Source organism: Dromiciops gliroides, chromosome 4 (genome assembly GCF_019393635.1).
Source record: "Dromiciops gliroides isolate mDroGli1 chromosome 4, mDroGli1.pri, whole genome shotgun sequence".
In the NCBI taxonomy this organism is placed as follows: domain Eukaryota; kingdom Metazoa; phylum Chordata; class Mammalia; order Microbiotheria; family Microbiotheriidae; genus Dromiciops; species Dromiciops gliroides.
The window spans coordinates 121,019,537-121,163,715 of NC_057864.1; the positions used below are offsets into that span (position 1 = coordinate 121,019,537).

The 144,179-nt window shown below is 36.0% G+C and overlaps 1 protein-coding gene, 1 long non-coding RNA gene and 1 pseudogene across 2 annotated transcripts; 1 reads left to right on the forward strand and 2 right to left on the reverse strand.

Moving 5' to 3' along the window:
- Positions 1 to 30,664: 30,664 nt before the first annotated feature.
- On the reverse strand, positions 30,665 to 31,367 carry LOC122754688 (annotated as a pseudogene).
- Positions 31,368 to 37,772: 6,405 nt separating this feature from the next.
- On the reverse strand, positions 37,773 to 41,987 carry LOC122752856. The gene is made up of 3 exons (XR_006356214.1): positions 41,854 to 41,987; positions 39,084 to 39,738; positions 37,773 to 37,955 (listed from the first exon to the last, which is right to left on the reverse strand). It is a non-coding gene; the product is annotated as an uncharacterized LOC122752856 (long non-coding RNA).
- Positions 41,988 to 43,192: 1,205 nt separating this feature from the next.
- LYPLAL1 (lysophospholipase like 1) lies at positions 43,193 to 87,774 on the forward strand. Its single transcript, XM_044004701.1, has 5 exons — positions 43,193 to 43,318; positions 50,409 to 50,508; positions 75,258 to 75,427; positions 86,406 to 86,521; positions 87,412 to 87,774. The coding sequence occupies exons 1-5, from the start codon at positions 43,222 to 43,224 to the stop codon at positions 87,649 to 87,651; spliced, it is 723 nt and encodes a 240-aa protein (XP_043860636.1). The 5' UTR covers positions 43,193 to 43,221; the 3' UTR covers positions 87,652 to 87,774.
- The last annotated feature ends 56,405 nt before the right edge of the window (positions 87,775 to 144,179 follow it).

Sequence of the window (144,179 nt, forward strand, 5' to 3'; positions counted from 1 at the left end):
GTCATCTTTTATAAGGTCATGTACATTACCTTTACACCCACTTGGGAAAGCATACTGTTTGCTCCTGTAACTGAAGATTTCATGAAATATGTAATTCTAATATTTTGGACATGCTCTAGTTTTTCTCTGCCATTAGTCCATCCTCCCAATGGGGCTTTATTTTTTCTTATTAAAATGGCAGACTTTTTTTTCTTCTAGAAATTAGCAACCACGCCTTCTGTTCCTTCTTTTCCTTCATGGGCTCTTCTCCAAGAGTTGTCAAATTCTAGCTTCCTTGTGGTTTGTAGTTATAAAGCCTTTTTTTCTTAACAATTTGTAATACATTAGATAGAGATGATCTGATTATGTGCTATCTACATTACCCATCCCCACAGTCATCCTCCCTCTTTTATTTCTGAAGACTTTTCTGAAAATAAAATCATTTTTATGGCTGATATTGCCCTCATGATTCCTATTGCTCATTTGAAATCAAAATCATCTGATCATGAATCATTATATGGAATTGTTGTAGAGATAGTTTTAAAATAAAGGGTATGGTAGAGCAAGATAATCAAAAGGAAATCTCTAAAATGAAAACATTACTTTCACCAATTTCTAGAGAATTATAAAAGACCTGAAACAGATGCGCGGTATCCAAGGAGAAAAGTTTGTTTTCTCCCAATTGTAGTATTCCCTCTGATTTATTCCCCCAACTTTCACTCATACTCATAGGTTGGTTCCCCAGAAAGCAAATTCTCCTCTAAGAATTTAGGATATATTGTGAATGATTATTCCTACTCCTTTAGCTTAGAAGCCCCCATCAATGTAATTCCCTTGAACAGTCAATTAAAAGACACAATTAGCTTCAAGAAAAAAAAAACACTTAAAAAGATGAGAAATAAAAACAGTAGCTACAAAACATTCCACTCATAAAACTGAGATGAACTCTCCCCCATAAATATGTAAAGGATCTGTTAGAAAAGTGGGCATAAATACAGTACAATGCTAGTGAGGCACTTGTGTAAAAAAGAAAACAAAACATGTGGCCAAGGTTAGTCCCTCCTCTGGTACCACAATAAACATTTATTAATCACCTACTATATGTCATATATTATGCTAAGCACTAAATATACACCAAGAAGTAAAAGAATTCCTATTCTCAAGGAGCTAATGAAGACAAATATGGGTTCCCTTTTTCAATGCTAAGATTTCCATGGGAATTCCAGAGGGAATATGGAGACTAGCACATGTTCATGTGTTTTTATGTTGATCCTTTCCCTTGCTTCACGGAAATCATAGAATCATGGTATTTTAAAATCTTAAGAGACTTTAAAGATTGTCTACAGTAATCTTTATCACCCATGGCCCATGAAGCTCTGCCTGGGATCAAGCATACCTGGATTCAGTTCTGAGGGTACCTAACTCCAAAGATATGGATAAGGCTTTTCTCAAACACTGTGGCTTAATAACCCATAACAAAGGAATTTCAGAGAAAATTTCTAAAAAAAAATGGAATGCCTTATATCTAGTTTCTCTCCTAAAAGTGATTAAGATTGATTGTTGTAAAGGGATTTCATGCTAAAATAAGTTATCAAGCACAGGCCAGCTATTTATTTCTTCTGTTACTAAATCTTTGCTTAAAACACAAAAGACACATAAGTGTGTAATGATAAATATTTTTAAAAGTAACAATAACCTAATACTAGTATTATACTCTCCCAGAAAGTAAAGATAACTTTGTAGAAAAATTAATTAGATATTCCACATTCACCTCAGATGTGTGTATATGAGCAACTTGGAAGTATAGGTCTAGCCAAGCATGTCTTAGTCCTTTTAGCTCCTGGTAGTGGTACTCTCCTTCTCCAAGAAGTTATGTGAATGACCTTTTGACATAAAACAGAAGAGGAAGTCAAGGACTTGAGGTCCAGACTCAGGCTATTCCAAGAAAACATGTGTTCTTGCTGCCATGTATTTACATTTCTTATTTCTCCAGGGAGGAGGAGGGTAAGGGGTCAGAGGAAGGAGAGAAATCTCTCTCTTTCTAGAAGTCCAAAAGTAAGCTAGTGTTGGTCGTGTCAGAAGAAAGAGTCTGGAATCCATCTCTACTCACTCCTTATAGCCCATACGGTGAATGACTCTTCCTGACTCAGTAACTGATAATGACCAACAAAGAGGCGCTAGTCACATATGTCCTTTAGCAAGGGCCCAGTACATATATCTCAGCATAAATAGACTGAGTACATGAAAATGCACTTGTTTCACAAATGAGGAAAACTAAGCCAATATAGTTTATTAAATACATTAAGATTTATAGCACTAAAAGTGTTTTAGAAGTATAAAATATGGGCTGCTTTTCCCCATTGTCATCCACAAGGTAGTGATAAGTACAGGATAAAATTACAGACAATATGCTCTCCTGGGAAAAGAAGGAAGGAAAGACACCACCTGAATTTTGGGTGCAGAGTTGTAGCAAGATATTGCTTGAAGTTACTTTCTTGTTGGAATAAGAAAGATATTGGAAGTCAAACTTTATGCCCATAGGTACATAGGACAAGTCAGCATGTACTTCAAAGAACTGGGGCCCTTGGAATGCCCCAACTTTCCATGTGCAAACAATATCATGGATCAATTGAAAGGCAGTGTAGTATAGGATAGGAGAAAAGACTAGCCTTCAAGCCAGGATGACCTGGATTTAAATCCTGCCTCAGATACTTAACACCTATAGAGCCCATACCAAGTCCTTTAACCTCTCTAAGCCAGTGTCTTCATTAATAGGTAATAATAACAGCAACAATAAGAATAATAAGGGGGCAGCTAGGTGGCGCAGTGGATAGAGAACTGGCCCTGGAGTCAGGAGTACCTGAGTTCAAATCCGGCCTCAGACACTTAACACTTACTAGCTGTGTGACCCTGGGCAAGTCACTTAACCCCAATTGCCTCACCAAAAAAAAAAAAAAAAAAGAATAATAAGAACAACGTCACAGAATTGTTGTGAGGCTTAAATGAGGTAATGTATGTTAAGTGCTTTTAAAACTTGAGTTCAGGGCAGCTAGGTGGTGCAGTGGATACAGCACCAGCCCTGGAGTCAGGAGGACCTGAGTTCAAATCCAGCCTCAGACACTTAACAATTACTGACTGTGTGATCCTGGGCAAGTCACTTAACCCCAATTGCCTCACCAAAACAAACAAACAAATAAGCAAAAAACAAACAAAACCTTGAAATCATTCTATAAATAACTAATTCTTATTAATTTGGAGCGGTATAAAGTCAAGCATGAAAAAATTAATGAATAAATGAATGAACAAACGAATGAATGAAGCACTTATTAAGTGATTACTACATGTAAAACACTGTGCTAAGCACTGGTGATACAAAAACATACAGAAGTAAAATAGCCCCTGATCTTCAAGGAACCTACATTCTAAGATGTGATCTTTGCCCTCAAGGAGCTTAGGAAGTAGCCCTGGAAAGGAGATTGTGTATAAAATAAAATACAAAGTAGAATTTGATATCTTCGTAAGAAAGTTACAAATTACTTTCTTGGGTAGGAAGGAGAGGTCACTTCCTGACGACAAAATTATGGAAGCCTTTATGAAACAATCAATAATCAACTATCAAGCATTTAAATGTGCCTATGCTAAATATTGTGGATATAAAGAAAAAAAAAAAAAACAGAAACAGCCACTGCTATCAAGGAGTTTACAAGTACCATGTGAGAAAGGATTAGAAGAAAGGATATTAAGGCAAGGCCATGGCACACACCTGTAACCTTTGCTACTAGGAAAGCTGAGGTTGCTTGATCTCTTGAGCTCAGGAGTTCTGTGCTACAATAGGCTAAGCTAATTGGATCTTCCCCTTAAGTTTAAAACCAATATGGTGAGCACCTTCCCCTCCAAGGCAGAAACGTAGGAAGATAAGCGACAAGGCTGCCTAAAGAAGAGCAAATTGATGGGTGAAAAATGCAAAAATGGAGCATCTCAAAGTTTCCAAACCTATCCGTAATGGAATTGGCCTTTGAGTGGCCACCACTCTTCCAGCTTGAGCAAGATGGAGAGACCTAGTTTCCCCCGCCCCCCCCCAAAAAAAAAAGATTTGTAAGGATAAGAGAATTCCAAGCATAGGAAACAACATAAGCTAAAGTACTGGGAAGAAAGGGCCCATTATTTGTATTCTCAAATACTGATTCCTTCCCTAAATTTAAAAATGATATTCCAGCAAGGTAAAAGAGTCATTCCTCAACTTTTTTGAAATGTATATCTGTTTTTCTTTTGTACCATACTGTGTATGCAAAGTCTAAGACAATAACTCTATTTTCAACTCTTTCCTCACTTGACATATGGATAAAAAAATCAGTTCATTGATACCCAGTCATAGTTTAACATGGAGAAAAATAGTATCCTTCTTCCTTTTATACACATAGATAGAGTCAAAAATAGAATTAACTGGAGAAAATTGTATGCAAAAAAATTATCATTGTGAAGCAAGTAGTCTTTTAGTAAGTCCTATGTGAATATTTTAGTATAGGCTCAGCAAGCCTTTCAAAGTGAAATATGAATTATGCACTATCAAGAAAGTTCAAAGCCCTTCAACTGAGTTTGTTTGACCTGATTGGCAGGAAAATAAATATGATGGGTGGTCTGTTTCAGGCTCCCATCCAAGTCCAATCACATTACATTTTCATAGTATCAACATTTGAAAACACCATAGCTGTTGCATCAACAAAAGTACATGGGAACATCTCCAAAGCAGATGGCAGCTAGCATGCTGCGAAAACATGCAGCTTGGAAAGTCATTGCCTATAACTAAAGGGCAATCATCCTCCCAGAAAAATGAAAGGAACATTTGCATATCAAAACTCAGAGTCTGACTACTTAAAATACAATTCTCCAGCAGTGGGAAAGTGAGCAATTCCTTCATTAATATTAAATTGATCATCATGTGATAGAAGGACTAGAAAGAAATTAGGAGCCCTAGGTTTTACCACTGGATCCACCACTACCACTAGAGATGTGACTTTGGACAAGTCACCTTAGCTTTCTAGGTCTTAATCTACAAAATGGAGTTAATCATGGCTGTGTTTGTATAACATCGTTATTATGATTTTCAAGTGAGATAATGAATGTGAACATATTTTGAAAACTAGAAAGCACTATATAAATGTAAGGTTTATTATTTTTATTCTCAATAAATATTTGTTAAATGAGTAAATAAGTGAATGAATACCATTTAGTAGATCATCAGGATTGATTCACATCCATGGTTCATCATCATGCTGCCCTGTTTATTTTGCTTGGCATAATGTCCGTTTAGAGAGTTAGTATGGCATAAACCCACACTGAGGGCCCGCCTTAGACTTGGGAAGACCCAAGTTGAATTCTTGGCTCTGCAATGGCCTGTCTAATATAGATGGATAAATTATTTAAACTCTCAGTGTCCCAAGTAATTCATTATTACTATAAGTAAGAGATAAAGTGCCAATTGGCAATGAGCATTAGTGGAAGGAGTTTCCTCACTGGGAATTCCCAGAACCAATGAACTGATGGTTCTGGAACAAAACTGAAAAAATAACTTGGTTAGACATTAGGAAGAATTTCCTATTTATAATGATTCTGAGCCCTTTAGAGATATAACCAAGGTACAAGAGTATACTGAGGGTAGAGGCTTGCCTTGAGAATTGTAAGCCTGGGATTAGAAATAGGAAATAGTGGGTATCTGCCATCAATCTTCTCTGTGACAGCACGTTTGTTGTTTCCTCTTGCTTCAACTATCAAAAGGTATTTCATGAAACTAAAATTGCTACTAAGAAAACTGAAAAACACGGAACTATAAGGACTGTTTTATTCCTTCTTCCAACTGGAAATTGAGAACTTAGGAGAAAAAGAAAGCTGTGGAAAGAGATCAGTGGTACATCGCATAAGGGCTGCTGAAGAATAGTATGTGTTTTTCTCAACTATAGCTTAAGATATGGAAAGGAAGGGAAGGAAGATATCTGAAAAGGACTGGGAAGGCTGCATTTGGCCAGATCAAAACAACTTTAAATTGAAAAATGAATTATGAGAAAAAATGCAAAGTTATGGAAGGTGTGACATTGAAAGGAACATAATTATGGAGAAAATGCCCAAAAAATTCTTAATAAGAAATATTAGGAAGAGAAACAAAAATCAGGTTCAGAGTTATTTTATATCTTGTATGCCTACATACACATACCCATACATACAGTTATGTAGTGCTATGGATATTGTGTGTTGCCCTTGGAGTTAAGAAGTCAAATCAAGGGGCAGCTAGGTAGTGCAGTGGATAAAGCACTGGGCCTGGATTTAGGAAGACCTAAATTCAAATGCAGCCTCAGACACTTGACACTTACTAGCTGCGTGACCCTGGGCAAGTCACTTAATCCTCATTACCCCGCAAAAACAAACAAACAAGAAGTCAACAATAATTTATTAAATGCCTACTCTGTGAATATCATTGTACTAAGCATTGAAGATTCAAAGAAAAGCAAAACAGAAACAGAAACCTGGTACCTGTTCTCAAAGAATTCCTTGTCAAATGGAAGATCTGAATCAAAATCCTGACTCAGATACTTAGTAGCTCTGGGACCCATAGCAAGTAACATAACCTCTCTCAGCCTCAGTTTCCTCATCTATAAAATGAGGATCAAAATAGCACTTGCCTCACATGATTTTTGTTAGGATCAAAGGAGATGACATATGTAAGGTGCTTTACAACTATTAAAGGACTACATAAATACTAGCAAATACTATTGTTGTTGTTGTGCTTCTATGTGTAAATGTCCAAAATATGGAAAATAAGCAAAAGTAAAGTAGATATTTTCATTTTAATATGAAGTAAACCTTATCATCAAGATGGGGAGGATGAAAAGTTAAATTGTTTTCTCAAGGTTACCATACTCAGTATGGGTCAGAGACAGGACTTGAACCCAGGACTTTCTAACCTGAGACCAGTTCTCTATTCACTACCTCATGCTCAACTTCGCCTTTGTTGTTATAGAGCACAAAATGTATGTACACACCAGAAATTATAGTGGTCAGGATACTTCTTTAATTTTAGGAGAAAGAGATTAATCTAGAAGACACAACTTTATAAATTTCAAAAGGTCAAGATACTAAGCCACCTGATTTTAGTAGTCTGGGAGTTTATGCCAAGTTTTGTAGCTATCCCAGTATAGATGTACTACAGATAGAGGAGTAACTTTTTGGAAACTTTCCCAGTGCTGGGACTTATCCAGAAGGTATGCCGCATTTGGAAATAAACTTGGTCAGACCAATGGAATATAGAAATTATATAAATAAAATCTTAGTCTACTCTCTCCAAAGACAAGGTGATATAGTGAAGAGTGTTCCCCAAAGGTACTGATTGAAAAGGTTTATACTCCTTGTCTTATATCTTTCACATAAACACCCCTTTGTAAAAGCTAATTGAAATCGATTGGCTTAATGAAACTTGGGTACTACTCACTGGCAGCTAACAATGGTGGAAACTCACTCATTATCTATACTTAAGATGATGGCATTAGAGAAAAGACACTGAAATCACAAGGAGTACCCCTAGCATGCTGAAGGGGATATGTAACCAGCTTTTTTCTGAGTGAGTTAGGCCAAAGAGTACTCACTGCAACTATAACACATGCAACTTGACTTATCACAAAATAAAATCTTATGTGCCACAGAACACAGGCATTTTTTTTCTTTGAAATATATACATTTGTTAAAAAGTAGTATTAACTAATGTGCACCACGTCCTCGCTGCATGTTTCACCTGGGAAACTATCTACCTTGCATACCCACAGATCTGGCTATGTTGCAGGAAAAGTAGGTAACTATTTGTCTGGACAATTATATAAGAAATCTGTGAATTAAGTAGGAGATTGTACTAAAAGATTCTATGTTCCCTTCTAATGCTAGTATTGTAGGGCAAAATGGATTCTGTTACTTTCCATGAAAAATAACTAGGAAATATTTTTAACAAAAACTCAAGTTTATAAATATATAATTAAAAATACCACCATCAGATAACTATTTCTAGCAAATTTCTCATTACTCTTAGTTCCTACTGATCTGGTCTGGTTTTAAATCAATTACACAGCTAAACTCATTTAAAATTTTCATTAATTCACATTTTTTCCACTGTCTAAAATAACTAGTTGTGATTTTTATTATTACTGGTTAAAGTTTATACAATATAAAATACTTTCTCCTGGATAGTTGTCTGGAGTGAATTTGGAAGATACCCCATATTTTAATTTACTAGAAAATAAAATTATATTTTATACTTGCTTTTCAAAGATATTATTGAGCCACCATGGTGAAGGGTATATATGAAGAAAAAGGCAAGTTTAAGGGTTCTTTTTAAACTGTTCATATATGGAGACCTTAAAAATATATACATACATATACATATACATATGTGTATGTGTATGTATAGATATATGTGTATATATACATGTGTTTGTTTGTTGCCATCAGTAAGAGAATGAGCTGTCTGTTCTAAATGAGCCACCCAATTTTTTTTACCTCTGTGTAGCAGAATGATCTGTCTGCTCTATTGTTTTCCATTAGTAAATAGTTAGGTCACATGGCAGTTTTAATAAAGGAAAACTGCATGATATTAATCCAGTTTGTGAGTTTGGGGGCAGTCCATTGTTTCATAACACATTTGTTTTCCACATTATAAGTGCAAATGCTTAGGCCACACTCAAGTGCAGAGCCTGTTGGGTGGTGTTAAACAATTAGAAATTCTTTGTGGTCTAAGACTGGTTCATGTTGGTCCCATTTTCTTCCACCTAGGATCCCCAGATCTGCTCGTAGATTTCCCTTTGACCTAAGGGAAGTGAAACTAGGTCTAGATTTTAGTTAGCTTCCAGTATTTATTGATTAACTAATTTCTTTCCATTCTCCTTTAAGCTACCCCACCTAAATCCTCTCTGACTTGGCTACTAGATTAAGTTTCCAGATTTCTGGAAGGGGTAGATTTGGGTTAGCAAAGCCACAATGACTCTCAAGAACTCTTTCAACTCATTTCTAATTCTAATCTTCAAATACAGGGTGCTTGGGCTGAGAAAATCATTTTCTACAAGGGCCTTAAAGATTCTTTCTATGAATTTCAATAAGCTCACCTGCACTGAACTTGAAATGACTTCGTTCACCTTCACTGATATTTCCCTTGTTTATGTCAAATTAATTTTTTGGTGGTGTTGTTTTTAACTCAACCCTGACCAACTCTGTCCCAGTTAGTTCTGTTATATATTGAGGGAAACATAAGACCTGAGATGTGGTGCCTTAGAAACAGTACTGAATTTAGCTTCAAATTTGACTCAGCAACTTACTATCAATATCACTTTGCAAATCTCTTAACATCTCTGGGGTCTCAGTTTCCTCATCTGTAAAATGGGGTGGAGGTTGTTGAGTTCCATGACTTCTAAGATCTTCCAATTCTATATCCTATAACTGTAGGTGAAGAAGTCATGTAAAAAAAAAAAAAAAGCTGAATCATTGGGACCCAGAAGAAATCAGTAAATTGCTACCAGGCTAAAACAACTTCTTCCTTAATAAATGTTTGAATTTCTCTAACTATAAAAAAAGGTTTTAGGATTCAGTGCATGAGATACTAGGAAATTGGTAGCCCCAGGAAAATCTCATTTCTTGGGCAAAAGTTTGGAGTGCAATTGTCAGTACATATGTAGGAAGTCAGGAGGCCAGCCTACTGGAAAGAAAAGGGATATAATAATACCAAATACCAGGTAGCAAGGTTTATGAGGGATGATGATGGTGGTGGTGGCGGTGATGTGTTGGTGACAATGACACAACTTGTATATATACTTGCATATATACATATATAAACATAGACATGTAAAATATGCACACATGTATATATGTCTATGTGTATGTACATACATATGTGCACATGAGTAAGGAAAAGATCTGTGATTTCACTGCTATAGGTAACTCTCATTTTAGAAAGATATTCAACTATCTTTGATTTAGTAGATAAGCCCTAGGGAGTTGTCTAAGGCATACTGAATTGGTAAGTATCAAAGGCAAGATTTGAACTCAGTAATTATCTACTACCTACTATATATAACAGATAAAATCCTAGAGCAAAAATGGAGCAGTCTATCAGAATATTGACAGGGAGAAGTAATAAACTTTAATAACAGATACAGACATGTTTTAAAGTATCCTACATTCTCTGTAGGAACCCATACAAACCAGGTTCCCATGGAGGAGTAGGACTGGTTAGTGGAAATCAATGTAATAGCCAGCTGTTAAAGGTAATTCAAATGTTTTCATGAAGTTTAGCTTTCTTACTTTCTGCTCTTTTAGTACCTGGGTTTAGTTTCTCCCATGGATCTCATTGACCAAGTAACATGGCTGGCAGTCATCCTCATCATCCTGCCCATGGACTTATGGGCACACCAACTTATCTTCTTGTTTCAAAAGTCAGGCCCTCTGTTACCCCATGAACCCTGAGACATGGCTTTTTAATTCTCAAGTCATTTGTAGAGCTGAAGAATGATGCTTTCCTGTCTTCAAGTGACCAGCCCTGTCAATTTCCCTAAAATATCTTTGATGATTTCCCATTGCAGTCTCCTCTTACCTCTAAGGAATATATTTTCCAGAATCCCAGATCTTTTTAAAAAGGGGAAATATTTAGATATACAAGTATGAATATATATGTGTGTATATATACATATGTGTGTATGTATGTATATATGATATCACTTGCTGCTATCCAAGGGAAATTTTGATTCTTGCCCACAGAGAAGGGAACAATAATCTGGCAACTCTGCTTTCCAAGGAGGGGTTGGACTAGAATAATATCTATTTTCTCCCCCTAAGTATTATTAGTCTAGGGGAGACTTTTTTTCCAGCCTCAAGCTACTTGCTTGGTTACTATCCCTTAAAGAGGAATAAGGGCAGCTTATATCTGGAGGCTTGTCCCTTCTCAGCAAATACTAGTTTCACTAAAGACCATCACAAATAATGAATAATGAATAAACCTATTTATCCAAGCATACAACAAACAGAAACTAGAATGGTTAGTTATAGTGATTAGAATACAGTGAATGAGCTCTCCCACGGGAGTTTTTTTTTTTTTTTTTTTCAGGGCAATGAAGGTGTGAGATTTAAAATTGGATATTAGATCATAAATCTCCCCTACTTAACCTTTCCCTTAATTTATCTCCCAGACTAGTAAATGGAAGAAGCTTTTGGTTTTCTAGATAGACCTTTTATTGTTATGGTAGTCACAAGGTGATGTTGATTAGAAGGATAGGAAAGTAGAAACACAATACAAATCGTCTTAAGTCTAAGCTTAGTCTATATTCCTTATAAAAACTCACCTAAACCAAAGGCCACCTTTGGAGAGAGAGAGACTATCTGTGCAGCGCAGTCAGGAGACCAGCAGAGCAGGAAAAAGCCCCACTTCCGTTCTCTCCTTGCCTTTTCAGCTCGCACCCTGAAAGTCGAGTGCATAGCAGGCAGTCTGACATGCGCAGCAGGCGCACTGGCGTTCATAGCTCATGCCATTGGTTTCCTCCCCAAAAGGGTGGTCCTTCAAAAAACTGGCGTCTTTCAGTTATCCTAACTGACTGTTAAAAAACTTTCATATTTTTTACCACAAAGGTTAAGTGGCTTACCCAGGATCACACAGCTAGTAAGTGTCAAGTGTCTGAGGTCAGATTTGAACTCAGGTCCTCCTGAATCCAGGGCTGGTGCTTTATCCACTACGCCACCTAGCTGCCCCTGGAGCAAGATTTTTTCAGTATAACCAAGAGTCCCTGATCTCATCCAAACAGAAACTCCCTCAAGTCCCTAGGGAGGCAAGCTAAAAATCAGGGAGGCGTTGTGGGGCTGACTTTCCCTTACAAGTCTGCCTTCTAAAGGCTATTCTAATTCTCTCTCAGTTTCTTCCTTAAAAATGTTTCTCTTAAAGTAGGAAAGAAGAAAATCTCTCTTCTTCCAGTACTACCTCCACCTCTGCACCTCACAAAGGCAAGTAATATTGAGTCATTATCCTGTTCACCAACCCAGAATCACATCCCGCAAGTAGCAAGCAGCCCAGTGCTAAGACTCCTGTGCTTAGTTGGTTGGGAGTCAGGTTACACAGGTAAAAAAGCCACTCTCATCATTTTACTCCCTTAAACTATATCCACTTCCCAACTTCCCCATTTCTGTCAGTAATACAAACAGTCCTCTATTCCTCCAGGCCAGAACCTTTGGAATACTCATTGACTCTTCCTTCTACTTTCAGTTAATCAATAAACATTTATGAAGGGCCTATTATGAGTTCCAAGCATTTTGCTAAGTGTTTGGGATACAGAAGGAAAAAAAGGAAGCTGGTAAAGCCAAGAAACAGAAATAAGGAGGGAGATCATTCCAGCAATGGGACAAAGACATGCAGACAGTCATAAATGAAGAGATGGCATGTCTTGTTCAAGCAACAACAAGACCACTGTTACTGGATCAAAGATTACATGGCAGGGAATAAGGCATAAGAAGACTAGAAAGGGAGGAGGGGGCTAAGTAATGAAGGACTTTAAAGGTCAAGCAGAGGGTTTTGTATTTGATCCTGGAGCTGATAGGGAACTGAGGGAGTTCATTGAGTAGGGAGATGACATGGTCAGATCTGTGCTTTAGGAAAATTGCCTTAATGAATGATGGAAAATAGATTGGAGTAGGGAAAGACCTGAGGCAGGCAGACCTAACTGCAGGCTAATGAAGTTGTTTAGCTATGAAATGATGACAGCCTGAACCACATAGTTGGTGGTGTCAGGAAAAAAGGGGGCATTTTTAAGGGATGTTGCAAAGGTGAAATCAACAGGACTTGGCGCCTTATATCTAATGGGTCAAAAAGCCCTTGAACATGCTTCCTTGAACTTCCTTGAACATGCTTTTTAAATTTAGAAGGCTTTCTCACTGTTTCTTTATGATAACCATTCTCTCAGACCATCTCCACCCTACTTGAAACTTAGATCCCCCTTCTGTGTCCCTTGGATTTTACCTTTTCTTTCTGAGGTCCAAGTGTCCATGACACTTCTCTGTGGTCTCCTCACCATCCCCTTCTACCATGGATATCTTCTTTCCACCCTCCTCTTAGTCCTTTTCCAAAAACCCTTTATATGTTGCCTTCCTCCATTAGAATATAAATGCCATGAGAACAAGGACTGTCTTACTTACTTGTTTACATTTATATCACCAGCACTTAGCATATGGCAGCTTGGCAAATAATAAGATCTTAATAGGTACTTTTTATCCACCCATCCATCCACCCATCGATCTATCGATCATCTTAGGTTTATCCTTTTGTGTCCGTTATCTATTAATACTACTCCTATAATCCAGGCTGTCATCACTTCATGCCTGGATCATGATAAAAGACTATACCTGTTGGTTTCACAGATTCTATGTTTTCCCCTTTCCAATCTAATCTACAAATTCCCTTACTTAGTAATCTACAATGACTTCTTATTTTCTACCTCATCATGTCTATATATTTCTTGGCCTAGAATCAAGGATCTCAATAATCTGCTTCCACCATATATATCCAATTTTATTGCTTGAGACTCTCCAACAGGGACTCATTGCTCTATCAGGCCAGTCTCCTCAATTTTGCCTATATACCTCATTTTAATTCATACTTCTATTGCTCAAATTAAATTTTCTGTGTGTCTTTTTCTCTGCTTATTGAGCCACTTGCCCCTTTAAATTCTAGTTAATTAAATTGCACAAACATTTATTCAGTGCCCACTATGTGCAAAACATTAAGCTAGGCCCTGGGGACACAAAGACCAAACAAACAAATAACAACAACAACAAAACAGTCTGTGACCTCAAGGTGCTGAAATTCTGCTTGTCTAGCTAAAGACCTATTTCCTTCCTGGAAAATTCTCTGGCTGCAACAACCCACTTTGATCTCTCCCTTCTTTGAACTTCAATTACATTTAGAGTCAGCACCAAGGAATTAAATACTGATTTGTATTTTGGATTGTATTATGTTGTAATTGTTTAATATGTCTTAACTCTTGTCCCCCAACAAATTGTATGCTCATTGAAGCCAGGGACGCTATTATTAGTAAGCAACACACACAAGTATGTTTTTTATATTTGTTTATATGTACACACACATATGTGTGTATATATCTGAATGCGTTTCTGTTTATATATGTATATATGTATGTATTTGTTTCAACACTCTGCGGTGACTGTTCAGGGCACTAAATGGTATCCTAGCAGCATCTTTTCTGTCAAAAGACACCATTTTGTGTAAAGTAATTTACATATAAATTTTGGCTATTGAGACAAGTCTGTGTTTTTCTCTATATTTTGTGTATTATGTACATGTATGTGCATGCATATATACACATATATATACATATTTCAGGGATTTGCTAGAGCTGATTGTTCAGTTTTCAGTGACATCATTTACAACCCTGAAAACTGGCAAACACTATTAAAAAAAGCTAGATTAATTGTTTTGGTGATTTTCTAGGCTTGAGAGTAATAGAGAAAGCATTAATAATGAAGATTAGACTTAAAAGTATATTATAGGTAATTTTTCTTCAGACAGCCAGTTGTTAAACATTTATCACCATACTCATGTGTTCGTGTGTGTGTGTTTGTGTGTGTGTTTGCCTGCATATGAGTGCCACAGCAAGCATTTAGAATTGGTAATAAGCATGAAGTCTAAAGAACCAAGTTCCAGTGCCAACTCCTTCACTTACTAGCTTGCATGGCCTTGAACAAATATCCAAGCTTTGGTTTTCACTCTCATAAAATCGGGATGATAATATTTTCACTAAAAATCTGAAAGGGTAATTATGAAGATTGAAGGAGATAATGTACATAAATGCTTTTTAACCACAGAATGTTTTTTGATTGGATTATCAACATTATTATTTGAAAGCCACATCTTTATTTTTTATCTGATTATGATGCATTATTGTTCTTTGACAACTGCTACTTCGTGTTCATTTTCATTTTGTTTTTTGCCATCCTAGTGGATCTTTACTGTACCCATCACTGTTTGGGGATGGGATCCTCCATGACAGCATATAAGCATGGATTGTCTCCTGGCATGTCAAGGCTTTGCTTTGGTTCCTGGAGCTTTGCTCAGTTTAGCCTGTAGGAGTTGAGTTTTCTCAAGAAATCTTATTTATGCTGAGTCTCCCCCTGGCAGACTCTAGGTCTTTCTTACAAAAGTAAAACTTTATATTGCTTATTTTAAAATTGCTGCTCAGGGGCCCAGTATCCTGTCTTTGTGGGGAAAAATTCAGCTTGGAATAAGCCAACATAGGGATTTAAAAGAAAGCCACCTAAGAGGGGCTAGCTTGGGATCTCTGAGATTATTGCAGAACATATAATTATGTATTTAAAGTCGTCTTAAGTTTACTTTGACAGCCCTGGATGGCACTTAATCACTATGAGTGCCAGCCTTGGCTACATTCAAGTTTTGACTTGTGATTTTTTTTAATGACTGGGGAAGTCTGGGCATATTTTGCAAGCCCTGATTAGGATTCCCATTTGCAAAGGATGCTCCTTTGCTCTACCTTGCACTATGAACCCAGATATTGCTCAGCATGACAAATAAACTGTTTTGGGTTAGTATCTAAGCTTTTCACACAACATAAATAAAAGGAGGTTTATCTGAGTTCATTTGTGCTGACACATTGTTCTGTCTCTTCAGGATGAGTCTTTAAAAATGCTTTGCAAGTTTCCCCCACTAGCTTGTTGCATGTTAGGGTGTGTACAAAAGTAGGGGGAAAAAAGAGAGAGAGAGAGAGAGAGAGAGAAGCCAAGGATTAAGTTTGTTTATCTTAAAACTTGTAGTTTTTAATCAATCATATCATTTTAGCATGCCCCATCATGCAACTGTAATTGTTTTAACCCTTATTCTACCAGTTATTTAGCAAATAGAAGTCAATTCATTTTCAGCCAAAAGAAATACCATCTCTTTACATCTGTCTCTCCACAAAAGGAAGTTGAGATGATGTAGTATTTGGGGAACCTATGTTAAAACTCATACTATGGGGAGGCTAGATGGTGCAGAGGATGGAGCACCAGCCCTGGAATCAGGAGTACATGAGTTCAGGTCTGGCCTCAGACACTTAACACTTACTAGCTGTGTGACCCTGGGCAAGTCACTTAACCCCAATTGCCTCACTAAAAAAACAAACAAACAAACAAAAAAAACCTCATACTACTCAGGATGAAGTGTGGCTTTAATTTTCCAGATTGGCTGTCTACATGAATGGAGCTGCAAAACATTTCATTACTACTACTCCCACACAGTCATCAAATTTTCTTAATTCTACCTCTTCAGCATCTCTCTCATTGATCCTCTTCTCTCTATACATGCCACAATGGCTCTACTTCAAATCCTCATCACCTCTTTTGGACCTCCTCTTTGGTCTCTCTCCATCCAGTCTCTACCATCTCCAGTATCTCCTCCACACTGTTACCAGATTGATGACTATTCCTAAAGTACAGGTCTAACCATATCACTGCCATTAGCAAGAAGCTTCAGTTACTCCCCACTGCCTCTAGGATAAAATAGAAATTGCCTTGTTTGTCAATTAAAGTCTTTCTTGATAACCTATACTTTCAGGTATCTACCTCATTTTTGCTCATCAGGAACTCTATCCTCTAGCCAGACTAGCTAACTTGTTCTCTACACACCTATTCCATCTTGTACCTCTATACCTCTGCATGCCCATGCCCATGCCATGAATGTTCTCCCTCTTTGTCTATGCTGGGCATCCGATAATCTCTCTAGGTTGTGTCTAAGGTCCTTTCCACATCTAAATCTATGACCCTCTATTGTATCCCAGTGGTTGAATGTAGAGCACAAAACCATCTCACTTTTCTGTTTGTATTCCATAGCCTGGTACAATGTTTGGCACATACAACCCATTTAATATGATCATGGAGGTAGAACTAGAAGTGACCTCTGAGGCCATCCAATCCAACCCTGTCCCTTAACAGGTGAGAAGATTAAGGAACAAAGATATTCAGTGATTGTGATTCAAATGTAAAATGGTAAAATCAGGATTTGAATTCAGATTCTCAGACTTCACCTCCAGTATTCCTTCCATTGACATAGTTTGTTGATTCACTCACTGATTGGCTGATTGACTGCCTCCTTACTTTAGTCTTCTAAAGTCTGGAATTCTCTAATTCTCTAATTCTCTCTCTCTCTCTCTCTCTCTCTCTCTCTCTCTCTCTCTCTCTCTCTCTCTCTCTCTCTCTCTCTCCCTCTCCCTCTCCCTCTCCCTCTCCCTCTCCCTCCCTCCCTCCTTCTCCCTTACCCCTCCTTCCCACCTGCCCCCTCATCTCAGCCTCTTGTAATCACTGCCTCCCTTTGAGCCTCAGGACTTTCACCTCTCACCTGAGAGCTTTCTAGAACTCCCCCAACCAAACTGTTACTGTATTTGCTTTGTATATACTTCATGTGCATTTATCTGGTTTCATGTTGTTACACCTTATTCTATCCCTGCCCCCTTTGCCACCCAGTAGAAGGTAACAAACATATCTAGAACTATGCACAAACAAGATATATATGTACATATGTGTATATACCACATATGTGTTTATGTAAAATTGGAAATAATCAACAGAGAAGAAACATCAACATATAGTATTTTATTTATAAGTGTTTGTTGAACTGATTGGATTATCTGGATAAATGCTCAACTTTCTAGCTTACCATGCTTTTATAGAGCTAACAATCAAAGTTCCTTTAGGAAAGACAAATATCAATTATTGATTATCATGACATAAACTCATTTTCCTCCAGATGTCAAGGTTCTGTGGGTTGAACTCAAAACTCCTAAGATTGTATTAAGTCTATAAATTTTTTTTCTTCCCCACAAACGAAAAGCTATAAATTTAGGCCAATATAAACTTGTCAGAGTTATCCCTCTCAATTTCACACCAGGGTGTGGTGCTACACAGCTGGGGAGCTGAGCTAATAAGTGTTGAAAAATGAAAAATGCTGCTTTATGGCATCACATAAACTGGCAAAAAAAAAAAAAAGCTTCCACCTCCACCCTATTTTTTGACAAACAAATGGCAAAATATAGATGCCAGAAGAGTAAAGCTTCTTGTGATTAGACACATGGGGGCAAACAAAATGGTCTGTATAGGAGTATGTTTTCCTAAAATACTATATGTATTATGAAGTGGCATACATTTGTAAAAAACTAACCACATTTGGTGCCTGTTTGATCCCCAAAGGGGCCATTTCCAAAAATGCTAGAAATACTGCATAATGATCTATTTATCCAGTAATGAAGCTGGCTTATCCCCTTTATAAAGGAACTGAATTTTCCTTAACAAAGTAAATCATGTAGTATGAGTGTAGAAATTGAGGTTTTTGAAGAATAGTAACAAATATTAAGTGATCATGAAAGAGGACATAATACCAGATGAAGTAGTCAACTCATTTACAAGAAGCAATATGCTCTAGACCAGGAATTCTTAGAGTCTGTGAATTTGGATAGATGATGGATCAATAGATAGGTAGATAAATGTTAGATAGATAGATGATAGATAGATAGATAGATAGATAGATAGATAGATAGATAGATAGATAGATAGATAGATAGATAGATAGATGGATGGATAGATAGACAGATAGATAGATAGATGATTGGATGGATGGATGGATGGATGGATGGATGGATGGATGGATGGATGGATGGATGGATGGATGGATGGATGATAGATACTTCCACATAAGTGGTTTACTTTGTAATCCTATGTATTTTATGCATTCTGAACTATTCAGAGAAAGAGTCCATAAGCTTCACCAGAATGTTAAATGAGTCCATTGCACAAAAAAGGTTAAGTACTCTGGCACTACTGCTCTAGACTCAGCTGTGATACTGAGGTTAGTGTCCTGATTGCCATCGTCAGAGAGGAAAAAAATTTGTAGAGTGGTTCCCTAAGTATTATTGAGAGGGATTTCATTTTAATTTTCCTCTGGCCTCTAAATTAATGGAGTGAGGTGTGGGTGCCAGTAAGCCCCTGACTAGAATATGGGAAGAGATACTTTATTCTCCTTACTGGGAGTGATGAGGGTATGATAGAGAGTGGAGAGCAATAGGGATAGAGCCATGATGGCAGCAATTAACTTGAAAATCTACCACATACAGATTCAAGATATTGTTGAAAATTGTTTATAGTTTTTAGATCTCTGGTCTTAATATTGAGTGAATATTACATATCGTATAATGCTTTGTGAGGGCAATTGATTTAACTACATAAGCAAATACTCATGATTTTAAAATAATAATAGTAGTAGTAAGTGAAGGAATTTATTGTCATCACAGAACCATAGTCTTTTAGAGTTCAAAGAGGGTGTAAAGAATACCTAGTTCAACTTCTCACCCAGCACCAAAATTCCCTTTCAGGTAGTCATCTAGCTTATGCTTGAATACTTTTAGTGACATGGAGGAGCCCATCATCTTATAAGAAAGATAATTTCATTTTTGGACAGTTCTTAGAGAAAGTTCTTCCTCATATTTACTTTGATGGATCCATGAGTTCATCATCATGTGTTTTCTCCATGAATGAAGATTAAAATGACTCCCACAATCTCTTATTCTGATTCTGGTCTACATCTTTCTATAAATTCTCTATAGAGACTTCATCCAGAGTCCTGGTTGTTTTAATGTCTAGAGTACCAAGGCAGCACTCAGGATATCTTCCAGTTCTCTTTCTTTCTCACTACATGACAGTCTCACCTCTTGTGTCTTCTGTCACACTCCTGTCACCTGTCAGTTTTCACATAGAAATCATCATTTGTAATTTGTTGTAACTTAACTTGCCCCAACTATGTTTCTCTCCATTGCCCTTGAGTTACTTGCAATTTTGATTCTTATGTGGCCTATTTTTCATTTTTATGAACCAAATTCTACCTGGTTGTATCTTCTATCTATGGGTCTCAATTCTGCATAGTGTTTCTCAAACTTTTTAACTTTACTATGTAGTATTCTTTGTTAGGAGGAACTTTAGCACAATCCCCAAATGAGATTATCCTAACTCTTCTCTTCTTTCAAGCTTCCTTACTCTTTGCTTTCTTTAATTTCTCTAAATTTGCATCAATGGAGACCCACTTTGCACTTCCAGGGATAGAACTGATGTTCTAGCATCTCTGAAGTCAGGCTAGGAAAAGCAGGCAACCAATCCTATCAGCCTCACACTTCACCAGTACTCTCTGCTAACTCTGATGAGAGGGTAGAACCATAAACTTCTCCAATTAAGAAGAAGGGACAGAACAAACATCTCCTCATTTCCTATGTGCCTGCACTCATTTTGATCTTCTTTGACATCTCTACCATGACCCCTAACAGGGTATCTCCCTCTCCCACTTTTCGGTTTTCTTATGTGTTGTCTTCCCCTTTAAATTTTAAGCTTCTTGAGGGTAGGGACTGTCTTTTTTCATATTTGTATCCCCAGGCCATAGCACAGTGCTTGGCACATAGCAGGCATTTAATAAATGTTTATTGGCAATTGACTATCTTTTTTTTTTTCGGTGAGGCAATTGTGGTTAAGTGACTTGCCCAGGGTCACACAGCTAGTAAGTGTTAAGTGTCTGAGGTTGGATTTGAACTCAGGTCCTCCTGACTCCAGGGCCAGTGCTCTATCCACTGCACCACCTAGCTGCCCCTTGACTATCTTTTAAAATGTGCTTCGCAGTTCCAACTGCAATACTTGAAAGGTTCATTAGATTATAATAGAATACAAAGAAACTATTTCCTCTCTTGGTTTGGCCATTGTACTTCTACACACGTAACCTAAAATCACAGAAGTTTTTTTAAGCAATAGTATTTTTAGTTAATATTAAGTTTATGGTCACTTAATATCCTCCATGTATTTTTTACTTCTTATCCCTCATTTGAAGAGAAGAAATAATGATTTTTACATTCCTGGCAACACCATGAAGAATAGTCAGGCCCTGAGCTTTTAAGAGTTACAGTAGCCTACTTGAGTTTCATCTTCCCATTGTTGTCACATCAGATCTGGACTTAATCCATTGCTAACAAATCCAGCAGGGCACAGTTAAATAAAAATCATATCCAAGTCTCCAGTGAGTAATTTGGAGTTGAGATCAATGCAAGAACTGCCCAAAACTTTCAGCAAGTCCCCAGATTTGGCAGGCTATACCTGATTGGTACTTTATGTTCAGTGGTTCAGATTCAAGCACCAAAGGATTTCTAGCCATACAGCTCTTTAATGGTATCTTTAACACAAATTTTCACACTTAATTCATAATTGCTAATATGCTGTAGCCTGTTTATATACATGTATCTCTCCATCATCTTTTATATAACCTGCCATATAGCATTATCAGATAAATATGTTAAAAGATTGGCATTTAAGACCCCTACAACATGACTCCCATCTACCTTCCTAGCCTTATCTCTTACTCTTTTTCTTCATGAACCCCATGTTTTCACAAATTGGAAGACAGCATACAGTATTGTATTTTAAAATGCACAAATAGTATCATCATTTTCAGATATAAAGGGCAGCTTTCCCTCTGCTTTGTCATTAATTCTATTAAAATAGACTTTTAAAATATTAAAATAAAACTATGTCACCATTTATGCTATTGTTGTATTCTTATGTGTATATATACCACGTAGGCTAGGATTCTCAAATGTTTTGTGGTGGGAAGAACCTTCATTTTAAGCAAAACTTCAGTGGAACCCTAGACCCTAGGAGTAATTAGCTTCTACTTTATTAGCGTCTATGGACCCTAAACATTAGAGCTAAAAGATGATGGATGTAGAGCCATCTAACTTAGCTGTCATTTAGTAATATCTCCCTCACTTTATAGATGAGAAAACTGAGAACCATAGAGGTTAAATGACTTGGCCAATGTCACACTGGTAATAAGCATCAGAGATAAAATTTGAACTCACATCCTCTGACACCAAATCCAACCAATAGCATGGTTCCTCTTGCCAGAAGCACATCTTCTACAGTTGAAGCACAAGAATAGATTAGATATGTGGTAGAAGCACCATTAACTTTTTTGGGGGGGGAAGCACTTAAGGGTTAAGTGACTTGCCCAGGACCACAGCTAGTGTCAACTGTCTGAGGTCAAATTTGAACTCAGGTCCTCCTGACTCCAGGGCCAGTGCTCTATCTGTGCCGCCTAGCTGCCCCTACCATTAACTTTTAAGATTACAAAGAGTCTTGTCAATCAGTTGGTCAACAAGCATTCATTAAGCACTTACCAAGTGCTAGGCACTTTGTTGAGCACTGAAGATACAAAGAAACTTCAACAACAAAATCCTTCCCTCAATGAGTATACATGCTAAGGGGAAAGGCAACATGGAAATAATTTGGTACACAGAATAGTTGAAGATAATCTACAGGGGAAAAGCATTACCACCTGTAGGAATGGAAAAGGCATCCTAACAAAGTGGGATTTGAGCTGTCTTGAAGACAGAAATAACTGCATAGAGCATTAAAAGCAGGTGAAGCAGCCATTGCAAAGTTCAGAGACTAGGGATGGAGGGTCCTGTTTGAGGAACTAAAAGGAGGCTAATACAGCAGGTATAAGTGGGGGTGAAATAAAGTGTAAGATGGTTGGAGAAAGGGGCAGCTAGGTGGTGCAGTGGATACAGCACCGGCCCTGGAGTCAGGAGTACCTGAGTTCAAATCTGGCCTCAGACACTTAACACTTACTAGCTGTGTGACCCTGGGCAAGTCACTTAGCCCCCAGTTGCCTCACTAAAAAAAAAAAAAGAAAAAAAAAAGATAGTTGGAGAAGTGGGAGGAATAAGGTTATGAGGAGCATAAATGAGAAACTGAAAACTTTATATTTTTTATCTTGGAAGTCATGGGATCAACTGGAGCTCATTGACAAGAAAGAGGGAAAGGAACATAGACCTACCTATTAGAAAAGTCACCTTCAGAGAATGGATTGGACTGGGAAGAGGATTGAGAAAGGCAGAACAATTAGAAGGCTATTTTAGTGATAGAGATGAAAAGAGGTAGGGCTGTGGATGAGTAAGTGGAGAGAAGGGGACATGCATAAGAGTCCTTATGAAGGAAGAAATTACAAAATTTAGCAATGGATTGCATTTGTGAAGTGTCTCAAGCCAGGGTAACTAGACAAACAGTGTGTTTAAGTGCCCTTGACAAGAGACAGAAGTATTTATAGGGCATCTTAAAGCTAGAGAAGGCACGCTGTGGCCCTGTGACTTCCTTTTCTCCCTTTCCTTAAATTTATGTGATAGAAAAAATCATCAGGGGCACTAAGTGCCCCCCACCAGTCCCCTACCCAGTTCGGTCTGAAGGGAAGAAGCAAACAGGAGGATCTAATTCTGTTGACAATAGAAAGCTGCCTCTTTTAGAAGGTAAGCCACTTGGGTCCTGGGACTGTTTTATTTTTGTCCTGTGTCACTAGGGTATAGTACGGTGCTTGGCACATAGTAGGCTTTTAATAAATGTTCACTGATTGATCGACAGACCTCCTCAATTCAAATAGTCCTTGCTTCTAAAACCTAATGCTCTTAAACCTATTCCTCTCTATGGACCCAGGGGTGCTGGTGGAGAGTTGCCACGTAGGAGGGAAGTGGGGTTGGAGAGGGATCAAATTTTTATGTTTTCACCTAACCTGACAGAATAAATTATTCCATTCTTCTCTAACTTTGGAGATATGGAAGAGTCTCATTGGGAAAGAAAATAACTGTAATTAGTAGTCCCCTTTTCAATTTCTACTAAATGGATTTTGAATGAAAAGGATGGTTTGGAAGCAATAAAAGTGAAATGTACTTTTGTCTTTTTTGTAAGCAGGTCACATATTCAATGTACTCCATAGAAAGTATGGTAACAGGAATCCAACTGGGGCATTAGAAAAGAAGTTAGATGCTTCCTGAATGTCCTGACTATGGGCCTAATTTTTTTTTCTTTTGTTTTCTTTTTTTTTTTTGTGAGGCAATTGGGGTTAAGTGACTTGCCCAGGGTCATACAGCTAGTAAGTGTAAAGTGTCTGAGGTCAGATTTGAACCCAGGTCCTCCTGAATCCCGGGCCAGTGCTCTATCCACTGCACCACCTAGCTGCCCCTAGGGCCTAATTTTTCATTCCCAATTTTAACCCTGGAAGAAAGAAGTTGCCTATAACCCTAGGTGGAGTTTGGTAATTATAACTTTTCTTCTGATTTCCCCTTTTCACTTTAACTTTTGGAGTTTCAATAAGAAAAATATGAGGCTAGAGTGAGGATTGAAAAAAAGTTTGAGGCTAGAACAAGAAAGGAATGTATTATTGGGGAGTTTTTTTGGAAACGTATTAAATATAATAATAACAATAATAACACATTTCCATAGCACTGTAAGTCTAAAAAAATAATCTTGTGAGGACCATAGTTGCAAGTTGTATTATCCCCAATTTAAAGAAGGATGAGAGAGATTAAATGAATTGCCCTGGGTCCTGCAGGAAGTAAGTGTTAGAGTTAGGATTTGAATCCATATCCCTCTAGACCATACATCAATCATTAGGATCATAATTTCTTTCAAATCAAGACTGAAGATGGTACATGAATTGCTTTGTGAGCACTAGAGATGCCCTTAGTTGCCATTAAACAGGGCTTCTTAAACTTTTCCCACTTGCAACCCCTTTTTGCCCAAGAAATTTTTATGTGACCCCAGGTATATAGGTATATAAAATAGGTATACATAACTTTTTACTGTTGAATTTTTCACAACCCCCACATTCAGTTACTTGATCCCATATGGGGTCGGGATCCACAGTTTAAGAGGCTTTGCCATAGAATACCCTTAGAAAAATATTGTCATAGAGGAGCAAATGGGTTGGTACAATTCCTCCTTTTGTGGGGATGCATAAAGTTTGGGTTGGTAATGATCCATACTTGTGATTCCTTTACAGTAAGGAATGCTCAGCAAGGAAACAACCTCTACCACTGTAGATCTGAAAACTGCTCTGAAATCACTGCCGTAGAGTTGCCTGAGATATTGACAAGCTAACAAACTGACCTAAACCTGCCTATATCAGACAGGATTTGAACCTAGTTTTTCCTGATTCTGAGGTAAACTCTCAAACAGTTCCATGACATTGCCTTTATTTTCTTATCACACTAAGATTTACCCTCCCTCTTTCCTTCCTTCCTTCCTTCCTTCCTTCCTTCCTTCCTTCCTGCCTGCCTGCCTGCCTGCCTGCCTTCCTTCCTTCCTTCCTTCCTTCCTTCCTTCCTTCCTTCCTTCCTTCCTTCCTTCCTTCCTTCCTTCCTTCCTTCCTTCCCTCTCCTTCCTTCTTCCCTTTTCTCTTTCTTTCTTTGTTTCTTTTTTTCTTCCTATCTCAGAAGAAAATTAGTCTTCTTAATGAAGTTAAATGAGGAGAGCGGTATTTTGTACAAAGCAAGGATTGTAGGGTCAATTTATGTCTTTTGTGTTTATGGTCAGGGACATGGGATAAAATGAAAACTGAGTCCCATGTGAACTGAAATAATTAAAAGTCTTCATTCTGAGCACACTTTTTGCGTGTATTTTCTGAGAGTTTGTTTTGAGACAATAAAAATATTTATTGATAACTAAATAGTAAAACTGGTTCAATGACTGTTTTAAAAGGCATGATGAGATTTGAGTCTGTGTATGTCAAAAGAAAGACAGTATTTCCCTTCTATACTTTCCATTCTGGTATGTCTCTTTCTGAATAAAGCAACAAATTGGTAGAAGATATTATCCAACTGGCCTGAGTGAATTCCAGATGTTAACCATATGACTGACCATCCATTGACTAAGAAAAAAGGAGTTAAGGGAGGGGAATTCTCAACATACACGATGTTTTTAATAACCATGCAAAAATGACTCCTTATATCAACTCCACCTGCATGATGGAATGAACCTGCATAAATAAAAGTCTCTTCTTGGGGGGCAGGAGGGAGAGTACAAACTATGTAGCATCTGTGATCCAATTCTTTCATTAAAAAAATAAAACTGCTGAATCAATGCAAGCTGACTACAAACTCTTTTTTTTTTTCAATAAGTGGGGCCTTTATATTTAAAATTAGATTTCTAAAATGCAAAGAAAGGGAAATCCTTAGATCCCATACTCAATTATAACAAGCTCCATAGATGTTATACAAACCATACATAAAAACACTCTTTTATATTGTTTTCATCTGAAGCTGAACATTAAAGGCCTTTTTTTTTTTTTCAGAAAATGGAAAAGAAACAACTCACATACTTAAAGGTGGATATAGCTTTCTTGGCTTTCTTGAAATGGGATTATCGCCTACAGTAAACACCATCAAACTTCATGGGTGGCATTTCTCACTCAGGAGCAAGCCATGCATAAATATTTTCATTAGAATTTAAATCTCTAATCTTCATAAATGGAACATTAGTAAAATTTATCCTCTAAGCAATGGCTGGATGATCACTTGTTGGGTATGTTACAGAGGGATTCTTGCTCAGGAATGGTTTGAACTAGATGGCCTCTGAATTTCCTTCCAGCTCTGAGATTTTTATGAGCCTGAAACAGAATTCTGCATTAGAGAAAACTCCCTTCTGGTGATAATATTGTCTTTTTCAAATTCTATATCTAAATAGATGTAGCAAAGTATAAAAAATAAGGTTTATAATTCAAGTTCACAAAACATTCTTTGAATCTAAATTATCTGAATTAAGGGTCCATAATTGATCAAGCCACCCAGATTATATTTTATTACTTTTGTTAAAAAAAAAAGATAAGGCATGAAATTAAAATAATTCCAACATAATTTATGTAAATAAGCTATTGAGGCAAAAAAAAAGATAAATCAATAGATATTAACATCAATTATCATTCCTTCCTAATGAAGTTTAACCAAAATTATGTAGCAGATGTTTACTTAGGAGACCTTGGTTCAAATTCTGGCTTTTCCTTTATAATGTAGATAACCTTGCATAAATTGCTTAGTTGCTCTGGATCTCAATTCCCTTATCTATAAAATGAAAGGATTAGATCATATGATAACTAAGATATCTTTTAATTCTAAGCCTGAATTCTTTGTGTAATGAAGACAAAAGAGCATTGAGATTTTGTCAGCCAGTGATCTATGGTATTTAATAGGTTTTATCAATACCTTGACTAAAAATGTAGATGGCATATTTATCAAACTTGCAGGTGATACAAAGCTGGGAAGAAAAACCAAAAGATGGCATGGCAGAATCAAAATCAAAATGAATTTTAACAGACTGGAGAGGTGGACTTAATCTAATAAAATGAAATTCAATAGGAATAAATGTAAAGTCTTTGGGTACAAAAATCAACTTAGTAAGTATAAGAAAGGAGTTTCAATTGTTCTGAATAAGATTTTAGGTATTTAGGGGACAACAAGCTCAATGTGTGTCTGTAGTATGATATAACAGCCAAAAAAACTTAATGCAGTTTAGAGCTAAGCGAGGAATTCATTAGTCTGTCAATAAACATTTGTTAAGTGCCTAAAACTTGACAGCCACTGTACTAACTTTTGGGAATGCAAAGAAAGCAAGAGACAATCCTGATTCTCAAGGAGTGTCAAGTCTAATGGGGAAGACAACATGAAAACAGCTATGTACCTACAGGATATATCCCAGATAAATTGCAATTAATAGAGAGAAGATACTGCCATTGAAAGGGATTTAAAAAAAACAAAACTCCTTATAAGAGATGGGGTTTTAGCTCTGACTTGAAAAAACAAAATAAGGGAAGCAGATAGCATAGCGGCAGCTAGGTGGCACAATGTTTAGAGTGCTATTCTTGGAGTCAGGAAGAATCATCTTCCTAAATTCAAACTGGCCTCCGACACTTAGTAGTTGTGTGACACCCTGTCTCACTTAAATCCAGTTCACTTGCAAGTCAAAATATCCTTCTAATGTCAGTGGTCCTCTGTGAGAATGAAGAACAAACAACAACAACAACAACAACAACAACAACAACAAGCTGTGTGACCATGGTTAAGTTGCTTAACCCTGTTTGCCGTACTGTCCTCATCTGTAAAAGTAGCTGGAGAAGGAAATGGCAAACCACGCCAGCATCTGTGCCAAGAAAACCCCAAAAGAGGGTCACAAAGAGTTGGACATGACTAAATGCCACCACAATTTTCAGTTCTTTGCCACCACAAAGAGAGCTGTTATAAATATTTTAGAACATAGATTCTTTTCCTTTTTCCCTAATAAAATTGGGAAACACACCAAATTTTTGTAAATAGTTTTTTTCAGATAAAAGTCTCATATCTCAAATATATAAAGAATTTTGTTAAATCTATAAGAATAAGAGTCATTCCCCAATTGATAAATGGTCAAAGGATATGAATAGGCAGTTTTCTGATAAAGAAATAAAACAATTTATAATCATATGAAAAAAAGTTCTAAATAATTACTGGTTAGAGAAATACAAATTAAAACAATCTTGAGGGCAGCTAGGTGGCGCAGTGGATAGATCACCGGCTCTGGAGTCAGAAGTACCTGAGTTCAAATCTGGCCTCAGACACTTAACACTTACTAGCTGTGTAACCCTGGGCAAGTCACTTAACCCCAATTGCCTCACTAAAATAAAACAAAACAAAAAAACAACCTTGAGATATCACTTAACATTAATCAGATTGGCTAAAATTATTGAAGGGGAAAGTGACAAATGTTGGAGGGGTTAAGGAAAAATTGGGACACTAATTCACTGTTGGTGGAGCTGTGAACTAATTCAACCATTTTGGAGAGCAATCTGGAAATATGCTCAAAGAGTTATTAAACTGCCTATACTCTTTGACCCAGCAATACCATTACTAGGTCTGTCTCCCAAGATAATTAGGGAAAAGAGATGTTACAAAAGTAAAATTGATAAGATTTGACAACAGATTGGATATGGGGGAGTGAGAAAGAATAAGAAGTCAAAGATGACAACTAGGTTGTAAGTCTGGTTGACTAGGAGGATGTTGGTCTCCTGGATATTATAGGTTAATTCAGAAGAGGGGAGAAATTGAGGGGAAAGAAAACGAGTTCAATTTTGGATATGTTGATTTTATGATGACTACAGGATATCCAGTTAAAGATTTCTGATGGACAACTGCAGAGAGAAGTCTTCAGGTTAGGAAAAAGTAAGTATACCTAAGAATCACCATATTATTATTGTTGTTCATGATTACATTTGGAGTTTTCTTGGCAAAGATACCAGAGAGGTTTGCCATTTCCTTATCCATCTCATTTTACAGATGAGGAAACCAAGGCAAACAAGGTTAAGTGACTTGTTTAAGATCATACAGCTAGGAAATGTCTGAGGATGGGTTTGACTTCAGATATTCCTGACTCCAGGCCTGGTACTCTAGCCACTGAGCCTCCCACCTGAACCATAGGAGTTGCTGAGTTCAACAAGAGAAATGGTATAGAGGGAGGAGAGTCTGAACAGATCATTGCAGAGCACTTACCTCTAATGGGCATATCTTGGATAAAGATCTAGCAAAGGAGACCTAGGAGAGACCGAGAGAGACTAGAGGGAGAAGCAGGATAGAGTAATGCCAAAGAAATCTAGAGAGAAGTGGGTAATCAATACTGTCAAAGGCTGAAGAGAGGGGAAGAAGGATGAGGATTGAGAAAAGGTCATTAGATCTGGAAATTAAGAGATCTTTTTCTTTTTTATTTCTTTGTTTTATAACAAATTTATTTACAGAGCAATCACACAATTTCATTAAGATCAAGCCATTTGCTTATCACATTGATGAGAAAACTTTCCAGACACCAAATATTATTGCCATTTTGATTTATGGAAGAAAAAAACAAACCATTACAGTGATAAATTTTAAAAAAAAATTTTCAACCTTTCAAAGTTCTTATTTTAGACAGATTCTTAATTTTATTTATTTTGATTTTTTCTAATTACATGTTAAAATATTTTTTGAGTTCCAAATTTTTCTCCCACCCTCTCTTTTCTCCCCGCTCCTGAAACCAGAAAGCAATCTGATATAGGTTATACATTACAATCATGTTAAACGTATTTCCACGTTAGAAGTATCAGAACAAAAGAGAAAAAATTCAAAAAGAGAATAAACAATGACAAAAAAAAAGAAACAACAAAAGTGAAAATAGTATGGTTCAATCTTCATTCAGACTCCATTGTCCTTTTTTTCTGAATGTTGAGAGCCTTTTCCATTATGATTCTTTTGGCATTGTGTTGGATCATTGTATTTCTGAGAAGAGTTAAGTCTATCACAGTTGATCATCCTACAATGTTGTTGACACTGTGTACAATGTTCTCTTGGTTCTGCTCATTTCATTCAGCATCAATTCATGTAAATCTTTTCAGATTTTTCTGAAATCCATCTGTTTATCATTTCTTCCTTTCTTCCTTTCTTCCTTTCTTTCTTCCTTTCTTTCTTTTTTTCTTTCTTTCTTTTTTTTGGTGAGGCAATTGGGGTTAAGTGACTTGCCCAGGGCCACACAGCTAGTAAGTATTAAGTTTCTAAGGCCGTATTTGAACTCAGGTCCTCCTGACTCCAGGGCTGGTACTCTATCCACTATGCCACATAGCTGCCCCTGCTTATTATTTCTTACAGCACAATGTTATTTCATTACATTCATATACCACAACTTGTTTAGCCATTCCCCACTTGATGGGCATCCCCTCAATTTCAAATTCTTTGCCATCACAAAAAGAGCAGCTATAAATATTTTTGTACTAGAAAGATATTTGAACTGGTGGTTCATATCCAACAGCCCTTTCTACTTTTGTATCTATTTTATCTCCTGCAGGTTTTTCACAGCCTTCACCTTTACCATGCAGTTCCATTAGCTTTCCCAATTCAAATTTGTGCTTCTTGAGCATCTTGATTTTCAAAACAAATACATCTTGGAAAAGGTAAATATACTGGCACCCTTTTCTATGTCTTCTTCAATGCTGTCTGGAATCAGTTGCTGTGAATAAGAACTCTTATGTATCTGGCTTTTGTACTTTTTGGTAAAACCACCACAAAAGCAGAGCAAATAGCCATCGGTAGTTTTGATATCAACATGGGCTTCAATCATGGTCTGCTGCTTTTTAACCATGAAATACATCTTGTCCTGGCAAGTTACATTTCCTAGAAGTTAGTCAGATAATTTTAACTCTGGACATCATCAGGAATTAATTTGAATTTATTAAAAGCACCCTCATAATTCTGTGGATTAGCAAGGCTCACTTCAAAAATGTGATATTTGAGATCATGGAAGGCAATTGTCATTCCTTGAGTCTTTGTAACCAGTATTTTGCCAACACTGTGTACACTGAACATAGCTGGTGCTTTGACATCATACCAATCTTTCTCAAATAATGGATCAACCACTTTCTTTTTGGTTCCTTTTTGGCCTCCTTTGGTGGCATGCTTATTCTTGCCCGGTTCCATGATCCCACTTTGAAAGACAAAAGCAATTAGATCATTAGTAACTCTGAAGTGAGCAGTTTCAGCTAAACTATGAAGTGGGAAGCCAGACTGTAGGTTGATTAACAGAATGAGAGAAAAGGAAGGGGAGATATTAATTAAACATGGACTTCCCGAGAAGCTGAGTCACAGAAAGGAAAATACCCAGAGGGATGGACATATCAAGTGAAGGGTTAGGATTTTTTTTTTCATGGGGGGCAGGGTTGAGGATGGAGGAATCATGGTCATGTTTGTAGGCTGTAAGAGTCTGAAGCTAAGTGAGAGGGTGGGGATGATGGAGAAGACAATAGCTTTCACTAATAGAAAAGTGATAGTTCCACTGTGATCTACCCGAATTGGACCTCATGTTGAGTACTATATTCTGTTTTAGGCACCACAAGTCAAGAACATTGATAAGCAGGCATATCAACCAGCATAGCAAAAAAGACCTTAAATCCATGACATATAAGGAATAGTCTAAGGAAATTGACCTATTTAGCCTGGAGAAAAGACAAATTAGAGGTGGGGCATCATCATAGCTGTCTTCAAGTATTTGAAGGGTTGTCATAAAAAGGAGTGATTACACTTGTTCTCCTGGGTCCCAGATGACAGAACTAGAGGTTCTGTGGAAATCACAAAGAGGACAGTGTCAGGGGAAAAAATTCCTAACATTTGGAGTGGTACAAAAGCAGAAGGCTGCCTAGTGAGGTTTTCCCTCTTTGGAGACATCAAGACTTGGACAGTCATTTGATGGGTACATTATAGGAGGAATTCCTTTGACATATGGGTTGGACTAGATGGGTGCTGTGGTCCCTTTCCACTCTCAAAATTTGCATGATTGAAAAGATATGGGAAAAGAGACAGATGATTTGGTAGTTATTAATATTTTCATAGGTAGTAAAGCTATTAGAAGAACTTAATAGAGTAAGTAGAGCAGATACTTAGCAACCTAGTGGACAGGCTTATAAAATCAAAGATAAATGTTTAATCATTGAATATACATAATATTGTTTCCCTACTTACTCAATGGAAAACTGGAAATTCTACATTTAATTTTCCTAGGAATAACAGGTGAGGATACTCAAGAATAAGAGAAGCCACACTTATAAAATAAATGCACACATATGAGAATCATATTGCCCACACTCCCAGTGCTGTTTCATTCATTTAATAAAAAATAATTTTCAAAGTACTAACATACTACTTTAAGGGGCTAAGATTTCATGAGATTTTTTTTTTTTGTAAAGCCTACCAGGTGTGCCCTAAAGCATTGCCAAGTACTTTATGGCACTACAAAATCCTAAACATGCCCTTCATTCTCTAGATCCCATCTTAGCTTGGGAATAAAGTGGTACATTTCTGTTTTTGCTTGCTTTTCTTGACTTGTACATAGACAACACCAAATAAACACAAGAGGAGGCAGAGAATTAAACTCTTCACATGGTCCCAGTGAAAGCAAACACATAACAGTAACAAAGAAGTTGAGATGAATCAGAATGTTTAAATAAAACCTGGCCAAGAAGATTTTCCACAAGATCAACGGGTCAAGGCTGCAAAACCCTCAAACAGCCATGGCAAGACAATTAAATTTGAAAGCTACTCAGCTCACTAAGTAAAAGGAGTAACTTTTTTTTTTTTTGGTCATTTTCTCTCTTCCCAGATGGCACTTCTAAATACAGCAGAGTAATTGCAAAACCTTCACTTTATGCTATGAATAGATTAAGAAGAGGAGAAGACAGGCAACAAATAATCAAACATCTAAGTCATCTGCAGCAGATTCCCTTTGAAAAGACCACTTCCATGAATAAAAGCAGGATTGGGAGAATCCAGTTCGGTTTTGAACACTTCATTCGTTCTATAAATGGTCCCAAATCTGGAAAAGCTCAAGTTCCAGCTGAAACTGAGAATTTACCACAATCTAGGGAGCTCTTGACACAGGTCCTCCTACTTCTTAGTTTGCTTGGACAGGTGCTCATTTGGTTACGATAGCAAATTGAGGAAGTGTTGAAGATGGAGTTGTCAGCTGGTAATTTGGAAGTGAGGAACACAGAAAATTCTGGGCAAAACTTCAAGAATTAGAAGTTGTGAGCCTTAGGAAAGGTAGTAGAGGGGAAAAGGGAACTATATCAAGAGCCACTGAGCTCAAACAAAACCTGTAATGATTCTTGTGATTTTTTTTTTTTAATAAAAGCTTTGGCATGTAAAGCATTTATGTTTACCCTTAGTGACACTTGTGTTATTTTTAGGAGCTTTCTGTACTTGAAACATAATTATTCTATAAATCAGTGACAATTTACTGATTTAATATGCACAAACTCACAACAATCCTGTGAAATAAGTAGTGCAATTTTTTTGTTTGTTTGTTTGGTTTTGGTTTTTTTTGGTGAGGCAATTGGGGTTAAGTGACTTGCCTAGGGTCACACAGCTATTAAGTGTTATGTGTCTGAGGCCGGATTTGAACTCAGGTCTTCCTGACTCCAAGGCCGGTGCTCTTTCCACTGAGCCACCTAGCTGCTCCAGTGCAATTCTTAATATACTTGAATATATCAATACAGACATTAGTTTTAAAGAGTTAACTCACTGATAATTCCAAGTCCAAATTCTTGAGTTCAAGAATTCCATGAACTGGATACACTATAAAGGGAAGATATTCTGATATGTCCTGTTTCCTGCAAAAGAAAGAAGTTAGCCTGTATTGTCTTTGTACGATATCCTATTTGAAACAAACAAAAAAACCAGATAAACATTACTATTCTTTCTAAAAGAAATACTCTAGTCAAGGATTTAGCTAAGGAAAAAATTTGAAGCAGTAAAGACCAGTGTCCAGTGGAGCAATATCTAGCAGCATTGTGTAGAAAGTATAAAAACAAGGTCAGCAAGAGCAGCCTGAAGACATGAATTCTAGAAATCTTGCAACATCAGGCTGATGATTCTCAAATCTACCTATCCTGCCCTAACCTAATAACTCTAATAGTTCACTGTCACCTCCAGCATCAAATATAAAACCCTCTGTTTAGCATTCAAATCCCTTCATAATTTAGCTCCCTTCTCCTTTTCTTATTCTTTACTTCTTGTCTTATATTTTACTTCCTGCCACATACTCTTTGATTCAGTAATACCAGCCTCCTGGCTATTCCAACGTGTCACTCTATTTCTCAGCTCTGGGCATTTTCTCTGGTTGTCTCCCATGCTTGAAAAGCTCCCTCTTCATCTCTGCCTACTGGCTGCCTCGACTTCCTGACAGTACCAACTTCAATCCCATCTTCAGAAAGTTCTTCCCAACCTTTCTTTTATTGCTTTTCCTCTGTTAGATATTTCCTATTTATTGTGTATATATCATGTTTGTACATATTTTCTTCATTGTTGTATCCCTCATTACATTGTGAGCTCCTTGAAGACAGGAACTATCTTTTGGCTCTTTTTTTGTATCTCAAGCATTTAACACAATGCTTGGTACACAGTAGGTGATTATTAAATGTTTATTGACTGGTTGTTGTGCTTTGGTCATGTGTACTTCTCTGCTTGTGACCTTGATGTGTGCTTAGTCTCCTCATGGATGCTAGATGTTTATGTGGCTGAGTATCAAAAGTTCATGGGAGGGGCAGCTAGGTGGTGCAGCACTGGATTCAGGAGGACCTGAGTTCAAGCTGTGTGACCCTGGGCAAGTCACAACCCCAATTGCCCCGCAAAAAAAGAAAAAAAAAGAAAAAAATAGTTCATGGGAAAGGTGTTTAGTTGCTTCTTTTCTTTCTAAGCCATTTCAGTAAATACCTTTTTGTAATTGGTGGGCTTGATATATGTCAGTCCTCTGTTAGTTTAGGTTCAGAACAAAATGAGACACTTATGAATTATTTACGAGTTAACAAAGGGAGGTTTACTTAGCCATACCACAGAAAAGATATATAAGAATAGCTTAGTATTTAGCTGAGATGAATGAAGCTCCTTTCCCCTACCTGGCAAGGATGGCAAGGATACCTGGCAAGCTGGACAGAGCAAGCTACCTCAAATAGAACAGTTTGGGAATGTCTTCCAAGTCTGAAAAGCCCTGAGTATACATGCACAGGTCTTTTTATGTCCTTTGGTTACCGGGAAGCCATGTAAGTATAGCCATAGGTTACCAGGAAGCTGTGTCAAAGGAGGAAAATCTTGAGTCTTAGACCCTGGAATAATCAAGTCCAAGGAACAGTATTGGGCTCGGAACTAGAAAGACTCATCTTCATGACTTCAAATCTGGCCTAAGACACTTTGTGACCCTGGGCAAGTTACTTCCCCATTTGGCTGAGTTTATCTGTAAAATAAGCCAAAGTTGCCAATAAAACAAACAAAAAACAAAAAAACCCCACAAAACAAAACAAAACAAAACCTCCTAAATGGAGCAACAGAGAGTCAGACATGACTAAAAAACAATTTAATAGCAACAACTTTATTTCCTAAGGTTTCTTGGCCCCATCACTCCCCTGCCTTATATTGACTTTGTTATATGTTTATTGAATCTTCTGTGCTATCCTCTATCATCAAACCTCCTCCTTCCCCCTTAATTTTTAAGGACAGAAAGTATTTTTTTTTCTATTTTCAGAACCGGACCCAATGTCAGGCATTGTGGTGCCAGGCACCTAGTCAACAGTTAATAAATATTTATTTATTTATTTATTTATTTTTGCAGGGCAATGAGGGTTAAGTGACTTGCCCAGGGTCACACAGCTAGTAAGTGTCAAGTGTCTGAGGCCGGATTTGAACTCAGGTACTCCTGAATCCAGGGCCGGTGCTTTACCACTGCGCCATCTAGCTGCCCCAAATAAATATTTATTAATAAATGAATTGCACTGACGATAATAAATTGAATGGAAAAAAGAACCTGCTCTGTGGAAATGGTACTACATTATAATATCTTGTGGGTAGTAATTCCCTCTATTTCCAAATCTGTAGTATGTCATTCTCCAAAGAAATTTTCAGAAAATAAACCATCTTTGTACATACTTAGTAAAGCATAAAATATTTATATTCATATATACCCTCACTTAAGGGGAGGATAGATGTTTTAAATGTCAACCATTCAAATGGAAAACCCATAGTAAGAGCTCAAAAAGATAACCCTCAGTCCTGGTCCTTTTCTACCTTTTCTATAATTCTGGCTTAAGAGATTCCAAAGCTGTTGTTACTTCTGTGCCCACTACCTAATTCCACACTGGAGTTTCCTACACTTTGACCAGCCTCCCCCATGTCACAGATATCTTTTATCAAGCTCCTTAGTTGGCTCAGGAAGGAAGAATGTCTCACTCTGACTTTCTGTTGGTTCTGCCACAATTCAATTTGCAGCATTATTTTAAAGTTGTTGGGAGGGAAATGTTGGAAGAGCTCAGCTGAATGCTTTCTATACTCTGCCATCTTGAAGCTTCCTTTGGAAGTCCAGAGCTTAGATAATGGTTGATAGATCAGTAGGAGAACTATTATCCCACAGAAAAGAAGCAAACACTTCACCATAGAGGAGTGAGAACACTAAGAACTTCAGACAGACACAGGTAGAGACAGGTTGGTATAGTGGAAAAAGCTGTGTATTTGGAGTCATATGTCTTTACAATTCAAAGATCATTGCTTTATAGATGGAAAGGACCTTAAATACTACCTAGTCCTAGGCCCTTCCTTTTATAGACAAAGAATCTCTGAGCAAAAATTAAGTGATTTGCCAGAGGTTAATCACTCATATTATGAGAAATAATTATTAATGATCAATATCTTGGGGGACCCAGAGATCTCCCCTTCTTTCTTATACCTTTCCCCCTCCCCCACTCAAGGTCTAAATTTTCCTTGAAAATAAGACTTCATTTGGGTCAAACCAGACCCAAGCTCACAAAGGAGCCTTTTTTTTTTTTTTAAAGTATTTTATTATTTTCCAGTTACATGTAAGGATAGTTTTCAACATTTGTTTTCATAGGATTTTTAGTTCCAGATTTTTCTCCTACCCTCCTTTCCCTCCCCACCCCCAAGACAGAAAGCAATCTGATATCAGTTATATGTGTACAATCACATTAAACACATTTCTGCCATTAGTCATATTGTGAAAGAAGAATCAGAGCACAAGGGAAAAATCTCAAAAAAAAATGAAAAAAAAAAAAACAGCCAAAAAGTAGAAACAGTATGGTTCAATCTGCATTCAGAATCCAGAGTTCTTTTTTCTGGATGTGGAGAACATTTTCTATCATGAGTTCTTTGAAATTGTTTTGGATCATTGCACTGCTGAGAAGAGCAAACTCTATCACAGTTGATCATTACACAACGTTGCTGTTACTGTGTACAATTTTCTCCTGGTTTTGCTCCTCTCACTCAGCAACCGTTTATGTAAGTCCTTCCAGGTTTCTCTGAAATTCTCCTGCTCATTATTTCTTACAGCACAATAGTATTCCATTACATTCATATACCACAACTTGTTTAGCCATTCCCCAATTGATGGATATTCCCTCGATTTCCAACTCTTTGCCCCCACAAAGAGCTATGTAGGTGCCTTTTCCAGAAGACTCCATCTCCAGGTTCCAACTGTAGGGTAGCCTGATTTAAGGTTGAGCCTCTAGAAAATGACTGAAAGACAAGATGGTTAAGGTGATGAAGAGTTTGGGTAAGTCCTTTGTAATAGGGCAGAAGGGAGGCCTTGGTGGTGAGGGAAATCAGTGGAGGGAAAAATGATGCCCAGTGACAAAAGGGGTTGCCTTGAGGTTCAGAAGAACTAGGGAAAGGGCTTTTGGCCATGGCAAACCCAAATCATCCAAACTTGCCAAGCTGAACCTTAATGATCCCACTGATAAGTTCTACCAGACTGGAGGACTGGGGATGGCAAGAACTGTGTAAGTGTTGAAGTACTGGCCAGCAAGCTAACAATTGGGAAACAATTGAACCAGCAAAAAGGAGTGCCTTTATCACTGTGAACTTCTGTAAGAATTCCTCAGGTGGGAAAAATCCTTTCTAATAGCACTTGACTACAGCTGTTGAAGTAGCTTTCCCAGGGAAAGCTTCTATCCAATGGGAGAACATGCAAACTATAACTAATACAAACTTATAACTGGAAACTGAATAAAGTCAATCTGCCAGAATTGAAAAAGAGTGAAGGAATTTCGTAGGGGAAGGTTTTAGGGGCTTGCTTACAGTATATTTAGGACAGATCTCACATTGTAGATAAACATCATGTGCAGCTCATCTCAATTTTTCCCACCAATATTTGCAGTGTAAACTAAGCAGTTTGTCAGGAGTCCAGTGACTTAAAGAGTGAATGTATTCCATCATAGGTCAATGGAAAGAGTTGGGGAGGATTGGGCATCCATTTGGCCAATACCAGAGGACAGAGTTTCTTTGATTTAAAAAAAAAAAGAGTTTATTTCCTTTCTGTACCCTTCATCTTAGCCTGTCTCAGATGGGATAGGAAATGGTCTCTTGGACTACAGCAAACTCTGCTGGGGTCAATGTTAATTTCGGGCGAGGCCCAGCAGATGTAAAGGAAGACTGACTAATAGGGATCAAAGTTTTTTGAGCAGCCTGCTTGGCATGCAGGGTGTTACCCTAGGTATGGGGAGAATCTTCATGGAAGTGTCCTAGCATTTTAACAGCAGTCACTACTGCTAGTAACAAAAGGAAACAAGCAATCTCTAAACTTGTGGGAATACTTGAGGACTGTCAGGACCCTTGATGACCATAACATACAAAATAAACACATACCTGCTATCTGAGTAAATATTCACTTGTTTTCCTTTTGCTAATTCACAAGCTTGGACTTCAAATTAAGCCTTTTGTGCTGAGGAAGCCAAAAGAAGGGGTCAATGACCTCCTCAGTGGTGGTGATAGCATAACCAGCATCATTTTGGAGACAGGGACCATAAGTGTACCAGGAATAATCCAGGTTTTCTATCTCAGTTTCTTGCAGATCTTCTTGGGAGGTTAAAATAAAGTCAGTCATTTTAATACAATCACAATCCTGAGGGTAGTCAGAGTTCTCATCCTTTGACAGGGAGAAAAGTGGCTGGCTTGAGGGCTCTCAATACTTTAGAAATACTGTAAGACCACAGGAAGAGGTTTAGAGGCTCCAATGGAATTTGGATTGGAGAGTCACTAAGAATGTTTCCAATATCAGAAGAATTAAGGGGATGGGACTTCTTCAGGGGTGGAGAAGAGCAGATAAATACAGAGACTGTCAGGGTATGGGGGAAAGCAGAGAGTTTTTCAGAAATTGGGAGAGCTGGATATCATTATGGGGAGAGAACTAAATCATAGTTCTGGATATCTGGTGAAAGTCATGATCTAGAAGGTGGGGAGGTGCATCTTTTTGCATTTTCATTAGAAATTAATTGTAACAATCATACTTCCAAGCGTTGGCCTAAAAAGCATAAAAATAACATACAACAACATTTTTAAAATATATGAATGCTATGCAAGTTTGTAATCCTGGCAATGAAATAGAATATTAAGGGAAAGAAAAAGGTTAAAACAGCATAAATGTTTTAACAAAAACACCAGATATTAAAACAAATTCCAGTTGACTGTCCTATTTTGAAATAAAACTTAAGCATCTATCAATTAAAAGTTATTAAACATGCAAAGCCATCATAATATTTTAATTGCTAGGTAAGGGCATGAAAACTTGAAATACCTGTGAAGCTTGAAGAAAAAAAAAGTGAAAGTTTAACAAAGTTTGTGTAATTATTTCAATAGTAATTGCTTAACAGTTATTGAGAAAAACTATGAAACAGTACCAGTGCTAAATGGAACAAGTTTCTCCACATATTAAGGAAACTACCACTTTTCAGAATTTTAAAATTTGTTCTTGCTATTAACACCTAGAAGGCAAGTGATTTTTCCCAGCGTCATACATTCATTATACCTAGATAGGGAATATCCCACAGAGGAAACTTGAACCCAGGTGTGCCTGACTTTGAGATCACTTCTTTGGGAATTTACAGTAATACTGCCATTTCTAAACAGTTCCAAGTACTTGACATTCTTTTAAATAGCTGAATCTATAACATTTTATAACCCCAAAGAATACTCTTTTAATTATCAAATAGTCACATTACAGATTGGTAAACTGGAGTAACTTGTTTTAATATCATGCAATTAACAAATTTCCAGATCCAAATTTTTAAACACTTGCCTTAATGCAAATCTCAAAATGAACTCTGACTTTAAAAATCCACACATCTTATTAGAAGACATATTTCACTTAAAATATGATGAATAAATTAAATTGCAACTGGAACTATTCTGAAATGAAAAATTCCTACTAGTATTTCAATATGAGACCATTATTATCAATAAACTAATTTTTACACGGTGATAAGCACTGGTGAGTGAGAAGCCAGATAGTTCCCCAGATTTAACTAGAACCAGATTAACCTTAATTTTGGGGTTCATAAAACCTGGATTTAAAATATCTAATATTGGAGCTCAATTCCTAATTGAAGCTTTAATAAACTTTTTTTATTTTTTATTTTGTTCTGTTTTGTTTTGTTTTGGTGAGGCAATTGGGGTTGTGACTTGTTCAGGGTCACACAGTAAGTGTCAAGTGTCTGAGGTCGGACTTGAATTCAGATCCTCCTGACTCCAGAGCCAGTGCTCTATCCAATGTGCCACCTAGCTGCCCCAGCTTTAACAAATTTCTTTAAAAAACAAGTAAAAAAATAAAATCAAGCTAGTCACTCTTTAACTGCCTCTCTATGTAAATTTCCTTTCTGATGATTTCCACTGTGAGTGGCAGAGGATTATTAACTCAGTGCACAATAAAGGACTTAGCTTGAATAGCAAGGGACATACATACATATATAAAACATTTTAACACAAATAGCATTCTACAAGGACAGATACAAAAACAATAAACAATAATGGTAAAGATTCTTATGATAATTTAGCTTGCACAAATTAAATCTTCTGTATCCTCAAAGATCCATTAATTTGAGCCAGATCAATTGGTCTTTTTTAAATTTAAATTTAAATTTTTTAAATTTAGAGACCTTTTTAATGAGAAACAAAAATCCTATAAAAATCCTATTTTCCTCTTTTTTTTTCTGACTATTTTCTGGAAGGGAGGAGGGTTGATTCAAAAATGGCATCGAAAGAAAAAAAGGACAAAAAAGTCCTGCTCGGGGCCTTTAATTTTTTGGGGCTGGCAGAATCAAGAGTAAACTCAAAAAAGGAGAGAGACCCCCACTGTGGCCTTTAGTGTTGTGGGGTAGACTTGAGTTATGCTAATTTTACAAGTACTTTCAATCATGTAGTAAGTGATTTGAAAACAGAACACATCAGTCATTCTCTTGGGACCTGTTGGAGTGGCCACATATGGCCCATAAAAGCAAACTGCAGCCATCCTCTTTTGAGGGACCTGTCAGAATGGACCCAAGTTACCAAGTCATTCATGGACATAACCAGACCCCTGATCAAAGAGCTTTTAGGAACTCAAGAGAAAAGGAAGAGAGTTCTGAATTTGAAAGACACTTACCCAGGCTTCAGAATTTGAGTCCAGACTGGAACACAAAAGATTCCTGCTGGCTCCAAGCACCTGGAGGTCAAAAATGGTGTCTGGCTGGACACAGAGTCTTCAAATCCCAGAAAGAGTCCCCATATGTCTACCTGAAAATTAATCAATCAATATTTGAGAAATAATATGGTCTTTAAAACAGGGCAAAGGAGTTTATAACTCTGAGTATTGCAAAGCAGATTGCTAGGAATACCCAAAGATGGGGACTGAGGACTGGGTTTATATGGGTTAACAGAACAAAGGGAACTATGAGATCGTCCTTGAGTTAAGTATGAAACTACTCAACTATTTAATGTAAAAGAACCTTGAACAAAGGGAGCTAGGAGGCTGCCCTAGAGTTAACTATAGCAACTACTTAATGTAAATGGATCCTTTTACATAATAACCTAAGGTCCAAGGCATAAACTGGGGGAAACTTTGGGAGGGGATAGTTTGTTTTCAGGAGTTTCTTAAGACAATCAGGCATCTGGAATTGACAAAGATTGGTTAGCCCCAGGCAATTCATTGGCCTGGGAATGGGGAATAGGTGAGGCTCAGTCAGTTCTCAGTGGACTGTGGTTATCAATAGTTATGTATTACATTTATAATCATTAACTTGTTAATTTGTGTCTCCTTTGAAGCGTTTTTGCATCTAGTCTTCACTTTCCCTACCTCCACCCCTTTAGATTAGAGCTCCTTGAGGGCAGGGATAGTTTTCTTTGTATTCCAGTGCTTAGCACAGGAGTGGGAGTTTACTAAGTACTTGGTCCCAAGAGGATTTGAAAGCCACTCTTCAAATTGCAAGGCTAGGGCTTATAGGATCCCAGTTTTAGGTCCGGACAGAAGCTGCCAAGTTCAACCCTTCATTTTACAGATAAGGAAATGAGATCTGAGAGAGTTTAAGTGAATTGCCCCAGGCACATGCAACTAGCTGGTGTCCTACACAATTTTCCTTGGGGACCCGCAGGTCCATCCCTTGGATTCGCCCCTGCCCCTCTTCTCCCTCCACCCCACACTCTTGCCCCGCCTCGCCTACACCCTAATCCTGAGTCCGAAGGTTTGATTTCAAATCCAGACACTGATATTTCCTCCTTGTGCGACCTCTCTGGGCTTCCCTTTCCTCATCTATACAAGAAGAAAGTTGGAGTAGAAGACCTTCAAGTACTAAATGCTGTCTTTTAAACCCCTTGGCGTGTTCAGCATAGCGGGCGCGCGCGCGCCACCCCCTAGCACGCGCCCCCGCTTTCGGGAACACGGCCGGATCCCGTGCGTGCGCGAGCCCATAGGCAGACAAGAGGAGGAGAGGGCGGGGAGAGGAGGAGGAGGAGCGAGAAAGGAGGTCGGACGATTATGGCGGCACTAGTGGGGACCTCCGCGCGGCTGCGGCGATACGTGGTGGCCCCTGCGGGGCAACATAGCGCCTCTCTGATCATGCTGCACGGTTCAGGTGGATTACAGATTTATGCGTCGGTTTTCTGCGGCGTGGGTGGAGGGGATAGTCCCCCCATCCTCATGATCCCCTCCCCTTCTGGGCCTGAAAGGCGTGGGCCGTCCCTGGCAGGGCTTCGAGAGGCTCCTCTGCGCAGTCTCAGGGCGCCCAGGTTCCCCGTTCTCGCTCTTCTCTCTCCCCGCCCCCCCCCCCAGCCCTTTCCCATCTCTTTCTTCTTCCACTTCCCTGCCCCGCCCCCAACCTTCACAGTGATCACCCTTTGCAACCCCAGGAGATTTAGGATATTTGGATCATATATCTAGAGATGTAAGAGACTTCAGAGGCCATCAAGGCCAACCCTTTCCTTCATTTCACAGATGAGGAAACTGAGGCACAAGTGACTAGTCTAAGATCGCACAGGGAGTAAATCTTACCCTCTTGCATCTCCTGACTCTCCTGGAAGGCAGCCTGGCATAGTCCGTAGAGTCTTGGCAACGAAATCAAGGAGACATATATCAGCTGTGTGACCATAACCATGCAAGTCACTTAGGATAATGATATCTGCCATTGATATACTGTTTTGTGTATCTCATAACAATCTTGGGAGGGAGGGAGGCATTACTGGCACCATTTCACATTTGAGGGATTTGAGGTTAAATGAGTTGCCTTGTTAGGATCTTCAAGGAGGCAGCATTTGAACTCATGTCTTACAGACTGCCGTCCCAGCGCTCCATCTGTTGTGCCAGCTTGGCAGTTCTTAGGTAGATTTAAACTGCAGAGGATTTCCCATTGAGCACTGGTAGAGAATTTCTTCACCTTGTCCTTTCTGACTTCAGAACCCAGGCACTTCTTTGAGGACAGGGATAGTCTTCTGCCTCTTTTCATATCCTCAGTGCTTATCCCATGCCTGGCAAATAGTAGGGGCTTAATCAATTATGTTGATTATTGATTGGTTAATGCTATCTTCCATCTGCAGCTTTCACTTACTACTTCTGACCTTCGTTCAAAACTGATGGCACTGTTTGTTGCCTTTAAAACATTTTCATTTGCCTTTCAAAGTTAAACATAAGGAATATTTGGGTTTTCCACTCTTGGAAAAACAGCATTATACCATGGAAAAGACAATGAATTGGGAATGAAGAGAAGAGGATTTTTAATGTGGTCTGGGGCCAGGTCTCTTGATCTGTACCTTATTTTCCTCTTATATGAAAGGAAAGGTTGAACCAGATGACTACTTTTAAGCTCTGAATACATGAATCTATGATATTCTTGTAAGCAGAGTACTTTGTGGATCATGAAACTTTATATAAATATGAGTTGTGTTTTGGAGGTTTCCACAGAATATAAGATAGACACAGAGACATCTGGAAATGACCATTACAATTATCTAGTTCCTCATTTTGGATGAAAAAACTGGGGCCCAGAGATATTAATTCATCTATCCTAGGTCTGGCACCCAGGTCTTAAAGACTCCCCATATTCAGACAGCATTTCAAGACAATTATAGTCTAGCTGGGGGAAAATCAACATGTGAAAAGTCATTACAGTTATCAAGTTTTACACTTGAAGATGACAATAAATTGTTGTTTTATAATACATTATATGGTCATAAGACTCAAGGTGGACTAGTGAGTTCAGTACTGCATTTAGAGTTGGAAGACAGGTTTAGTTCTTGCTTCTGACCCTTACTAGCACTCACTGTTACCAAGAATTCTAGAGTTGACAGAAGAAGTTCCCCTTGCTGGTGAAATAAATATCAGGTCTTCTGGTACATATACATGATTATCAAATGGATGTATAATAATTGACATAATTAAGAGATTAAAGAGATGATTTAAGATGAAGTAGGGAATCCTTTGCAAAGAAACTGGGATTTACTCTGAATCTTAGATAAGCAGTATAGCAGCATAAATTTAGAGTTTATAAACCCTAAATTCAGTCTAACCCTCTATGCCTTGCAGACAAGAAAGAGAGGCCCAGAGAATTGAAGTAACTCTAAATCCAGTTTCACTACACATTGCTTCCTGTAGAAGAGATCAGCTTGTGCCTTGAAGTATGGTTTAGAGGGTTTGGGACATTATCCTATAGGTAATGTCCTTTGAAATCCTTTGAAAATTTTTCAGTGAAGGAGTTAGAAGAGATGTAGGAAGATTAGTTTATATGGCACATGTGGGATGAATTAAGAGTTTGGGGAAAGGTAATAGGGAAAGATTAAAAGAGGAAATTGCAGGTAAGCTATTGAAAGTCTTGAGATTATACAAGCCTAAAGTAGGTGGTGTCAGAGAAATAGGAATGGATGAAATGAACCATTTTAGGAAGAAAGTAATCATAGGATTTTGAAACTAGATGAGGGAACAAAAGAAGATGGTGGAGCCGGAGATGGCTGTGAGGTTTTAAGCTTGTAAAAAATAATTGTAAAAATTTCATGCTCAAAGTACCTAGAAAACTTAAAATGATAATTTTTGATTAAGTAAAAAAAATTTTTTAAAACAACTCCAAGCCTTATTTTCTTATTCACTTTGCCTATATATTCAAATGCTTTTCCTCATGTTTAACATGAAAAAAATTACTAACATTTTTTAACATGTAACATATTCTTGGTTTCTAATATTTTTTCTTACTGATGAAGGAAATTTTCCAAAGATTTCTTACAAAATCCAAGTAGTGGAACCCTTTTATATTAGGTTCTCAATAAATACTTGTTGAATTGAATAATGCCGCTGTTAGGGGGACAGGACTGACATCCATTTTGGAGACTAGCCATATTATATTAGGATTTTATTGTATATAGTTAGGTTTGAAGAGCAAATGTTTGGCTCATAGTTGTATCTGAATTTGTGTAAAAATGAGCCATTTATAACAGGGTTTTATTTTACTGTTCTGTGATGGAGAATAATTCTTCCCAGGTGGACTTTGTGAATGTATAAGCATCTCTTCTTTGTAGCATTTTGTTTTTCTTTCCAAAATGGAAAAGAGATTTTCATAGACAAGTTTTTGCTAGTTAAAAACTTGAACCAGATACTGGGTCTCACTTCTCATCTCTAGGAAAACAGGTGGAAGGTAATGTTTGGCCCACATTAATTTGAGCTTTTCCTACCACTAAAAGGCATGCATTGAAAACAGAATTAGACCTTTCTTTAAAGTGACAGGGAAATACATTTATCATATATTTAACTTTTGTTAAATGGAAAACACAATAAATTCCACTGAGAATTTTTCTAATTCAATCAGATGGTTTTGGTTTTTCTTTTGCTGTTTTTTTGTCCTATCAGGATCTTGGAATGTATGACCATAAGGAAATTAATGAGGAATACCATCTTTTCTATCTTTTAAAGTATTAACTTTAATTCTTTGAGGAAATAATTTTGAGTAGAAAGAGAACATTATAGCTGGAGGGAAACCAAAAATAGTTAGTATGGTACCATTTATTATTTTTGTTCTTCCATTATATTCGGTATTTAGCTTAAAAGGACAACTCATGAAAAAGCAAATTGTTTTAACTGGTGGTGGTGTTGCTATTTTATTTTTTTCTTATTGCTATTCTTTATCAGTTAGGTAGTCATTTTATTTATTATTATTTATTATTTAGGTAGTTATTTTATTTATAGTTTCTGTCTCTTCTTGCCAGGACTTTGACCCAGTGTGAATACAGTATATTGATCAATATTATAGATTGAAAGCTGGGAGGAATCTGAGTCTCTGTAGTTCAGCACCTTCATTTTAAAGAAAGAGAAACTGAGACTCAGAGGATTAAGTGATTTGCTCTCTGTCACACAAGTAGGTGATAGGACTTGAATCCATATTTTCTGTCTTTAAAGCTAGATATAAAGTAATTATTGTCATTATCATTTGTATCTTTTCAATGGAGTTTAGATAGAAATAGCCCTAGGACAAGTCACTAATTTACTGTTCTCTTCAGACTTGGACAGGTGGGTTAGATAAAATAAGAGTATTGTCTTTTAGCCCATCTTCTGTAGATGCACTGAACTCAACTTTAGGATAACTCCAGAAGCAGGCAGAATGAGAAGAATGATATATACCTCATCCTGTTTCCACATGACCACAATTTTTTTTTCCTGTTATATCTTTATACTTCGAAAGCTTTTGTTCCACATAGTTTGTAGATTGAGTGTTTGGCAATAGTGAAATCTATTAAAGATGTTATTCTTAAATTTTTTTATGTGTGAGTGATTATTGGCAACAATTCTGACTCTGACAATGATCTAATTTTATTTACTACAGATTATTTGTTTAATTTTCAAAAGTATTTTGAGATTTGTATTTTGGAGGTCTGTCATCTGTTAGTTTATGAAAGACACTGAGTTTCTTATGTATAATTCTAGCCACAAAGTAGTACCTTGGTAGGTACTACGTGTTAAATTTTTACAGCCTATATATATACTGATGCTTTACTCGGTTTCTGTTTCCTTTACAGTTTGTATTAGTAAGTACAGGCTTCTTAAGAATAACTCTTCTAGGGGCAGCTAGGTGGCGCAGTGGATAGAGCACTGGCCCTGGAGTCAGGAGTACCTGAGTTCAAATTTGGCCTCAGACACAACACTTACTAGCTGTGTGACTCTGGGCAAGTCACTTAACCCCATTTGCCTCACTAAAAAAAAAAAAAAAAAGAATAACTCTTCTTTAATTTCTGGAGAGCTGATCCTTATTTGCAATCATAAACCACTCTATTCCTATAAATAAATCTTGCCTAGAATGATGTAGTAGAGCCACAGAATCCATCAGGAAGGATTAATTTAGTAAGGGACAGAAGAAGAGAATTAGTAGTTGGTGATTCCCTGTTCAAGGGTTCAGGTTTGTTGATCCTATAACACCAATAGCTAGGCTAGGAAAAGGAATAAGTATTTATCTTTCAGGCACTGTGCTAAGCACTTTATAGATACTACCTCATTTAATCAGGCCCTGTTGTCTCCAAGGGCATTATGACATAACAAGGAACCTCCCAGAATTTATCAGAATGAATGACCACACACTTCTTGTGCTTCACATGGGCACAAATGATATTGCCATAAATAATCTAAAAGGCATTTAAAGTGATTTTGAAGTCTTAGATAATAAACTGAAGACCAAAGTGGCACAAGTTGACAAGTTGTATTTTCCTCAAATTTGCTTTTTGAACTTCAATCGTGGCTATAGTTGGATGTTCTAGTGCAGCTAATGTTTTTATATTGCACTGAATTGTTATACTTATGTTCCATAACTTTTGTAGTATAGGAAATATGACTAATTAAAATGAGATTTAACCAGAGTAGACACTATAAGTGAATAACCCTCTGCAAAATATAATTTTACTTTTTTTTTTAATTTTTTTTGTTTTGTTTTGTGGGGCAGTGGGGGTTAAGTGACTTGCCTTGGGTCACACAGCTAGTAAGTGTCAAGTGTCCGAGGCCGGATTTGAATTCAGGTACTCTTGAATCCAGGGCCAGTGCTTTATCCACTGCGCCACCTAGCTGCCCCTAATTTTACTTTTAAAGAAATAGTTGGACTTGAACTTAATGAAGTAATAGTGATCACATGTGATTCTTGGACTTTATTGTCTAATGCAATTTCATCTTCATTGGGTTTATAGTTCATATATATATGTGTGTGTGTATATATATACATATATACACACACACACACATATATACATATGTATATACATCTATATCCATATCTATATATCCATATGTATATACATCTCTATATATAAAACTATGTCAAGTATTGAGGGTTTTAAAAAAAATTCTCACTGACTTACACAAAGCTACTAGCCATCCAAATATTGTATGTACAGTGTTGAAAAATGATCCATTAAATTGATTTTTTTTAAAAAATTCATTTAAAATGCATGTAAATAACTGTTTAACTTATTGGTTTAGAAAGTTTATTATGATATATATTTTAAATTTGGTAGAGATCTGTGTCTATAAAGAAATTCCAGTAGTTGGCTGTGAAATTCATTTGAGGGGATGCCAGCTTTTAGCTGCCTTTGTTATAGTAATATGATATAACATTGTTGTGAATCATAGATTATAAAACCTCAGTTCTAAGTCTTTAATAAAACTACCCCTACTTCTTAAATTGTTGAGTTGGTTTATTATTCCCTTATTACAGATGAAAACCAGTTATTTAGCATTCATTTTAAATGGGCATATGCATAGAGGAGGACTAAGCAATTAAGTGTGATACACTTAAAATCCTGTTTTTAGGTGAGAATCATAGACATAAAGGTGGAAGGAACCTTAGAGGTTACCTAGTTGAATTCTTCCTCACCTATTCCCAATCATCCACCCTGAATTGTACCAACAGGAAATTAAGGTCTACATCCTACTTGCAAATATCCACTCACTCTCAGAATAAAGATAATTCCTAACTCTGATTTTTTTTTACACCCCAGGGTGTGTATTGTTTTATAGTATATTAAAAATTTATCAAAACAAAATTTAAGTTTCTATAAGTGAATAAATCAAAATGTACCATAAAGTCATTTTGGGGAAGTGGTAATATAATGAAACCAAGCAATGACAGGGTTTTACAAATTTTAGTTACTCTTAGGAATTTATTGCTAGCCTGAGGAATTAATTTTTAAAAATTTTAATGTAAGCAAATGGAAAATAGTCTGTGAGGTTTTTTTTAAGCTTGTATTTTTGGAGGTATTTCCTTTTAATATATTTGCTAAGATAAATTTAACAAATGAGAACATTCAAAAATCTCATAATCAAACTCTTCCCCTAGGAACTAGTGGTGAAACCATGAATAAAAGTCATAATAGTTTCTAGTCATTGTTAATTAAGACTAAATGTTTTATTATTATTATTTTATTATTTATCCTCCAGGGTATAGCATAAAAATCTTGAAAATGTTTGAATTATATAAGTCTACCTTATTTTCATATATTTTTCTGCTTATTGAAGAATGTCTGTTATGTGACACTTATAATGTGAATGTTATCTTGTGAGGATTGCTCTAATAATAATTGATTTTATAAAGTATGCCACAAATCAATTTAGTAGTAATGCTTATACCCAACAAATATTTATCAATTTCAGTGGATCAGTTTTGGTCTTTAGCCTGTATACTTATAATCTTTACCTTCTTGTATCCTCAGGTGATTCAGGCCAAGGATTCAAAGGATGGATTAGCCACATTTTAAATCACGATTTAGTTTTTCAGCACATAAAAATTATTTATCCAACAGCTCCTTCCAGGTATGTAGTGACGGAACTCATTGACCATAATACATAAAATACAAATAGTAATGTTGTTGCAGATATGTTAAAATTAATTCCTTGTGCTTTGACCTTTTAATAAATGCACCATTATTTTGAATTAAAGTTTTGTTGCTTAAATTTGACCCCCAAATTAGGGAGAACATCTCAGATTCTTTAAACTTGTTTCATTATGTTAGATAATTTAAGGCTAGTAATTTTTTTCTCCAAAGAAATTCTCACTGATATAACACTTCTAGACCATTTCTTAGCTTGTGAATAAATTAAACATTCTGTATCAAAGAGAAACAGAAGTAAGATTCTAATATAAGTTAATCATAGGTAAGAAATTTGTAGCCCTTCCCCCCCCCCCATTCATAAGTAATACTCAGGGGGTAGGATTGGACAAGCTTTAATGGGTTTTTCAAGTAAGTACTAAGATTTCAGGGGAATTTCTAAAAATTATATTTAAAGAGTCCTTTCATGTAATCCCAGAGTTAGAAGGGACCTCAGAGTCCATCTTTTCTAGCCTCTCCCTGAACAAGAATCTCCTCTATAATATCCTGGAAAAGTTCATCTAACTTTTGCTTGAAGACTTCCAGTGCAGAGTAATATATACTGAGAAGGACCAGTCAGACACACAGGAAAAGATCTAGGAAAGATCAAGTTAAGTGGTCAGTGGTATCACAAGGCACAGAGAGGTCAATAAAAAAGCAGGCTTAGCATTTAAAGACATTGGTAACCTGGGATAAAGATGTTTTGGTTGAATAGTGATACTGAAAACTAGATTTCAAAGGACATATTAAAAGCCATCTTTCAGAATGAAATCCTGACAATACCAAATGAAATTTCAAGGAAGAAAATGGACATTATTCTGGAGAAACCAATGTGTTTTTACAGAGAATTCATTAACCGTTATAGAAAACCTAAATGCTCTTTGATGAGTACATGCCACCTGGTATAGATCAAATGAAAAATGTAATTAATGAGTCACCATCAGAAATATTTGAAAGATTTCAAAAAAGGGCAAGATGTCCCAATTTTCAAAAAAGGGAAAATTGGACTTTGTCAACTATGAGCCAGTAACCTTGACTTCAGTTCCTGGTAAAGTTATAGAACAGAGATGTCACATATGTGGTCCACAGGCCACAATGCAACCCACAACACTCTGACTTGGGCCAGAACTAGATTAAAATGTAATTGATAATTTTTAACAAAATAAATAAAAACATAGTTAAAGATAGATAATAGATAGGGATCTCTGTGGTTTTGTAGCCCCTTTTTCTATTTGAGTATGACACCCATGTTCTAGAATATATTCTAGGGGTAGCTAGGTAGTGTAGTGGATAGAGCACTGGCCTTGGATTCAGGAGGACCTGAGTTCAAATCTGGCCTCAGACACTTGACACTTACTAGCTGTGTGACTCTGGACAAGTCACTTAACCCCAAGTGCCTCACCAAAAAAAAAAATAATAATAATATATTCTAGAACATGCCAATAGTTCACATTTCTAAGGTGATTTAAAATTTGCAATTTACATATATTATTTCAATTAATGTCATATAAAAATTGATTGAATAAACTGAGGTTAATAGCTTAGAAAACCCCGAAAGGTCAGTGGGAACATAACCTTCTTTAAGTATTTGAAATGTAGTCAAATGGCATAGGGATTAGACTTGTTCTGTTTAGTCCCAGAGGGCAGAACAATATAATGGATGAAAGTTTTAAGGAAAGCAGTTTGAAATTGATATAAGGAAAAACTTACAAATAGTTAGAGCTATCCCAGGGTAGAAGGGGTTGCCTTGTGTGGTAAAAGAATCTTCCTCATTGCAGGTCTTCAAGTGAAAGCCGGATGAACCTGTCTGTCATACTGTTTCTACAGACAAGGTTCTTTTCTCAGCTATCACTTGCACTAGATCATAGTTCTTAATCTCGCTCTCTTGCTCTCTCTCTCCATCCCTTTTGGTAGTCTAGTGAAAACCTCAATAAAATTTTTTAAATGTACAAAAAAGCATACACAGGATTACAAAGGAAACAAAAAGTTAATGAAGATGTGGGCTTTTTATTTTTCTCATCGATGTTCATGGTCTCAATGAAATCTATTTACAGATTCTAGGTTAAAATCTTTGATTATTTATTGATAAGTTGAGGAGATGAAATAATCAATGAAAGCTTTTAAGCATAGAGGAAATCTGGACATGTTTCTGGGTATCAGTGAGGGAGCTATTGAATAAGAAATAACATAAAAGTGAAGTAATGATTAAAGGGGCAGGATAGGTGAAAGAAAAAAGGGTGTAGACTTCTGTCCAAGGAACTTAATTGAACAGGGGCACCTAGCTCAGCTTCCACATAGCTACTTGAGTAAAACCCTGAAGACCACACCAGATTTAATGATCAGGAAATCCAATAAGTTACTAAAATAAGTGACATTTCATTGACAAATACAATAAGTTAGCCAGAAGACCATGATTTCTCAACAGGAAAACAAGTGCAAGCTTCTCAGCAAGACCAAGAACAATAACCTGGAAGCAATGAGAGCATAGGACCCCAATGAGAAAACTCCAGAAGGATCTGAAACCAAGAGTGGGGTCTTTGGAAGCCACTGAGAATAGCAGTGTGGCTGTTCTCAGACAGGAACAACCCAGGTTTTTGAGGTCCCCAGCTCTCTGTCTTGAATCATCATAGAGCATCCTAAACATCCATTACTCTGAACATCAAAGATGTAGGGAAAGCTAAACCCCAGGAGGAGGATGTCAACACTGGAACCTGGGTTACTAGATGATACTCTTTAGCATTTTGTGCTGACCTCAGAAAGCAGAGTTGAATACCCACCCAAAAGCACAGGAAAAGGTAAAATCTATCCCTGGTGCCAAGATCCAATTTAGGAACTAAGGGTAGATAAGTAAAATAAAGAAGACTCCAACCTTAGTAAAGAATTAATGTAGATCCAGAGATGCCTAAAAATCCAGTAGATTTTTACAAGATCTATGTGAATGCTTAAAAGAAATGAAGCAAGGAATTACAAAACAAAATGCTCTTGAGGAAAGGATCAAAAGGAGAATAAGTTGATTAGGGAAAGGAGAAGGGAAGGAAATCAGCATTTATACAGGGCCTACTATGTGCCAGGTACTATGACAAGGACTTTCATAAATATTATTTCATTTGATCTTAGGAAGAAAATGATAAACCTTACCCAAATAATGGACTGACTGCCTGCTAGAATAGACTAAACTAAATTCATAGAATCTATGAAACAACAAGAAGTATTAGAACAAAATCAAAAGATTGAAAGAAAAAAATAGAAAAAATGCAAACTTATCTGATAGTAAAAGCAATTGACTTGGAAAATAGGTCAAGGAAAGACAATACAAAAATCATTGGACTCTCTGAAAGCTATGATATAAAAGAAGGCCTGTATATTTATAGTTTAAGAAATCATAAATGATACCTTGGAACTATGAGAATGAGAATTATGGGGTAAATTGAAGTTGGAAAAACTCCATCATTCACCTCTGGAGAGAAATCTCAAAAGGAAAATTCTCAGTGATATCATAGCCAAAATCCAGAGCTTCCATTTTAAAGAAAAAAAAATACTGCAAGAATCCAAAAGGAGTTACGGGACCAAGTAGCCACATCTTCCCAGTTTCCTTCTTACCAGAAGAATTTGTCTTCAGAATTTTATTCTTGAGAGTTTCCCAGGCGTCCTTGGCTGAGTTTCCTTTCAGAATGTTAGTTACTTTGAGATTTTTCCTTTTGTTTCTCTAAACCTTGAAATCTGTCCTCTGCAAAATCTAGAGTGAATATGAGACGATGCCTCAGTCTCTTCTATCACAGATTCTAAGGTCAGGATATCATAGATTGAGAACTGCAAGGAACCTTGAGATCATCTCCTCAAACATACGTAGGTTCCAGGTGTAGATGGGAAGACCCAGAGAGATGATGCGACTGTCTCATAGTCACAGCTATGGCAGTACACAGCAGAAGCGTTTTCAAATCCAGTTCGCTTTTCTACTACATGGTTCTTCAGTAATCATTTCTCTCTGTGGTTCCCATCATTTCCACATCAGCAGTCACTTCTTTATGGGTGAAAATTAAAAGTAGAAACTTTTTTTTGGTTCTTCTACCTCCCGAAGAATGAAATTGTCATTAAGATAAACAAAAAAAGTTTTTGTTCAGCTTTTGCCTAGTGTGAACTTCAACAGATGTTGATCATTTCAGTTCTCCATTATTGGCTCCACACCAGGCTCATGATCTGTTTCCCAAACTCATCTCTTTCTTCTGTCTGTAGTTTGATAAACCCTTAACAATACCTTTTATGTTTCTACTTCTATTTATCTTCACCCTCAAAATATCCACTAGGCTTTCCCTGTCCTTGGTTCCTAGATTTCCTGATACACATATATCCTGTATATTCACAGTTACTCTGCCCTCCTCCTACCTTTTCTTTTTAACCATCTTGTTCTTTTTAAAACAAAGTATACTCTTCTAAAATTATATTCCAGCAATGGCTTTTATTCATCCAAGTCTCATTGAAACCTATCAGGCCAAATTTGCTTCCTTGAATTAGGGCAAGATCTCTGGTTTGTTTATTCAGTGTGTTTCCCATAATTTTTGCATTTGTATATTTACTGCTGAGTCTGTGTATTCTATTTATGGCTATTATTTTGGATCTTATATGCAATGGGTTTTTTTAGGTATTTCTTGTGCTGTTTTACTCTGTAGGCTGTAGCCACCCTATGGTTGGTATTTAACTTATTGGAGATATTTAAGCATTTTCTTCCCTTCCTCTTCCTTTAAGCTACAATCCTTTTTTATTAGATTTTCTAGACTCTAAGCAAGTATATGTAAGTGTCATCTTTGGCCAGTCTTTCATTGCATTATTTAAAAACATAGTGCAGAAATCATTATTTCATTCTCAAACACCATATTTATTATTAGCTATTCACTTTCCAGATCTGCCTCTCTCTTTGGAAACTCTTGCCTTTGATCATCAGCAGTAATAAAAATAACTACCTTTGCTTCTGTTGTCTTCATTTTCTTTCTCAAAGCTTCATAATCTTTAGCAGTGCCTTCTAGAGTCCTTTCTTGGTTCCTGGTGAATCACTGAAAGCAGTGAGGATTAAAAGTTATCTAGTTTATTGGGAGTTTTCCTATCAGATCCTTGATATAAGCTTCAGGACAGAGATCCTCTCTATTGAGTTTATCCAGTGGGCAAATAATTGTGTTGGTATGCTTCAGCATGACATTATCAAATAAACTATTACTCTTTTCATCCTTGAACCTTTTTTCACATCATCTCCTCAATAATAGCCCATATGGGCTCTCATCATCATTCCTTGAAAGACAACTGCTTCCTCCTCAGAGAGCCCATCTAACTCCTTATTCTTTGGGAAGTACATTATATCTGTCACTTCGTGTGTCCAGTGCTCCTTCTCTTTATCCTCTGTGTCATATTTTTCTATCATTCAATCTCTTGGCAGAATTCGGGGTTCTTCTTTGTCTCTTCATAGCCTTTAAAAATTTTCACATTGAAACCCTTCTTTCATTTTAAAAATGCTTTGTTCTGCCAGATAACCAGGAAAGTGGAGAAGCATTATCTTCTTTTCTAGCAGGGAGACCAACCTGCATTTCAAACACAGATTATTATTTGTCTGTGGCAGAAAGGCAGATATTACTAGATATTTTTTTCATTATACTCTACCTGGGTGTCTGTAAAATTTGACATTCTTTTCATACTTTCTATAAGCAGAATCCTCAGTCTTTTCTTGTTCTTGATAATACCTTTCATGGCCAGCTCTCCTGGAAAACTCATAGGTGACTTTCCTTAATCATTCCTTTTCCTGGAGTACTACTTCTTCTAAAACTGCTTCTTGCTTGTCCTGGGTCATACAGCTAGTAAGTATTATAGGTAGAAGTAAGTCCCAGATCTTTGCAACCCCAAACCATAGCACTCTCTCCTCTATGACATGCTGCTACTTTCCAGATTAGGAAAACTGGGAAAGTCATTTTTAATTCTCATTTTCATCCTTTATAAAACATTTGGTTTACCTCTAAGTTGTTTTTAATCTTATGAACCCTATCATAAACCTCAGTGTTTACCCTCAGTTTTAAATTTTGTGGCCTTTCTGTTTTGGAATAGGTTGAAGATTGAATTGGCAATCATAAATTAATTTTTCCCCTAACATCATAATAATCTTATATTTATAAGCACCTTAAAGTAGAGAGTATTCTTATTCCTATTTTATGGATAAGAAAACTAAAACTCAGAGCAGGTAAATGAGTTGCCTGTGATCACATAGCTATTTAATGCTAGGGGTTTTAACCCAGATTTCCTCACTCCCAACTCTGGCACCCTTTGCTCTGTACCCTTAGGCTGAAAAGTAATCTAGTGGATGGAGTATTAGACTTCAAGGTAGGAAGACCTGAGTTTGAATCCTCACTGGCTATGTGACCTGGGACAATTCACATGTGCTCTCTGCACCTCAGTTTCCTTACCTGTAAAATGAGGGAATTGATTTTTCTAAGTGTCCTTTAAGGTAACTTCCAGTTCTAAATCAGTGTATGATCTATGATTTTCTTTTTGGGCTATAATTCTTTTCAGTCAGCGGATTCTTAAATAATCAAAGGAAGCTGTGAACAATACAATCTTTGAATCTTATATAAGCTTAATCACTCAATACAAAACAGTATTATTATTCATATGGAAGTAAAGATTAGCCCGGAAAGTTTTTTAAGTACTAGGTTCCCTTTATTTTAAGACCTCATTACTTTCAGCCAGAAGCATTAAACATTTTTCCATTTCTCCAGAAAGGAGTATCTACTAGCTGCCTTCCCTTACTCTTTGAGTTTTAAAGTTTTTGCTTTCTTTCCTTAGGGAATGACTGAAGTTAGTTCTGGGATTTAGCAGTCACAAATGTTAAATTTATTAAATGTTTGATTGAATTAACTTTTGATTTCAAAGAAGTTTTACTAAGAGTTTTTAAGCCAAACTTGTGAAAGCAAACTTTGTTGCATTTTAAAAATGTTTCAGGTAAAACTGGTTTCTCGTATTGAAGTTTTTTTTTAGGAAAATGAGGACATTTTCATTTAGAAAGTTACAAACATGTAATATAGTCAAAGAAAAGAATAGGTGAAATGAAGTAGTACGTTTAAAGAAAACTGTTTCTTTTCATTTCTTTTTCTCTATTTCTGCCTCCTTGAAGCAGCTATAAAAAATGAAAATGTGGACATTTTTCCTTTAAATAAAAAAAAGCAATTTGTAGTCATATATCCCTCAACACTATAGCTTTTCATAATATTACTGTATACTCTTTATGAAAGGGTGTATCAAAAGAAAAATATCTGAACTTCATTTGTTTTTTTACTATAAGAAGTGAACTACATTATGGAATATTACATTTCAGGCCCCTGTGCCTGATAAGAGCCATTAAATGAAACAGTGAAATAAAACAGATGCATTTAAGTACTGTAATGCCTGCCACAGTTTGGTACCAATATACAAACAAAGTAAGTTTGTAAAGTTACCCTTATTGGTTGAAACCTAAATACCAGAAGCTGGTACTGACCTAAGTCAAAATATTTGAATGTTTAAATATACAGCAAGTTATACATTTTTAAAGGTCTGTTATGTTTCATCAGTCTTTTTCTATAACAGTAATCAAGTGTATTGATGAAAATATAACAGTAGGTTATAAAGCTAATTATTAAAAATGAACGCATCAGTAGTTTAAAAGCTTGATTTTTTTTTTTTTGGTTCCCAAACTTCCTAAGGGCTCTTCTAAACAAAAAATATAGAGAATAATGCTTATTTTAGTATTTTAACCAAGTTTGAAAATGTATTTTAAAGTTGTACTTTTCCATCCCAAGCTGTGAAATAATTTTTCTTTTTTTCATTTTTTGTATAATGTAGGAGTTACCAAGTTTTGTTTCCAGATATCTTTTACAGAACCTTTTTAAAGCAGTTGGCGATGTCAGCTCTTTATAAAATCTAAAATAACAAGACTAAGAACGTTTAACTTTTCAAATATAAATCAACTTTGTGTTGATTAAGAAATAAGATATTGTAGGTTAAGGGGTTTCTAAGACTGATGTGGCCACTCCATCTTACCTCCTCTCTCACATTTCTGTTAACTATTTAAAATTAAATGGAAAGTTCATTGTAGCTATATTATCTATTTGTATTTTCTTTATGGATTAAGATAGGTCACGATGATTATTTTTGCCTAGCAAATTATAATGTTAAGTATTATAATTATTATAATTTTTCTTCTTAGATTTCAAACAGCTCATTAGTGTTATAAACTGAAAGGATAATCAAATGAGATAATATATGTAAAATGCTTTGGCAAACCTAAATCTCTTTATAAGTTATAGATATTATTGGTATAAGTTTTTAGTATTGGTATTACTGAGCTACTTTTTAATTAAACTAGTTATGGTGATATTGGTGGATATTGGTCACAATATTTTTTTATTCAGTTTTATATTATTTTCAATTCCTAATTCCCTCCTTGCATTCTCCTCATTTCACCCCCATTGAGAAAGCAAGAAAAACAAAATATTTTACAAATATGTTTAGTCAAGCAAAGCAAATTGCCACATTGGCCAGGTAATATATAAGCTCTTAATCTCATGCTGCCAGGCTTAGTGAATGTAACATGTGTATATCTGAGTTAATTTTTATTTTTTTCCTAGACTTTAACATTTTGTTCCATAAAATGTTACCTACTTCTGTTTTTCTTTCAGTTTATGCATATAAGATATGGGTCATATTCAGAAAATGGCCCATTTAGAAAGCTTTGTGATTATCTGGAGATAAATCAATTGTTCATGACTAAATGCAGAGAAATATTTAGGGCTACTCAGTAGCATCAGGATTATTAGGGGTGACTGCAGATTATCAATTAATTATTAATTATTCATTATTAAGCAATTTCTTTTCTAGATAGTAACTAGATTTTCTTTCAGTTTTTGATTTTTGATTCAGTAAATGAGTAATAGTAAAAAGACCACAGGACTAGAAAATAGAATGCTTTACTTCTATCCTTTGATACTCTACCTTTTAGTAATTACATGACCTTTGGCAAATCACTTAGCCTCTCTGATCCTTCTCAGCTTCCTCAGCCATAAAACAAGGGAATTGAATTAGGTGAGCTCTGAGATCCTTCCCAATTCTACCATTAACTATTGGAAATTCTGTCACAAGTCTGTGTGATTTCACATTTATTTTTCTAGTAAATTACTTTCAGAACGTCTGACTTTTCAGATGGTTTTGAATAGCTTTTAATGTTTATAAGTGTTTAGGCAGATGTTTTGCTTCCAGTTTCATAATATGGGCCACAACCAAAATATATATTATATCCATTTTTTAAAGAAGTGCCCATTGGTAAATTGTCAGATTCACCTTGCTTCATTTGGAAAAGCTAGAAAGATTTGGGCTAGATGATGATGCACTTAGAATCAGAACTGACTGCATGAGTGGGCTTAGAGAAGGGTTGTGAAGAGTTGTTGTGAAGGGTTTGGTGTCATTTTGTTCAGGGGTCTCCCTCAAGTAGAGTGCCTCAGAGATCTGTTTTGGAACCTTGTGTTCCTTACCATTTTTATAAGTGACTGAGAAGAAGGGATTTTATGATCTATGCCTCAAATGTACAGTTGATACATCCTTAGAAGGATTAGCTAACCTATTGGATGATAGAATTCAAAGAGATTTTGACTTAGAGAACAGTATACTAGATCTAATAAGAAGTTTAGTAGGAGTAAATGTTAAGTCTTATACTTGGGTTCAATACAAATCTAACAAGTGCAGGATGAGGGAAGGCTTGATTGCCTGAAAAAGATACAAGGGTTTTAGAGCACCATAAACCCATTAACTACTGTTAATAGAGATTGCATTCAAGGAGCTATAGTTTCTAAGTATTGGGAGATGATAAGGCCTTTGTACTCTATCCTAGTCAGACCATATTTGGAGTATTGTGTTCGGTTCTGATGTAGTTTACCAAGAATATTGATAAGATAGTGTCTAGAGGAAGACAGCTAGTATCATAAAGTTAAGTTGCCTTAAGTTGTCAAGTGAGGATCATTTGAAGTAAGTGAGTATATTTAGCCTAAAGAAAAGATATGATGGGAGACAGGGAGACATATGATGGTTCTCTCTCTTCAAGTATTTGAAGAAGTTAGACTTACTGTTTTACTCCAGAGACTCTAATCAAGAACAGTAGGTAGATCTAAAATTCTGTTGTTCAGTGGTATAAAGTTACCAGTTTAGGTTTCCTATGAGGGTCCTCTAGGCTTTCCTTTCCCCTTCATCTACTGAATATCTTATTTGCACATCATTTTTTTCATGTTGCCTCCTCAGGAAGCTGTTAGTCACTAGAGAAAAAGCATTGTTTTTGCCTTTCGTTGTAAAGGCATGGGCAGAGAAATATGAGGTATGAAGGTACACAAAAAACCCCTCCAGGCATGCGGATTTTCCCTGGATCTGAGAGGAGGGGTCTTGGCTTCAGGATCCCTTTAATTTGTTTTGTGATTTTGATCTGTATCATATTCTCTCTGAAGCTGGGCTTCCACTTCTATAAAATAGAGATTATATTACTTGAACTAACTTGCTAGAATGAAAAATGCACTGATAAATGAGTCGGAGGCCAGGAGTTACCTTAACCTCTGTGGGCCTCAGTTTCCTTATCTATAAAATGAAAGAGTTGGACAGGGTGGCTTCCAAGTTCTCCCCAAGCTCTAAATATTTTATTTTAAATGCCCACCTCAAATGTGTTAATGTGTTAATAAACATTAAGGTGTCATAAAAAAAAAGAACAGTAGGTAGAAGGTTCAAAGAGAAATTTATACTTGATGAGAGAAAAATCTAACAGGACTGATCAAAAATAGAAATTGGTAGGTTCCTACAATTGTAGGTTTCCAGATAGAGTCTAGATACGTGTGTGTGTGTGTGTGTGTGTGTGTGTATGTGTGTGTGTGTGTGTGTATGGCTGTGGATATGTAGATACTTGTCTTGTCATATATGTTAAAATAGTGGCTTCCCTTTAGGAATAGGTTGGATTTATACTTGGTCCCTCAACACTGAAATTCTATGAAGTATATATAAAGTATCATCAGTATATCTCTTTTTAAGTGGACAGAAGAGACAGAGTTAATTTTTCATGTTGTTTAATCTGAAACCAAATATTTTTGCCTAAAATTTTACATGTTGTGAAGTTAGTGTCATGTTTTGTTTTGCTAAATGCTAAAATATTTGAGAAACTAATAATTATATTTTTGAGAAACAGCCTGCTATAGTTGAAAGAAAATTGGATTCAGTCTATAGACTTGAGTTGGATTCACATATATTTACTAGTAACTAACTTCATGAATTTAGGCAAGTTAACTTTGGTGATCTCAATTTTGTATGATGGGTTTTGGACTAGATAAACAATGAAGCCCCATTCGGCTCTGAACATTCGATGAGTTCTGCCAGAAATGTAAGTTTGTTACTGCTAACCACCTGACTGTATTTCCTATGTCCATATTAAGTAGTCTTTCAAAAATATACAAGTTAACTTTTATAAACTTGTTGAAAAATTTTAATCATTTTAACAAAAATGTGAAATTTTGCCTTTTCTGTATTGAGAATCAAGAGGGGAAAGAATTTAGGTCATAGGGGATATATATTTAAAAAAAGGTTTTTTTAGGTGTGTAGGAGGAGAGGATATAGGATACTACAGGTAGAAGAAAATTGACATGTTCAGGAAGCTTATGTGAGAGATCTTTTTAAAGACTTCCAGAGTCTGTAGCTTAATTTAAAGGTGCAAGTAAAAAATTTGAGATTCTAGTTAAGGTAATGTATTATAAAAAAATAATGAACTAACCAGATTAGTCCCAGTATCAGATAAAAAAATTTTGTTAACTATGCTGCAAATTTATGTATAACTTTCTTGTTGGTAGAATAGTAAGCTTTTTGTATCCTTCTGTTTGGGATGACAGAACTAAGCACATAATGTTTTGTTGACCAGATGATCAAAGTTCCATAACTTCCCTTTCTTTTTTTTCTTTTTCTTTTTTTTTTTTTTAGTGAGGCAATTGGGGTTAATTTACTTGCCCAGGGTCACACAGCTAGTAAGTGTCAAGTGTCTGAGGCTGGATTTGAACTCAAGTACTCCTGAATCCAGGGCTGGTGCTCTATTTATCCACTGCGCCACCTAGCTGCCCCACTTCCCTTTCTTTTTAATCAATACCAATGATGCAATGTACTTTTACAAAAGTGTGTGTGTGTGTGTGTGTGTGTGTGTGTGTGTGTGTGTGTGTGTGTGTGTGTGTGTAGCGTTTGCTATTTTAAAGGTTTCCCATTACTGACATGCTTTTGGCCAACTTTCATTAACTTACTAAACCATGATTTTGTTTAATTTGAATTCCTATTCTGATTTTACATTTTTATTAAAAATCAGGAGTTGAAATTAGATCTGTAAGAACTGATATAAATCTTCAGTCCATGTCTATGCTACATTTTAAAGAAAAAATATTCCTTTTAGGTTAGCATAGTAATAGCTTTAAATAAATTTCCATTTTAATTATTTTGATGCTGCAATATGCCAAAGTATTGAAGTAATTGAGATGCAAATTTTATTTAGTATAGCATTTATTTGGGTGTGTATACTTACCTTCCTATTTTAAAATACTTTTGAATCTATATCAGAGATCCTTGGGGTTGTCTTAATTTCCTCATTGTGGTCTTCATTTTTGGTAGCCCTCTGAAAGTAAAACTTAAAAAATTCGTAGTGAACTTCTCATACCAGTTATATCTTTGAGGTATATTGTTTGAAGAGTTTGGCTATAGTGTGTGTGTGTGTGTGTATGTATATATGTGTGTTTATATATGTGTATATATACTATAGCTGAACTCTGTATATTTTATATACATAGATATTTTATGTATGTATATTTGTGTATTTGTATGTATATGTATATTTATATATTTTATGGTAATACAACCAAGACTACATAATTAGTGGGCCTTTATATATTGTTCTTGGTCAAGTAATACTTTAAATCTTAGTGGAATTTTTGTACAACTTATTGTAGTAATTTACCACCTTTGACATCAAGAGTTTTGGACATTGGGGACAGCTAGGTGGCACAGTGGATAAAGCACCAGCCCTGGATTCAGGAGGACCTGAGTTCAAATCTGGCCTCAGACACTTGACACTTACTAGCTGTGTGACCCTGGGCAAGTCACTTAACCCCAATTAAATAAATTAAGAATTTTGGACATTGTAATAATTGTATACTTTCTATTGTTTTATGTTATAGTTATAATGATAGGACTCCAGAATAAACTAGGCTAAGTGGTCCTAATGCTCGTAAAAGTATATAGGAAAAGACAAACCATTTGTAGGTTTCTTCTCTTAACTCTCTGACAGGCATCCAAGGCTCAAAGCTTTTGATTGCTTCAAACTCTGTAGCTAGTCCCCTCTTTTGCCATAGTTAACTCTAGATCTCCTCAGTTTGAGGTCCCAATAAAGAAACTCCCTCTACCCAAAGCTCCCTCAAGCCTGGTATCACTAAGTGACCCAAAGATCTTCTCCATCACATCTGGGTCTGATTAGGAATGCCCCCTCCCACATCTGGCACCAATTACCTGTTCTCAACCAAGCCGATTCTTAGGGTATACAATTTTGCCACCTGAACTCCAACTTTGAGCATGTTTCCTTTTTGACATGTTTCCCTCCCCCCACACTAGGTGATTTTCTTGTGTCCTTGGGGACAACCTTTGTCTATTTATATTGTCATCTTGTGTGTGTACTAACACATGCGCACTCATGCTCCTGCAGTTTTGTTTGCCTGCTTGCTATTCTACGTAATGATAAAGCTCTTAGTTGTGTCAGTTTCCTGAGTATCAATTTCCTGGAAATTCCTAAACCCAGGACTTTGCTTTGATGCCAAATAAAGGGGGCGTGTCTTAGTTCAAGATTTACCTGGTAGTAAGGGTGTGACAGTGCTCTTATTGAGGTCTATTGGTAGGATTAGATGAGTTATTAATACCATGGCTCAGTGCAAAAACTTTGAGTAAGAAAATGCTATTAAGTACTTTAAAATTTTTAGCTTTTTTTCTAGTTTTTAAAGACAAATAATATTGTGCTAGAAAAATATCATAGAGAAAACATTCTCAGTAGCATACTGTGTTACAACTCAGATCCTTAGTTTGGTGTTTCAGAAAAATTCACTCCTTCCAAGTAGGTCATTATTAGTCTTGATGTTGGCAGAATAACATGATGACACCCATGCCCGGGAGGTCACTTACTACTACCTTCCAGCTCTTAATAGACATAAAAAAATGTAGTAACTTGTAGCCCAACCTACTACATTTCAAGTAATGTTAAACAATGTGATAGGTTTAGTATGGGGCCTAACAATTAATGCTTGTTAATTAAGGCCTTATCTTCATTATTTTAATGCACTTAAGACTACACAAACTTTAATTTGGATATACATATTCATATACACATATACTTATATGTACACATATACAGCATGTAAAATGCAAAGTGCTTTACAAGGCCTAAAAAGCCTATGAGTAGTATTTTATTATCTATGTTAAATATTATATATAAAGTAGAATGTTATTCATTGGGTTTTTATTTAGGCCTTATAAAGTGCTTTACACTTTGCATCTTTAATTCACAGGTCATTGCCCTAGGTAATTCTCTTATTTTCTTCCTTAGTATCTAAGATGAAAATCAGAATCTGAGAATCCAAGGCAGCAATTCCAACACCACACTATTTCTCAATGAAAGCACTCTGGGACCTAATCCTTAAGAGCGAGGTAGACAAGTTCTCACACAGGTGTGTGTGTGTGTGTGTGTGCTATATATATATATATATATATGTATATATATATATATTTGTTTTTTTGGCTGAAGCCCCTTCCCTGGAGGACTACAGCTGAACCTATGATTCTCCTGGGAGCTCTTATCTTTTTGGATGATTGTAGATTTTCTAAGATGGCTTGGGGCACAGTATATAATTAAGTGGGGAGGTAAAGTCAAGACAAATAACCCCAGGAAATATAAACCTAAAAAGAAAGCAAAATTTAAAACATGAGTTTGTTGCTATCATATAGGCAGTCAGTCAGCAAGCATTTATTAAGTACCTTTTATGTGCCAGGCACTGGAGATACAAAGAAAGGCAACAGACAACCTCCGCTCTCAAGGAGCTCACAATTTAATGGGGGAGAGAACAAGCAAATGAACAAAAAAAGGCAGTGAGTTGAGGAAAATGAGGTTTGTGAGCCAATTTTTTAAAAATATATGTCAAATGCTGTCCTCTGATTTATCATTTAGAGTTATTTTTAGAAAAAATGCTTTGTAAATAAATCATTGTAAATTTAAGTTTTATCAACCTATAACTATGATGGGAGATAACTGGGGCTTTGACCCAAGCTGCTGAAATTTAGAAGACAATGACAAATACTTACATTTCCAAAGCAGATTAGCATTCTGCAAAAATAGTTAAAATAGGAAACTGCAAGATGGCTTGTTCTCTCTCCCCTCCACTCCCAGCTGCTGAACCCCAGGTAAATTTGATCTGCCAGCTAGCCAGGTACTCCCACCCTCTCAGACCTGGGAGCAGTATTTGAGGGTACCATGGCATGCTATTTGCCTGGGGCACAAAATGGCTATGGCTAGTTATAATTAATTATTCATCTCATTCTTCTCATATTTGTGGTGGATTTACATAAAAATGGTCCTGGGACAAGCCACTATCTTGCTATTATTTTATTTTTAATGTTCTATTCATTATTGCACAAGTAGATAAAATAACAGAACTTTATAAGTGAATAAAAGTTTTGGGACATAAACTCATCTCTAAACTTGCTAAAAAACATCTTCTGTACAACTTCATTTGTGGACAGGACAGGATGATGTTCTCTAGTATGTTATGTTATTAAGGCAGTGTGGAGTAACGCTAATAATCGCTAGCACTGATAAAACACTCAAAGCCTTGCCAAGTACTTTACAAATATTTACTCATTTGGTCATTACAACCCTGGGAAGTGTGTGCTGTTATTACCCTTATTTTACAGCTGAAAAAAGGAAGGCCTATAGTCACAAGGGAGTATTGGAAGTCGGGTTTCCTCACTCCAAGTCCAGTACTATCTACTGTGCAACTGAGCCGCCAAGCAGAATGAATCTAACAATCTTTATAATCTCAGGATGACCTGAGTTCAAAATCTGCCTCAAAACACTAGCTTTGTGATGATAGGTAAGTGACTTAGTTCTTCTGAGCCTTAGTTTCTTCCTAATGGCAGCAGCTGCCTCTGGCCTTTTATAAGGATTTGAGGATTAAATAAGATCATATGTTTAAAACTACTTCTCAAAGGATGAGCTGTTAATATTATTATGTACCTTGAGCAAATTTACCTTGGCTTGATTGCCTTTGTTCAGCCCTTGATGGATTTTGTTGTCCCTTTAACTTGTTGACCTAAATTGGCATCATCCAGGCTCATGAGGGAAAAGCCCAGATTTCCTGCTGGTCCTGTTTGTATAAGGTTCCCTTGAAGGCTCAAAGTTTGTATTAGTTCTGTGCCTGTGTCTTTTGGTGGCCTGCCCAAAAGCTTCCCAGTCTTTAGCTGAGTTGACGTGATGTACTTCCTTTAAGGTGGGGCTTTTTAATCTTTGTGTCTTGGACCCTTTTGGTAGTCTTTTGAAGTCCCTCTTTGAATTATATTTTTAAATGCATACAATAAAATGCATAGGATTACAAATGAAACCACTGTTAGTAAAAATAAAGGTGTAAAATGTTTTCCCATCAAGGTTCACAGACACCACCCCCCAAAAAAAATCTATCTACTGACTCCAGGTTGAGAACCCCTGACATTGGCTTCCTGACTTTGCTTTCACCACACACACCTCCAACCCCCTTATCTGTTTTCCTTAGGAGAATGGCTCAGTATATGTAGGCTTTTGGATAGAGTTGGGGAAAGCACCTCTTAGTAGACAAGATATGCCAACGGAACAGTCTCTAATTTTAATAAAGCCTTTGATCTTAATGAGAACTCCTAATAAAAAAAAGTTAGTCAACCTCCTCAGTTAAGACATTGGAAATGTGGCTTGATATCTTTTCATCTGAAAAAGATCTGTGGATTTCAAGAATCATAGAATCTGATTTTTTAAATTTCACAGGCTCTGATATATACTGCATATGACTTGGTTGATATTGGATTGGTGTGTCATACAACGTAATGCTCAGATTTCAATGCTCAGTTTTTACTTAACCTTGAGTAGAAATCACATATTTGGAAAATACCAATTGAGAGTCAGAATTACCTTCTTTGAACTTTGGAGAATGTCTTCTTTCAAATCATAAACATATTAAATAGGAAAAATTTTCTTTCTCACTGTTGTGGTGTTTCACATTGCAAATTAATTTTTAAATGCTGGGGTATAAAATTAAAACAAATATTCAGATTCTCTGAGCACATTTTAAGTTCGTGTTTCTTTGTTTCTCTCGACAGATATCTAAAGCACTAACTATTGTTGCTGACTTGAACCATTGAGCTAAAGTGTTAATTATTTTACCAGTATACTATGATCAGTGTTTCCAGAATAAGTCTTATATTGAGAAGTTTATTATTTGGTCATAAATGTCATTCCAGGGTAGGAAAGTGGTGGGATGGGGGAAAAGGAGTTGCCATTTTTTGTTCAAAATAGTTTTAAATCAGTTTTATTTTTTTATACTAATGAATCATCTGTCAGAATTGTGAAATTATATAAAGAGTCCCTTGTCTAACTTTCTCTTTATATAAATGATGTTAATAATGTTATCAGTATATGCATATATCTGCGACAAATTTAGATGGGGATAATATTTACACAGAGCACTATATGACAAGCTAGTTATAGCTGGACAGAGAATGTTCCAATCCATGAAGACTCTACCTATGACTCAGCAGGTGTGGGGAAGGTAGTGGGGAACTAGCCAAAGTGATGGATTCTTTGGGATGGATCCAAGTGGTGATGGAATGGCAGAAGAGTATAAGTCAAGGCCTGGGAAAGCATGACCCCACTTGGAAGAAAGCATCTTGGGAAAGAAAAATACCTTCATTGTTAGCACCTTGGGGCAAAGACCCTGTTTCCTCATACTAGTTATGCGCCTCTTACTTATGTGCAGGTTTTTCCCAACTTAAATTTCAAGCCTTAACCTATTTTCCTGTTCTAGTACTGCATCTCAGTCTGAATTCATCTCAAATTCATCTTACCCCAAACTAAACTTAATCAATTTCCCCCAAATCCCAGTTCTCCTTTTTCATTTGTGACACCAGATTCATCCAGATTCACAAATTCAAAAAGATTGGTGTTAATTTTGAACATTCTGCTTTACTTAGATCTGATCAGTTCTTCAATGTATTATATCTGATGCTTCCTATGTGTCTCAGCCTCCTAGTAGCTCAAAGCTAGAAGGGACCTCTGAGATCATTGTATTCAACCAGTAATTGAATAAAAATACCCTTTCCAACATTGTGAGTTATCATATGACATCTTTTTGAACCAATTATTACTACCTTTAAAGGTAACTCATTTCCTTTTGTACAGTTCTAATTGCCAGGAAGTTTTCCTTATATTGATCCTGAAATTTGTCTCTTCGCAACTTTAACTCAACACCCCTAGTTCTGCTATCTGAGACCAAAAGAAGTCTAGTTCTTCTCCAAGACAACCCTTCAAATGCTTTAAATAGCTACATATATTCACTTCATTTTTATTTTTACCAGGCTAAACATTTTTAGTTCTTTTGCCATCCTACAAGCCTTTTATTAGATGTGTTCATTTATCATGAACTTCCCTAAAATGTGACACCCAGAACAGAAAATAATATTCAATATATAATCTGACCAATGTAGAATGTAAGAAAACTAACTTCCTTCATTCTGGACACTATGCTTTTCCTAATACAGTCTAAGATTGCTAGCTTTTTTGCATGTAATGTCATATATATTCTTCATTCATTGATCCTTTAATCATCCAATTTCTAAAAATAAGTATGTATGACTTATTTCACCTTTATATCCCCAGTGTCTAAAACAGTGTCTATAATATTGTAGGTACTTTATAATTTGTTTGTTGAATTGAACTGAGTGCACAGCCCTAAGTACTTCACTTCTGTACACAAAAACATTCAGACTTCTCATTATCAAACTCTTTAGCCTAATATTTCTTCCAAATTACTTCTCTAGTCTTATTTCTTGGTATTTTCTTTAATACACTTTATACTTTTTTGTTTTTTAAATACATTTTATACTTAAGCAAAACTAGACTGTTTAAAAAAAACCTAGACTATTATCTGTTCCCATGTCATTGAAACATCTTATATATCAGTGCATTTAGATACCTGAACCACTATGAGTGGACCAATCTCTTCCCTTACCCTTTGTCATATCTACCCTAGATCAAAAATACCCACTCCATTAATGGAAGGTAGGTCACAAATAATAATAGTATGAAGGAGAATGTGTTAAATGCAAAAGAAAGATCCAGACAAAGTGCTATGAGAAATTTGAGGAAGGAGACATCATTTTAAGGTGGGAGGATCAGAGAGGACTTCATGGTGGAAGTAACATCTGAGTTGGACATTTTAGGATGGAAAAGATTTTACCAGGCAGAAAAGGGGGTGAGTGGGAAGGAAAAGAGGTCTTTTCCAGTCATAATGGATTGTGAATATAAAGGCACAGAAATGGAAAGCATCTCAAAATGAATAGGAGATAGAAAGTAATGTTGTTTGTCTAGAATTAGATTATATAAACAACAGTAATTTAAAATAAAGCTGAAAGGTAGCTTGGAGGTAGATTGTAGAAGGCTTTCAATTCCAGAATAATTTATTCTTTATTGTTTACTGGAAAATAAAGAACTACTGAGAGTTTTTGAAGAGTGATATGATCAGGGTAATTCCTTGGGAAATACTTATCAGGCATATATGTTAGAGCTCTACTGAAAAAGAGAAAAACTGAAAGCAGGAAGACCTTATAAAAGACATTGCAGTAGTTGAGGTCAGGCATGCATGATGAAAACTTGAACTAGGGTGGTTGCAATGAGACTTAAAAGATAGAATTGATTGGACAGTGGGAAGAAGGGAAGGAATTAAAAGATGAAAAATGACTTCAAAATTTTGGGCACAAGTGATTCAGAGAATGATGGTACCATTTACTGAAACAAATTAGGGGAAAAAGCAGGTTTTTTGTATTAAAATTATGTTTTGTTTTAGACATATTGAACTTAGGTGCTGCATGGACATCCAGATGAAAAATTCCAGTAGGCATTGGAAATTGATAGTCTGGAACTCAGCACAAATAGTCATATTACACCTGGAGTTTTGGGAGCTATTTTCTATCAGTGGATGAGATTGCTAAAGAAGCTGTGGAAAGAGGAAGGTGAAGAAAGAGCTTTAGGGAATGCCTAAGGAATGGCTCAGTGAAGAAGCACCAGGGCCGGAACACTAAGAGAAGCAGGAAAACCAGACAATTTCAGTGTCAAGGAAACCTCTAGAAATGCTTCAGTAAGAAAGGAATGGTCCACACTATCAGATTCTGCAGAAAGGTCAAAGAGAATAATGAGAAAAATGCTTTTGAGTTTAACCCTTAAGTGACTAGAAACCTTTGAGGGAATAATTTCAATGAAATCATGGGAATCAAAAGCTAAATTTTAAGGAATTCAGGAGTGAGTGAGTGGTCTGGAAATGAAGATAGTGTAAACAAGAGAATTTAGCAACCAATATTCAACAGACAGTACTCCAAAAACCAAGTTAGTATGCCTCCTGAAGGAAGATAGGCTGGCCCATGTTCCTGTTTGAGTTTGACACCTCTAGTTTAGACATTCTTTTAAGACATGTTCGGCATTGGCAGGAAGAGAAGGGGCAATGTGGTAGCACAAAGTAAAAGTTGGCAAAAAAAAAAAAACAGTTTGTGTGTATAATATTTTTTTTTGGTTTAAACCCATAATAAAATTAATTTATACAAATTAATTCATTTTTATTATTTTAAAGATTGTTTCCCCAATAACATTTCAAAATACTTAGCAAAGGAAATTTGATCCTTATTTCATTTAGTGATAATTTTAAGGTTTTTTACTTTAAAGGAAAGTAATTAAGTTCGATGTTATCCTTTACTGACACAAGTGGTGGTTGTTATAACTACCATTGAATGACCTTTAGATTGTGTGATTTCTAAGGAGCAATAAATATATAATATGAAACTGAATTAACCAACTTTTTTATTTCTTTGCTTTGTAAGTATCATTCCAACACAGCAGCATTTTAAAATTTTAAGTATAGTTTAATTGTATTGAAAATTTTTATTCTTTTTTTATTGGACATGTGCATATGGTTCCTTTCCAAATGTATTTGTTTGGCATGATAATATCTGACTTGTGTTGTACCAGCTAATAAAAATGATTTTAGTATAGAGTATTTTTGTCATAATTACAGGGATTTGGATTAAACAAAACCAGTTATTCTTAAAATGCCACATTTCCATTGTCCTTATTCCAAATATCTTTTAAAGAACCTTAATTCTTTCAAATATTTGAAAGGCAAAGAAAGCTACAATTTTAGTAGAAATACTAACATTTGTGTTACATCAGCATAGACCTTTTTCTATTCTTTAAGAGCAATTAATTCACAAGATTGAAGTATTGAAAAAAAGTCATGTGTGTCTATGTGTGTAAGAGTGTGTGGCTCAGTTCCAAGTATGATTCACATTTTAGGCTATGATATCATCCTTAAATTTAAGTGCTTTGACAGAGAAATAAACACTTGGAGAAGTAGCAGAATAAAATGGGAAATAAAGTATGGGTAAGATAGAAAAATAACATTTTATTCCAAGGCTCTAAAAGAGTATCATGAATTCTGTGTGATTCAGTCATTAAAGTGACAGTTTAAGAAAATCTTTTCTTTTTTTTTATTAATGATGCTAATTCTATCTGGAAAGGACCTATTTTCATTTTTATTGTCACTTTAAGTAGATTGTCATCAGTTTTTCTTAAATTTCTATTTCAGAGAATGGAGATACTGAAGCAAAAATTACTTTATCCAAAATTCAAATTTAGACCATATTATACTTCTCTTAACTCTATCCTGAACCAAGCACAGCATACTAGAAAAATAAAATAGGAGGGAAGGAACATGGTAGTAATCTTATTGGAATCAGTCACACACTGTAACTGAACTATACTCTTACAGAAAAGAGAACATAAGTCATCATCAGGACCTTCTCTAACTTCTTTTCTACCTCTTGTTCTAGTATTATCACTTTGTACCAAATTATTTTGCCATAGGCACATTTGGATCACAAGCTTCATTAATGTCCTCACAAGATTTATTTTTCTTTCTCAGCTGCGTCATAGTTTACACTTCTCAGTTCTGTAACCACACCATTGTGCTATACAGCTCTTTTAATACAGCCTTGGTATTGAGATTTAAATTTACTCTTGAGCTTTGGGATTTATATAAATCAGCCTAAAACTGGAATATTTTATATCTAGTATGTCAGCCTCACATGCATTCATCATGCCTCATTTTTTACTGCCTTATATGAATGTTCTGCTGTGATAGCCTTAATATTCTTGCTTAAAACAATTTTTTTTTCCTCGTGCTTCAGTTTGAATACTCCTCTTGGGTATCCAATATGGAATATTATAGCAGAATTGTAACAAAGCATTTGGTAAAGGCTTTCATGTTACTCTTGTGGGGGGGAAAAAAAAGAAAGATGTGAACTAGATCAGAGGTGTCAAACATGCTGTCCCAACCACAACACTTCCTGGTGCCACTGAACCAGATTAAAATGTAATTAAGAAATATTTAACAAAATAAAATTTTAAAATACAGTGGAAATTAGATAATGTTAATATGTGATTTTTAAGTCCATATTCACCTACAGGGTTAGTGATCCGGTTTCTATTGAGTTCATCACTACTGAGCTAGATGACAGTACAGTATAATTGTTTGGACTCAAACAGTAATCATTAATTGTTAATTCTCAACTTAGAAATTTCTAGCAGTGTCCCCAAGGGAACTGTGTTTGACTCTGTGTTATTTAATATTATCAATGACTTCGCTAAAGGTATAGATAGTATACTTATCAAATATTGACACAACAAGTCGCGAAGATAGCTCATTTGGATGAGAGAATTAAAACAAGATCTTGAAAGTGTAGAACATTGGACTGAATCTATAAGGAGAAATTTAATAGAGATTAATCAACTTCCCCAGTCAAGACATTGGAGATGTAGCTTGATCTCTTTTCATTTGAAAAATATCATGGATTTCAAGAATCACAGAATCTGATTTAAAAGAGATTTCAGAGGTTCTCCAGAACCAACAATCCCTTCTTTACCATTTCAATAAGTGGTGATCCAGCATTTCTCTTTGTCTTCTGCCTGGTGTATAGGTTCCATACCGATTCAAGATTTACTTTTGTTTGGAAGTGATTAAAATTCTTTTTTTCTTTCCTGTTGCTTGGGCAGCCTTTGTCTAACCAGATAGGACTATGTAAGCCAATGATATAAATACTGACTCATGTCCAGGGCTTAAATAGGAAGCAAGCCAAGTTAAAAACATTTGCTGATTTAAAAAAAAAAATTCTTTGTCTTTTGTCTTTTCATCAAAGTTGATTGAGTAAATTTAAGAAAAATAAAATATAACTCACTTATTTTGTATCTTGGGTTTTTTTCTTTTTTTTTTTTTTTAAGGAAGTTTGTGTTTGAAGGGGAAGTACTTGTTTTCTTTAAGAATTTGAAGTTGTTGTTTGTCCTTCATTCCTGAAGAGGACCGTAACTTCAGGGTGATGTTATGACTTGTGGTGAATTGAATTTAAGTGAGACAGGGCTGTGTAAGGTCACCAATCTCACTTTCTCCTCCAGAGCCACCTGGGTCCAGTGGTAAGATATATACCAAGATGACTGGAGATGGCCCTGGATATTTAAGGCAATTGGGGTTAAGTGATTTGTTCAGGGTCACATAGCTAGTAAATGTCTGAAGTGAAAGTTGTACTCAGGTCCTCCCAACTTCAGGGCCAGGGCTGTATCCATTGTGCCACCTAGCTGCCCCAAGAATTTGAAGTGTTTATGTGGAAGGAGGGCTTAATTTAAGTTCTTCATGGCAGAACTAGGGGAAGTTGATATACATTGCATAAAGGTATATTTGGGCTTCATGTAAGGAGAAAATTCTTGGCAATTAGAGCTGTCAAAAAGCTTATTTCCACCCCAGAAAATAGCTGGTTCCCCATTACTAAAGAATTTCTAATGTAGTGGAAAGAACATTGGGGATTGAATCCAAGGCTCTGCTGCATACTCCCTGTGTGAACTATGGCAAATAACTTAAGTCTCTCTGGCTCAACTATGAAGTGATGTGATTGAACCAGATAAACTCCAAAATCCCTTCTAGCCTTAAATTCTATGGCCGCCTGTTAGGGATTTTATATAGGGGTATAGATGGCCTCTGATTTCCATTTTAATTCTGGGTGTCTCTGATCTTTTGGTTATAAAGAAGTAGGGATAGATATGAATAAGAATGGAGGAGGGGATAATGAAAATGGAATTCATGCACATGTAGGTGGAAATTTTGTAGCCCTATTTGATTTCTGAAAACTGGAAAATTTGCTCCCTATTTTGGAAACTCAAAAAAGGAATTTAAGATTGTTCCCATTTTCTTAAAATTAATTTAAAATTTTCTCATTGGTAAACTTAATTAAATATCTCTTTACATTAATCTTTTATAGGCCATATACACCGATGAATGGAGGTCTCTCCAATGTGTGGTTTGACAGATATAAAATATCAAATGATTGCCCAGAACACCTTGAATCTATTGACTCAATGTGCCAAGTACTTGCAAATTTGATTGATGAAGAAGTAAAAAATGGCATAAAGAAGAATAGGATACTAGTTGGTAAGACTATCAGTAATATGTAGCACATATAATCAGAAATATATTTTTGATATTATGTTTAATTGTATTTTTCAATAGGAATAATATGTAAATTATATTAAACTGTACATATTTGTTCTTTTCAGTTTAATTCTATAAATATTTTAGCATAACATAATTGAATTTTACTTTTACATGGTATTATGTATACTTTGAGGTAATAAAGTATAAGTATATTTTAAGAATACAAACTTTTTTCTTAACTAATCATGTTTATGTAGTAGATTATAAATTTCAAACTTTTTGGAGAAATTCACATAATTTCTCTGAGCAGTTATTTAAGCAAGTGTAAGACTGACAATTATAGTCATTAAAACTAATTAAAGTGAAAAGAGAACACAACTGAAATTTATTAAAACTCAAAGCTGTTGAGAACTAGTAGGCTCCAAATTTGGAATTTAGGCACTTTTATGTTAAATATAAATAACGTTTTTTCATTCTTAAGTTGGTTTTGAAATATTTTGATATCTTATTTTGTTATCCTAACTATCAAAAACCTAAGTTGTTATATTGCCCCCTTTTCAAATTAAAAACAAAACACAAAACTATGGCAGGGAAAAGAATATTCTAAAGATATTTGCAGTAGAATCTAATCACAAGGAAAAGGAATGGTTTCACTCCTGTTTTAAGTAAGATTTTAAAAATACAAAACATGTTTGAGCCAAGGTTTTAGGAAATTTAAACAAATTGTGTTCATTGAGATATTAAGAGATCATAGTATTTGTTAAGCTGCCAGAGGAAATTTATTTAAAGCTTTTTTTCAATCAGGGTAACATTTAAGTCATTGAAAAGTAGGGGAGTTAGAATGATTATAATTATGCATGAAATAATATTTAATTTTCTGTTATACATTTCTTAAAAATTTCTTCAAGTTAATAGTTTAGGGGCAATAGTGTTCAGTATAGGTAGTGATTTAGTTAAGCATTTTATTTTAGCATATGCCATGTACAGGAAATTATTGTGTTTTATATGTGAGGACAGAATAAGCATCAATAATGTGGGCCCCCTCTATCAAATTCAATTACATTTAACACAATTTTATTCAATTTTTACTATGTGACATCCACTCTTACTTAGAACAGGATAGATCTTAATAGATTAATAGCATGTCTAAGAGAGGTATGGGGTATTTAGAACATAGAGTGATAGATTCCAACTGAGGGCTTCAAGGAAAGCCATCCCAGAAGTGGTCTTTGTGTTGGGTGAGAAAGAATGAAGATTTTGACCCTCAAAATCTGAGGCCAAGAGAGGGTAATTTTATTCAGAGGGAACAGCGAGAGCAAAACACAGAGAGTCCTAGTCAGAAGACAATAAGTGCCCTAAGATCGTATAGGTAGTGAGAATATTAGATTGGAAAGGTTAGTTGGAATCATGTTGGATGGTATGAATTGCTGGGCTTAAGAAGTTTGAACATTTTTCTTTAGGTGAGAGGAATCAATGTGGAGGAGACTGAACTGATAGATGTTAATGACTGTTAGGATGCAGGGGAATGCCCAGGAAGAAGAAGTTAAATCCTGGTTACGCTGAGAATATTGAAAGGACCTGTAATTTTATTGGTTTGGGTTAGCCCTTTCCTTGATACAGATACACTTGTTGTAGTTAAAAATCTATGAATAAGAAGTCAACACCATACAGCCAACATAGAATGAAACCTCGTAGACATACTTCTTGTAAAACAAGCACACCATTTGTTACCAGTTTTATACTTAAAGCCTTTCCAGCTCAGCTGGACCTGCCAGAAGCTGCATTCTCCTGACTTATCCATTGAACTTCCAAGAAAATTTCTATGCCTTGAAAAAGCATTAGGAAAGGATACCAACCAATTTGGAAAGAGACCAGGCTTTGAGAATCTGCAGCCTGATCACACTTTCATTCAACACACATTTATTAAGCACTTCAGTTGCACTTGGGCTCATAGTAACCCTAAGTCTTCAATGTAGTGGATTATCATTGCAAGGCCAGGATGACAATGAGTTGCTTGGTGAAAATGACTCATTTTCTTCCCTGTGTCCTATAGCCCCACTACTGTACAAATGACTAAAATTATTCAAGCAGGAGATCTTTTGGTTTCACAGAATTTCCTCACTGAGTCACAACCAACCTCAGTTCATATCAGATTTCTGGACCACCCTATTCACTTTACTTGAGGTCAAAATTCTGTTTTCTGCTATGTGCCATTATCAATATAATATGCAGATAAATTATATTAATAATACTTCTAAAATATTCTCTTTGATAGCATGCTGTATGGTAGCAGGACAATTGAACTACAATGCTTCACACTGGTAGAGTTCTATAAAGATAACTCCCATTTGTATCTCTAATAAAAAGATAACTCTTCCAACTATGGATGGACTCTAGGTCCACTTAATATCTTCCAATAGTACTATAATGCTGGAAATGGATAATTATATAAAAGAAGCCACACAAGCACATCTTCAGGCCACCCTAGATGTTTTTTTTTTTTTGCTGTAACTTCATTTTTAATAAAACTTCTCCCCTAGTAGTAAGAACTAAACAAACAGTTCAGCACTTAAAATTTAGTAAAAACTTTTTTCTTTCATTTAACTTTAATATTTTATTTTTCCCCAATTACATGTAAAACAATTTTAAACTTTCATTTTTAAAACTAGTTAAAAATTCCCTCCCTTCCCCATCCCGTCATCAAGAAGACAAGCAATTAGACATAGGTTATACATGTGTAATCATGTAAAACATTTACATAAGTCATGTTGTGAGAAAAAGCATACACCCCACCTTCCCCCTAGGGGAAAAAAAAACCTAAAGAAAAATAAAGTAAAAACAAGGATGCTTCAGTCTGTATTCAGACACCATCAGTTCTCTGTCTGGGGATGGATAGCCTTCTTCATCATAAGTCCTTCAGAGTTTCCCTGGATCATTGTATTGCTGAGAAAAGCCAAGTCATTCTTAGCTTATCATCTTACAATATTGCTGTTACTTTGTGTACAGTACTTTTAACCTTTGCATCAGTTCATGTAAGTCTTTCCAGGTTTTTCTGAGAGCACCTGCGCATCATTTCTTATCACAGTAGTAATCCGTCACAATCACATAGCTCAATTTGTTCAGCCATTCCCTAGTAAAAACCTATGATGTTTTATTGAGGCCAAAATCATCATTCAAAGAATAGAAAACCCAGTCAGTATACAAGGACAGTGTGACTTCAAAAAGCATAGTGTTATTTCATGATTTCCTTTTTTCTCTATTCTTTATTTTTATAAGTGTTCCTATACTTTGCTTTTTATAACAAATTACAAACTATGTTCCTTGTTTTTGTATCTTGTTTTTGCAAATTATATTTCTCATCCCACCCCTACCATCCCTTACATAAGAAAAAAAGTTTTGTAAAAATAACTGAGACATTGACCAAGTCCAACATTATAATATAGTGTTCCATACCCGTAGTACATTTTTTAAAAGACGGGATGGAGGTATGTTCTCACAAGTCTTCTGTGGATTTAAGCTTGTTCATCATAATTTCGTAGTCTTTGGTTTTGATTATTTTGTTGTTCTCCTTTCCATTTAAATTTTTGTAATTATTGTGAATACTGAATGAATGATGATCGTTAAGCACTGAGAATATAAATAGGAAAGTAAGACAATCCTTCCTGTCAAGGAATTTACACTCTAATGGGGGAAGATTTTAGCTGTAAGTCATATACAAAGATCCCATGGTCCTTAGGATATAGCAGCAAAACTGATTGAATATCTTTTTATTAATGTTATTTTCATGGATAAAATCCCATCAGTTTCTGATGTTGGACCATTTGATGGTCTCAAGGACTTTGGTGGTAAAAACTCTTGTCTATAGCATCCATAGGAGTAATTGTTAAGCTCTATCACCATAGGATTTTCGTCCCAGGATGGTGGCTGAGGGCACTGGGCTGGAAGCATTGCTATTTCCAAGGGTCTTAGGTTCAGGGTCCTGATCTCTCCATCAGGTTCTGAGGGGGTAGGGTGGTCAAAGTAGTAGTGGTGGTGGTGGTGGTGTGACTTCCATAACATGTGCTGTCTCCTGTCTGTTCTTCGGGGTTCTTTGCTGCTTTAGCTAGTCTAACTTGCCTGTCCTATGAGTGAAAGTTGGTGGGGATGTCTAATCCCCTATCCACAGAAGGAGTTGCTTCTCACAATAATGGCTATGAGTGTTGGGCTAGAAGAAAAACTAGTGGTCTATTTTCTGTTACCACTCCAGGGCTTTTGTGCCTTATCTGCCTTATCTACCTTTTGGTGGCACTTGAACAGCAGTTGTCTCTGGTGATGATGAAGAAGGAAGGACCCCTTCTCTACAAGGTCTCCTGTTTTCAGTGGTGGTTACAAAGGCTGGATTGGAAGTAGGTCTGGCAGTTTGGGAGACACTGCTATTCCCATGGGCTCGATCAGGGTCCTTGGCTGTCTCCATTAGGGTTTTAGGATAGATGGTGGTCCTGGTGGTGGTTTGACTTGCCTGGCACCTGCTACCTCTTGTTTCAAAGGGTGCCTTGCTGCTTCTTGCTTATTGTTTTTCCAATTCTGCTTACTTTACTTTGGATTCATTCATATAAGCCTTCCCATATTTTTTGGATAGTATTTATTATGGCGCAGTAGTTTAAAATTGTATTCGTCTACCCCATCTTGTTTAGCTATTCTACAATCAGTAGGCATCCACTTTGTTTCTAATTCTTTGTTGCTTAAAAAAAAAAAAACATATGTGATAGGTATTTTGGTGAATACGGGACATTGCATGGGACAGGGTTACATATTTCCAAGGTTCTAAAACTTCTTATACCCCCTATTCAGTATGAAATTAGAAAAGAAATACATTCTAGAATTTATCATATATATATATGGATTGGGGGGAGGGCAGAACCAAGATGGTGGAGGAAAGACAGTGACTTGCTGGAGTTCTCCCCAAGACTCCTCCAAATACCTTCAAATAATGCCCAAAAAAGACAGGGTGAAATAATTTTCCAGCCAAAGATAACTTAGAAGGTCAGCAGGGGTGAGAGTGGAGCACAGCCCAGCGCAGGCCACGCCAGAACAGACCCAACCCCAGCCCCAGAAAACCAGGAATGGGACTTGAGAGCCTCTGAATCAGCAGTGGCAGCAACTGCTTCAGGAACTTAGCCCACAGATGGTAAGGGGGTTGAAAATTTGGTCAGAAAGAGATTACAGGGATCTCTTTGCCAGCACTGAGACCCATACTCAGATCCAGGTCACAGTCTTGCATGGAGGTGCCAGGTTGAGAAGGAGCTCAAGCACCCTGGAACTTGTGGCCACAGTGGAGTGCTACTCTGCTCTTAGTTCCAGGGCAGAAAAGCAGGTCCATTGTTGCTTGCAGACAAGAGCACAAGCTGGGAGAATACTAAACATACCCCTCCTTAGATCATACAACTTTGGAAGAACTAAAAACTTACAAATTCCTAGAAGTATCTCTGAAAACAGGTGCACAAAACCCCTGAAGCTTGGGACAATGTGCCCTCTACCCTGGAAGCAGTGCCCCACTTTAGAGTTAAAAGTCAAGAAGTAGGCTGGGAAAATGAGAAAACAGAAAAAAAATGCTGTCCCTAGAAAGTTTCTGTGGTGACAAGAAAGATCAAAATACACCCTCGGAAGATAAAGCCAAAGCTCCTACATCCAAAGCTTTTAAAAAAATATGAATCGGTTTCAGGCCATTGAAGTATTCAAAAAGGACTTTGAAGATAAGGTAAGAGAGGTAGAGGAAAAAATGGAAAGAGAAATGAGAGAGATGCAGGAAAGTCATGAAAAAAGTCAACAGTTTGAAAAGCCAAATGGAAAAGGAGATACCAAAGTTCTCTGAAGAAAATAATTGCTTAAAAATTAGGATTGAGCAAATGGAAGCTAATGGCTTTATGAGAAATCAAGAAACAATAAAGCAAAACTAAAAGAATGAAAAAAAAAGGCAATGTGAAATATCTCCTTGGAAAAACAACTGACCTGGAAAATAAATCCAGGACAGATTGTTTGAAAATTATTGGACAACTTGAACACCATGATCAAAAAAAGAACTTAGACATCATCTTCCAAGAAATTGTCAGGGAAAATTGCCCTGATATTCTAGAACCAGAAGGTAAAATAGAAATTGAAAGAATTCACTGATCACCTCCTGAAGAGATCCCAAAATGAAAACCTCCAGTAATAATATAGGCCAATTCCAGAGCTCCCAGGTCAAGGAGAAAATATTGCAAGCAGCCAGAAAGAAAAAATTCAAGTACTGTGGAGTCACAGTCAAGATAACACAAGATCTAGCAGCTTCTACATTAAAGGATCTTAGGGCATAGAATATGATATTCTGGAGGGCAAAGGAATTGGGATTACAACCAAGAATCACCTACCCAGAAAAATTGAGTATAATCTTTCAGGGAAAAATGGCAATTCAGTGAGAGGACTTTTCAGGCATTCATGATGAAAAGACCTGAACTGAATAGAAAATTTGGCTTTCAAATGCAAGGCTTGCATAACCATATTCTATTTTTTTAAGATTTTGGGTTTTGTTTACTTGTTTTCTAATTTTTTAGTTTCATATTCCATTCATGGATCATTTAAAATTATTATTAATATAATTTTTCATGGACATGATTTTTCTTTCAGGACTGATTCGGTAGACTTCAGAAATTCTGAAGTATTGTCTCATTTTTTTCCTATATATTTATCATATCATATTAAGTCTTCATTTAGGTCTAAGTGGGGAAGGCATTAGTAACATATCATCTTTGTCATTCCATGTTTTCTTGTAAATTTCATATTTTATGCCATTAAATGATTTTCCATTATATTAATCTAACTTGTTAAATACCTACTATCTACCATTCATTGGAATAAGCACTGGGAATACAAACAAAGAATACTACAATCCTCCTCAATTATGCATTCTTTTGAACAGACAAGTACATATATAATTATATATAGAAAAATGAAGAGAATAACTACAAATAATTGCATATTAGAATAATAAAATGTTGTTTAGTAGGGAAGAGGTTTAAGTATCTGAGGAAAATAGGAAAAGCTTCATGTAAAAGGGGATGCTTGAACTCTGTCTTGAGGAAAGAGCAAAATTCTGAGTGGCATTCCAATGTAGAATGCAATCCAAGCGTAAGGGATGGCCCAGTGCACAGGCACCAAGACCTAAGATGGCATGTGGTGAACTGAGGATTGCAGAGTGAAGGAGGAAGAATAATTTCCAGTGAGGAGGAATAATATTCGCTGGAAAGATAGGTGGGGACTGGATTGTAAAGTGCTTTAAAGAGCTAAACAGTCAATATAAAGCTACTGGAGTTTGAATAGGAGAGTAATTTGGTCAAGCTCTTTTTAAGGAAAATCTTTGAACACAATGGGAAGAGACTTGCATCAGAGAAACCAATTTGGAAGCTGTTGCAATAATCTAAGAGATAGTGACAGCCTGAATAAGATGGTAGTGAGATAGTGTAAAGGTTAAATACAGTGGATGTTATGAAGTCAAAATGGCATGATTTTGCAGTTGATTGTATATATAAGAGGGGAGAATGAGGAGTCTATAATGTTGAGGTTACAGACCTGAGAAACTGAAAGAATGTTGTGGCCTTCAATTGAAATATCTTAGAACAGTTGGTTTGGGTGGAAAGACAAATTAGTTCAGTTCTAGACAAGATGAATTTGAGATGCCTCCACGTTTTCTATTTTGAAATGTCAAGTATACAATTGGTGATGCAGACTGAACCTCGGGTGTTACCAGTTTTGCAACTCATATTGTATATTACCTTCCCATATGATTATAACAGAGTACAGTCCCATGAACGAACAATGAATAAAAATAGCTATTTTCCAATAACCATGAAAACAATGAGTTTTGTTCCTCCCCTTTTTGCTATTGTTACCATTCTAGTGGGTGTAAAGTAGTATCTTAAAGTTTTTCTAATTTGCTTTTCTTTGGTTATTATGGAATTTGAAGAATCTCTCATTGAATACCACCAATCAGAACAATGGGCACTTAAAACTTGCTCAGTAGTCATTTCTTATTTCTCCCACTTGAGAGGTTTTGGAGTGTATATGGCATATATCAACCAAAGCAAAGCCTAAATATTCAAGGAATTCCTGCAAACAGGCAGGAAAAGAGCATTTCCCATCTGGGGCAGAGGAGGTGAAATGGGCCTGAGTTAGAAGAACAACATAATCTGGGTTGGTGAGTATCCTGAAAGGGACAATGATCTTTCTCTTTAATTATATTAAATTATATATAATTAATAGTTCTGTGATTTGTTCTCCAATCTACTTAATCTCTTTGTTCTTCTTTTTCATACTTCCTTCATTGGGTGAAATTAATATTCATTATAGTTTCTAAAGGATGAATTTAATATTCTTTCATTATTTTAAATGAAATCTTAATGTCCGTTATTGTATCTTCCTTTTGATTATTTTATCAAGCTTCTAAAGCACTATGGAAGTTCTTGTGGTTCTCTTCTCATTTCTAGGAACTTAGTTGTTATTATTACAGATTCCTTTCTCCTAACTTTTTAAAAATCAAAATAATTAAACTTGTGGAATAAAAATGTCATGTGAATGAGATTTATTTTTATAGAAAAATAATAAATTCCCTCGAATCATCCAATTTGCAGATATATTTACTAGCACACTAAATTTTTATTAGTCCAATTTCATATAAAAATATAGCTTATCGAGGGAGGTAGGTGGCGCAGTGGATAAAGCACTGTCCCTGGATTCAGGAAGACATGAGTTCAGATTTGGACACTTGACACTTACTAGCTGTGTGACCCTGGGCAAGTCACTTAACCCTCATTGCCTCACACAAAAACATAATAATAATAACTCATCCATTGACAGAGCAAGCATTCATTAACCACCTGCCTACTTATTGTATGTCAGATACTACTACATCCTGGAGATAAAGAGAGGGAAAAACAATCCCTGTCTTCAAGGTATTTACATTGGGATTAGGAGGTACACAGATAAGAAAATATGAAATAAAGAGTAACTAGAGGAGGGCACCAACATTTGGGAGAATTATGAAAAGCCTTTTCATGGAATTTGAGTTGAACTTTGAAGGCAGGTAGGGTTTCCAGGAGGTGGAAGTGAGGAGGAGAAGAGCATTCCATGGCAATCTGTGCAAAGGCATGGGGGCTGGAGATGGACTATTATCTCTAGGGCAGGTAGACCAGTTTGGTAGGAACATAAACTATAACAAAGTAAAACGGAAACAATCTGGAAGAGTTGTGTGGAGCTAGCTTATGAAGCATTTTAATTTTTTTATTATGAACTTGGGTAATAAAACAAGCATTTCCATAACAAAACAAAACATTTCATAGTTTGTTCCAGGGGTATGATGGGATACTGATTTTTCCCAAGCAGGGGAATGTCATGGTCAATCCTGAGCTTTAGAAATACTATGTAGAGGATGCACTGAGGAGAGGGGTAGAGACAAGGGGCAGGAAGAACAATTAGTACACTATTAAAATAGGCAATGATAGAGGTGCTGACGTCTTGAACTAGGATAGTAGCCATTGAATGGATAAAAAAGGAATGGGTGTAAGAGATGTGGGCGGCAAGGAAGAAAGAATAGTTGAGATTGACTCTTAATTTGTGAACCTTGATGAATGTAAAGATGATAGTACCCTAGCTAGAAACAGGAAAGTCAGAAGGAAGGGTGATTTTAGAAGAAAAGATGATGAGTCCTGTTGTGTAAGTGAACATTAAAATCTTGAAGAAATTTAGCACTAATTCTCAGTTTCATTTTGAATTTTCATTTTGACATCAGTAGGATTTCTTTTTTCCTTGACCTAGCAGCTTTTAGGCCACTGTTAATAATTCCCGCATATAGTTAATTTCACTTCATCACAATTGTCTAACAAAGGTTATGCGATATTCCCTACTTGGCAAAGAAGGATTGCAGATGAATTCGTAAGAATCTATAAGTTCCCTAATGCCTTTTTATACCTTGTTTGACATACTTAGTGAATTACTTGCTCTTTGAAGGCAGGGACTGTTTCATTTTTGTCTTTTTGTGTCCCTAGTGCTAATATCTGGCACATAGCAGGTGCTTAAATAAGTTCTGGTTGATTGAGCTTTTAGCTACTCATACCAGCTGTGTAAGATAGATATGAAGCATGGAAAAACTGAATTCAGATTCTTGGCCTAATTTTAATTTATATGGGTAATATTTTAAGTTTTGTGCTTAATTTCCTTTTCTTTTGATAACATTTATCATTTAAATTGTATTCCATTATAAATTCTGATTCTTTTATTACAATTTTATGATACCAGTGATATATGACCTCCTCGTTTTCATTTTAGTGCTGAAAATTAAGCAAATAAGTAAGTTTTAATTTGGCTGAGAAACCAAATATACTCAACCCTCAAATGGATTGTCTCATTAGAACACTGGTTGAAAGTTTTAGTAAAGTTTCAAAAATTAACTGTGCGTTGAAATAAATAGGCTTTCTCTTCTTAGATTTTATCTGTAAAGAAGAGAATATCTTGGCACTGTTAGATAAAGATTACGTTATACCTTGCTATGACTTAAAAATCACAGAAAAGAGTCTCAGCTTGCTCAGTATCCTAATGATATATTCTTTTCATATCCATGTTCCTAAATAGTGCCTACCTAAAGCACTAAAAAGAACACAGCATAGACTGTTCCTTAATGACTTTTTTCCTACTTATACAAAGGACCCAAACAATTAACAGACAAGTTGTTGCAGTAAATTCATTTTTACCAAATGTGAATTGTTCATTGGAACAGGTTAACATCAATTTGATAAGATTTTACTAAGCCCCGCATTAAATGTTTTGAGATACTTTTTCATCTTAGGCCCCTTTAAAGGCCTTTAAATATTTATATGTGAAGGTACAGGTGCCGTTCTAATATTTTATGTAAGTAATTAAGACTATTGGTTTAATTACTGCTGAAGTTTATATGACTTGTTTCCTCTAGGAGGATTTTCAATGGGGGGATGCATGGCGCTACATTTAGCATTTAGGAAGCATCGTGATCTGGCTGGAGTATTTGCACTTTCTAGTTTTCTCAATAAAGCATCTGCTGTTTATCAGGTAAGTTACAAACTTAAAAAATACTTTGTACAACATATTTAAATTGCTAATAAAAAGGATCATTTAACAACAACAATAGTAATAAATGAGCTACACAACATTTTCAGGGGATTAATAATAAAAAGTGTGAAGTTGATTGATTGTGACCAGATGATAGTGAAAATACTAAAAACATTATTAAATGAAATATTTGAGGGAAAAGATTTTTAAATTCCTGTATGCTTTCTGTGGCAAAGTATACATAGCATATGTTATACATGACAAAGTATTATGTCAGATTTTGTAAAATATATTATGAACAAGCCATTGACAGGTCATTTCTGATACTTTTTGTAGAGCAGGTTGTTTGTTTTTTTTTAATCAAAGTGGGATGTATTTTAATGGAGCAATTCATTAGTAGACACTTTTTAATCAACAGTTGATACTGTATAGGAGGCATAGGGATTCAGTCTAGCATATAAATTCCCTTACCCTTCCATTTTCTACCTCTCTATCCTATACCTTGGTCAGGCAATTCCTTCTTCCTTCCTCTTTAGGAAAAGGGGACTATGGTTCTCCTACTCTCTCAACCACTAAAGGAAGCACTGCATCCTTTCTCCCCAATTCCATTAATAGGAAGCCCAGAAGTCACTTCCCCAATGTCTAGGTGATTAGACCATGTGAACCTTGAGAGCTCTGCTAACCCTTCAGCTAAGCCTTTGTTTGGTCCTCTTGTAAGAAACTTTAATCTGAGCCAGTTTTTTTGTATCTTCTCAACTATTTTCTCGCTGATATAGCTTTAAGAAGATCAAACTTTATACCAACCCCTTCCTTTCTAAAGCCATTTTTGTCTTGTTTGTAGGTGACAGTTAAATTGCTGATGTGGAACTTTTTTTTTGTCTTCTCACTAGGCTCTTCAAGAGAATGAAGGTGTACTTCCTGAATTATTTCAGTGTCATGGCACTGCTGATGAATTAGTTCTTCATTCATGGGGTGAAGAGACAAACTCAATTTTGAAATCATTGGGAGTAAGCACAACATTTCATAGCTTTCCAAATCTTTATCATGACCTAAGCAGAAGTGAGCTAGAGAAATTAAAATCTTGGATTCTTGAGAAACTGCCCCAAAAAATAGAAAAACCAAATGAATAAATCAAACGTTTGTGTTTTTCAGTCATATGTGTATATAATGCCCTTATCATGAGAAGTGAATTTTGCAGTCAAAATATTGTATAATCAATGATGATTCCAATTAAACTATTGGGGTTAATATCATATACTGAGTTGTCTAGTCATTCTTTGTGTTGGCTTTTGTACTTTTTGTACCTTTCCCCTATTATCAATAGTAATTTAATGCCTCACAATAGTAGCTCTATAGTTTATAGTGTTATACAATTTCACAAAATTACCTTAAATTATTTCTATAAAATCTCTATGTCCAGTTTCTATGTAACAGGCTTAGAAGGGACAGGGTAGTCTGAGACTATACATATTTGTAATGGGTTTGGGGATTTTACCTTCAAAATGTGTGGGAGCGGGGAGGAATAATTTGTGGCTGAAAATAAAATAAAATTTAATTGGAGTCACCTCTAAATATCATTATAAATAGGGGCAGCTAGGTGGCGCAGTGGATATAGCATTGGCCCTGGAGTCAGGAGGACTTGAGTTCAAATCCAGCCTCAGACACTTACCACTTACTAACTGTGTGACCCTGGACAAGTCAACCCCAATTGCCTCACCCCCCCCAAAATTTTTTTTTAAATATATATATATATATCATTATAAATGCAGATAACTTCCTTTTCATCAAGATAGCAAGCAAGTCTCTTCTCAATAATTCTCTTCACAAGATTAAGTTTAAAATAGTTCGTCAAGAAAGAATATCCTATGATGTTCTTTTTCTTTGTTCTCTTTAACTTCTTTCTAGCCACAAAAAGAAAACATCTTCAACAATTCTCATGTCATCACTTCTCTCTCTAGATGCCACACCCCCTATAAAATTACCTTTATAAAGTCTGTTCAGTAAATTATTTTCCCAGCTTCTCTTCTTAAAGAAATAGTAACAATTTATGTGGCCTCTAGAGCCTAGTTTCTTAAACGGTGGTCCACGAAAAATTTGGTGACAGTAAAAGGTTATATATACCTTTGTTATATACCTCTATGCCTGGGGTTGTATAAAAATTTGTTGGGCAAAAAGGGGTTGCAAGTGGAAAAAATTTAAGAAGCCCTTCTCTAGAGGAAGCTTTTGAAATAGTTATTAGATTTCTCCCTTGGGCCAAAAATTTTCAGTCCCTTGAAAATCATTTAGGGGTATTAAGTACAAGACACATATCCTAATGCAAAGTACCACTTAATAGGTAGCTTCAAAAGAAGGGGGAAAAATAGCAAAGAAAACAAATAGTTAAATAGAAAAAAATATATAGTGCTAGCAATAGTAGTTCAATAGAACATGCATCAAATTTCTATGTGAATGAATAATCACTTCTGTTTCTTTACAACACTGTTATTTAGTCTGCTTATATGTTGGATAATTTATTTAGTCTCTTTTGACCCATTAATCTTTCTGCATGTGTACCTAAATTGGTAGATATCACAAGTTAAAAAAAAAAAACTAAATTTCTTCTTTTTTTTTGCTTGATTACATATTTGTTACAAGGGTTTTCTTTTTTATTGAGGGGTTGGGAAGAAGAAATGAGAGAAAATTAATATAAAACAAAAGGCATCAAAATAAAATTTAAGGGGTAGCTAGGTGGTGCAGTGGATAGAGCACTGGCCCTGGATTCAAGGGGACTTGAGTTCAAATCCGGCCTCAGACACTTAACCCCAATTGCCTCACCAAAAATTAAATTAAATTAAATTTAAAACAAAATGGAATTATTTGAGAAATGGCAATCCTAATGTAAGTACAAGGCATACTTTCTAAATGTTTTTAGTGGGCTGGCTTTAATTCGTTAACTATTGTGATATTCAGGCTTTTAATTGTGAAAGTTGTAATTTTAAATTTGAAATGGAAGTTATGGTGGTACAAAATGAATTCTGGACATTCTGTTTGAAAGAATCCTGTATGGGTCAAGTGCTGATGAGAAGATATGTCTCTTTTTTTTGGCCAACAGTTCAGTTTCTAGGCTTTCATTTTTTAAAAAGTATTGAGGTGGCTCAGAGCTTTACAACATGCCTTGTTACTTCATTTTTTATGGTGTTCAATTCTTTGGTATTTTATTATTTTAACATGTCCTCACCTATTCTTATAGGCATAATAGTACATGTTAAAAACCACTGTTCTCCATTGTACATAGTATCAACAACATTGTGTGTTGATCAACTGTGATAGACTTGACTCTTCTCAGCAATACAGTGTTCCAAGATAGTTACAAATGACTCATGATGGAAAAAGCTCTCCAAATCCAAGGGGAAAAAAAAGGACTATGGAATCTAGATGCAGATTGAACCATACTATCTCTATTTCTTTTTGTTTTTCTTTTTTGAGGTTTTTCCTTTTTGCTCTGATTCTTCTTGCACAGCATGACTAATGCAGAAATATGTTTAATGTGATTGTACATATATAACATATTGGATTGCTAACTGTCTTGGGGAGGGGAGAGGGAGGGGATGGAGAGAGAAAAAAATTGAAACTAGAAATCTTATAAAAACAAATGTTGCAAACTATCTCTACATGTAACTGGAAAATAAAATACTTTTATTGAAATATACATAAATAGATTAATTAATAATTTAAAAACCACCGTTCTCATTTTCTATCTCCTCTTTCCTATCCTCGTCTCTCTTCCTTTCTACTCAAGTAGTGGTTGGACCACTTGTAATTAGACATAGATTTTTTGTTGTTGTTGTTATTGTTGGTTTTTGTTTTTGTTTTTGTTTTTTAGTGAGGCATTGAGGGTTAAGTGACTTGCCCAGGGTCACACAACTAGTAAGTGTTAAGTGTCTGAGGCTGGATTTGAACTCAGGTACTCTTGACTCCAGGGCCGATGCTGTATCCATTGCGCTACCTAGCTGCCCCCACCACATAGTTTTTAATATTAATTTTGGGCAACTTTCATTGTTTTTGTTTTGCCAATAAAATTATTGAAATTGAAAATCAAATAAGGATTTGTGTGAGAGACAAATATTTCCCCTTGTTTGTTGAGTATTAAAGCAGTTTTTATATAGTAAGAGATAAAAGCTTAGCACACATGGTTAAGCTTCAATATATCTTAAATTAATTTTATAAGTAAGGTTTTAAGTGGCAAATGAAAAATACATCCATTTTACACAGTGATTAAAATCTTACTTAAGATTTATAATTATACTGTGTGAGATAGTTGTAGGCATGCTTCAGAATGTGGAGTAGTTATGTTGTGCTTTGGAGCAAATTTTTCATATTATCTTAGCAAAATCCTAGAATCAAATAGAATTCTTTAGAATTTGAAGCAGTTTTATTTAGGGTTAAGATTAGGGTTCCAGAGAAATTAAATGACTTGCTTGCAGTCACTCACAAAGCCAGGGTAGGATTCAAAGGATCATAAATGTAAAGCTGAACAGGACCTTAGAAGCATACGTGTTGTCCTTTGGTTAGCCCTTGCTTTCGCTACATGACCAGCCCTGGCACTTTTTCTAATCATGTACCTCTCTGATGAGATCCTGTACCTCATTTTACTCAATTATTGATTGATAATATACTTCTTGAACCTACTGTCAACTTTTTCCAGTTTCCTGAGGTTGACCTGCAATTTAAACATGAATATAATATATTTAATTTAAACATTAATATATTAATTAATATAATATATTCTTTTTAAAATTGGCATAGTTTTGTTTTGTTTTGTTTGCGGGGCAATGAGGGTTAAGTGACTTGCCCAAGGTCACACAGCTCATAATTGTCAAGTGTCTGTGGGGACCAATTTTTAATTGGGGAATGTTAGCTAAGCAGCTCGCCGCAATATTGGGGCACGGAAGGAGACCAGCAGCCTCTCTCAGAACAGAACAGGATTTATTTTAACAGGAACGAACTTAAAAAAAAAAACACAAACAGGATCAGTAGGATCAAGGGAAAGGAAATAAAATGAGGAAAGGGAAATTACACAACCTCAAAAGATACCACTGCCCAGGAATCAGCTGAGAATATGCAGCAGACCTCCTGTCATTCCAGCATCCAGCTATAATCCCAATTCTCCTCCCCCAATCCCAGAAAAACCCCACACCAGCCCCAGCCAATGGGATGGCCGCTCTGACAGTCACATGACTGCCCTCACTAGGCTTCCAATCATTATAATTTTGCCAGGCCCATGTAGGCGCCATGAGGTGCCAGTGCCATGGCAACAGCTACAACCAGTGGATGGAGCACCGTGCGGTTTGCAGAACCCCAGGCCAGTGCTCGCTGAGGCATAAAAACCTCAAATAACAATTCTTTACATGTCTGAGGTTGGATTTGAACTCGGATCCTCCTGAATCCAGGGCCAGTGCTTTATCCACTGAGCCACCTAGCTGCCCCCCCCCAAAATTGGCTTATTTTAAAAAGCAACTTAATGTTTAAAGAAAAATTAAGATAAAATTACTATCAAATGAATGAAAAAAGTTATTTATGAAGGCCTTGCATTATGCATCATGTTAAGTGCTGGAAATACAAATATAAAAGCAAAGAAAATCCAAGTTATTAAAGAGAAGATAAATTAATACTAATATAGTACTATGATATTGAGGCTCATGTCTGCCAGAAACAATTTTACTTAATTTAACATTTATCTAAGGCATTTCTTTTTTTTGTTTGTTTTTTAGCAAGACAATTGTGGTTAAGTGACTTTCCCAGGGTCATACAGCTAGTAAGTGTTAAGTGTCTGATGCTAGATTTGAACTCAGGTACTCCTGAATCCAGGGCCAGTGCTCTATCCACTGTGCCATCTAGCTGCCCCCTAAGGCATTTCTAATTTAGAAAGAGAGATGTCTAAACTGGCATAATCCCTCATGTTTATTGCCATCATTCTCTGCCCAAGTCAATTTCAGGTAGTATTTACAGAAACCTTGAACAAGGAAAAATATATATTAAAATACAATATGAGTTAACATTCCAGAAACTAGTAATCAAATCCTTATCCCATTCCTCAAGAACTCTTCCCCTCACTCCTCCAATTAAACAGTGGAACCAACCCAAAACTTCTATTTAAGGAGAGTGCGCACCAGCTATTTCTCATTGTTCTCTAAGCTCTTCTCAGGATGTCCTTTCCCTGTGTCCTTTCCTCCTTTTCAGCATTCTTGTGTATTTCTTCCCCCATTAGAATGTAAACTCCCTGAGTGCAGAAGCTTTCCATTTGAATTTCTATTCCCAATGCTTCATACTGTGCCTGGGACATAGTAAGCACTTAATAAAAGTGTGTTGACTTATTGACTTCTATTGATATCTTAATCTTTTTTAAATGGAGTTTGAGTCCTAGGACCAATAGCTTCCTAGGGTTGGGAGTACATGAAACTGCCTCTAGATGAGCCAATAATCAAATGATTTCTGGGGTGAGGAATACAGTGTTATAAATAAGACCAAGGGGCAGGTAGGTGCCTCAGGTCATCAAGACTTCTTCCTTATTTCAATCTGGCATCAGACATTTAATAGTTGCATGACCCTGGGAAAGGCACTTCACCCTTTTGCCTCAGTTTCCTCATCTGTAAAATGAGCAGGAGAAGGAAATGGCAAATCACTCCAGTATCTTTGCCAAGAAAATCCTAAATTGGGTCACAAAGAGATAGACACAACTGAACAACAAATAAGACAAAGTTACTCTTTGTTAAAAGGTTTGGTAGCACCCTCAATCCATTTGCCTAAGAAACAGATCCTTTCCCTGTTGTTTTCTTTTGTCATCCATCTTTCTAAGATTTTGCAAAGGGCTCATTAATTGAGAGAAAAATCACTTCTTAATATTTTCAGTCTTACTTTAAAAAAGAGGGGTTTTTTGTTTTGTTTTGTTTTTAAAATATGGTTCCACACTTTAATTCTAATGTGTGAAACAACATACACAAGGAGTGATGGCCACAGGGATGCTTTGGTCCAGAAAGTTACATGATTGGTGAATAAGGCCAGGGGGAAATAGATTGACACACCCCATTCCAAAACAATGTTAGAGTTGATTTGATCTTGGTTCACGGTTCCAGAACTAGATAAATGGAAGGAGCAGGGGTGTGTAGAAGAGGGTATAACCTATCTGCAGAGCAAGACCTTATGGTAAAAGTTCCTTTAGAACAGGGGTTCTTAACCTGGAGTCCATGGACTTGGTGTTTTGGGAGTTTTTTAATAGTGTGGTAACTTTATTTCATTATAATTGGTTTCCTTTGTAATTCTATGGATTTTATTTTATGCATTTAAAAACATTCTGAGAAGATAGGGATCCTTGACAAAAAAAAAAAAAAGTTGAAGAATTCCTGATCCAAGGCATGGTCTCTAGTGTGGATGGCAAGCAAGTTGGTGTGAAAGGTACAAAGGAGCAGGCCAGATAGGAAGTACTGAAATGAAACATGGCAGGGGAAAGTCACTATTATACAGTAGTAGTAGTGTAAAGGGACACCTAGGTAGCTTAGTGGATAGAGTATTGGTCCCAGAGTCAGAAAGACTTCTCTTCCTGAGAGTTCAAATCAGTCCTCAGACTGTGTGACTCTGGGCAAGTCACTTAACCCTGCTTTGCCTTAGTTTCCTCATTTGTAAAATAAGCTGGAAAAGGAAATGGCAAACCTCTCCAAGTATCTTTGCCAAGAAAACCACAAAAGGGGTCACAAAGAGTCAGACATTACTGAACAATAACTCAACAACAACAAATGGCAAGTTAGGGGCATTGCTGTTATTAGAGGCAACTTGGTGGTGAAGCGGATAGCTCACTAGACCTGGAGTCAGAAAATCTCATCTCAGACAGCTGTGTTATGCAGGGCAAGTCATTGAACCTCTATTTGCCTTAGTTTCTTCATCTGTAAAAGTAACAGTACTTAGAGAAATTATGATTTTGCTACTATATTAGCAACCAATAATTAAATTAGGCCCCAAGTTTTTCTCCATTATTTCCTCATTTAGGACCCAGCCCCTGTAAAAGGTCAGTCAGTCTCTGAGGGGCATAGCTGATGAGATGTCCCTAACTCTTGGGGAATATGCTTCTCAGTCTTGGGCCAGACCCCACACAATTAGGTTAGGGGAGAGTGTTAACAGAATCCAGTCTGGGCAAGTTCTTGCCCCAAGGAGAACAGCACTGTGCTTATACCTCTCCATTAGAATTTAGGGTGACCCATCTCATGAAGGAAAAAATCAACCTAAATGGTGTGGATGGAAATGAATTCCCCTGTTCATATTGCTAAAGGCAGCTGAATCTCATGATCAAGCCACCTTCTACCTTCTCAGCATGAGGAACTGAAGACTTGTAGCCCACCTCATCATTAAATGTCTACCAATCAGGGTTAATTTTCACTTGCCAGGGCATCCCCTTTTTATAAAAGCATTTAAAGCATTCAGTGTGTCCATGGGGGGAGGGGGTGTCTTTGGTTATTGAGAGAAACCACTGACCAACAATTGATTATTAGCTAGCCTAATTAAAAAATTGATTATCAATTACCCAGAAACTTTCTCTCTCAGGTTTTTCATTCATCATAGTACCTACCTCCCAGGATTATTGTGAGGATAAAATAAGATGGTATTTGTAAAGTTGTTTGTTTTGTTTAGTCTTTTGCCAATGTTAAAGGTCTACATAAATGCTAGATAATAGTAGTAGTAGTAATAGTAGTAGTAGTAGTAGTAATAGTAGTAGTAATTTTTATTATTAGTAACCATAATAAATGACATTGTTTTTTATAGATACAACAGAATAGCTAACTGAAAAGGTCAAAGTATTAGAAGATATTTTAAATTGTCATAATCAAATTACTCTCTTTTGACTAGGCAGACAAAATCGATCAAGTGAGAAAACTGCCCTACTCAAATTGTTTATATAGAATGTTGTACACTCTTAGGTAGTTCTACTCTGACATCCCGTGACTACCACAGTAGGGAAAAAATTAGCAAAATTATGATTATATATTGCTAAATTTTCTATTTCCTAGACTAATTAAAGACCTGTTTAGATTATTGCTTTTATTAAGCAAATGCATTTGAATATAGACTTTCTACATAAAATGTCATATTAGAGATCCAGGCTAAAATATTACACAAACAACTTTGATCAAGGAAGAAGCATTTCATTAAAATATGGGCATAGAATATAAGTTAAACTCAATTCAAGAATTAGGTAATTGTTCTTTGATTCAATATACATTTCCAGACACTATTCCAGCTCTATTAAAATACCTTTGTGACCTTGGTTAAATCATTCAACCCAATCAGGCCTCAGTTTCTTTAAGAAGCAAACACATCGGGGGCGGATCCAAGATGGCAGAGGAAAGGCAGTGAGCTCTCAAACTCATGACACAATCGCTCCAAAAAACATCCAAATAATGCCATAGGAAAATGCCTGGAGCAGCAAAACTCACAAAAGAATGTGCTGAAATCATCTGCTAACCAAGAATGGCTTGCAAGGTCAGAAGGAGGGAGCTGCTGTACTGATACAGGAGTCCAGCCCAACCCCACAGTCACCCTGACACAGATCCAGTCCCAGGAAGGCCTCATCAGAGAGGGAGACCACCAGAGCATCAGAATCAGCTGAAGCGCCAGTGTTGTCTGATCTAAGCTCACAGTCTGGTGAGAGGGCTGAGCCCTGGGCAGGGGGTAGACTACAGGGGTCTATGCTGGTGCTGAGGCAGAACTTGAATATTTCACCCCTGCTGAGAACCAGGAGGTAGGCTTGAATAGCAGTGGCCCAGGTGGGGGAGGGGCACAGGCTCATCAGAGCTAACAACCACAACACACAAAACTGGTGGATTAGCAAGTTGGCCTGGGGTCATCCACGGACCAGGGAACAGGCCAGGCAAGTGAAGAACCTGCTCCTCCTCAAATCATACCACCTGGGACTTCTTAAGCTTGGGATACTGCAGCCTAGAAACAGTGCCCCACTTTAAGGAGCTAAAAGTCAAGTAAAAGAAAGGAAAGATGAGCAGATAGAGAAAGGTGAGGACCATAGAAAGTTTATTTAGTAACAAGGAAAATCGAGGTGCACCCTCAGAGGAAGATGTCAACATCAGGGGCCCTATATCTAAAGCTTCCAAGAAAAATATGAATTGGTCTCAGGCCATAGAGGTGCTCAAAAAGGACTTTGAAGATAAAGTTAAAGAGGTAGAGGTAAAAATGGAAAGAGAAATGAGGGTGATGCAGGAAAGACATAAGAAAAAAGTCAACAGCTTGAAAAGCCAAATGGAAAAGCTCTCTGATGAAAATAATTGCCTAAGAATTAGGGCTGAACAAATGGAAGCCAGTGACTTTATGCGAAACCAAGACACAATAAAGCAAATCCAAATGAATAAAAAAATAGAGGGTGGGGCAGCTAGGTGACCCAATGGATAGAGCATGGCCCTGGATTCAGGTGGACCTGAGTTCAAATCCGGCCTCAGACACTTAACAATTATTAGCTGTGTGACCCTAGGCAAGTCACTTAACCCCAAATGCCTCAGCAAAAAAAAAAAAAAAAAAAAAAGAAAGCAAAAAATAGAGGGCAATGTGAAATATCTTCTGGGAAAAACGGCTGACCTACAAAATAGGTCCAGGAGAGATAATTTGAAAATTATTGGTCTACCTGATAACCATGATCAAGGAAAGTGCTTAGACATCATCTTCCAAGATATTCTCAGGGAAAATTGCCCTGAAATTTTAGAAGAAGAAGCTAAAATAGAAATTGAAAGAATCCACCAATCACCTCCAGAAAGAGATCCCAAAAGGAAAACTCCTAGGAATATTATAGCCAAATTCCAGAGCTCTCAGGTCAAGGAGAAAATATTGCAAGCTGCCAAAAAGAAAGAATTCAAGTATTGTGGAGCCCAAGTCAGGATAACACAATATCTAGCAGCTTCTACATTAAAGGACCAGAAGGCATGGAATATGATATTCCAAAGGGCAAAGGAAATGGGATTACAACCAAGAATCACCCACACAGCAAAACTCATTGTAATCTTTCAGAGGAAAAAATGGGACTTTAATAAAAAAAGAGGACTTTCAGATATTTGTGATGAAAAGGCCTGAACTGAATGACAAATTTGACTTTCAAATACAAGACCCTAGAGACCTATAAAAAATTGGAGCTGGGGGACATGCCTGGGGTCATACAGTGTGTGACTGTCTTGTGTCTGAGGCCGGGTTTTGGCTGGGATCCCCCTGGGTCCAGGGTGATGCTTTGTCCACTGTGTCACCTAGCTACCCCATGATCACATCTTTAGGGTTAAATTGAGGGGTGAGGGACATGCACTGGGGGAGGGGGAAGGGCAGAGGTGAAATCCTACATGAAAGAAACAAGAAAAGGCTTATGGAGTGGGGGAAGAGATGGGAGAGGAGCAGGGCAATAAATGAATTTTACACTCATCAGAAAAGGCTCAAAGACCTTAAACTCATCAGAGCTGCCTCAAGGAGGGACTAACACACACACCCAACTGGGTGGAGTAATCTATTTAATCTGGGCAGTAAATGAGCCTAACACTCATCAGAATTGGCTCAAAGACCTCAATCTCATTAGAATTGGCTCAAGGAGGGAATAATGTACACACTCAATTGGGTGGAGTAATCTCTCTAACACTGAAGGAAAATAGGAGGGGAAGGGGCTAAAGAGAGAGGGGCTAAAGAAGGAAGGGCAGAGTGGGGGAAGAGACAGACAGAAGCAAATGCCCTTTGAAGAGTGATAGAATGAAAGAAGAGGGATAATAGAATAAATATTATGGGGATGGGAATAGGATGGAAGGGAAACAGTTAACAATAGTAATCATGAAAAAGAGAAAAGGGGGGGAAATGTACAAAAAATATTTATAGCAACTCTTGGTGGAGGCTAAGAATTGAGAATCAAGGGAATGTCCATCAATTGAGGAATGATGGAAGAAGCTGTGCTATATGATTGTGGTGGAATGGTCTTGTGCTATAGGAAATGACAAACAGGATGATCCCAGAAAAACCTGGAAAAAGTAATGAACATCGATGTATAGTGAAGTGAGCAGAGCTGGGAGGACATTGTGCATAGTGACAGCAGTATTGTTCAATGAGCAGTTATAAATGACTTAACTACTCTCAGCAATGCAATGATCCAAGACAATCCCAAGGAACTAATGAGGAAGCTTACTATCCACCCTCATAGAAAGAACTGATAAAAAGAACACTTGTAGATTGTACATATATAACCCGGTTGCAATCTTGTGGAGGGGGGAGGAAAGGAAGGATGGGAGGGAGAATAATTTGGAACTCTAAATTGTATGAAATATCTAATAATAAATAAACAGTGCTCCTTAAAAAAAATAAGAAGCAAACACATCTTTATATACTTTATTGACAGGGATGTTGAATTGTAACAGACATTAGACAAAGGATTGAAACAGTGAAAGTTTTGTTGGCCCTGACACCAACTCCAACTGCTACCACCCTACTTCAAACCCATAATCTTTTGCCTAGGCTATTGTAATAAATAGCCTTCTGAATGGTCTCCCCTCCATAGTCTACCGAAAAAAAGTATTTTTGATGTCCAGGTCTGAACTTTCAATGACTCGCCATTATCTACAGAAAAACAAAACAAAAACAAAAACAAAAATATGATACAATTTCTAGACTAGCATTTAAAGCACCCTACAATTAGATTTCAACTTGTTTTTCAAGACAATTCACATTTCTTACTTTTATCCAAGCAAAACTGGATTATTAAATCATTCCTTGGAACCTTGGGGCAGATGGATTTAAAAGTGAAGTCTAGGGCAGCTAGGTGGTGCAGTGGATAGAGCACTGGCCCTGGATTCAGGAGTACCTGAGTTCAAATCCGGCCTCAGACAATTGACACTTACTAGCTGTGTGACCCTGGGCAAGTCACTTAACCCTCATTGCCCTGCAAAAAAAAAAAAAAAGTGAATTCTACCAAACATTTACAGAACAATTAATTCCAATCTTCCATAAACTGTTTGGAAAAAAATAGGTCAAGGTCTTCTATTAAGTTCCTTCTACAACAGAATATAGTCTTGTAGTCTTGATACCTAAACCAGTAAGAGTCAAAACAGAAATAAAACTATAGAACAATATTCCTAGTAAATATTGATGCAAAATTTTAAAATAAAATATTAGTAAAGAGAGTACAGTAACAAAGGTCATCCATTATGGCTTAGCAGGTTTTGTACCAGGAATTCGGGGCTGGTTTAATATTAGGAAAACTAAATACGATTGAGCATATTAAGAACAAAAGGAAATCACAATTATTTCAGTAAATGCAGAAAAAAAACTTAAAAATATTTTGTTCCTGTTAAAAATTTTAGAAAACATTAGAATAAATTGAACTTTCCTTAAAATGATAAGTAGTAGCTACATAAAACTAAGAGGTCAGTATGATCTGTAATAAGGATAAGCTAGAGGCCTTTCCAGTAAGATGAGGGATGAAGCAAGGGTGTCTATCATTACCATTACTATTTAATATTGTGCTTGATATGCTAGGTATAACAATAAGGTAGGAAAAATTTGAAGGAATAAACATCAGAAAAGAGGAAACAAAACTATCACGTTTTTTGCAGATGATTTTGGTTTTGTTTTTCTTAGAGGACCCTAGAAAGTCAAATAAAAAACTGATTGAAACAATAGCCCTTACCTCCATCCACATCTAGAAGTAATTCTCTCTCCTCTTTTAGCCTCTTCTTGGAACTGTATGTCTTACCACCCTCTAATGTAAGCTCTTGAGGGCTGGAAAAAATATTTTTCCTCTTTGTATTCCCAGTGCCTAGCACAGTACCCTAAACATAGGGCATAGGGTATGTGTGTATGTGTGTGTGGGGGTGTATCCAGGCCCAGCTCCAACACTTATTATTATCTTTGTAATTTGAGAAGAGTTGCAAACACTTCTGAACCTCAATTTTACCATCTATGAAGTGGGCATAATAATATACTACCTGTCTCAAGTGTTTATTTTTCATGAGAAGCAGATGAATAACAATAACCACAAATAACAATGTAGATATAAGTCATTTTTATAATTCATTGATCAAAGGAAAAATATATTGATTTCAAATTATATTTTCCTTGGATCAAGAAATCTTTTCCATATTGATTAAGACCAAAGAATAAGTCACATATTTGTGAATATATTACTCTCATCTCACCATATATTTTTTATTTAAAAGACTGAAATTAAATAATAGTTTAAAATTTTAAATGATTGTTTAATAAGCATAGTGTCTTACAATTTCTAACTTCAGATTTAAAGTTCTGAAATTCACAAATACTTTAGCATTTTAATACCATAATCATGGAGATAACTTTATTGAAAATGTAAAATTGACCTTTGAACCCTGCAATTCTACCTGTTTCTCTTACATATTTTTCCTGTACCTTTTCTAATTATAAAACCTAGATAGAATTACAATTTTTTAATCTCAAGGCATGTGTTTCTAAAAGTGGAGAAAATGATCTTAACATCAATATGAAAATATACAAAGTGCATGATGTCTATTTAAAACATCTACAAATGTTGTCACAAGAAATACATTTTTTTCTTTGTTACTTCAGTCATCTCTTCGGTGTTAATTCCAGCTAGCTTTGTCCCACAAAATTCCCCAATCACCCACCCAACTAGTCGTTTAGCTACTTGGAGGAGCTATGTCATGGCAACTGGATGCCTTCTTTAGAATTAGATATCAGTATCCAATTACACGAATACTAGAAAACAGCTCATCAGCCCACTAAAAAAAGGACAGCTAACATCAGCTGGACACATCTCTAAAATACAAAGTTCTGTCTTTAAATTAATCCCTCTTACTGGTATATAAAAACAATTGGAATTTAAAGTAAATCATCTTTAAGACCATTTAACAATCTCGTCCGGATGGAAAGAGAGCCAAGTGGGTGAATATCTTACATGCATGGAGATGAGATCCAGATGACTACAAACAGGGAAAGAGTCTTTTGAAATATGTTAAAAGAAGAAAAAAAGAAATGAAAACATAGAAGAGTTACAAACAATTGAAACAAATTTCCTAAACTATTAGAGGCAGCTTGGCATAGTGCATAAAGAACTAGCCCTAGAGTTAAGAAGACCTAGGTTTAAGTCCCCTGTGCTCACTGTGTGGTCTTGAACAAATTACTTACCCTCTCAATGCCTGAGGCACCTCTGACCATAAGTTGCAAAAAAAGATGCCTGTCTGTATTGATAGGGGACATTTCCTTACAGCAAGTGCCCTATACTGATTGAAATTACAAGTCCAGTTTAAGAAAAAAAAACTAACAAAACTTTTAGATACTTCATGAATGTAATATGTCAAATACTAAGATGTCAAGTCCATATTGCGCTGACCAAGCCACAGTCTAAAAATATTCCATCTTATTTTTATGCTTTCCCTTCATGTTAGACATTTATTTAGCCTATAATTTACATCCCTATATATACATTATATATAGTATTATATGTGTGTGTATATATATCATGATAATTTATTATTAAAGTCCTATTCTCACTAGAAACTAAACTCTTTTGGGTCCCAATGTCTAGGAATCTAAAAATCTGTATTTGGTGAACATTTATGTTGCTCATATATGCATATATATGTATATGATTGAAGATCACATTTCTCATATTGTCAGGGATGTGCATATAAGCATGGCTGAAAAGAAGAGCAACACCACGATTCACGTGTGAATACTGTCAATTTGTTCCTTGCTAGAACTGTGACCTAGCAGTTTTCAAAGTGTGGTCTATACACGCCTGGAGGCTCCTGAAACCCTTTTATGGAATCTGAGAGGCCAAAACTATAATACTAAGACATAATTTGCCCATTAAAGTACTCCTCCCATTTCCAACTACATATCCTGTTGAAGCTGGGTTTTTGGTTTTATTCTTTGGTTTTGCCTTTAAAAAAAAAAATTCAACCAAAGCAATCTATCACAAAATAACCTATCACAACTGATTGAATGCAGAGAAGCGGGTTATATGAATCCAGGTGTCATCTATTAAGTCAGACATTAAAGAGATTTATAAAAATATGTAAAACAATGCCACTCTTTTTACTAATTTTTATTTTGTTTTATAATATAATATTTTTTCCATAAAAATGTGTCATTTATGTTAGCATGCAATGGGTTTCATTGTTAGTTTTAAATTAATACATATTTTTTAATTTATCAGTTTTGCATTCATATATTGCAAATATCAATAAACATACAAAGCAGAACTCTTTGGGGCCTGCAATAATTTTTTAAGAGTATCAAGGGATCCTGGGAACAAAAAGTTTGAAAATCATTGCTTCAATTAAAACAACTCTGAGGTACCACCTGACACCTATCAGATTGGCTAAAATGACAAAAAAGGAAAATAATAAATGTTGGAGAAGCTGTGGGAAAATTGGAACACTAATGCATTGTTGGTGGAGCTGTGAACTGATCCAACCATTCTGGAGAGCAATTTGGAATTATGCCCAAAGGGCGATAAAGCTGTGCATACCCTTTGACCTAGCAATACCACTTTTGGGTCTTTTGCCCAAAGAAATCATGGAAAGGGGAAAGGGACCCACATGTACAAAAATATTTATAGCTGCTCTTTATGTGGTGGCAAGGAATTGGAAGTTGAGGGGGTGCCCATCAATTGGGGAATGGCTGGAGAAGTTGTGGTATATGAAGACAATGGAATACTATTGTGCTGTAAGAAACGATGAGCAGGAAGAGTTCAGAGAAACCTGGAGGGTCTTGCGTGGGCTGATGATGAGTGAGATGAGCAGAACCAGAAGAACATTGTACACAGTATCATCAACATTGTGTGTTGACCTACTGTGATGGACTACATTCTTCTCACCAATTCAATGGTACAGAAGAGTTCCAGGGGACTCATGATGGAAGAGGATCTCCAAATCCAGGAAAAAAAAAAAAAAAAGAACTGTGGAGTATAGATGCTGAATGAACCATACTACTTCTTTTGTTTTTGGTGCTGATGTTTATCTATTTTGAGGTTTGTCGTCATTGCTCTGATTTTTCTCTTGTAACATGACTAATGCAGAAATATGTTTAACGTTATTATGTGTGTGTATATATATATATATATAAAACCTATATCAGATTGCCTGCTGTCTAGGGGAGGGGGGAGGGAGGGAGAAAAAATCTGAAATTGGAGAGCTTGTATAAACAAAAGTTGAGAACTATCTTTACATGTAACAGGAAAAAAATAAAATACTTTATTAATTTTTTAAAAAATTAAAATTAAAATTAAAAAAAAAGAAAATCATTGCTTCAGCATATCCACGTTTATGTCCAAATATTATGGAGTTTTCACAATGCTTCCTTCTTTCAGACAGCTATGTTTCTCTTCTAAGTACAAAAGATCATCTTAAAGTTACTTCGCTTATAACAACAAATATTTCTTCTTAGTATGTTCCAGGAAATGTACTAAGCACTGAGACAGAATGAAAACTTAAATCAGCCCCTGCCTTCAAGAAACTCACATTCTAAGGGAGAAAACAAAACATAAATAAGTAATCTCAAAGATTAAGGCACTAATAGATGTAAGGAAAGACCTCCTATAGGACATTATATAAATCTATCATATTCATGTCAACATAGGTTGCTTTTTTTAACCCAAACCTGGTTATTGCTTATAGTTAGTGCTTTTTTTAACACATGAACTTTTCTTTTCCAAGATATTTTATCTTAAGCGCGAAGCCCATATTGGGAGAAAGGGCAATGTTTTAGAGTATTTAATCTGTCAGTTTTATGCCAGATGACTGAGATTCACAGCATTTTAAAAAATAACACTTAAGTTTTGGTTTTTTACATCTTTGTAGGAGTTGACTGATATAGTACATCCAAAATACAAATATTAATCAGACAACTCACCCAAATGCTAGTAACACCCTTTTCAAAACAGACAATAATGATGCAAATCTAAGTGTAAGGAATTATAAAAACATAAGTACATGAAGGACAGTTCAGATTTAGAAAGCCAGCCAGTAAACATCTATTAAACACCTACTATGTGACAGGCACAGTATAAACACTGGATCATCTACAATGAGAAAATCATACATAAATAGATATAATACTAAAATTCATAAAGCTTTTATGATTTTCAACAAGAAGTCAAATTAAAAGCAAATTATTGCCATGTTCCTAATTATTTGGCTAACTTTAATTCTTCCTGATTTTTGTATTTCTTTCCTTTCTTTAGTTAAATAAAGGTTCTTGAATAGACAATTCTATTTTTTACTCTAAGATTCTTCTGGTAAGTTTTTCTTGAAATACTATGCTTTTGGGGGGCGGAGCCAAGATGGTGGAGAGGAAGCAGCAAGCTGCCTGAGCTCTCCTTCTGTTCCCTCAAAACGAACATTAAATCAAGCCTCTGGACGGATTCTGAAACTACAGAACCTGCAAAGAGACAGAGAGACACAGTCCTCCAACCAGAGATAATTTAGAAGACTTCAGGAAAAGGTCGGTCTGACTCGGGCAAAAGGGAGGCCCAGCGCAAGGCAGCAACCCAGCGCTGAGGGGGTCGGGGCAAGTCAGCAGGAGCTGTGGGCCACAGCCGAACAACTGAGGCTCCCGGAACCTGGTTCAAAAATCTGGTGGCCAAGAAGGACAGTGGAAAAACCTACCTGCACCGGCCGAGAGGGCCACGAACGGCGGGATCAGACGCCGGGGTCTGGCGCCTGGCTGGCCGAGCACAATCAGACAGGAAGTGCAGGGCGGGGGATCTCCACACACCATAAAGGCCTCAGAGTAAAAGCCTGGTCACACAGCACCTATACACCTGCACAAGAAGCCCAAAACAGGGACCCTGGTGCCCCCAGAGCAGACCTCAACTTAAAGAATAAATAAATAGGCTGCAATAATGAGTAAGAAGCAAAAAAGAGCCCTCTCCATTGAGAGCTTCTGTATCAATAGGGAAGAAGCCAACACAAACTCAGATGAGGACAATAGCCTCAAATTGGCTACATCTGAAGCCTCACAAGGGAAGGTGAATTGGTCGCAAGAACAAAAAGCCTTCCTGGAAGAGCTCAAAAAGGATTTTAAAAATCAATTGCAAGAGGTAGAAGAAAAAATGGGGAGAGAAATGAAAGCAAAACAAAAAAACTATGAAAAAAGAATCAGCAGCTTGGAAAAGGAAGCTGAAGAAAACAAAGCCTTAAAAAATTCATTTGGCCAAATGGAAAAAAAAGCTGCATAATCTCACTGAAGAAAACAATACCTTAAAAAATTCACTTGGCCAAATGGAAAAAAAGGTGCATAATCTCACTGAAGAAAACAATACCTTAAAAAATTCACTTAGCCAAATGGAAAAAAAGGTGCATAATCTCACTGAAGAAAACAATGCCTTAAAAATTAAAGTGGGACAGTTGGAAGATAAGGAATCCATGAGACACCAAGAATCAGTCAAGCAGAATAAAAAAAATGAAAAAATAGAAGAAAATGTGAACTACCTCATTGGAAAGACAACTGATCTGGAAAACAGATCGAGGAGAGACAATTTGAGAATCATTGGACTGCCTGAAAGTCATGACCAGAAAAAGAATCTAGACACCATATTCCAGGAAATTATTAAGGAGAACTGCCCTGATATCATAGAATCAGAGGATAAAATCATCATTGAAAGAATCCACCGATCACCTCCTGAAAGAGACCCCAAAAGGAAAACTCCAAGGAATATTGTAGCCAAATTCCAGAATTATCAGGTAAAGGAGAAAATACTCCAAGCAGCCAGAAAGAAGCAATTTAAATATCATGGAGCCACAGTCAGGATTGCTCAGGACCTGGCAGCTTCAACATTAAAGGACCGCAAGGCTTGGAATATGATATTCCGGAAAGCAAAGGAGCTTGGATTGCAGCCGAGAATCTATTACCCAGCAAAAATGTGCATTTTCTTTCAGGGGAAAAGATGGACATTTAATGACATTGGGGACTTTCAATCTTTCCTGGTGAAAAGACCAGAACTGAATAGAAAATTTGATCTCAACATACAAGACTCAAGAGAAGTTTAAAAAGGTAAACAGAGGGGAAAAAAAAGTTACCCTATTAGGTTAAACTGTTTATATCTCTACACAGGAAGATAATACTCATAACTCTTAAGAACTGTAAATGTATTTGGGCAGAGAGAAGGACTTTATATAGAGGGTATAAATATAAATTTTCTTTGATGTGATGATACAAAAGAATTAAGGGGTTAAAAAGGGAGTCTATGGGGAGGAGAGGAAAGGGGAGGTGGAATGGGATGAATTATATCATATGAAGAGGTGGAAAAAAACCTATTACAATAGAGGGAAAGAAAGGAGGGGGGAACATGGTTTCAACCCTATTCTCATTAGATTTGACTCAAAGAGGGAATAACATATACGTTCATTGGGATAAAGAAACTTAACTCATTCTTTAGGGAAATAAAAGGGGAAGGGAAAGGGGGGACTGATAGAAGGGAGGACAAAAGCAAGGGAGAAAAGGGTAAAGAAAAGAGAGGGGGGGTGATAAAAAGGGAGGGCAGATCGGGGGAGGCAGGGGTAAGAAGTAAAACGTTGGTGAGGAGGAATAGGGTGAAAGAAGGGGGGAAAAGTACAAAGGGGGTCAATAGAATGGAGGGGAATAGACAGTCAGTAATAATAACTGTGAATGTGAATGGGATGAACTCTGCTATAAAACGGAAGCGAATTGCAGAGTGGATTAAAAACCAGAACCCTACAATATGCTGTTTACAAGAAACACATTTGAAGCAGAGAGATACACACAGAGTAAAGGTAAAAGGCTGGAGCAGAATATATTATGCCTCAGCTAAAGTAAAAAAGGCAGGGGTAGCAATCCTTATCTCAGACAAAGTGCGGGCAAAAATAGATCTCATTAAAAGAGATAAGGAAGGAAATTACATCTTACTTAAAGGTACTATAGATAATGAAGTAATATCAATATTAAATATGTATGCGCCAAGTGGTATAGCATCCAAGTTCTTAGAGGAGAAGTTAAATGAGTTACAAGAGGAATTAGATAGTAATACTATACTAGTGGGGGATCTGAATCTCCCCCTCTCAGAATTAGATAAATCTAGCCAAAAAATAAATAAGAAAGAAGTGAAAGAGGTGAATAGATTACTAGAAAAGTTAGACATGATAGATGTCTGGAGAAAATTGAATGGGGATAGAAAGGAATATACCTTTTTCTCAGCAGTACATGGCACATTTTCAAAAATTGACCATGTATTAGGGCACAAAAACATCATAGTCAAATGTAGAAAGGCAGAAATAGTAAATGCATCCTTTTCAGATCATGATGCAATAAAAATTTCATGTAAGAAAGAGCCAGGGAAAAGTAGAATGAAAATCAATTGGAAACTAAATAATTTCATTCTAAAGAATGAATGGGCCAAACAAGAAATCATAGAAACAATCAATAACTTTATCCAAGAGAATGACAATAATGAGACAACATACCAAAATCTATGGGATGCAGCCAAAGCAGTGCTTAGGGGAAAATTTATAGCTCTAAATGCTTACATGAATAAAAAAGAGAAAGAGGAGATTAATGAATTGGGCATGCAACTTAAAAAGTTAGAAAAAGAACAAATTAGAAATCCCCAATTAGACACTAAATTAGAGATCCTGAAAATTAAAGGAGAAATTAATAAGATGGAAAGCAAAAAAACTATAGAATTAATCAATAAAACTAAGAGCTGGTTTTATGAAAAAAACCAATAAAATAGATAAAATATTGGTTAATTTGATTAAAAAAAAGAAAGAAGAAAACCAAATTACCAGTATCAAAAATGAAAAGGGTGATGTTACCACCAATGAAGTGGAAATTAAAGCAATAATTAGGAAATATTTTGCCCAACTGTATGCCAATAAATTTGACAATCTAAATGAAATGGATGAATATTTACAAAGATACAAACTGCCCAGGTTAACTGAAGAGGAAATAAAATCCTTAAATAAACCCATATTAGAAAAAGAAATTGAACAAGCTATTAGTGAACTCCCTAAGAAAAAATCCCCAGGGCCAGATGGGTTTACGGGTGAATTTTACCAAACATTTAAAGAACAATTAATTCCAATATTATACAAATTATTTGGAAAAATAGGGGAAGAAGGAGTTCTACCAAATTCATTTTATGACACAAATATGGTGGTGATACCAAAACCAGGCAAAGCAAAAACAGAGAAAGAAAATTATAGACCAATTTCCCTAATGAATATTGATGCTAAAATCTTAAATAAGATATTAGCAAGGAGATTACAGCAAGTGATCACCAGGATAATACACTATGACCAGGTGGGATTTATACCAGGAATGCAGGGCTGGTTCAACATTAGGAAAACTATTAACATAATCAACCACATCAATAAGAAAACCAACCAAAATCATATGATTATCTCAGTAGATGCAGAGAAAGCTTTTGACAAAGTACAGCACCCATTCCTAATAAAAACACTAGAGAGTTTAGGAATAGGGGGAGCTTTCCTTAGAATAATAAACAGTATCTACCTAAAGCCATCAGCAAGTATTATATGCAATGGAGATAAATTAGAGGCCTTCCCAATAAGATCAGGGGTGAAACAGGGATGTCCATTATCACCTCTATTATTTAATATTGTTCTAGAAATGTTAGCTTTAGCAATCAGAGAAGAGAAGGGAATTAAAGGAATTAGAATAGGCAAGGAGGAAACAAAACTATCACTCTTTGCAGATGATATGATAGTATACTTAAGGAATCCTCGAGAATCAAGTCAAAAATTACTTGAAACAATTTACAACTTTAGCAAAGTAGCAGGATATAAAATAAATCCACATAAATCATCAGCATTTCTATACATGACCAACAAAGTCCAGCAGCAAGAGATAGAAAGAGAAATTCCATTTAAAGTAATGGTAGATAATACAAAATACTTGGGAGTCTACTTGCCAAGACAAACCCAGGAACTCTATGAACACAACTACCAAACACTCTTCACACAAATCAAATCAGATCTAAATAATTGGAAAGATATCAATTGCTCATGGATAGGCAGAGCTAATATAGTAAAAATGACAATACTGCCTAAATTAATTTACTTATTCAGTGCCATACCAATTAGACTACCTAAAAATTATTTTATACAGCTAGAAAAAATAATAACAAAATTCATCTGGAAAAACAAAAAATCAAGAATATCCAGGGAAATAATGAAAAAAAATTCACAGGAAGGTGGGTTAGCGGTACCAAACCTGGAGCTTTACTATAAAGCGGCAGTCATCAAAACTATCTGGTACTGGCTAAAAAATAGAGTGGTAGATCAATGGAATAGCCTAGGCTCAGGAAATGCAGTAGTAAATGACACTAGTAATGTAGTGTTTGATAAACCCAAAGACTCCAGCTTCTGGAATAGGAACTCAGTATTTGACAAAAACTGCTGGGAAAACTGGAAGATAGTATGGCAGAAATTAGGCATAGACCAACATCTTACACCTTATACTAAAATAAGGTCAAAATGGATACATGATTTAGACATAAGAGGTGATACCATAGGTAAATTAGGAGAGAAAGGAATAGTGTACCTATCAGATCTTTGGAAAGGAAAACAGTTTTTGACCAAACAAGAGATAGAGTATATTATAAAATGCAAAATGGATGATTTTGATTATATTAAATTAAAAAATTTTTGTACAAACAGAAGCAATGCATCCAAAATTGGAAGGGAGGCAGAAAGCTGGGAAACAATTTTTGAGGCCAGTGCTTCTGATAAAGGCCTCATCTCTAAAATATATAGGGAATTAAATCAAATTTATAAGAATCCAAGTCATTCCCCAATTGAGAAATGGTCAAAGGATATGAACAGGCAGTTTTCTGATGAAGAAACCAAAGCTATCTATTCCCATATGAAAAAATGCTCTAAATCTCTAATGATTAGAGAGATGCAAATTAAAACAACTCTGAGGTACCACCTGACACCTATCAGATTGGCTAAAATGACAAAAAAGGAAGATAATAAATGTTGGAGAGGCTGTGGGAAAATTGGAACACTAATGCATTGTTGGTGGAGCTGTGAACTGATCCAACCATTCTGGAGAGCAATTTGGAATTATGCCCAAAGGGCGATAAAGCTGTGCATACCCTTTGACCCAGCAATCCCACTTTTAGGTCTTTTGCCCAAAGAAATCATGGAAGGGGGAAAGGGACCCACATGTACAAAAATATTTATAGCTGCTCTTTATGTGGTAGCAAGGAATTGGAAGTTGAGGGGGTGCCCATCAATTGGGGAATGGCTGGACAAGTTGTGGTATATGAATACAATGGAATACTATTGTGCTGTAAGAAATGATGAGCAGGAAGAGTTCAGAGAAACCTGGAGGGTCTTGCGTGGGCTGATGATGAGTGAGATGAGCAGAACCAGAAGAACATTGTACACAGTATCATCAACATTGAGTGTTGACCTACTGTGATTGACTATATTCTTCTCACCAATGCAATGGTACAGAAGAGTTCCAGGGAACTCATGATAGAAGAGGATCTCCAAATCCAAGAAAAAAAAAAGAAAGAAAGAACTGTGGAGTATAGATGCTGATTGAACCATATTATTTCTTTTGTTTTGGGTGCTGTTGGTTTTTTTTTTCCTTTCTATTTTGAGGTTTTGCATCACTGCTCTGATTCTTTCTCTTGTAACAGGATTAATGCAGAAATAGGATTAATGTTATTATGTGTATATATATATGTGTGTGTGTATATATATATCTATATGTATATGTATAGAGATATATAGATATAACCTATATCAGATTACCTACTGTCTAGGGGAGGGGGGAGGGAGGGGTGGGAGGGAGAAAAATCTGAAATTGTAAAGCATGTATAAACAAAAGTTGAGAACTAAAAAAATAAATAAAATAAAATAACTGTAGACAATAAAACAAAACAAAACAAAACAAAAAAGAAATACTATGCCTTTCACTTGGTTGCTTAAAATTGTGAATTTTCCTTGCTGATTTAATTGTTATTAACCAACAATATACTGATAGCTAATGTAGACTAGCTGAAATTGGGAAAGCTAGGCACAATGGATAGAGTGCTGGTCCTAGGATCAGGAAGACACCACCTGAGTTCAAATTTAGTCTCAGACACTTACTAGCTATGTTCCCCTGGGCAAGTCACTTAACCTTTTTTGTCTCAGTTACCCCATCTGGAAAATGAGTTGGAGAAGGAAATGGCAAACCACTCCACTGTCTTTACCCAGGAAACCCCAAATGGGGTAATGAAAAGTTAGATACAACTAAAAACAATAACAACTGACTCTATATTATACATGTACACAAATATATACCCTATATTATTATAAGATTGAGAGCTGGAAGGGACATAGGAATTCAACAAGTCTAACCCCTTAATTTATAAATAAGGAAACTGAGGGATACTGATTATGAATTGACTTGGTTGGGGTCACTCAGCAAATAAGTATCTTAGGTGGGAAGCATGAACCCATGTATTCTGACCCTTAGAGCTCTGTACATTTATTACATACTCCAGTTTTATTTAGACAATGAAGTTTCCTTTTGCTTCTTACTGTGCAGTTAGGGTGACCAAAAATTAAATCATTTATTCTTTTATCCTGGTACTTGAGAACTATAGCAAAGATGTGGTAAATTATCAGGGCCACTTAATGTGCAAAAAATATTTATTTCTAACATTTGGATTGTATACATTTCTTGCTTAAGTTGTGCAGTCCAAGATCTCATTTGTGTCTATAATTCATTTTGACTTTCAGGCAAGAGTCAGGGAGGGCTTTCATGATGAAAGGAAAAGATTAAGATAATCTTACAGGATTATTAGAAATGCTGGACTACATTTGTATATAGAAAACTGACAAGACAGTGTGCAGATATTGCAATAATTGTACCATTAAATCACACTTTTGATACCCTCACCAATGTGTTTTTCAAATAGATACTTCTGAAAGCAAAAAATGTAAATGCTGGAAATGTTAAGGTGACTTTCTTGAAACGGCAGATTTTTTTCCCCACCAAGGACATAAACTTTCTAAAATTGATACAGAAGTATCTTTGATTACTACCAGACCTTACTGAATTATAAAAGGAAATTGTCAAACCATGCTATTGTTTGCATGACACAATCCAACCACATATGTATCAGCGTGAGGAATCAAAGCTGGATTTGACTTGGCATTGCCACAGGGGAGTTTAATAGTGTTTGTGCATTTGTCTTTAATATCTGAGACAGGGCTTTTAATGTTCACACTAGGAGTGTATGACATTGGCCAAAGTAGTTTCTGCATAGTATCATAATAGTCAAGGTAGCCACTTCTACTGTTCCTGATTATGTACTGCAGGCCATACAAAATACCCTACTTGTTTTATTTTAGAATTATTCATGAAATGAGCCCTAGAATTAGAATGTAAGTCTTACTGGCACCAGTCAGACTTCTTGATGCCAATATGGAGATTAGGTATACCACGTCTGCTTTATATACCAATTCCCAATATATAATAATGTTCCTGACGACTTTTGGCATATGTTGCATTGGGAACTGCAAAGATAAGCTGACATTCTGAGTCCCCCCTCTTGGATCAAGGCCCAAACACGTGGCTTTAAGGCTCAGCATTCATTCATACCTCTATAAATATTGTTTTCATTATGGTGAGCTTAAATAAGCATTAGCAGCCTTCCTATCAAATAAATTAGTCTTTATGTGAAAGGCTTGTAAATAAAATTGTTGCGTGGTGGAATAATAGGAGCATGTAATGAAACTTGGTTTTTATCCAAACAAACACATGGACATTAAATTTTTTTTTAAAGGAATAAGCTCAATCCATCGCTCTCATGTGCTCTGATTGAAGTCATGCACTCATGTATACCTGGACCTTGTCCATTTAGCAATATAATATTGTTTTAGACAGGGTGACATTCTTATTGTCCAGGGTGTTAAAAGTGATAAAGTTTATTTTTCTTTGGAGGATAAAGGGTCTAGGAGAAATTTCATATAGTCAACACAGTTTGTTTGTTTTTCCTAACAAATTTTATTAGATAATATGACAGACAGAAATATTAGTATTTTTTAAAAGTATGGACCTGTAATTTATTTGATATAGGGAACTACTGGAAAGGAAATTCCCTCTATCAATGCAGATTTACAACTCTTCTGTAACTTATAATCTTACAGAGTTGACTAAGGTGATAACAGCGAATGTGCCTTGTTCAGGGTCCAAGGCCATCTTTCTATTCACTGGGTCAGGCTGCCTCTTAATTTGTAGTCATGGGGTATTATCTTGTAGTAATTAGACATTTCCTTAAGATAGCCTTTTCTGCAAATTGAGTTGCTTTAGTTGCTTTCAAAAGAACTGACGTGGTTAGCTAACTGTTTCATTCACCTAACATATATTGATCCTCTTTAGTATGCAAAGTTCTAGGCCTTGGCTGTGCTTATGTGGCACCAAACATGCTGTCAATTTAGCAAAAAAAAAAGGAAAGTAAGATAATCTTAACAATAAGTATTTTTTTAGAACAACTGTAGCGTTCATGCCCTCTGTTTTAATAGAAGTTCCAAAATAATGTAATACACTGTTGAGGGTAGAAATCCTCTATATTCTGTAAAATTTTTCAAAAAGCCAATTTTACAAAAAAGAAAACATCTTTTGGATTTCCTGAATAACACTTTATATGGAGTCCATGTTTCATGTTAATGACCTTTATTAATAATAATAGGAAAAATAAGAAGAAATAGCTAGAACTTTTATAGTACTTTAAGATTTGAAAAGTACGATTTGGGGGGGGGGGAGGCAGACAATGAGGGTTAAATAACTTTCCCAGGGTCACACACCTAGTAACTGTCAAGTGTCTGAGGCTGGATTTGAAGTCAGATCCTCCTGAATCCAGGGCCTGTGCTTTTATCCACTGCCCCACCTAGCTGCTCCCAAAAAGCACTTTTTATGTGCTACCTCAGTTGATTCTAAAAACAACATTGTGAGATGGGTGTCTATTATTACCCTCATTTTACAAAAGCAGAAACTGAGGCTGAGACCAATTGACTTGTCCAGGGTCACATAGCTAGTAAATGTAGAAGGAAACATTTAAACTCAGGTCTTCCAGACTTCAAGTCACTCCAATTTGAAATAATTAAATAAAAACACTAAAGAATGGAGTGGTTTCAACAAATCATTAAAGAAAAAAATTCTAGATAAAATTCAACACATTCATCACTAATACTTATGAATGGCTTCATAATCTTACTCCTAAACTAAGGATTTAAAGCCAATATGATTCCAGTCTTCCTTTCATACTTATTTCATATTATTAATTTTCTCATATACTCTGTGTTCAGCTGGAGTTGGTATACTCTTCATTCTCTTGAATTTAACTTATCATCATCTCTTGCCTGGAATGTGTTATGTTTCACCCATAGCTTCCTCCAAGAGTCAGCCCCATGGGAAACCTTTCCTGGTCAACCTAGTTGTTTGAACTCTTTCCCTCTTCATATTATCTTGCATTTACTGTTCTGTGTGTGTGTATATATATATATATTCCTGAATAGAATGTAAATTCCTTAATGGCAGGAATCATTCTTCATTTTTCTTTTTGTATCCCTGATCCCTAGCACACTGCCTTAGTTAGACATACTAGGCCCTTAATAGTCTTACTGCCAGACCTGGAGTCAAGAAGCCTCATCTCCCTGAGTTCAAATCTGGCTTCAGACACTTACTGGCTTTGTGACCCTGGGCAAGTCACTTAACCCCGTTTGCCTCAGTTTCCTCATCTGTAAAATGAGCTGGAGAAGGAAATGGCAAACCAGTCCAATATCTTTGCCAAGAAAACCCCAATGGGGTCACAAGGAGTTGGACATGACTAAAAAACAACACAACATAAAATAATATTACTGAATTGAATGGAACTTTAGAAGTAGTAAAAATTTAACTAATGTTCTTATCCTAAGACATTCCTTAGTTATAGTGCTCCTGTTGTTTTTGGAAGTCAACAATTAAAACTACACAGACATAAGTCAGCAAGTCTTTATTAAATATCTGAAGTGGAAAGTTAATATTATTTAATTTATGGGGCCAATAAAATGAGATCAAGGAACTGTTTTGCCACAGAATTTCATTCAGTAGAGCACAATTTGTTTTTGTCAATATGACTGTAGAATGGATAAACTCAGTGGAAGATTTAAGAGTGAGAAGTTGTCAGGCATCCAAAATCTTTATAATTTCCCCTCAAAATAGTAACAGAAAAAAAAAACGGGTGCACTCTTTCCAACCCACTGACACCTAATTGTATGCATTTTTTTGAGTATGAATTCTTATAAAGCCTCCATTGAGCATATTGGCACTGAAATTCTAGCCCTTTTAACCTTCCATAAATACCAGCATATCCATGAAATATACTGTGTCCATCTATCATTGCCTCAATTTTACCCATAACGTTCCTCTATCCCCTTCTAATTCTATACTTCCTGGATGGTACATTTTATACTACTTCTTATATGCAAATTACCATTAGAAATAGACGGAATTCTCCTTATACTCCATGAAATGTCTCCACAATCCTTTGACTAACATAGAGAGTTAAAAACCATGTGTGTATAATAAAGAATTCTACATAATTATATATGTAAGATGTGAGAATATATAATATTATATTTATATAATTAATACTTTGTAATTAATATAATAATATTTATATCTAATAAATTGGTTAAATTATCATTACTCTTCCTCATGTTCCCTATATTGCAGGCAAATAGACTTCATGAATTTTCCACACATATGACATTTCATTTCTGCTTTTATGGTTTTACATAATTTGTCCTCCATACCTGGAATTTTATCCCTTCCTTACCTCTGCCTCTTAGAGCCCTTAGCTATCTTTAGCACTCTTCTCAAATGTCAATTTCTCAAAAAGAACTTTCTTGACTTTCTGAGTTGTTCACCCTTAAAATCACATTGTATTTATACTGTCTAGATCTCATATTTATTTAGCTGTGAAAATGTTGTGTGATTTAACTACCCCACCCTGTCATAGGATATATACCATTGAAGACTGGGACTCTCATTTTTACATTTGTATGTCAAGTGCCTGACAAACAGTAGATACTTAAGTATGATTCTTAATCAAATGAGTGGTTAAAATGTTGAAAGTGGTAGTTTTGGGGGGCAACTAGGTGGTGCAGTGGATGAAGCACCGGCCCTGGATTCAGGAGGACCTGAGTTCAAATCCTACCCCAGACACTTGACAACTAGCTCTGTGACCCTGGGCAAGTCACTTACCCCTCATTGTCCCACAAAAAGGGGGGGAAGCTGTAGTTTTGTCTGAAAAATGAAAAAAATATGATTAGACTAAATTGTAAGCTACTTCATTTTTTCCTATAGAATGATTGAAAATTCTGGTTTTATAGTCTTTAACTTTTTCTAAACATATTAACCACAATATAGCAAGAGCTGCAACTTAGTCTATTAAAAATCTATAAAGTCCTCCTCTAATGCCTTATTGTAAAGTGAGGATATTTTGCTGTGAAATTGTGTTAGTGAAATATTGAGGTCCCCTACTGTTAATGCCTTACTGCCAATGGTAGAAGGAGGGATCTATTGTATAATAGCTTTGAACTCTTTTTCTGGTAGGAATTATTCTTGAAATATACTTGAAAAAATTATTATACTGGCATTGCTTGTATATGTTATATGTAATTTGTTAGGTAGTCTTTTGTTAGCACAGTTTTGTGCCTATTGTTGGTAGGGTTAGGTAGCTTATATAATTAGTATGTAATATATCTAAAAGGAGCCTCAGTAATTGAACCTAACTATGTTACCAGCCAAGGGGTAGAATGAGGCAGGATCAGAGTAGGTCCCTTTCCTCGGGCAGAGGCATAAAGAAAAAAAGACCATATGACTGATGGTTTTACCAGGGAGAAAATAGAGATTAAAAACTGTAGATTAATGTAACTATTGAATATTGATACAAAACAAGCATAGCTTAGCAAAGCTATAACAGAATAATATAGTTTTTGAAAAGTTTTTTTAATTGAGACCAAGTTGGACCCATAGCAAGAATTCAAGGATAGGCTAACATTAAGAAAATTATAAGCATACTAATTTGTATTAATAACAAAATAGTAAAATTGCATGATTATATTAATAGAAAAATTTTCAACAATATAAAGAGCTCACTTATATTTAAAAGATTTTTTAAAAGCATAAATTAAATGTTTCTTTCTTTAGTATGATCAAAAGCATCTACTTAAAACCAAGAACTACTTCCTGTTTACACAAATACTGGATATTTTCCTAATAAGATTCATGGTAAATGAGAATGCTCAGTGTCTCCACTTTTATTTGACAAAGTGTTAAAAATGCCATCCATTAAGGGGCAGCTAGGTGGTGCAGTGGATAGAGCACCGGCCCTGGATTCAGGAGGACCTGAGTTCAAATCTGGCCTCAGACACTTGACACTTACTAGCTGTGTGACCTTGGGCAAGTCACTTAACCCCAATTGCCTCACCAAAAAAACAAAACACACACACACACACACACACACACACACATGCCATCCATAGCTATATGATAAAAAAAAACGGATTAAAAAAACACAAAGGAAAAGAAACATCTCTGTCCTATTCATCTTTTTTTAAAAATCAGTCCTATGTATTAAGTTTTTCTTGAGACTATTTCTGAACTCTGAATTACAGCTTAGATACCACACTTTATTCCATCTACCCCAGGTGAGTCATCTTCTCTCTCTCTGTGTTTGTACATATATACATGTATGTATGTATGTGTGTGTGTGTGTGTATATATCTTTACAAAGCCTAAATAGGGGTGAGAATTATGAGACTACCTTATGCTGTCACCCCCACTTCTGTATTTAAGCAGTACACACTATTGGCACCTGATTTTTTTTATTTTTATTTTTTTAGTGAGGCAATTGGGGTTAAGTGACTTGCCTAGGGTCACACAACTAGTAATTGTGTGCACCTGATTTTAAAATAAATTCATTCTTTTCTTCTGTCCTCTCATTTTCCATGAGAAAAAATGAAAAATGTTTTAAAAACCCAAGCACAGAGCTTATTTTATTTTGTTTCTAAATAACCCCTAGATAAGATTGTGCTTCCTGGAAACTATATACTTTCTTTCATTATTTAAGCACTGGGTTATCACATATTTCCTTTAAACCATTCAATTACAAATGTTTACCTTTCTGAAGGTGCTTTTCTGTTTTGAATATGCTGTCCAAATATAGGTTGTTTTTTTTTTAAATAAATGCTTTGAAAGCAACAGTTCTGATTTTCCCCCTCTAGGATTAAGCTTAAGAGGATGCATTATTTTTAAGTGAAAATCTCTTTTCCTTAATTTTAATTATATCATGTCTCAATTTTTCTTTCATTCATTGATACATTAAAAGTCTTCTGTGATTTTCACTGTAATTACATGGTATGGTATTCTTGTCTTTCAACATTCTTGTATTATTTTCTTTTTGACTTTGGAGAGCTAGAGCTTAGCAAGCATGCTTCTGAGTGAAGTAGTCTTGTAGTATCTTCCTAATAATGTCCTATAGATTCTATTAGTCCTATGAATTCTTTGTCCTCTGTTTCCAATACTTCCAGGAAATTTCTTTTATCATTTATGGAAATATAAAATTGAGGCTTTTAATGTTTTTATGATAAGCTAGTTATTCTTAGATTATTTCTTCAAACCTTGTTTCTTAATCAATTGTTATTTATTGTAGATCTCTCATTTTTTTGTGTATTTTTTCTTGAGTGTAGAATATCTCATTCAGTCATTAAATATTTTGGTTACATTTTCTCCATTATATAGAGCGTGTCCACTGTTTTCCTAAGGTTTTCCAGTCTAATTTCACTCTCTGAGCTGTTCATTAAGAGTTCTAATTTCAGTTCTAAACTCATCCTTCAGTTATTTGGTCTTTGAATACCTCATAAGGCTCTTAAGACCATGCTATTCTCTTCCCTATGATTCACCCTGAAATTATTTTTTCTTGGGCATGTTCTTATCACATGGTATTTTTTCATTGTATTGATTTTTCATTTCTTCAATTTCTCTGCTTTTTATCCCCCTCTTTGGAAATTTCTCCCTGAGGGTCTCTTTCACCCTTTTAAGTTGTCATTATTTCAGTTTATTGGGGATATTTCTAGCTGTTTTCAGGTGAGGAGGTTAAACTTAATTTGTATACAACCTTGAAGGAATATTGGCAGAACAGACCTTCACTTGTATCTTAATTAATCTTTTTCTTCTTTTTACTGCTTTATAAATGCTTATTGACTGACTGTACTGGAAATTATGTTGCAACCATTGTTGCTGATGTATAATACCAGGTTTATCCCCCTTTTTTTCTTGAGCAGGCCAGAAACCAGGAAACATCCACTACTCCTTTCCTAGTTTCCACTGCTGTTCACCACATGTTTCTTTGACAAAAATTGATAGAATTTTAATTCATAAAGATTTTACAAATAAATCTAGAAAAAATTTCCTAAGCACTTTCTTTACATACAATAGCACTAAAATAGTAATAAATAGTTGATATTTGTTTAAATGTATAACCTTTGAATGGAAAGTTTAAAAAGTTTTGCTAATTAATGTGACCACATAATGGAGAAATTTCAAGAGCTATATTAAAGATAATGACAAGTGAAAGGATATAGACAGATAGTTTTCTAAAGAAGCACACTATCACATTACACACACACATACACACATACATAGAAAACAAAAGGACAGATAACAGAAAATCAATATAAAATATGACATAAAAGCTCTGAAAGAGCTCAAGACAATGAAGAAACCAAAGGAAAATTTTGAAAATTAACTGTATCTGGTAAAAGAGGTTGATCAAAGAAAAGATAGGACTTTGGCTTTGTAGATGGGATGATAACATAACAGAGAGAAAGTGGATGTGCTCAAATCTTATTTTGCTTGATATTCTCTGTTCCAAAGAATGAACTTCAGATAGGAAAACATGGAACAAAATTACCTAATAAGGAGTTGATTCCTAAGATAAATAAGAGATAGTAAGATAAACATCTATCTTTCCTCAATGAATTAAAGTTACCTGAACCAGAATAATTACATCCAAAAGAAATGGAAAAATTTATGTTTGTTGAGCCACAGTTGGTTATTTCTAAAACTATCATTCAGAACAAGAAAAGTGTGGTAATATCAGAGAAAGGTAAATATTTTAAATTCTCAAAAATGGGATGAAAATTCACTCTTGAAGCTGTAAACCAGTGAATTGATTCAGGTTCCTGTCATAATTCTAGAATGCATTATCAAGTGATTAGTAAGTACAGTCAGGGTTAGTAACTCCTAGAAAACAGTACAAAAGTAAAAACTATGAATGTTGAAAGAATGAACCTATGGAACATAGGGAATTAGGTTCCCATGACCATAAAAACTATAATCTTTTTCTAGAGATTGCTGAAAATATACTTTTCTGCATACAATTCTTTATAATAAAACATTAATTCTGATAATATGCACCTTTCTTAACATAGTAACCATTACATAACCCATAAAATGCAGTACACAAAATAAAATTGGTAACATGCAAAACATTTTTCTTGCTAGTAATTCCCTAGAATTGAGACCTTTTGTGCTAACAGTTCACTTAAAAAAAATAAACATTTATTTCAACAACATTCAGTTTTTAGAACACATGAAGTCTATAGTACCATAAATTCATTCTTAAAAACTAAAACATTTTCTCAATCTCACTTTCCACTGTGTCAGATGGTGGTATGAGGGCTTTGTATTGTATGTTATAAAGCTGTAAATCTCTCTATCTTGATTACTCTCAGAAAACCAAGGGAGAGGTGACTGGGACTTTAGTCACTGCTACCAGAAGATGCCAAAACTAGTGAGGTTTCAATATCACCTGTGACACTCTGTCCTGAATAACTGATAAATGGCACTGGAAATCTCAAAGGATGCATGAAAAAAATCTGTCAGCAAAGCCAGCTTCATCTACTATTTGAGATCCTTAAGGGTCTTAGAATATGGGAGCTTAGCAGAGGTGAGTTGACATTTAATCTTGAGGCTTGATGGGACTGGCAGCCTTAATGTCTCTAGCCAACTGGTCAGTTAGGCCAGCAACTACAGACATCCTTGCACAAAACTTATTTAACACCTTTATTTTCTTACTAAGCCACATCACTGACTTTGCAAGCTTGGGCTTAAAGCCCAGAGGACTTTGGGGGAATAATTGCAACACAAACTTGAATTTGCAAGGCAAAACAATGGAAATATGCAATAAATGTACAGAAAGCTCTTTATTCTAAATAGGTAGGGTGAACAAGACCAGTGAAGTGCTTAGTAGGATACCAGCCATTTCACAAACTGACCCACATCACACCCTCATTTTTTCAATATACATAGAAAGTGAAAATGAGATTACTAATAAAAAACACCCTAAGTCACAAAAGTTTAAAAGCTCAAATGTTAATTATTAAGTATACATTTAAAGGAAAAGTCAGCATACTTTCAAGTATAGGTTACTTCAAATTAAGCATATGTATATGTATGTATGTAAGTATACATACATATCTATATATTTGACAGTTTTACTATACTATTCAGATATGGTAGACCTATAATCTATCTCCATTTAAGAAAAAATTGAAAACTGCTTTCATTCTACTTATGGAAAAAAGCTGAAAAACTGTGGGCTATATTTGTACAGTTAGATGAACTTGGAAGTGATTGAGTATTTGAGCCCATTGAGCAATTTAATGATTTGACTTCAGCTTGGAAGATGCCCATCAATAGAATGCCCTTGGGGTTTATGGTTGGAACTGTGCTGTCTAACATTTTTATCAGTTACTTGGATAAAACCAATGATGGCATGCATATTAAATTTGAAAATGACTCAAGGCTGGGAAGAGGGATAACTAACAAGCCAGACAAAAGAATAAGATTCCAAATGTTCTTGACAGGCTAGGATGTTGAGTTTAATAAGATGAAATTTAATTGACATAAACATAAACTTTTATGTTTGGTTTTTAAAAAGCAGTTTCTCAAGTATGAGACAAGAGAGGCATGATTAGATAGGGTGGTTTTTTTTATGAAAAAAGATCTGAGATTTTAGTGGAATGCAGGCTTCATGGTGTTAGATGGCAGTCAATCGGACCAATTAGACTGCACTAAGAGAGACATGGCTTAAAAAGTAATAATTCAGTTATTCTGTCCTTGTCAGACTGGGTACCACATTTTTAAAAGAATATTAAGATACTTTAGAGCTTCTAGAGAATGGCAAACAGATTGGTGAAAGTTATTGAGTTCATGACATCCAAAGACTAGCCCCCAGAAAGAAAATTTTCAGTGGGTACTCGATGGCCATCTTCAGTTTGAAAGACTATGATAGGCAGCACGCATCTCCCTAGTCCAAGACTGACTTTTTAGCAATCCAATGGAGAACCAGACATCCGCTCCAGCCCTGGGACTCTGTACCCCGCTGCAGGCCCTGTGCTTCCTGCCACCACCGCCGCCTCCTCTTCTTTTCCCTTATGGTCCTGGACACTTAGTATGATCATTAGATGTTCAGTTTCCCAGCAACTTTCTATGGAAAATCAAGGGAAGTAGGCCATGGTTGCTGTGAGCAACTTTGAAGAGCAAGACACCTTTAGAGAAACTTGATCAAGGTGCCATCATCATGAGACCCTCCAAGTCAGGACTTTGGCAGAGTTCCTCTATCTCTCTTAATCATCAGAGGCCATCTTCCTATTTCTCCTCTGCCTCCTGGGAAGCAGCAGAAAACCAGCATTGAATCATGGTTGGATTTAAGCCTTCAGATGTGCCCCCAACAGCCACCATCAAGTTACTTGGGGCTGGCACTGCTACCTGCACCACTGACCTCATCACCTTTCCCCTGGACACATCCAAAGTCTGGCTCTATCCCCTGTGCCACCTATCTGCCCCTCCTAATAATTAGCTCATAAAATATATGCCTCTGGAAGTAGTAGGTTTCCTCACATTAGAGGTCTTCAAGCAAAATCTGGATGGATAATGATTTCTCAGGAATTGCCTAAAAGTTATTCTTGTTTGTGATAAATTTGATTAAATAGACTAAAGATTCTGTGAATCATAAATTAAATAAAACCATACACTACAATTGCCAATCAAACACCGAATCATAAACCTCATTATCATAATAAAAAGGAGGAAATCACAATGATCAGATAAGGAAAACTGAAAATGTATTATTCTTAGCTACTCACTGACAAAATCTAAATGAAATCTATGATTATGTACAAAACATGAAAACTGAAATGAAATCTATGAATACACACAAAAATATGAAAAATCCAGATTTGTAAAGCAAAAAATCAAAGTTATCATTGAAGATATGACAAAACAGATTCACAAGTGAATTTTCACCAACAAGGGAAAAAAAACCCTACGCTGAATAAATTGTTTTGAGAAATAAAGGTGCCACTCTAGATATTTCTTTCTGTAAGATTAATATGGTCCTAATAGCTAAGGTATGAAAGGCTAAGGAAGAAAAAGTGAGCTATAACCAGTATTACCATAAACATTAATGCACAAAATCAAAGAATTTTAAAATGAGAAGGGGCCTAAAGTGATCTTCCTTTCCAGCCTGTACCTGAAATGTAATTCCCTTTCAGAAACCTGACAGATGATTATCCAGGTTTTCTTGAAGACCTCTAGTAAGAAGTCCACTTCAAGTCAAAGTATTTCAATTTGGGGATGACTGCAATTGTTAGGAAGCATTTCTTTCTATAAAGTCTAAAATTGCCTCTTTGAAAAAACACCTTTATTCTCCTAATTCTGTCCTCTGGGGCCAAACATAAGGAATCGCATTCAGTTTTACCTTTGATAGCCCTTCAGATCCTTAAAGACACGCCTCACCAGAGTTATCTATTCTCCAAACTAAAAATAACAAATTGCTTCAAGTGATCCTCTTAGGACATGGGCAATATAAAATACTGGGAAATGGAATACAGCATTGTATTCTCTTCATCATGTGCTCAAAACCTTTTCATCCTGGAAACTTAGTCCAGCCCTGGAATTCACACAGCGAAAGAACCTTCTGCACCTGCAGCCTCTCTCTCTGATTCAGTGCTTCCTCCATTTAAGCAGGGTGCCCTAGCCAACCATGCATTATTCTTCTCTGGGCTGCACTCCAGACTTTTTCTTCCATGCCCCCATACAGGAATGATACTTCCATTATCCTTCTCTTCCCCCCCAAACGCATCCCACCCCCGTTAGAATATAAACCCTTTAAGGTAGTTTTCTGGTTTTATTTATATTTCCAGTGTTTAGCACAGTACTTGGCACATAGTCAGTGCTTGATAAATGCTTATTGACACACGGACTATTACATTTAATGGATCTAAGGATGGTTTAAAGTTAATAAAATAGACCAATAAACCACATCAATAATAAAAGCAGATAGAAATAAAATCATATAAAATTATGCAAATAGATGCAAAAAATTTGATAAAATAAAGCAATATCACAGAGGTTATTTTTGAGATCTGATGTTATAACAAGCAAAATATCAGCGGTATGCTTCATAGAATTAGATAAAATAATAGCCAGAAGACTATAATGGTCATCAAATGGGCTTTGGAGTAAGGAGGGTCTGTGTTCATATTTAGCCTCCAATTCAAACTGGTTATTTAAATCCTGGGCCATTCATTTTTCCTCTCACTTCTCCAGCCTGCTCTCTAAGATTGAGCTGAAGTGGACTTTACTAAGTGGGAACTTCTTACCAATGAAATTGCAAAGAAAAAAAAATATATATATATATATATGTGTGTGTATATATATATACATATATATAATTGAGTTATATAAAAATAAGCTTTGCATCGCTAAAAATAAATTCAGAAGAAAAGTCACATCCTCGGGAAAATAGTCTTTGTGTTAAACATTTCTAATAAAATTCTGACATCTAAAATCTATAAGGAATTAATGCAAATTTATATGAGCAAAAGCTATTCTCCAATGCTTATGGGATCAAAGAAAATAAATAGGCAAGTATTGAAATAAGAAACAGAAACTATAAATGAATACTTGAAAAAAAGTATACAAATCCCTCAAAATCAGAGAAATGAACACTTTAAAATATCTAAGAAGATCCTAAATTTAGGATGGCAAAAATCATTGAGTCTGTTCCTCATTTTACAGGTGAGGAAACTGACATAGACAGAAGTTAAATGACTTGCTTGGGGTCACACAGCTAGTAAGTGTCTGAGGATAAATTTGATCTCAAATCTTCCTAATTCCATGCCAGCCCCTCCCCCCAAAAAAAGAGAAACGGGGGGGGGAGGGAGAGAGAGAGAGAGAGAGAGAGAGAGAGAGACAGAGAGACAGAGAGACAGAGAGAGACAGAGACAGAGACAGAGACAGAGAGGGAGAGAGGGAGGGAGAGAGAGAGGGAGGGGGAGAGAGAGAGGGGGGATAGGAGAAGGAAGAGAGGGAAAGGAGAAAAAAGGAAGGAAGGAAGAAAGGGAGGGAGGGAGGGAAAAAGCCAGCGATAAAATTGGTGGTCTTTGATGTCTATATACAAATGAACAAAGTATGTGTAATATAAAGAAAAACTATAGATCCTAACATAAGGAGGTAGATATGACCTTGGCAGTATCATTGTGACTTGCCATGATGGGACACATGGAATATAGCTCTGGCCAGATAGTACATAGGAACAGGAGAATAAATGGTGTTGCTGAATAGAGTCTTATGTTAAGACATAAGAAACAGGGTGGGAAGTGGAATAGAGAGTATTTGTTAAAGTTCAACAGAGCCAGAAACAAAAGCAATACTACCATGAAGATAGATGAAGATACTTAGAAGTAGATCATAGACTTGCCTTAAAAGCAGAGTAATGGGACACTCATATAATACACACATTTTGACCAGGAAGAGCTGCTAATTATTTCTTGACTTTCCTTAAGATAATTTCATCTTATATAGTGCTTTAAGGTTTGCAAAACACTTTACAAATAGTATCTAATTTTATCTTCATATGTCATAGGCAAGTGCTATTATGCTTATTTTATAGATGAGGAAACTGAGACAAAGAGCTGTTAAACTACTTGTGGGGGGAAGCTAGGTGGCACAGTGGATAAAGCACCAGCCCTGGAGTCAGGAGTACCTGAGTTCAAATCCAGCCCCAGACACTTGAACACTTACTAGCTGTGTGACCCTGGGCAAGTCACTTAACCCCAATTGCCTCACTAAAAAATTAAATTAAATTTAAAAATTTAAAAAAAACCACTACTTGTTGAGGAGCTAGTAGGCATCTGAGGGCAGATGTGAACACAGATTTCTGGACTTGAGACATAGAACTGTATCCACTTAACCACCTACCTTCACCACTGGTGAAGGAACCAATGAGAAACTTCTACTACAGATTTGTTTCTAACTAGCAAGAAGGTACTGGTTGCTGGATTGTAAGTGATAAGAACCTTGTTTCTTCCCCTTATCCATAAAGTGCACTTTATATTATGGAGTATAAAGATAAATGTTCTTTTCATTATTATACTGCTTAAAATGGTTAATCAACTGAACCAAATTCTAAATAGTCTCATAAACTGAGCTGATCATTACTTTCTTTCAATGCTTTTTATGTTTAAAAAATTACTGATAACCAATAAAACCAGTAAAGTGCTAGATAACCAGCTCATCTGAATTATAAAATATACAAAATTATTTTTAAATAGTGGCAATGATTTACAACTGAGAATGTTTAAGCAGTTGCAAAAACATTTGTTAAGAGATCTATCAATTCATCTATCCAGACACATGCATTTACTTCCTGGTTTATGAAGTTTTGTTTTGTTTTGTTTTTAAATAGCAAATCAATACACCAATGCTAGAGGTTTTTCACAGAGCCTGAGTCAGTCACATGGACCCTATCCAAATTTTATGAAGAAATCTATGAGAAGTGTAAGGAAGCCAAGAGGGACTTAAAGGAGCTGGGGGGAAAAAATGAAAGATTTACAAAGGTTAACTAAGAAGAGGGGGAAAGATCCTTTTAATGCAAAATCAACTTTTTGGATTCTTTTTCTAAAAGAGGAATATTGCTGGACCAAATTCTCTTTGTAAAGAGAATACCAGTCCTATATACCAGAACTACCACTTCTCAAAGTATTTCTTAATACACATCTAAGGTTTCATTGTTAAAGAGTCAAATTTTCCAAATCAGAGAGGAGTATTACTTCATGGTTCCCAAGTTTCCAATCACTTAACATATGAAACACTGAAGTTTAAAAGTCAAATGCTCCAAGTGAAAAGCATCTGTTTGATGTATATAAGGTCTCAGACAAATTCTGTGTTAAAAACCTCTTTGTGCTGCTTTTTGAAAACATATCACTTAATAATGATTCTCTGGGCTCTGACACACTCAGTGATCAGACTTTTTTTATGGACTTAATGCAAAAGGATACGTTTGCAACACCTGGTTTTCTCCAAGATGGGAGTTTCAGATTTTAAAATCCAAATTACATTCAACTTCATTTTTAAGGTGATGACCTAAGTGTTCTTTTTTTCCCCTTCACAATCAGATGCTTGCAAGACGGGTCATTTTCTTTGGCTTTTCATTCCCTGATTTCTCTATGTTAGGATAATAAAATGTCAACGCCAAATGAGTAAGTGAAAGAAAAAAGAAGTTCAAGTCAATAAGAGTGTGACACAGACACAGACAGCCTGCTTATTTCAATTACTTTAGTACCTGCTCATCTTAATAAATGATTGTTCACTTGAGTTCTTCTAAACTGAGCATCAGTAAAGTGGTTAATTTTTAAAATAATAATGACTCATCATTCTATTATTCCAAATTGACAGAGTGCTTTCCTTACAAAAGCCAGGTGAGGTATGTAGGTGAAGTACTGTTATGCTTTCTATTCTACAGACTGAAAGGCTCAATGACTGAGGCTGGAGAAAGAGCTTAAATGACTTGTCTGTCCTCATGGTTATTAGGTGTTTGAGACAGGAGCTGATTATAAGCCTTCTGATTCTAGGTCCAGGGCTTTATCTAGTAATCCCTGCTGGTTACTTTTGGACATGGCTTTAGAAGATGGATCTGTCCTGTTCCCAACCCCTGTTGTCATGCTATGTAGCTGTGGATACTTCACTGATTCGAAGGAGAAAATGTTTTTCCTACCCCTATCTCTGAAACCCCATGTTGGTTATGTGTTCATTATAGAGAGCCCTACTTCCTCGCTGCAGTCAAGAGGTTCTTTGGGAGTTTTATAATTATACTTATCTGAAATATTGCCTTCTAGCCCAAGAATGTAGAAACGTAGATTAATCAGGCATTCAAAGATAAATCTGGCTGCTCTTTGTCTTATCACTATTTTTGTAGAGTTTCTCTTCAGCAAGTTATTGAGTGTTAAGACCATCTTGTCAAAGGTGATATTATATTTTGGGATTAGTATAGCTTTTCTCTTGATAACCAATGTTTTCATTCCATTTGCTTCACTGCAACAAGATAAGTCATTAAGACATCAAGGTCGGCCTTTTTCTCTCCCCCCCCCTTTTCCTTCCTTCCTTCTTTCTCTCCTTCCTTCCTTCCTTTCTTTCTTGTGAAGGGGAAAGGGTTACATTATGAAGGAAGCAAATAAGGGAGATATGCCTAAAACTTTGATACTGGTAATTGTGTTTCCTGTCCCTGAATCTTTATTTTGTATAAAGATATTTTTAAAATCCAAGGAAAGCATTAATTTATCAATGTGGGAAATTGAAATCTTTTGTTAATTCACAGAGTATAGATGTATTTACTTGTCCTTGCTCTCGCCACTGTGATCCTATACTGATAAAATGAGGCCTCTCTGGGGAATGAGAAGATAGTTTAATTCTCCAAACTAAATGTTTCAAGGATTAAAGTTCTCCATGAATAAAAAGCTGTTGTACATTGAATTATCCACTGAAATCCTACACTGATACCTTGTTATGGCATATAGGTGACTTGAGTGAGTGCAAGTTAAGGCCTGTCACAGTTTATGGTTGCTGAGGACAAGTATAGCCAAGTTTGGAGAGGCTCATCATTATCAGGTTGGCTAAAGCAGTTCATGAAGATGCATTCCATGCAAGACATGGGATACTGACTTTGTTTTTGGAGGAAGCAATCCACTCATACATGAAGTATACAAGTAGATAATTCACTTATAGAATCATATATGAAGAACTTCAAGGGACCTCAGAGATTATCTAATCCAACCCCCTCTTTTAATAGATGGTAAAACTGAGGCCCACGAAAATGAACTGACTTGCCCAAAGGCACACAGGTAATAAGCACTGGAGGTGGGATTTGTGACTTTGTGACTATAGAACTAATTAAATATAGCATTATTTATTTGTTGGATTCTTCTAGAACTTTTTTCCTAGGCCTTTTGGGTTTTGTTCAGACCTCTGCTGGGAATGTGCAAGTCAGCAACTTTTTTTTTTTTTCCTCTCTGCAGATGTCCTCAATGACCATGAAAGCGTTTGCAAGTTTTGAATTTAGAATCACAAAAATAATTTAGCAAGTAAGCAAACTCACAAATAGGGAATCCGAGAATAATGAAAACCAATTTTATGTACAGGTATATCAGCCATTTCTGTAGTCACAAAGAATTCAAAACAAAACAGGTGCCCAATTGGGGAATGACTAAACAAATTACGGTATAATGAATGTAATGGAATTTTATTACAATTAAGAAATTGTTGATATAATGGCTTCTGAGATTATGAAAAGACTTGCATAAACTGTTGGTGAAATGAGCAGAAACAGGGTAATCATTTTTGTGATGACCATAATAATATCATGAGGGGAACCATCTTTGAAAGACCTCAGATACTATGTTTTAGAAATGCTCGTGTTATTTCATAAATTAAAAATAAAAATAAAAAAATTAAAGAGGGAAAAAAGAACTCATAACTCTGAGTAAAGTAGTGACTAACCATGACTTCAAAAGACTTATGATGATATACCTCCCACTTCTTGTCAAATTGGTAAATGGGCTAGAGCAGGGGTGTTGCTGGAGTGAGCTCCAACATCCTAAGAACTGATTAACTAATTAGTTAATTGGATTTTCAAAGTGAGACACTAGACCTCAGAATTTTTCTTAAAGCTGTAAATTAGGGCTTATTTTTAGTTTATTTTGATTGTCTAGACTTAAAATTATGGAGAAAATGTGAATAATGCAGATTAAATTTAAAAGTCTATCATGCAGCTAGTTAAACTTTTTCCAGTACACCTTGGATTAGAGGTAGCATTCTGAGAGGGGTAATGTGTTGCTTTATTTCTTTAGTTTGCCTATACTTACTTATTTTGAGGAAAAGCTTTGCGGGGGGTGGGGGGATTAGTGAGTAGTCACTGACATAATAAAACATCAATAAAACATTTTTTTCTTCAATTCACAGAGGAAATAAATTGTAGTACAGGACACCTGTGGGTGACTGAAGTAGAATCCGAGATTTAGAGATTTAGAGCTTGAGGAGAATTTGGAAATCATCCAGTCAGTCCAACTCTCTCATTAATATTTTTCCTTTTTTCTTTTTCCTTTCCTCCTCTTTTATTTCATTTTTTAAAATTCAATTTAATTTCAACTTATAATTCTTTCCTTCCTACCTCTCTCCTACCCATTGAGAAAGCAAGAGAGACAAAATCCTTTACAACTATGTATAGTCCCATAAAGTGAATTCCCAAAGTAGCCATGTCCAATATCTATCTATCTATCTATCTATCTATCTATCTATCTATCTATCTATCTATCTATCTATCTATCATCTATCTATCTATATCTCGATCTCTTTCTAGCTCTATCTAGAGATATAATAAATTGCCTATATTATGTTTATATGTATGCATATGAAATATATATATATATATATATATATAACGTATTATATAAATATACAAATACATACAGATGAGGAAACTGAGTTCCACAAAGATGAAATGCTCAAGGTCCTACAAGTAGTAAGTGGCAGAGAGCCAAGATACAACCCAGGTACCCTGACTCCAGATTTAATACCCTTTTGCTTTTACCACTATGGTATTTCTGCATGATATTTCATATTCCTTTTGTTGCTGGGCATTAGTCAGGGTGATTTTATAAGGTGCGAGAGGAAGCAACTTATTGGATGGAAGAAGTGAAGCCACAACTGTTGTTCAGTAGTGAATCAACTCAACTGACTTGAGTATAAAAGAAATGGCATCCTATGCAAAGAGGTGACGGCTCCTGCCAAAGAAATCTTCTCTCAACTACAGAAATAAATGAGATGATATGGGTTTGATTGGGGGATTTTGTTTGGCCTTACATTCCTATTTAATAATACCAACTCAGACTGAGAAGAGGTAGAATCAGTATATCTCTGAACATAGAAAAACCCAATTTAGCAAACATTTTCTGCCTTTTATAAGCTGTGAAGATGCTTTCTTTTTTTTCCCCTTATGTTAGAACCATAGGTTTCCATGGGAAACAGATCATGTGAAGATGTGTCTCCAAATTCCATCATACACAAGCTTTTTGTAATTACTATTATAACTGCTATAACTCTGATGCCAAGATGATTCTGGTCTACTTCACATTTATGAACCAGTCAGCTCTATTCTAGGGGCAGAACGGGTGATGATATAAGAGGCAGAAAGAAAAGTTGGATTTTTTTAGAGCATAGGTTATATATTAGGTACCTCATATTTTGCTCTGGGCATATTACAGAGAGAGTTTCTCATCAGGATAACACATGTAAAATACTGCTTTCACAAGGCCCTTTTTGAGTAAAGGTAGAAAAAAATGTTTGTTTTGTTTTGTTTTTGTTAACCCCTGGAAAATTATCACAGTAAAATTGCTTCAGTTTGGAAACTGACCATTGGAAAGTTCACTTTCAGATACCAACATGGACAAATTCAGTTCCAAAGTATAACAAAGAGACTCCTCTCAAATATACTTAGAGGTCTAAATGAATGAATTATTGGTTGGTTGGTTGATTGGTTGGTTGGTTGGTTGGATGGTTGGATGGTTGAATGAATGAATGAATGAATGAATGAATGAATGAATGAATGAATGAATGAATGAATGAATGAATGAAAAAAGCATCTATTAAGTGCTTGCAAAGTGCCAGCACTATGGCAGAAATATAAAGAGAAAAAGAGACATTGAGACATTGCTATTTTTAAAGAATTCACATTCTGAGATAGGGAAGACAACACATAAAAACCTTGTGTCCTAGAAGCTGTCTCTTGAAAAGGTGCCTTTCTTATCACTGAGATTGTTTTCACCTCTTTCAGAGCTTGAAAATCTTCTGATAATTCAATGATGATGATGAAGTGATGGGGGAAGGGTAGGCCAGACAAGAGCAGCCTATGAATCTAGGGCTGTTCAGTTGGTCTTTTCTTCTCTTGGGGTTTTAAAAGGTCCTGGTGTGAACCACTTCAATGCCTTGCACTGTTTTCTTTTGCATTTTATAGTGCCTGTGAGGGCTCAGGAGGGAGCACATTTATTGCATGAGTCCTTCAATTTAGAGTCTACTGGAGCACGTGATTGCAAGGACTCTGAGGAAAGACTGGAAAATAAGTCCCTGATGTCAAACTAGCCATGGAGCCAAAACAGTAGTGCCAATTATGATTTCAGTACCTTACACACATTGCTTTACGAACTGGCCTTACTGAGGATTGGTAGGAGTTTTTGTGCACCTTTTTAAAATTATTTATTGGTAGGTTTGGGTATATTAATTTTTTTCCTCTAATAGTTGTCTTTGTGTTAAAAGTTTATGTTAAAGTCACCAGTTCACTTTGACTCCTTCATTTCTTAAACTAGGGGCATTTATGGTGGGCTTGCAGGGAGAAGGGAAAGAGTGACTGGAGTGATAGCCCAGAGTGGGCATAATGGTGGGACTTATACTGACCTTTGTCCTGTCTTTCCAGCTAATATTCTTTTACCCCATTAAAGGAGTAGGAATTGTTAGGCTGTGATATCCAGCAGATCAATCAATAAACAAATGTTGATGGATCCTAGAGCTCAGTTGTACCGTATATACAACTGAGTTCATGTAGAGACCTGATCAATCAGCTTACTGTTTCCTGTCAAGCCTGTCACAGAGGCAAGAGAGACTGACCCAGAGTTGGAAAGACCTTGAGTTCGAGTCTTCTCTCTCATGTCTTCACACATAGTTTGTGTGACCCTTGGCAATTTACTTAAGCTCTGAATGTCCCATGGAAGTTCTGTAAGACTATAAGTTTCATGGTAATCATATACATTCATCCACATGTTAGAAAGTCCATGTTTAGGGCAGCAAGGTGGTACATTGGATAGAGCACTGGTCCTGGAGTCAGGAGGACCTGAGTTCAAGTCTCACCTAAGACATTTACTAGTTGTGTGACACTGGGCAAGTCACTTAACCCCAATTGCCTTAAATATCCAGGGCCATTTCCAGTTGTCCTGATGTATATGTTGCCACTTGTCCCAGATGGCTCTGGAGGAGAGAGTGAGGTTGGCGCCCTTGCACAGCCCTGCCTCACTTAAGTCCAATTCACCTGGATGTCATGGTCCTCTTTGAGAATGAAGGATAAACAGCAACAAGAGAGACCATGGACATAGACAATTACCTACATATACACACACATACACAATATTAAAAAGAAGGAGGAGGTGAAGGAGAAGGAGGAGGAGGAGGAGGAGAATAAAGAAGAAGGAAGAAAAAACAGTGTGGCATCATAGTTAAACATCTGGCTTTGGAGTCAGGAGGACCTGGGTTCAGATCCTGTAACTAATGTTCACTAGTTTTATGTCTGTGGGTAAATTACTTAACCTTTTAAAGCTCCAGGAAATTCTCTAAGACTAGAAGTTACAGAGGAGTTTCTGAGTTTCATGAAAGGAGTTTGTTTCCATGCCAGGGAGTTCCTGACACTGATGAAATCACACACAAAAAGTCAAGAAGTATAAAATTAAATTTATGGAAAAAACTGTTGAAAATGAAAAATTATGAAATAGTCTAAGTTTTAGGAAACCTGCAACTCAGCTATGTGGATTCCCTCCCAGCATTCCTAAATTCTAGCCCTTTTACCAGTCCATGAATTTAGCTTCTGTATTCACCCAAACCCCAGGGAAAACCTTCTGCAGTGACACAATCAGTGAGTCAAGAGAACATGGGATCAGTTCAAGTATGACCACTCATCCATTCCCCATGGCAAAATATTACTCATTTGTTTATATTTTAGATGTTTTAAATGAACCCATCATATAAACTTGGGACACTTTTCCAAGTAGTTAATAACCCTGAGACTCTGGCCAAAGTCAATAACAACAACACAATAACTCACTAGACTCAGCCAACACCTGTATCAATTCCAAGTACAGGGATTAAATAGATCAGACCTGGACAAAACCCCAGTCAGCTGAGGCTTTGCCAGACCAAAGTGAGTTGCAAAATGTAGATAAGACATACCTAGCTATCAGCTAGCAGCAGAGCACAAAGGACAATTCTTAACTGAATGGAAAGTAAGATTTGTAGAATTACTAGGCTAAAAGAGAAGTTTGAAAAAAACTGAGGCCTCTGGATTAAGGCCAGTCAAACTTCCCCAGGGAAGACAGAGTTACCCATTGGGAAGAGTAGTGACTCTTTGCTGTGTTAAAACCCCATCTCAGATACTCACTGTGCGATCTTGGGAGTTGGCTTAATTTCATTAAACCTGACTTTTCTCATCTGTAGCACAAGGGTTTGGATTGATGATTTCTAAGGTCTCAGTTATGGAGGCTGCTAGGTAATTTGGTAGGTAGAGCACTGGGCCTGGATTCAGGAAGACCTGAGTTCAAGTCCAGTTTCAGACACTTGCTAGCTGTGTGATCCTGGGGAAGTCACTTAACCTCTGTTTGCCTTAATCCACTGGAGAAGGAAATGGCAAATCATTCCAGTATTTTTGCCCCCCCCACCCCCCCCCCCCGAAATCCCAATGGACATTATGGTCTATGAGGTCATGAAGAGCTGGACACAACTGAACAGCCTGGTTTTCAATTATACATTACATATTACACTCATTATTAGTCTCTCATTACACACTACTCCAATCCCCATATACTACAGTCTATCCCCAAACTGGACTTTTCCTTGTTCCTCATACATACCATGCCATTTCCCATTTCTTTGCCATTTCAATGGACTATCTCCATGGTTAGAATCTACTTCTTCTTCACGTCTGTTTCCTAGAATCTTTTACTCTCTTTGAGACTCACCTCAAGCACTGCTTTCTACATATATCCTTTCCTGATATGACTTCAACTGCTTGCACTCTCCCTCACTAATTACCTGTCATCCATTTTTTATTTAGTCTATCTACGTTTATATGCATATCTCTATATGATACACAGAATATAATCTCCTTGAGTATAGGGATTGTTGTATGTTTTAAATTTGTATATCCTCAGTGCTTAGCCCATAGTAGGTGCTTAATAAAAAAGCTTATTGATCAACTAAGTCTATGATGTTTTTCTCATTCTTCAAGATTTATATGGAAAATCACCCAGTCCTTTACTTCCTTCATTCATTTAAGATACCTGTACTAAGTGACTACTGAGAAACTATCCTAGATGTTGAAGGTCAGTGAAGGTAGAGAGGCCATTCAAAGATTTAGCAGACTCAGTTCTTGCATTTCAGGAGTGTACCCTCATAGTATAGTGTGTCTGTGGACGTACTTCTTTGGGGTGTGCACCTTAAGTCCTTTGTGCTATAGTTAAATCCCCATTTTTAATTGATTTCTTTTTTGTTAAAGATGTAGATTGGGTAGTGACTAGACTCTGCATATTTGACCAACACTCAGATAGTGGGCACATCGCTTCCTCAAGACACACTGGAAGGGGAGAAAGCCAGAACATGTGTGTGCCTCTGTCTGTATGTGTGTATTCAGACAGACAGATATTACAAAGACTGACTAAGAGCTGAGATGTATCCCTTATCTGAACAATAGGGAGAGGTGATGACTAAAATGAGCAGTAGACAAGCTTGAAGCCCTGCTAGGTAGCAGCTGAGACAAAAAAAGAATTTTCTTCCCTACTCTCTGTAACCTAGGGGGGACTCCTCAGGACTAGCTGGGGGCAGAGGCGAAATCTGAGTAAAAACAAGATGTTTTCAGTTATGTACTGTATATTTCTTAACTCCTTTTATTGCTGTTGAAAAGGAAAATGCTTTAGAGCAACGGCAATGCAGGGAATCGAGCCATATGTTTTTTAAAAAAGAAGAAATACTCAACATGGTGACTAATTCTTTTTTAAATGATTCCGTTTACAGACTTCACAGGTAGTGGAAACAGTGCTAATGCACAACATAAGAGAATAATAGTCATTTCAGTTTTCTCACTCAAGAGGGGTAAACATACAGGGACTAAAAAAATCTGAGTAATATCTTAAATATGCATTAGTATGACTGAGGACATTTCAGTAGCTGTACTTAGAAGAGTGTGTTCAATGCTTTGCCTCCAGGTCAAACATCATAATTTAAGTATGATGCATAGTTAATTTTTTGTCTAAATACATGAGTCAGGGAGATATGGAATTCAGTCTGCCTGTTCCTTGATTTTGGATTCCCATAGATTTCTTATTTCATAACTGGTCATTATTATCCAATTCAATTTCAATCTGAATATTTATTAATTCTTACTATGTTTCAGCACTGTGCTTGGTGCTAAAGACATGAAGACTATAATGAAATAGTCCTGCCCTCGAGCAGCTTACCTTTGACTATGAGAGGAAACAACATGTACATGGAAGGGGCCAGGGTGTACAGCTTCAATTCTTAAGTCCAGCTGTCTCTGTGTCTGTATGATGTTTTCACTGTTTCTGTGCATCTCCACACACACACACACACACACACCAATTAAAATAACTATGTTCTGAGATAAAGAACCAGACTGTTCTCTGAGGACAGTTTTCTTGAAAGCTTGAAAGTGTTTCTTCACTTATGGAAAACTATTTGTAGCAGTTCTTTTTGTTGTTGTTGTTGTTTGTTTGTTTGTTTGAAGAGGGAAAGAAATGGAAACTATGGGAATGTTCATTATTTGGGGAGTATCTGAATAAAATATGGCATATGTGTATGATTCAAAACTATTGTGCTATAAGAAATGATGAAGGGGGGCAACTAGGTGGTGCGGTGTATAAAGCACTGGCCCTGGATTCAGGAGTACCTGAGTTAAAACCCGGGCTCAGACACTTGACACTTACTAACTGTGTGACCCTTGGCAAATCACTTAACCCCCATTGCCCTGCAAAAAAAAAAAAAGAAAGAAAGAAAAGAAATGATGAAGGATATGGTTTCAGAGTGTAACGATTGGAATGACACCACCTGCTGGAGAGCGACTGTAGGAAAGCTCTGCCATGAGGAGAAGGCGTCTGAGGGCAAGCCATATGGTCAGTTCCTTGGCGTCAAGAAGCGACGTTTGCTCGTGAGTACTATCTATCAAAGCTACCAGCCAATCAACTTGAGGAGCCTCCCATTTCTGAGAGGAGGACACGAAGTAGGAAGCAGACACTGGTGGAGGGGTTGTTCTTCTTTTTTGTTCCTGACCTCACCATGGCAGATCAGATGATGGGGTCTCTTAGAAATAGTTAAATTTTTACCTTTCTCTCTGATCCTAATGCTCTTTAATAAATACTTAAACACTTAAATACTCTTGCTAAAACTTATAATTTATTGGCGACCACTCATTAGATTTTAGATAGTATAGCTAGAATTTTAGCCCCTTACAAGAGAAACCTAGAAAGACTTGTATGAACTGATGCCAAATAAAGTGATCAGAATCAGGGGAATAATTTATATAGTAACAACAACATTGTAAAGACACAGAAAAGAATTCTGATCAATTTTTTCCCCTAAACTTGAAAGAAGTAATAATTTGTTGTTTCTGGTTGAGATATAAATATACAGGGGGCTGGGGGGCGGGTGAGCCAAGATGGCAGAGGAAAGGCAGCAACTCACTTGAGCTCTCCCCAAAACCCCTCCAAATACCTTTAAATAATGCCATAAGACAATTCCTGGAGCAGCAAAATCCACAAAAAAGATTGGGTGAAATAATTTTCTAGACAAACACAACTTAGAAGGTCAGCAGGAAACCTTTGTTATAGCAGGGTGGGAGTGGAGTGCAGACCTAGCCCCAGAAAACCTAGGAGCAGGCATCATGAACTACTGAATCAGCAGCAGCAGCCACTGCTTCCTGAGAGCTCTCAACCCACAGATTGAACAACTGTTGAGAAGGAGATCATAGGGGTCTTTTTTTAACACTGAGGAAGGACTCTGTTGTACAATCCTTCAGAGGGAAAAATGGGAATTCAACGAAAGAGAGAACTTTCAGGCATTCTTGATGAAAAGGCTTGAGCTGAATGGAAAATTTGATTTTCAAATGTAAGACTCTAGAGAGGCATAAAAAGGTAAACAGGAAACAGAAATTATAAGGGATATTAAAAGGTTAAACTGTTTACATTCCTACATGGGAAGATGATACTTTTAATTTGTAAGAACTTTCTCACTATTAGGGCAGCTGGATGGAGTATATTTAGAGGGCACAGGTATAAGTTGAATATGAAGGGATGGCATCTAAAAATATATAAAATTAAGGGGTGAGAGAAATGCACTGGGGAAAAGGGAATGGGAGTAGTGGAATGGAGGTAAATTATCTCATATAAAATAAGCAAGAAAAAGATTACAGTGGAGGGGAAGATGGGAGAGGTGCAGGGGAGTGAGTGAACCTTAACTCTCATCAGAATTGGCTCAAGGAGGAAATGACTTACACACTCAATTGGTTATAGAAATCTATCTTATCCTGCAGGAAACTAGGAAGAGAAGGGCATAAGAGGGGATGATGTGGGTAATAGAAGTGAGCACAGATTTGGGGATGGGGTAGTCAGAACACTTTTGAGGAGGGACTGGGTGAAAGGAGAGAATAAAAATAGGATGGAAGGAAATACAATAAAATTAAAAATACAAAATACAAAAAAATAATAAATAATAAAAGTAATAGTATATGAAAAAAAGTTTGAAGTGAGTTTCTCTAATAAAGGCCTCATTTCTTAAATATATAGAGAACTGAGTCAAATTTATAAAAATTAAAGCCATTCCCCAAATGATAAATAATCAAAAGATATGAACATTTTTCAGATGAAGTAATCAAAGCCATCTATAGCCATATGACAAAATTGTTCTAACTCCCCATTTATTGGGGAGATGAAAATTAAAACAATTTTGGGTTATTACCTCATACCTATTAGATTGACTAATATAACAGAAGGGGAAAAAAGACAAATTAGGAAAAATGTGACATTAATGCACTGTTGGTGGAGTTGTAAACTGATTCAACCATTTTGTAGAGCAATTTAGAACTATACCCATAGGGCTATAAAATCATGCATACTCTTTGACCTAGCAATACCACTATTATTATCTCCAAAATGAAATTAAAAAACAAAAAGAAAGGGATTTACAGGTATGAAAATGTTTATAGCAATTGTATTTTGGTGGTAAACAACTGGAAATTGAAGGGATGCCCATCAACTGGGGAATGACTGAACAAATTGTGCTATGTTATTATGATAGATTACTATTGTGCTATAAGAAATCATGAGCAAGATGCTTTCAGAAAAACCTGGAAAGACTTACATAAGATGATGCAAAGTGAAAGGTACTGTGTACAAAGTAACAGCAGTATTGTAATATGATCAGCTGTGAATCACTTATGTATTCTCAGCAATATAATGATGCAAGACAACTCTGAAGCACTTATGATAAAAAATGCTATCCATCCCCAGAGAGGGAACTGCTATTGTATGAATACAGATTAAAGCATATTTTTGTACTTTTAATTTTTCTTGAGGATTATTTGTTTTCTTTTACAACATGACTAATATTGAAATATTTTGCATGACTACACATGTCTACTCTATATCAAATTGCTTGCCTTCTAAAAGGTAGGGAGGGGGAGAGGGGGAAGGGAGAGAATTTGGAACTCAAGGTTTTAAAAATGGATGTTGAAAATTGTTTTTACATATAATTGGGGAAAAATAAAATACTAAATTAAAAAAGAAACATATACATACATGTGTGTGTGTGAATATATATAACTGGAGAGCTATCCATGAAGCCACAAAGACCTGCCTCTCACAAAATACTGTGTGACCCTGGCCAACTCACCAGGAACTTTTTCACTTCACAGCCATAAACCTTAATCCTTTTAGTACTGGTATGCTTAGTTTGTATTTATATAAATATTGCATTTATATAAATTGATATAAACATTGTGTTTAAGTAAATATGATATAAGTATATATGGGTAAATATGTATATATGTATGTACGTATTATATATGCAGTTCATGTGATTTCGAACTGAAAACAAACTGAGACATCATCTAATCTAAGCTTCTCATTTTATACGTGAGGAAATTGAGGCCAGAGAAAGTTAAGAAACTTGCTAAAAGTCACAGAATAATTCAATGGCTGAGGCAGGATTCAAATATAATATAATGGTCATTCAAACAGAATTGGCAGAACTTAATCTCTCAGAAAATATAGCAAGATACTTTTAGGTTAGAGTTACTAAGTGTTTACAAAAAGCAAACAAAAATATAGCTAAGTAGCAAGGAATGGAAAGGAAAAAAATATTTTTAGGTTATACAGAAGGCCCAATTATATACCTTATGAATATTTTCTTTGAGAAAATAATTATAAGGTATCAGACATAGCAATTACTGAATAATATCACAAAAACTCATTACACTTTAACAAACAAGAAACTAACTACTCATTACTTAGAAGCATTCCTAAGTCCATTGTCTGTGTTTGGATCAAACAACTTGTAAAAGCAAAGATTAATATAAAGTTAGATGTTAATAATGTTAAAAATATGGACTAAATTCAAATATATTTACCATAGACTGTTTAAACAAGTTACTAAGAAAAAAGTAAAAAGGAAATGGATAGAAGAAAGAACATTGACACCATTTATCACAATTTCAAACAGAAGCTTGCTTAATTATGTAAATTAATTGTTATAACAAACAAACCAAAAGAGACTAGAAACTGACTTGAGTAGCAAGTTATTGACAGAAATATGCCAGTGAAGGGGAATACAAGTGTTAAAATGTCAACTTCTTTGTAAGTCTAACAAAATCAAATGATAGAACATTGTGAGCAGCATTGCTCCATAACAGAGCAAGAAGCAGTAGAAGGGGAAAATACAGTTTAAAGAAAGCTTGGTAAGAAAGAGATCTAACAAGCAAAGTCATCCCAAGAGCACATAATGATGAAAATGGAATGATAACAAAAGGACAAAAGATGGAAAAGGTTTTGGTTGGTTTTGGTTTTGGTTTTTAACAAACTCTTGATCATTAGGAATAGAAAAATCACAAAAAAGTAACCCCAGATCTTATTTTTAAAAGGAGGGGAAGGATTGATAGTATAGCAAAAACTGTTTACTTCCATGTAACTACTTATTTTAAAATGTACAAGAAAATACATATATTGTATCAAGGACATCTTTGATAAGGGGATTACAAGGGAAAAGATAGGCTTTTGCAAACATTTCACAGTAGATCACATCTTTACCATAAAACAATCAGCTAAAAGATGTAGAGAATACAGGAACTCATAGTGATTCTTATTTGCTAACTAAAAACAAAAACAAAGTAAAAAACAAAACAAAACAAAACAACAAATTTTGGTAGAGCAAAATTTATCCTTCAAGGCTATATACCGAAGAGGTGTGCCCCATGCATATACCAACATTATAAAAGATTTTCTGGAGGATATAACAATAGAGATTATTTGTTTCACTAGCTTCTGATTTTTTATATTAAATGAAGGATAAAATAGAATACACATGGTGAAGGGGCACTCAGATCCCAGACCTATTACTATTTCTGTGACACTGGGAGAGTCATTAGACCTAAATTCTAGCTCTAAATCTATGTTCCTGTGATCCTGAAGTATTATTATTCCAGTAGGCTGTAAGTCTATTGAAGACAGGGACTATTTACATTTTTCTGTATATCCCCAGTATTTAATATATTTCCTGGGGCATGACAGGAACTTAATAAATGCTAGTTAAATTGACGACTTGTATGACATCATATAAAACCAGGAGACTAGACTAAAGAGAGAAATATAGGGATAGAGGGATTGGACCTTTCATGTCACTAATATAGGGAAATTCTAGGTGAGGAAAGTGCCACAATCATTTCAGGTTGGAAGCTTCTCAATGACTTCAAGTCTCAGAGAATTTCCTAGAACACTGAGAAGGTGAGTGGGCCAGAATCACACAGTATTATATGAGAAGCAGGTCTTTGGGGCTTCGTGGCTGCCTCTCCAATTATACCAACTCTCACAAAATAAATGAAATCAACATTAAAATTCCACTGACCTCATAGAATTTCAATGGCAAATCTTAGTCCCAGAAAGAATAAGAAGCATATGCTGCCTTATCTCTGTAGAGATAGTAGGCTAACAGTGCAGAATATTGTATATTTAGTCAACTGAATATGCTTTGCTGGTTGGGTTTTTCTTAAATTCTATTTTGTTTTAAGGAATGATTTGATGGAGGAAGGGTCATATTGGAAACTAATTCTGTATAACTTTTAAAAATCATAAATAAAAGTTATTTTTCCCAAAAAAATGGAGAAGTGAGGGAGAATGGTTAAGATCCTTTCTTATATACTAATTCAGTTAGGTTGTAATAACCTAAGATGGCATATAATTAAAAGCTAATTTTGTTGTGAGAACTTGAAGTGATGTAGTCAAGCCCTGTAGAGAGAAAGACCAGAGTGGGCTATAATTTCAGGGAAAGCTTTCTAGAAGAAGCAAAAAATGAGGGGTAGGAGTTCAATCTTGATGAATGGGTAGATTTAAATCCATTAAGAAAATTAGGGAAAGAATTCTAAATGAGAAAATCATTAATAGCAAAGGTATGCAGGTAGAAATCAGTAACTGAGGCAGAGTTTGGGTAGGAGTATGATAGGAGAGGGCAGAGTTCTACTTAGCTTAGTTGAGAAGTCAGAACTAGAGGGGAAGGGAACATAAAGTCAAGGAGAGAGAAAACAATGGAGGCTCTGACTGGAGCCAGGTGACCTTGGGAAAGTCATTTCTCATTTTTGGATCCAAATTTCCTCCTCTGTAAGATGAATGGTTTGGACTAGCTGGTTTCTAAGGTTAATTCTGGTTTTAAATCTTTTGAACAAAAGTGGAATCTGCAAACGTAATTTGGAGATTTTGATCCAATATAAAGCTGATATCATGATCCCCTGTTTTGAAGGGGTGTTAAGTTAGCTCTGATAATTGCTTGGGAATGAAGAGCTGACTTTCTTCTCCAGTTTACACCTTTTTCCTGGACAAACCTATGGTTTCCATGTTATGTAGCCAGTGTCACCAGACCATTAGTGATGCAAGGCAGTTGCCTTACTCTAACTGGTAAAAGGAAATTTGGGAAAGCAAGGACTGAGAGAGAAGGGGAGAAACATTGACAGGAATCAGAGTATTAAGCAATCTAATCCAATCCTTCCTCCCCAGCCCCAGAATCACATTTTAGAAAATGTATCTATATGTCCATATATCCACATATCTATATCTATATATCCATATCTATATCTATATCTATGTAAAACAACAACAAAAACTTGAACCCTAGAGAGCTATGTTGCTCACCCATGATAACATAGCAGAGTCAT

What these genes read in the sequence shown, in the direction of transcription:
- LYPLAL1 (XM_044004701.1), top strand. Translation starts at nt 43,222, where the DNA reads ATGGCGGCACTAGTGGGGACCTCCGCGCGGCTGCGGCGATACGTGGTG. An exon ending in GATCATGCTGCACGGTTCAG is followed by an intron (nt 43,319 to 50,408) that starts GTGGATTACAGA and finishes TTGTATCCTCAG; the next exon opens with GTGATTCAGGCCAAGGATTC. An exon ending in GAAGAATAGGATACTAGTTG is followed by an intron (nt 75,428 to 86,405) that starts GTAAGACTATCA and finishes TGTTTCCTCTAG; the next exon opens with GAGGATTTTCAATGGGGGGA.